This window comes from Ammospiza caudacuta, chromosome Z, assembly GCF_027887145.1.
Source record: "Ammospiza caudacuta isolate bAmmCau1 chromosome Z, bAmmCau1.pri, whole genome shotgun sequence".
Classification (NCBI taxonomy): domain Eukaryota; kingdom Metazoa; phylum Chordata; class Aves; order Passeriformes; family Passerellidae; genus Ammospiza; species Ammospiza caudacuta.
In genome coordinates, this window is record NC_080632.1 from 87,083,637 (window position 1) to 87,222,642 (window position 139,006).

Genomic DNA, 139,006 nt, shown 5'->3' on the forward strand with positions numbered 1-139,006 from the left:
AACCAGCACGGCAAAAGCGTGCAGGGCTCTGTGTGTCAGTGTGAGCTGGGACTGATGCTGCCCTCAGCCCTCACCAAAGCAGCTCTGGCTGATCCAGACCCTTTCCCAGGCACAAACCGCATCCTTTCCATGATGAAACCGGACCATGCTTGCCTGGTTTTGGGGGCACGGAGAGGAAAAGGGGGAGCCACAGGCTGAGGGACCCAACATCAGCTGTGCCCCCTGGAACTGGGAGCCCCAGGCTGAGGGGCACAGCCCCACATCCCCGAGATGTGCAGGACGTCTCTGCTTTGGCCTGCACAACTGAAGAACGAGCCTGGACTCTTCACTTTTCAGTCTTGAGGTTGTTTATTAGTTCTCATCTATAAAGTTTTCTTTCTGCCCAGCGGAGTTCTGCTCAGCAGGGCAGCCACAGGCACTCTGACCGCCCCCGAGGCGGTGCTGTCCCTTTATACTACAAACTATGTATAATATATTTACACTTAATTCCCAGTACCTATCGCCTGTGTTAGACAGTGCACTTCTACTCTAAAGCATTCCCAAAGGGCCAACATCACTGCAGAAAATGGAGAACAAGAAGAAGAAGGAGAAAGGCTGGACACACCCAGGTTCCTCCATCTTGTCCCCACAACCCCCATACCAAAAATCCTAAAATCTACATTTTCACCCTGTGATCATTTTGTTATTACACTATTGAAACCTATGTGACTTTCACGTCCTCATACAAAGTTGGCAACTTGCTCCAGGGGTCAAAATCAAATCCCCAGGTGCTCTGGGCTGTGTGCCAGGGTCTCTGAGTCCCCCAGCAGGGTCCTCAGCAGCTCTGGACACCCAGAGGGATGCACTGAGCTCTGACACCACATCAGCTGAGCCCCAGGACAGTGACATTTTGCTGCAGACACCCAGGAAAAGAGAGCCTGGGAGGAGCAGCCCACGTGTCCCACACAGCAGAGCACTCCTGCAAGGCCCAGTGGGGACACACGAGGCTTGCTGGCTTGTTTAGGCACAAAAGCAGCGCCTGGAGCCACCAGGAGAACACAGCCAGGAGGTGTGAGCAGGTACCTCCACCAGGAGAAGACAGCCAGGAGGAGTGAGCAGTTGCCTCCTGTGCCTTTTGGACATCTCCTCCAGCACAATCCAGCTCCAGAGACCTGTGAAGAGGTGACTGGGGAGCTGGGGATGCTCAGCCCAGCCCTACCCTGTGTTCCCTGCCTGATTTTGGGGCTCAAGCCCCCCAGGGATGGCCTTGCCAGCCTTGCCCAGGCCCATGTGGCTGGTGGGAAGGGCAGGCTCCCAGCTCTGCCATCATTACCATCTCAGCAGCAGCCAAATTTTCCTGTGCTGCTGGGGGTGCTGCCACATGTGCCAGCAATCCACAGCATCACTGCCTGCATCCCATCCTGGGGCTGCTGGACCTCCTGGAAGGGCGAGCTGCTGGAAGGGAACACCCAAGGCTGGTAAATGCTCGTGGTTGGAAGCAGTTGCAACATCAGAAAACCCACAAGAACTCCCGAAGTTTTATTTGTAAATTACACACTTGGCACGGGAATTGTTAGTCTCCCACAGTAAGCACACAGCAGTGTGGCTTGGATAAAGAGATAGGACTGGATGTAGGGTGTTTCCATGTGCTCAGCTTGGGGTGGAGGAGAGCAGCTCTGCCTCGCTGCCTGCCTTGCCCTTGTGAACTCCCAGTTAAGAACCTCTAGAAAAGGCACAGCAGTGTTAATTAAAAGGTGCCTTGGGCATCATCTCAAATCTGCACCCCACAATCCCTGTGGGGCCTTCCTGCTGTGCCTGGGCTCTCCCAGAGCTGTAAATCTGCACCCCACAGTCAGTGTGGAGCCTTCCTGCTGTGCCTGGGCTCTCCCAGAGCTGCAAATCTGCACCCCACATTCAGTGTGGAGCCTTCCTGCTGTGCCTGGGCTCTCCCAGAGCTGTAAATCTGCACCCCACAATCCATGTGGAGCCTTCCTGCTGTGCCTGGGCTCTCCCAGAACTGCAAATCTGCACCCCACAATCCCTGTGGGGCCTTCTGCTGTGCCTGGGCTCTCCCAGAGCTGTAAATCTGCACCCCACATTCAGTGTGGGGCCTTCCTGCTGTGCCTGGGCTCTCCCAGAGCTGCAAATCTGCACCCCACAATCCATGTGGGGCCTTCCTGCTGTGCCTGGGCTCTCCCAGAGCTGCAAATCTGCACCCCACAGTCAGTGTGGAGCCTTCCTGCTGTGCCTGGGCTCTCCTAGAGCTGTAAATCTGCACCCCACATTCAGTGTGGGGCCTTCTGCTGTGCCTGGGCTCTCCCAGAACTGCAAATCTGCACCCCACATTCAGTGTGGGGCCTTCTGCTGTGCCTGGGCTCTCCCAGAGCTGTAAATCTGCACCCCACAATCCCTGTGGGGCCTTCCTGCTGTGCCTGGGCTCTCCCAGAGCTGTAAATCTGCACCCCACAGTCAGTGTGGGGCCTTCTGGTGTGCCTGGGCTCTCCCAGAGCTGTAAATCTGCACCCCACAATCCCTGTGGGGCCTTCCTGCTGTGCCTGGGCTCTCCCTGTCCATGATGTCTGTGTCCAGAAGCTGCGGGGGCTATGAGCTGGCAGAGGCTGTGCTTTCAATTAGAGCCTTTATTAATGAGCAAAGTGACAGCATAAATGGGCTGTGTGGCCAGCAGGAAGGATGCTGGGCAAGGCAGGAGGTGCTGTGGTGTGAGGGAGCTCCTGCTGCCCAGTACAAAATGCACCAGCACTGTCTGGGCTGGGATAGGGGCTGTGGCAAAGTCTTCTTCATCCCTGGATGGAGCACCTGGAGCTGTCACCTCAGGGGTGTCCTGTGTCCTGCCTCCTCTCCAGCGTGCTCTGGGTGCTCACAGAGCACCTAAAAAACAGCAGCAGGAGGTGAGAAGTGGTGGGGATGTGGGTGGGCAGCGAGAAGCTCCCCCGGTGCCCGGAAGTTGTGACAATCCAAAGGATTTACAAAGGTAAATCCTGCCTACAACGTGAGAGAGGCTTCATCTTTTTTCTTTGCATTGGCAGTTTTAGGTCAGTTTAATGGAACAGAAGGAAAAGGAAACATCCCAGGAAGCTGGTGCTAAACTGGTGACAGTCTGGGAAATCAGAAGCTTGGCTCTTGGCTAGTTCTGCTGCCAGTGAGGCGGAAGGAGCAGGCTGGGATCCCTCACAGCTGGTCAGTGCCAATGCTCACCACCCTGGCTTGGGGATAGGTGGGTGCCCCAATACCAGCATTAAATCAAGCGTGATGTGATGGGGAGAGAAGGTACTATTGTTCTATTTGTCCTTACTTTTCTACTTCTTACATAATTTTTCTGCTAACCTATCTCATGGCTACACCTTAGCTCTAATTGCAGTTCTGCTGTCTCTAAAGCCTGCCTTTTGCAGCTTTCCCAAAACACTCTAATTTTATAAATTCCCACACTAAACTGGTGACAGTTTGGGAAACCAGGAGTTTGGCTCTTGGCTAGTTCTGCTGCCAGCGAGGTGGAAGGAGCAGGCTGGGATCCCTCACAGCTGGTCAGTGCCAATGCTCACCACTCTTGTCCTGGCCTGGTGCTGGGTGAGTGCCCCAATACCAGCATTAAATCAAATGTGATGTGATGTGATGGGGAGAGAAGATGCTATTGTTCTATTTGTCCTTACTTTTCTATTTCTTACATGATTTTTCTGCTAATCTATCTCATGGCTACACCTTAGCTATAATTACAGTTATGCTGTCTCTCAAGCCTGTCTTTCACAGCTTTCCCCAAACCCTGTAATTTTATAAATTCCTACACTAAACTGGTGACAGTCTGGGAAATCAGAAGCTTGGCTCTTGGCTAGTTCTGCTGCCAGTGAGGTGGAAGGAGCAGGCTGGGATCCCTCACAGCTGGTCAGTGCCAATGCTCACCACTCTTGTCCTGGCCTGGTGCTGGGTGGGTGCCCCAATACCAGCATTAAATCAAATGTGATGTGAGAAAATGGAGGGAGGGGTGAATAAACTGTCATTTCAGGATGCCAGGGGGCCTGGGTGCAGCTGTGGGGCAGGAAGGAGGGCACAGGGACAGACAGTGCGGGCACAGAGCGTGAACAAGAACTGGCAATAAATAAGAAGTAGATGGGTTGTGCTGTGATTTCGCTTTCTCCACACAGACCCAGCCCCAGGGACTCCATGTCTGGACATCATCTCTGCTCACCACTCCATCATTGTCACACCAGCTGCTCTGTGCTGTGCTCTGCCCCACCACCCAGCCCTGCCTCCAGGGCTGCTCCAAGGCAGCTCTGACATCGCCTCCTTCAAAGCATTCCCGTTTCCATGAGGCAGACTCTGGTGGGAGCTGTTTCCCCAGAGGACACCCCTGGGAGTGCCTTGGCTCGTGTCCTGGTGTCCCACAGTGGTCTGAGCCCAGAGCTGCGGGCAGGGCAGGAGGCCCTGACACACTGCCAGCTTTGCTCCACCAGCCCCAGGTGAGCCAGACTCACTTCTGAGAGGCACAGACACAGGCACAGCTCCCTGAGCTGCCCTGAAAGTGAGGAGGCAGAGGGAGGGGATGCCTGCCCCAAAGGCTGGTGTTCGTGGTGATGTCCTCAGCCCCAGTGGGACCCCAGAGCCCTCCCCAGCCTGCTCCTTCCACCTTACTGGCAGCAGAACTAGCCAAGAGCCAAGCCTCTGATTTCCCAAACTGTCACCAGTTAGTGTGGGAATTTATATAATTAGAGGGTTTGGGGAAAGCTGTAAAAGGCAGGCTTTAGAGACAGCAGAACTGCAATTAGAGCTAAGGTGTAGCCATGAGATAGGTTAGCAGAAAAATCATGTAAGAAGTAGAAAAGTAAGGACAAATAGAACAATAGTACCTTCTCTCCCCATCACATCACACTTGATTTAATGCTGGTATTGGGGCACCCACCCAGCATCGGGCCAGGGTGGTGAGCATTGGCACTGACCAGCTGTGAGGGATCCCAGCCTGTTCCTTCCACCTCACTGGCAGCAGAACTAGCCAAGAGCCAACCTTTGACTTCCCAGACTGTCACCAGTTTAGCACCAGCTTCCTTGAAAGTTTCCTTTTCCTTCTGTTCCATTAACTGACCTAGAGCTGCACCAGCACTGGTGCTGCAGCACCGTGACCCCGCGGGTGCAGGGTGGGGCTGCTGCACTCCATGCACAGCTGCCCACCTGCTCAGCTGCTTCCTAGACACTGATATTTGAGTATCAATCTGATTTATAACACCCAGGGGAGAGATGAGAGTGCGTGAGAAGGATTGAGCAGAGCACACAGCGAGCCGCAACAGTTTTATTTCCTCAGATTGACACTCACAGCACTTTTCTGTCCTGCTGTTTTTAATTTCCACTTTATTCTTCTACATTAATACTACTCTGGGGCAGTTGATCACACATTTCCCTGGGGAATTAATCTTTTCCTGGTGGCAGCAGTGGGAAGGCAGAGCAGTTTCAGAGGTGTGAGTAACCCAGGGCTAGGGCACCTGGACTACTCCAATGAAGCTTTACAACAATGTGCAAACCACACCAAAGCTGTGTCAGAGCCCTGCCAAGCAAGGCACCTCTGAGCAACAGGCAGGGCAAAAAAGGTGCATGCATTATTAAATGGCATTTTTGTTCTGTGTGCTGGAAATACAAACTGACCTTTATGAGGGCCTGAATATGAAACATGGGCATGGGAGGCTCGCTCTGGCCTGGCCATCAATCAGCCTCTCCTTTGGCGCTCCTGCACGAAAGGTTAGGAAGTCAAAAGAGCTTTTTAAATGTTTCATGCTGTCCTTTCCTCCCTGTTTGGAGAGCTGCTTGCTCAGAGCAGTGTGAGGCTGAGGCAGTGATTCAGGCAAGTGCTGTACCCAGCTCTCTGTGAGGCAGCTGGGCTGAAATCAAAGCATCACAGAATCCTTTAGGTTGGAAAAGCCCTCCAAGGCCATGGAGTCCAACCATCCCCAGCACTGCCAAGGCCACCATTACCACTATCCCATGTCCCCAGCTGCCACATCCACGCAGCTTTTAAAGCCCTCCAGGGATGCAGACTCCACCACTGCCCTGGGCAGCTGTGCCAGGGCTGGATAAGCCTTTCCATAGAGGAATTTTTCCCAATATTTGATCTAAACCTCCCATGCCCAGCCTGAGGCCATTCCCTCTGCTCCTGTCCCTGTTCCCTGGAGCACAGCCCGACCCCCCCCGGCTGTCCCCTCCTGTCAGGAGCTGTGCAGAGCCACAAGGGCCCCCCTGAGCCTCCTTTGCTCCAGGCTCAGACCCTGCCCAGCTCCCTCAGCCTCTCCTGGGGCTCCAGCCCCTTCCCAGCTCCGTTCCCTGGAGCTCCAGCCCCTCCATGCCTTTCCAGCCTCGATGGGGTGGCTCTCCATGGGCTCCCATCTGTGCTGGCCCCAGATCCCCCACAGCTCCCCGGCTCAGCCGCCTGCTGCTCCCAGGGAGCTGGGATTTGTTTACTATGCACCAATTTATTTCATTTTCAATTTAAAATATAAAAAGTACGTGGGTTACAGCAACATAATTTGCAGCTTGCTGATTAATAATACAGCTGACAGAACAAAATTGGGCTGCGAGCTCGAAGTGCTGAGGAAAGCTAAAATTTAGTGAGCAGTGTGTGGATGTGGGGTAGGCAGCCTGCAGCTGGCAGAGGAGGCTGCCGAGGCCAGAAACACTGTTTGCTTTTTTAGCTGCCTTACACACAATCCCTGGCTCACAAATCCCCTTCCCCGTACCCTGCCTGGCTTGGAGATGGTCAGCACTCCACTGGAGAAGCCTGTAAGGAAACTGATCCGAGGAGAGCAATTCCTAAGGGTTCTCCATCCGCACAGAGAGAAGGCAACCCACTCAGTGTTGATTTATAATGTGGTTTTTCCCCCAAGGGCATTGAGATGTTGCCCAGCAGACAGGCTTTAGCACCTCTGGAAATGCAGCTGGTTTCACACCAGTTCTTCATTTATGGTATTTGTTATGAAGAAAAGAGCTCTGCCTTTGTTCTGAAAAAAAAGAACTCTGCCTTTGTTCTGGAAAAAAGAACTCTGCCTTTGCTCTCTGCCTGTTGTGTCTGGGCCTGTGAAGGTGTTAAAGATTCACCCCAGGGTGTGCTGCTGCAGGTAGGATTCATCCAAGGCATTAAAGATTCATCCCAAAGTGTGCTGCTGCAGGTGGGGTTCATTCAAGGCATTAAAGATTCACCCCAAAGTGTGCTGCTGCAGGTGGGGTTCATCCAAGGCGTTAAAGATTCATCCCAAAGTGTGCTGCTGCAGGTGGGGTTCATCCAAGGCGTTAAAGATTCACCCCAGGGTGTGCTGCTGCAGGTAGGGCTCATCCAAGGCATTAAAGATTCATCCCAAAGTGTGCTGCTGCAGGTAGGGCTCATCCAAGGCGTTAAAGATTCATCCCAAAGTGTGCTGCTGCAGGTAGGGCTCATCCAAGATGTTAAAGATTCACCCCAGGGTGTGCTGCTGCAGGTAGGGCTCATCCAAGATGTTAAAGATTCATCCCAAAGTGTGCTGCTGCAGGTAGGATTCATCCAAGGTATTAAAGATTGACCCCAGGGTGTGCTGCTGCAGGTAGGGTCCATCCAAGGCGTTAAAGATTGACCCCAGGGTGTGCTGCACCAGCTCTGCACGGCGCTCCAAGGGCTGGTGGAGCTCCAGGGATGTGTCTGGAAAAGGCGGTGCCGCGGCTGCCGAGGAGGATGTGCTGAGTGTGCTGTACCCAGCGGGCAGCGACAGTGCCAGCCTGACTGGTGTCACTTCACCGGTGTCAGCACGCCCGGATCTGGCAGGGGATGTCTGAAACTTGCTCCTGACGAGACACTCCAGTCCCTTTTATTTCAGCAGCCAGCGATTTAACCCCTGAAAGAGGCTGAATGCATCCTGTGATGGGAGACAGAGGGATATTGTGCAAGACAAGCGCTTTGCAGCGAGTGTGACAGCCCTTTTATACAAGCACGGTGAAATCCAGCCCCGAACAGGGCACAGGCTCCCAGAGCAGCCTGAGCATCCCTCCTGTGCCTCTTGGCTCCTCCGCCTGTGACGGGGGTGGATCTCGGGCTGTGGGGCTGTGGCTGGGTCACGAAAATGCTCCCTCAGCCCACGACAGTAAGTGTTGGAGACGGAGATAAGCATCCTCTCCCTGAAGGCAGCATCCGACAGCCCACGCCTGGCAAGGCAGGACTAAAGCCACGCCTTGCTGCCTTTGCCTTACCTGGGCTCGTGGCTGTCTCTCACCGCGGAGAGAGAGAGCCTGGATTAAAAACCACAGCGCCAGGGTGAGAAAAAGAGATGGTCACGGCTCCCGCTACCCACACCCACGCCAGAGCCCTCCTCAGCAATCACCGGGAAATTGATGCAAACACTCCGGCAGCTTTCTGAGAGCTTTCCTTCCCCTGCTCGAAAAGAGATGCACACCATTCCCCGCGCTTGAGGATGCCGCGCAGATTATCCAGTCAGGGGCCGCGACTATCTCGTCAGGCTCCGCGGTGTTTAATTAAGTTGTTTGTGGTGCTGTCGGTCTCCATCCCGCCTGGAAACGCGCCCTGGCACCCAGCGCGGGCCGGGAGCGGCGGCTCCTGCTGCCTGAGGGGCCCCGGGGTGCCGGAGCCTGCGGGAGATGCTCCCGGGGATGAGGGGTTAATCCCCGCTCCGGAGGGGCCCCGGGGTGCCGGAGCCTGCGGGAGATGCTCCCGGGGATGAGGGGTTAATCCCCGCTCCGGAGGGGCCCCGGGGTGCCGGAGCCTGCGGAGGATGCTCCCGGGGATGAGGGGTTAATCCCCGCTCCGGAGGGGCCCCGGGGTGCCGGAGCCTGCGGAGGATGCTCCCGGGGATGAGGGGTTAATCCCCGCTCCGGAGGGGCCCCGGGGTGCCGGAGCCTGCGGAGGATGCTCCCGGGGATGAGGGGTTAATCCCCGCTCCGGAGGGGCCCCGGGGTGCCGGAGCCTGCGGAGGATGCTCCCGGGGATGAGGGGTTAATCCCCGCTCCGCACAGGATGCTCCGCGGGATGAAGGGTTAATCACGGCTCCGCGGAGATGAGGGGTTAATCCCCGCTCCGCACAGAGCCCCTTTGTGCTGGGCGCTGGGCGCTGACCCTGCCAAGCCTCGCTGCTGTTGCGGGGGCTGTGTGGGAGCCCGGGGCACTGCCAGCGTTTGTTGTTCCCCACGCCGGGGACGCTGCCAAGGTCCCGCGAGGTGCTGCCCTGGTTTCCTGCAGCGCTGCTGACAAACACCCAAATACCCCGGCTCTTCGCCCAAACCAAGCTCCTACCAACCAAACCAATGCCTACCCCCTGAGAAGAAAATATGAATGGGTTTCAGTGCTATTACTAATTTTGAGAGGGAATCATGGAGTCACAGAATGCACCTTGAAGAGCATCTTCTTCATCCCCTGCCATGGGCAGGGACACCTTCCACTGTCCCATCCATCCAACCTGGCCTTGGACAATTCCAGGGATCCAGGGGCAGCCACAGCTGTTCTGGGCACTCTGGGCCAGGGCCTGCCCACCCTCACAAAGAGGAATTCCTTCCCAATATCCCATCTAACCCAGCCCTCTTTCAGTTTGAACCCATTCCTCTTGTTCTGTCACTCCCTCCCTTGTAAATGATCTCTTTCTCCATCCTTCTTGTCAGCCCCTTCAGGTCCTGGAGGGCCACAATCAGGTCATCCCAAATCTTCTCCTCTCCAGACTGAGCAACACCAATTGTTTCAGCCTTTCCTCATAGGAGGAGTGCTCCAGCCCTCTGATCCTCTTGGTGACCTCCTCTATGTCACGGAAGGTAGAGGTTGGATATTAGGAAAAAAAATTTTCACCAAAAGAGTAATAAAGCACTGGAATGCTCTTCCCAGGGAGGTGATGGAAGCACCATCTCTGGATGTGTTTTAAAAAAGACTGGACATAGCACTTAGTGCTGTAGTCTAGTTGAGGTATTAGGGCATAAGTTGGACTCTGTGATCTTAGAGGTCTCTTCCAACCTCATTATTCTGTGATTCTCTGATTCTGTGATTCTCTGATTCCAGATCTCACTGGCCCAGGTGTTCAGACACTGGCTGTGCCTGTGCCTCAAGCTGAAGGGCTGGAGCTGTAGGGGGAGAGCCCTCAGATGCTGCCTCACCCCAGCAGGGCAGGTGCCAGGAGCACTCCCATGGCACAGGGTTTGTGTGCTTCAGTTTCATCCTGAGGCTGGCGTGGCCAGTTATCATCTCCTGCTCCCACTCTGCCCTTTGCTGGCCACTCCAGGGCTGGAACCCCTGTGCTGAGGGCCAGACCAGGTCACGGTGCTGGAGCCAGGCATGTCACCGTGTGTTTGCTGCAGTGACATTTTGGAGCACGCTGCCACACAACAGCCCTGCCTGAGAACACCCTCACCCAAACACCCCCATATTTCAGCACTGGGCTTTGCCAGGAGGGCCCCAGGATGCCCTTAAGTGTCCCTGGCTGTGTGTTTGTCACCTGGGGCCAAATAACCTGCACATTTTGCACAGAGAGCACACAGGGGCAGGTTCCCTGGGAGGCTTTAACTATAACTGCTCATGCTCCTATTCCTCTTTCTGCTCTCTGTTTCCACCCTTCCATCCACAGGCTCAAGCTTCTATTGAATACCTTCCTGCTCACGGGGAAACTGGATGGGAACATTCATTTTAGTCCTAGACAGCAAAACAGTAGAGTTACAGATTACTATGCCACCAGAAATTGCTTATACACCTTCGTTTCCTCCCATGTAATTCCCTGGGAGTTTTAATTTACGGGACCATTTTTTATTTTTTCTCGCCACTTCCCTTGCATCAGGCAGGGTTCCTTCAGCTCCAACAAAGCAGCACGCCTGTCTGGAGGGGATCAATAACTATTGAGCTATCACGCTTCCTCCACTTAGACTGTTGAAGCAGCTCCCTTTAATTGCTCTTTCACGCTGTAAATACAGCGCACGGTGATTTTTTTTTTTTTTTCCCTTTGAGGCTGCTCAGTGGGTGAAGGCACCCGCGGGTAGGAAGAGCTCAGCTGCCTCACCTGTGATCCATCACACCTTCCCCGCAGGGAACCCCCCCGGGGGGCAGGGACTCGAGGGGACACTGCCAAGCCCCCGGGGACACAGCGGCCCCAGAACGGGTCCCACGGGGACGATGGCTCGGGGCAGACCCAGAAACCCACAGGTTAAAACAGATAAGCGAGTGCACGTTGGGCACGGGCGGGGGAAAGGGCAGAACGCCCAGCCTGGAGGGTCCGGCTGCTCCGCACCCTCCGCTGCGAGGGATGCCCCGAGGCGGGGGCCAGGCGGGATCCCCCTCCCTCGGCTCCTCGCAGCGGCTGGGGCACAAGCGGGAAACCAGATCCGCACCGGGGGCGCCTCCAGGGAACGGGGAGCGGATCCCCTGGGCGCCTTCTGTCTTAGGTGGCGAGGGATGCTGGGCTCACCGGGCTACTCCCGGGGATGGCGAGGGATGCTCGGGATTACCGGGCACCTCCCGGGGATGGGGAAGGATGCTCGGGATTACCGGGCTCTCTCGGGGATGGCGAGGGATGCCCGGGCTCACCGGGCTCCTCCCGGGGATGGGGAGGGATGCTCGGGATTACCGGGCTCCCTCCGGCCATAGTGAGGGGGATCGGACCTCTCCGTGCCGCTCCCCCCGGGGATGGCGAGGGGAGAGCTGACCCCTGGGGCAGCTTTACCGGGGGATGGCGAGGGGGGAGCGGGGTGAGCGGACCCCTGGGTGGTTCCTCCCGGGGATGGCGAGGGATGACCAGACGGACCCCTGGGTGGCTCCTCCCGGGGATAGCGAGAAGGGCTCGCTCCCCTCCGGCGGCTTTTCCTGTGCATGGCGAGCGATGGCCGGACCCCGGGCGGTCCCTCCCCGGAACGGGTGGGGGTTCCCGATGCGGGGGCAGCTTTTCGCAGGCACGGCGGGGGAGGAGGGGACCCCCGGGCGGCTCCTCCCGCGGATGGCGAGGGGAGCGCCGAGCTCCGCAGCGTCGTTTCGCGGGCACGGCGAGGGATGCCCGGAGCGCGGCGGTGCCTCCGGGGCCGGGGGCTGGCGGCGGCGGCCCCGCCCCCCGCAGGTGCCGGCGCGGCGGGGCCGGGGGTGACGTCAGGCGGGGCGGGCGCGGTGCCGGTGCCGGTCGGGCCATGGCGGAGCCGAGCGCGGCGGCCCCGGTGAGTGCGGCGGCCCCGGCGCTGCCCCCGAGCCCCGGCGGGCGCTGCCGCTGAGCGGGGCCGGGCGGGTCCGTGTCCGTGTCCGTGTGTCCGTGTCCGTGTGTCCGTGTCCGTGCGTCCGTGCCCCGTGCGGGACCGCCCGCGGGAGCGTCCCTGGGAGCCGTGCCGGTGTCGCCTCGTCCTTCCCGTGCCCCGGAGCCCCCCGCCCGGAACGGAGGGATTGGAACCGCCGGGAGCGCCGGCGGGCTGCCTGCGAGGGCGAGCGGAGACACCGGCATTGCTGCTCCGCCGTTCCACACGGGCTCGGTGCGTCTTTGTGTGCCCTGTGGGCTCGTTCGGGCGCCGTGCCCTGTCTGTGTGTCCGTGCCTCGCGGCTCTGTCCGTGCCCGGGTGTCTGTGTGTGCCCTGTCTGACTGTCTGTCTGTCTGTCTGTCCGGGCTCTGTGTGTGTCTGTGTGTGCCTTGTCGGTCTGTCTGTCCGTGCCCGCCGGTCTGTCCGTGTTCGTGTGTGCGCCCTGTCTGTCCTGGCCATGTGTGTCTCTATGTGCCCTGTCTGTCTGTCAGTCCGGGCGCTGTGTGTCCGTGTGTGCCCTGTCTGTCTGTCCAGGCTGTGTGTGTGTCTGTATGCGTCTGTCTGTCTGTCTGTCCGGGCAGTGTGTGTCCGTGCTTTCCCCATTTGCCCACACGGTCCCTCTGTGTCCGTACGTGATCCCCGAGCCCACGCGTGCTGTGTGTGCCCACGGTCCCCATGGGTCCGTACCTGCCCTGTGTGTCCCTGCGTGTGCCCTGAGCTGTATCCATCCATCCATGGCTCTGTACCTGCCCTGTGAGTCCGTGCGTGCCCCGGGGTGTTCCTGTGAGCTGTATCCGTCCATCCATGGGTGCTGTAATGGGCTGTACCCGCCTGTGTGCCCACTCGTGCCCTGTGAACGGGCTCTGGGTGTGCCACCCGTGCCCCATGGCTGTGCAGGTCCTGTGTGTCCCACTTGTGCCCCAAGGCTGTGCAGGTCCCATAGGTGTCCCACTCGTGCCATGTGTGCCCCTCTGTGCAAGTCCTGTGTGTCCCACCCGTGCCCCATGGCTGTGCAGGTCCTGTGTGTCCCACCCGTGCCCCATGGCTGTGCAGGTCCTGTGTGTTGCACTCATGCCATGTGTGCCCCTCTGTGCAAGTCCTGTGTGTCCCACCCGTGCCCCATGGCTGTGCAGGTCCCATGTGTGCCACTCGTGCAGGTCTCGTGTGTGCCCCTCTGTGCAGGTCCCATGAGTTTCCCACTCGTGCCATGTGTGTCCCTCTGTGCACACCCGTGTGTTCACCCAGACAAACCCGCTGTCACTGCCTGGTGGGTCCCTGGAGCCCTTCCCTGTGTCCAGAGAGAGAAGGTTGCTCCTCTCCCTCTGCCCTGCTCCAGGGCAGGCTGCGTTTGCTCTGGGTCAGGTTTATCTCCTCTCACCTGGGCCAGAGCCTCGGGGGCAGGTGGCAGGTGGTGACAGTCCAGGTTTGATGGCACTAGGACATGCCTGGCGTATGGGGAAGGTGAGTTTGGCTGGGGACATTCATCCCAGGCTGCTGTGCTGTAAGGAGCAGAAGGAGGGAGGCAGACCCGACCCTGGTGTGGCAGTGGCTCTGCTGGGCTGTCCCCACACAGAGGATCCCTCCCTTCTCCCCGAGGCTTGGGGCAGGCAGGGGAGAGGCTCCCCGGGCTGCAGAACTCAGAGCTCGGCCTTTGCTGGGTGTCAGAGGTGCTGGGGCACCTCTGCCAGCCTGGCTGCGTGCCTTGGGACATGGTGCCCACAGGAGGGGACGTGCAGGGTCCCCCTGTCCAAGCAGCTGGCTCGGTAGTGGGCACACAGAGCCTGGCTGCTGCTAAGGGATGGGGTCTCTGCAGTCAGCTCTGTGCTGCTCACAGTTAATGAGACACGACTAATCCTGTCTGGCGCTGGGAACGTCCCAGCAAACCAGAGTGCTTTTCCCTGTCCTGGTCTGAGCAGGACCCCAGCCTCGGGCAGAGCGGGGCCTGGGGACAGGGACATCGTTTTGAGCCCCGTGGATGTGTTCAGGGGTGGCAGCTCAGACCTGCAGTGCCCTCACCTTGCAGGGCTGGACAGGTGTCAGTCAGGGGGAAGGTGACAAGCCCCGTGAAGGTTTGCAGGGAGAGGGAGGTCAGGACTGTAATGAGGATATTGCAGGAATCAGGACCAGAGCTGAACTTTTGTGGATAAATGTCACACCCAGACGGGGAGCATCAGCATTGCCCATCCCTACAGAAGAGGAGGGGGCAAAGGGACGCGATAATAATCCCTGTTCCACTGATGCCCTTGTGCTTGGGAGAGCCGTCAGTGCGTACCCCTTGGAGGCACAGCCGAGCGGAGTCGGGCTCACTTGAGGATATGAGTCAGAGGTGGGTTCATCAGCGCGGGGTTAATGGTCGGTGATCTTGGAGGGCTTTTCCAACCTAAACGAGCCTCTGGCTGTGATTCACCGCAGTCCTTTCCCTCCTGCAGCTGAGCCCGGGCTGTTAGCGAGGACTGATAAAACCTGCAATCGCAATCCAATGACCCCTGTTTGCACAGAACGACATTGATCTGGGAACATCCCGCTCTGCAGGCCGAGTCCTCCAGGCAGAGGGTCGTGTTTGTCCCTTCCTTCTGCCCAGAACAGAGTCCTGAAGGAGCTGGATTAGCTCCTGCCCCCTGGGCTGCCAAAATCTCTAGAGCGGGCATTCAGGGCTGGAATTGCCCCTCAGATCTGCAGGCTGCGGGACCCACCTCGCTTGCACTTGGAGCTGCTCTAGTGGATGCTGTTTGTTTGCCCTTGCTGAGGGCCCTAAAAGGGTCTGTTCCGAGCTGTCCCCCACCAAAAAGGGGGGACAGGCGCCTCCAAATGAGGCTTGTTTCCCTCCTCGGAAAGCCTCGCGTGCAGACCAGGCAAATGCCTTTCAGGATGCTGGTTCTGATTTGGATAGCTGAGCTTGAAAGGTCTAAATTTAAGCGAGATGAATCTCACCCGGTGCTTGCAAACCTTGCTTTTCAGACTTTTCGCCTTGATCTTTCCTTTTTTTAGCACGACCCTGCTGTTCTCCTACCACTCAGGACTCTTCCCAGGCACAGAAAATGCTTCTGAAAGTTTCCACCCCCCCCAGGTGGGAGGTGTTGCAGAAATGCAACTGCAGGGAAGCATTTGCAGCTCATCCTCCTCGCAGAAGCCCGGGTTAAACATGCAGCCTGTTAATTTTGTGTTAATGGCTCTGAGCAACGCCGAGTCCCCCCGCCTCCCTCCGCCACCCCCTTCCTCCCTACCTTGTGCCAACATTTAATTGCTCTCACTCTGGAGAGATGCTATCTCATTTCAAGGTTGAACTTATCTAGTTTTGACTTGCAAGGTGGGGGATGTTGCCGTGTCCTTACGCAGAGGTCACTGCCTGCTCCTTGTCCCCTCCATCCCCGCTGCTCGGGAGCCCCAGGGTGCTGTCCCCTCTCATGTGGCACCCTGGGGACGTGGCTGTGTGGCCAGGTGCCCATCTGGGTGCAGCCGTGGGTGTGAGCTCGCTTTTCTAATCCTTAGGGACGCGTTCCCACTGTCCCCTCAGGGAACGCATGCTTTGTGCTATGCCTTAGGCGGGAGACGCTCCGTGCTCATCCCAAACTTTTCCTGGCCCTGACAGAGCTCTCTGTCCACCCCCTGCCACACAACCCCGTGCTCTGTCCCACTGTGACCTCTCTGAGGTGATTTGGGCCGCCAACCAACCAAGCAACCAAGCAACCAACCAACCAACCAACCAACCAACCATCCATCCATGAGTTACTGCGGCTTTCCGTGTTAGAGATGTACATTTAATATAATGTATGGGATGGGGATGGGATAGGCAGTGACACAAATCCCCGGGGAAGGTGCTGGGATGTTGTTTCTGCACAGGGAGCAGCCACACCTGATGCTGTGTGGAGTTGGTTGCACCTGCTGTGAGATCCATCCTCGGGGTATTCTGTGCTCTGGAGAAATGTGGGCAAACACTGCATCGAGGCAACAATAATGTCTTTAGGTAGATAATAAGGCTCCTAAATAGATCTAATTCCAGGAAACTCAGCTGGCTGATTTGAATTGTATTTTTAGTCTCCAGTTCGTGTATTTACCTGAGATTTCTGTCCTGCTGTTCTAGCTGGAGCTGACCCTGGGTTGCCTGCTGCTCCTGCCTTTTACCCAAATACTCTGACTGCACAAAGTTTCCGAGTTCCACCAGTTGGTCTGAAAATGCTTTATTTTGGCAGATGTCTGGCAATACTGAAATTTCTGTCATCAAGGGGCCTTAAGGGGTCATTGAGGGGTTTTAAAGAGGCTGCACAGGGGGTTGGTGGAAAAGCCCTGCCTTGGCACAGGGGGTGCACATGGTGCTTGGTCTGGGGGCTCCCCTGCTCCTCTTTGGCAGCTGTTCCATCAATTTTACTGACGGTACGTAACAGTGAATCTGGCAGATATCTAATTCTCTATTCCTGGCATGCTTAAAAAGTGCCTTATTTTTCAATTAATTCTGTTAGCTGTACGGATTTAATGGATTCCTTCAGAGGTCCCCATCAGTCACCGACACCGGACGTTTCTTTTCCAGTGCCGTTCCTCTCTCCTTCCCTGTGCCTAGAAAGATCACGTTCCCACGCATTTTCCACGTCTCATTCTTGCCAGAATGGCTTTTTCATTATTTAAATCCTGCTGCTTTTCCAGGTTTGTGACTTTTGGGATCTTTGGTAGAAGCTTTAAGCAGGTTCCTTGCTTTCACTGATGCCAGCGACTGCTCTGGGCTTTTTAAAATTTGCCCTTTTAAAGTCATACGCTGCCGCCGTTATTTTGGGCTCGCTGTTCCCGTGAGCAGCAGAGAAGCAGAGAGAAACTATAATAGAAGAAGACTTGCATTAGGCATGGCAGTTCATTTTGGCCTCGTCCCTGTCACGCAGACCTGCTGCCACTCCATGGGCAATTAACGCTGGAACGTGACCCGCTCCTTGTGCCAGCAGCCACTTCTCACCCCAAAGATTTGTGAGCTCTCTGGGCCTGGTAGCGGTTACTCACATGGTTGTTTGCATGGTGGCATTTTTATTTGCACCCCTTGGTTGTGTGGATGTGATGGATGGTGGCAAGGTCCCTGTGCACGGAGACAAGTGAAATTCGGTGCTTGTGGTGTTTGAGTGTCTGACACCGCTGAGGAGGGAAATCACATCCTCCACGCGGTAGAAATATTTTGGCATGCTGAACTCTTAATTTGTGCCTCCTGCTGCTCTCCCAGGTGACCATGGCACCCCTCAGACCTGGCTAGGTGCTGCCAGGCAGGCAGTGGTGCTGGCAGTGCAGCCCGGGCTGGGCCCACTGAGGGCTCCCCCTGCCCAGCGCCAGGCTGAGATTAAACACTGATCACCTTCCAGGGCTTTCCAGGCAGGGAGGATTTACAGGAGCCGATTTCAGCCCGGCTGAAAGGTGCCAGGGTGACCTTGCCATCACTCCCTGTCCCCGGGGCTGCATCAGGAGCGGGACCAGCTCCCCACTGAGAGCTTCCCCTGGCAGGGAGGCTGCGGGGGGAACTAACGCCGCTCCTTCCTGCAGCACTTTCCACCCGAGCCCAGCCTGTCTTTAAAAAGCAGCCGGCGTGGTTGTGCTTGGAACAGGCAGCTCGGTTTCTATATTTCCATACACAGCGCTCATCTCCGTGGGAGGCCGGGCAGCCCACGCCGCTGCCGCAGCCCGGAGCTCTTCCCGGCTCTTCCCGGCTCCTGGGGCGTTCCCGGAGGCAGGAAGGAGCAGGGAGCTCTGCAGAGTGCCTCGTGTGTGCCCCACGCTCCTCGGGGCACGGCTGTCCCCTCCTGGACCGGCCACCTTGTGTCACACACGCCGCCCTTGTGTCCTGAGGCCACCCTGCCTCACCTCGCCTGTCCTGACCCGCCAGGTGAACACACAGCTCCTGCTGCCCCCAGCCCCGAGCCTCACCTGCCCTGAACCACCAGGTGAACACCAATCTCCAGCTGCCCAAGCCTGCCTCTGCTCCACGGGCACTCCACGTCCCTGTGGTCTCCCGTGGGAGTGGCTCGGCCGTGTTTCGGCATCACCTTACATCCCCTCTGGATTCGGGGAGCAGCAAACCACCCCCCCCTCCCCGAGCTGAGCCCTGTGCTGGTGTCCATCTGTCCCAGCGGTCTGGGTTATTTGCACAATTTAATTCTTGGCTACACCTGGTTTTACAACGGGATTAATTTCATGGCAACTGATACACCTGCAACAATTAGCTATGTAAACCGAGATAAAAGGCCAATCAAATTTCATGGTTTGGCGTGCAGGCTGCTTCCAGCTGGAGGCTTCCTGAGCCCTTCGGAAATCCCTCCCCGGAGGAGGCTCTGCAGGTCATCTCCAGCCCCGAGCGAGGCTTGTTCCTCTGTGAAATGAGCGAAACGGGAATGCTGCAATGTTCACGGAGGCTGAGCCTTGGGGACAAGGCTGCACCCCTGCCCACCTTTGGCTCTGAGGCTGAGCCTTGGGGACAAGGCTGCTCCCCCTGCCCACCTCTGGCTCTGAGGCTGAGCCTTGGGGACAAGGCTGCTCCCCCTGCCCACCTCTGGCTCTGAGGCTGAGCCTTGGGGACAAGGCTGCTCCCCCTGCCCACCTCTGGCTCTGAGGCTGAGCCTTGGGGACAAGGCTGCACCCCTGCCCACCTCTGGCTCTGGGGTGATGCCCGGGGGTGTTCCCAGCCCCAACTGAAGCTTGTTCCACTGTGAAATGAGCGAAAATGGGCTGGGGAATGCAGCAATGTTCAGGGAGGCTGAGCCTTGGGGACAAGGCTGCACCCCCTGCCCACCTCTGTGATGCCCGGGGGTGTTCCCAGCCCCAATTGAAGCTTGTTCCTCTGTGAAATGAGCGAAATGGGCCTGGGGAATGAGGCAATGAACCAGGGAGGCTGAGCCTTGAAATGGAGCTGGGGAATGCAGCAATTAGCAAGGGAGGCTGAGCCTTTGGGACAAGGCTGCTCCCCTTGCCCACCACTGGCTTTGGGATGATGCCTGGGGGTGTTCCCAGCCCCAGTGAGGTTTGTTCCTCTGTGAAATGAGTGAAATTGGAATGCAGCAATGTCCAGGGAGGCTGAGCCTTTGGGGACAAGGCTGCTCCCCCCGCCCACCCTGGCTCTGGGGTGATGCCCAGAGGTGTTCCCAGCCCTGGTCAGGTGCTCTGGGGGCAGGACCAGGTTTGAGCCAGGCTGGAAATGCCTCTGTGCTGTGTCAGCGGGCTCTATGCTCCACTGAGTGGGCACGGGAAGTCCTGAGCCATCATCTCAAAGTGCCTTTGGGTAGAGGTAAATTAAAGGTAAATTAAACCCTTTCCGGTAAGGGTAAATTAAACCCTTTCCCTGCTGTGAGGGGGCAGGGCTGGGAATGCTGGCATGGAAATAGGTCCCGGCTCAAAATGACTGCAAGGACAGAGGGTAGGTGCTGGGCTCCTTGGGATGGGATCCATCTGGGACCGCTTCCAGCTAAAATGAGATCAAGGAGAATGGGACGAGGGAAAAACAGGCAGATATCTGTGCATTTCTGTGGGGATTGCAGCGTAAAGCCTTGGGCTGGGCTCAGTGCTGGACTCCTCTCCCACTCCCCACGGTGCCCAGAAAGGTTGGTTTGCTCCAGGTTGCTGTAATTCCCACCCTGCATCCCAGGAGCGGTGCTGGGATGGGCGGGTGAGGAAGGGGCTGCACCTCTGGGGGTCAGAGCTGTGGTCCTGGGACCTGAGCTGGGCCCCTGGGCCAGTGAAATTCACCAGGTCATGGGTGTGCTGGAGCTCCTCGGGCCTGAGCCAGGGGGAATGCTGGCCAGAGGATGGCTGGGAGAGCTGGGGCTGTTCAGCTGCACCAGAGAAGCTCCAGGGACACCTCAGAGCCCCTGCCAGGGCCTCCAGGGGCTCCCGGAGAGCTGCACAGCCCCTGGGGACAAGGCAGGCAGGGACAGCACCCAGGCAATGGCTCCCACTGCCAGAGGGCAGGCACAGATTTTGGCACATTGGGAATTAGGAATTGCTGGCTGGGAGGGTGGGCAGGCCCTGGCCCAGGGTGCCCAGAGCAGCTGTGGCTGCCCCTGGATCCCTGGCAGTGCCCCAGGCCAGGCTGGATGGGGCTGGGAGCAGCCTGGGACAGTGGGAGCTGTCCCTGCCATGGCAGGGGTGGCACTGGATGAGCTTTGAGGTCTGTTCCACCCTAAGCCATTCTGGAATTCTGTCACTGGTTTGCATTTCTCTTACAAGCATTGGATCTGACCTGAGTTCAGGCACCTGTACCCAGGAGACTATTTTTCAGATAATTTTAGAACTGCAGTTCTTTGCTCTCTGGGAATTCTCCTTTCTCCGTAGTTTTTTGTTTGGCTTTTTTTTTTTATTTTTATTTTTTTCAGTGTGAGGTTGTATCAGCTTGAGAAAGGCTTTATGCAGAGCTTGCAATGAGCAGGCCAGGCTTAGCTCCCTTCCACACAACCTCTCAGGCCGAGTACAGAAATACAATAAATTAGAAATAATGACATATTCTGAGTGAGGCAGTGAGCAGGCAAGGGCTGTCCTCATGCCCAGGAGAGCTGGGAGCCAGGAATGGTGGCCAGGGAGCTGTTCCTGGGGGAACCAGAGAGGGAACTTCTGGGAAGCAGGAATGCCTGTGGGATGGAGAGGGGTCCTGTGGCTCCTGGAGTCACTGCTGGGCTGAAAGGGGCTCTGGGGCCAGCTGTGCATCCAGCTGTGTGTCCAGTTGTGTATCCAGCTGTGCTGCAGCTTTGGGGCCAGCTTTGTGTCCAGCTATGCTGCAGCTCTGGGGCCAGCTGTGCATCTAGCTGTGCATCCAGCTGTGCTGGTGCTGTGCGTGCAACTGTGCGGAAGTGTGTCCAGCTGTGCTGCAGCTCTGGGCCCAGCGGTGCATCCAGCTGTGCTGCAGCTCTGGGGCCAGCTGTGCGTCCAGCTGTGCTAGCACAGGGCTGGGGTGTGCTCCTCTCTCCTTCACCCCTGTGCCACCAAATCCTGAACTCCAGTGAGCTACATTTCAGTGCAAAATTGTCGTTTCTCCTTTTTCTCCCCCGGGCTCACTCTACAGCTGATGCCAGCTTTGGGTGCTTTGGTGGGAGAGCCAAGGAAATGTGAAATTGGGTGAGATTCCTTTGGGAAAACAAAGTCGGGGTGATCGGTGGTGGCCATGAAGGGATCGGGATGAGCACGGTGCCATCTCTGGGTCATCTCCACTCTGATTGAGCAAGGGGCAGGGAAGTCACAAAGGGCATCTTGATGGGCTTTATACTTGCCAGAAAATGCCATTTTTGATTTTCCTGACTGAGGGATTCTGAACCTTGTCAGTCAGAGGCTTGTCCCACTTGTTTGAAAAGGACACAAAATCACCGAGGGTGAGAAGGCAGCCTCACCTGCCCCCAAAATCCCTGCCCTCAAAATCCCTGCCCCCAAAATCCCTGCTGGCCACACCTGCTCCCAACATCCCAGCTGGATCACAGCGCTCCAGCAGCTCTTTATCTCCTGTGTTATCCTGCTGTCTGGAAAGGCATTTGAGTCTTTGTCTCTCTGAGTCATTAGCAGCACCCTCCCCAATCTCTTCTGCTAAATATGGGTCTAAGGTTAAAAAATAATCACAAATCTCTGAGCTGGAAAGCAAATTGCTGTCTGCTTCAAGCACAGGCCGTGTTGTAGAAAAGAGAAGCAGGTGGGAGGAATTCCCGATTGTAATAACACTCACAGGATCATTTCAGGACCATGAGGGTGCTGTGTGTCCCAGCAGATCCCAGGATCTGCCAGGATCCATGCTGTGGCTGAGCAGAGTGGGAGGAGAACGCCACAGCAAAGTTTGGGAAGCTCATAGCTCCCTGTGGAGGAGCCTGGTTTGGTGTTTGGGCTCATCCCAAAGTTTGGGAAGCTCATTGCTCCCTGTGGAGGAGCCTGGGTTGGCGCTCGTGCTCATCCCAAAGTTTAGGAATCTTGTTGCTCCCTGTGGGGGAGCCTGGGCTGGTCCTTGTGCTCATCCCAAAGTTTGGGAAGCTCATTGCTCCCTGTGCCGGAGACTGGGCTGGTGTTCATCCCAACATTTGGGAAGCTCATTTTTCCCTGTGGAGGAGCCTAAGCTGGTGTGTTTGTACTTATCCAAGAGTTTGGGAAGGTAATTTTTCCCTGTGGAGGAGCCTGGGCTGGTGCTTGTGCCCATCCCAAAGTTTGGGAAGATTTTTCCCTGTGGAGGAGCCTGGGCTGGTATGTTTGTACTCATCCCAAAGTTCAGGAAGCTCGTTTTCCTCTTTGGACAAGTCTGGGTTGGTGCCTGTACTCATCCCAAAGTTTGGGAAGCTCATTTTTCCCTGTGGAGGAGCCTGGGCTGGTACTTGTGCCCATCCCACCTTTCTCCTGAGGCTGAGGGTGCCAGGCAGTCCCACTGACCCCACAGAGGCTGTGGGGTGATGCTGACACAGGACGCCACCTTGGGCTCTCCCTGGAGACCCCAAATCTCCCAAGGGTTTTGCCTCACAGCCTGGAATCCAAGCTCATTTCCGACTCTGACCTCCTTTATCCGAATAAATCTCACCTGCCTGCTACTACTCAGACAGCAAAAATAATCTTTGCTGCTGCCGTGATATGTGTGTCAGCTTTCCCTCATCCCAGCAAAGTGCTGTAAGAGCTGCAACATGCTTCGGAAACATGAGGACTTTTTTGAGCAACAGAGATTGAAAGGGGAGGGGGGAAAATGTGAGTCTCTGGGACTTAGAAACCAAACCCCTCAGCCAGATTTCCCTGGCTCGATTCCTTTTGCAAAATGGCCTTGCTGCTGCCCACTGGAGCCAAATGGGAAGGAAGGGATTAAAACTGTGAGACTGCTCTGTCCTGATGGCTCTGTCACAGTCCTGGGCAGAGCAGAAGGGACGTTTCAGGGCAATATTTAGCTAAATAAATGCTGGGCACTATGGAGTCTGGAGCCTGATTGCATTGCTCTCGGCGAGGCCATGCTCCAAGCCTGCAATTAAACCACCGGGTTTGGGAGCAGAGCAGATCACCCAAAAACCTCCAGCAGCTCCCTCCCAGCTGTGCTGTGAGTGCTGCCCCCTCCATCCTCCCTTCTGGGCTGCAGTCTGGGTGGGGAATGGGGTCACACCTGGCTCAGGTGATCCTGGTGAGGCTGGCAGCGGGCACGCAGTGCGGGGCTGTAGGAGCAATGGTGGCAGGATGGTCAGGACAGATGGACACAAGAGATCTCTGGAGCCTGGGGTGGGATTTGGGGTTTATTGCAAAGGGCCTGGGTGCAGGGCCCTGCTGGGATTTGGGGTTTATTAAAGCAAAGGGCCTGGGTGCAGGGCCCTGCTGGGATTTGGGGTTTATTAAAGCAAAGGGCCTGGGTGCAGGGCCCTGCTGGGATTTGGGGTTTATTAAAGCAAAGGGCCTGGGTGCAGGGCCCTGCTGGGATTTGGGGTTTATTAAAGCAAAGGGCCTGGGTGCAGGGCCCTGCTGGGATTTGGGGTTTATTAAAGCAAAGGGCCTGGGTGCAGGGCCCTGCTGGGATTTGGGGTTTATTGCAAAGGGCCTGGGTGCAGGGCCCTGCTGGGATTTGGGGTTTATTGCACAGGGCCTGGGTGCAGGGCCCTGCTGGGATTTGGGGTTCATTGCACAGGGCCTGGGTGCAGGGCCCTGCTGGGATTTGGAGTTTATTGCAAAGGGCCTGGGTGCAGGGCCCTGCTGGGATTTGGGGTTTATTAAAGCAAAGGGCCTGGGTGCAGGGCCCTGCTGGGATTTGGGGTTTATTAAAGCAAAGGGCCTGGGTGCAGGGCCCTGCTGGGATTTGGGGTTTATTAAAGCAAAGGGCCTGGGTGCAGGGCCCTGCTGGGAGCTGCCAGGCACAGCTCAGAGCAGGCCCCAGAGAAGAGAGGGGGAGAGAGGATGAGAGGGTGAGAGAGTAGGAGTAAAAGGGGTAAGAGAGTAAAAGGCAACAGGTAAGAGACAAGAGGTAAGAGCTAAGGGCATAGAAAAGTAAGAGAGTGAAGTTCCCGTTACAATACAATAAATCATCTTCTGTGTGGAATATTCTGATTCTCACCAAACAATCTAGTACTATATACAAATCCTATAGCATTTACATACAGCCTATAAGAGTCACTACATTACCATACTGTGTTACATTTTAAACCCTAAAAACTCCTCTTTGGGCCCCTTCTGCCAAGCTAGCAGGGTCTGCTCTGACCCTTGGGCCTGTCTGCAAGCAGAGGGTGTTGTTCCATCAAAAGGGGATCACCTTCAGCTGGCCACACCATTGTTTTGCAGTTGTTCAGTAACTGAGGTATCTCAAAGCTTGCCTTCATTTCAATCTCACTCATAGTTTCCATATTCTCAAAATCTTTTGCCAGACAATCATATTTATAAGAATTTCCTGTTCCATCTTCCCCAACAGTGGGCTATGATTCCCTGAGGGATCTTTGGGCTCTGAGACCTCTGCCCACCTCATGCTTGGCTCCTGCTCTTCACCAAAAGGGTTGTGGTGGAATGCTTCTCCACCTGATTCAGCCCGGACACGCAGTGCTGTGTGTGCAGGAGTGAGGGAGCACCTGGGACTGACAGGCTGAAAGTAGCGGCAGAAGCTGGCAGAGATTTTTGGTGGGTTGCACCCTCAGCGTGGGAATTGGTGTGCTAGGGCTTGATCTCCAGTGCAAGCACACAGCAGAGGGGCGTGGGTGAAGGGAAGAGAGAAACAAAGAGATGGATTAAAGAAGAAAAGAGAGAGATCACCAGTCCTGACTCCAGTGTGGATCCAGCTGATGGGATGTCCTGGGGCCCTGGGCTTTGTGGGGCACATTTTAATCTTCCACTTGCTGGGGAGAAGTTTCCCACCTTTTGAGCAAGTCAGTTCTCATTCACAGCGGTTCCTTCAGGCCTTTCTGGAAATGGTTTGGGGCTTTGGGCCCTTGGATGGGCTCAGAGTTCCCCCTGCAGTGCCCGGCCCTTCTGGCCCTGTCCCTGTGCCAGGCTGTGCTTTCCTGCAGGAGCCACAACCAGGAGGTTTGTCCCTAAAATGCTGCCCTGCTCCCACATGGCCCCTTCTCCAGCCACATCGTGGTCTTCCTCTGGTGTGTTTCTGCCAAGTCCTTGCTTGTAATTCCCAAAAACCCTTGGTTGGCTCCACACCATGCAGCGGTTGGTGTTTGGGACATGCACATTAGCCCCTCACCTGCTGGGATTCTGCCCTGGCAGTGGCTGAGGAGCACAAACCACAGTGGGACAGAACTCCAGGGCTCTGGGGGACTCTGGTGCGGGGGTCACCCTCTGAATTTTGTTGTCCTGGTTTTAAGGCTCTCTTGGCCTGAGGAATGTGAGCTTGAGGGCGGCCTGAGCTGTGCCTGGTAGCAGCCTGGGTGTCCCAAAGCAGCCTGGGTGTTTAGAATAGCCTGGGTGTCTATCCCAGAAAAGCCTGGGTGTTTAGGACAGCCTGTCGGTCTGTCCCAGGACAGGCTGGGTGCCTGCACAAGACCCTGTGGTGGACCAAACCCAGCAGAGCCCAGCCTGGTCCCTGTTGCAGGGGAGCTGGAGGACTGGCTGGGTGTGCTTCCTCCCTCACCACAACCCCATTAAAATTTAAGGGTTAAAGTGGGAGTAGTGAAAGAGAATTTTCTATTTAAAGCTTTTAATTCATTTTTACCTCCAGCTTTAGCTAGAGTTTGTGCAAACCGCTGGCAAGGCAATTAAAGTGGCTTTTTAATGGGTTATTTTTGTCGCTTCCCCATGGTGGGAGCTGAAGATCCCAGGCTGTGCGCTGCCTGGGGTAGGGACCATCCCTTTGCTGTGCTGCTCTGATGTTTGATCCCTAATTGGGTTTTATTCACCAGCCCTGGCTGAGGCACAACGAGAGGGAGAAGGTGCTGGATGGAACATGGGGAGCAAAATGTCCAGGCTGCAGCTCCCCAAGGCTTCCAGGCTGGATCCATCCTGGAGAGGAAGAGTACAGGACTTTGGAAAATATCCAGGCTGCAGTTCCCCAAGGCTTCCAGGCTGGATCCATCCTGGACTTTGGGAAATGAAGCGCACAGTTTGTTTTGGATGGTCCGAGGGCAAAAAGCAATCAAAAAAAAACCTGCTTGCCTGAGAGTTCCTCTCAAATCCTGAGGGCTGCTGGGAGCAGATGAGGGTGGGTGTGAGGGTGTGGGATGTCCTGGGTGAGGATGTGATGCCTGCAGAGCAGCCCTGTCCCTCCAGGTGCAGGCTGGCACCCTGCTCTGCGTGGGACAGAGCTGCAGGTCCCACCTGGCAATGGATGGGGCCAGGAAGTCTAATTCCAGACTTGTTTTTGGGGACATTTTCCTGGAGCTCTGTCCCTCCAGGTGAAGGCTGGCACTCCTGCCCTGTGTGAGACAGAGCCACAGATCCCACCTGGCGATGGGAGCCGGGAAGTCTAATTCCAGACTTGTTTCTGGGGACATTTTCCTGGGAGCCCTGCTGGCACCCCAGCCCTGCGTGGGGCAGAGCTGCAGGTCCCACCTGCCGATGGGTGCCACTAATTCCAGACTTGTTTTTGTGGACATTTTCCTGGCAGCCCTGTCCCTCCAGCTGCAGGCTGGCACCCCTGCCCTCCGTGGGACAGAGCTGCAGGTCCCACCCTGTGATGGGGGTCACAAGTCTGATTTCAGACTTGCTTTTGGGGACATTTTCCTGTATGCAGGCAGAGAGAGGGCTTGGGAGTGCAGGTGCCCCAATGGGGACCCAGCACAGGCTGTTTATCCCGGGTCAGCCTGGCTTTGGCATCCCTTCCACAGTGCATCCTGTGCTCCCGCTCCCCTCCAGCCCTGAGCCCATCCCGCAGCTCAGCACGGGGGGAATGCAGGCCTCAATGAATTCCTGGTGCAGCTCAGCCAAGGGAGGCCAGGGGTTGGTCTGTTTCCCTCTGCAGAGTCCATTCATTCAGCTCCTGCCCGCATTAGCACACCTCTGCTGCCTTGTGATTCCCCCCTCCCAGGTTATTTGGAGAAATGCTTTCTAAAAACAGCCAGCTCCTGGTTTTTCCGGTATTATCCCATGCAGCCCCAAGATCCTGCCTAGAAAGGCAGCCTGGCTCATTGATGTTTCCTTAAAATGCAGCTAATCCCTGTAATCCCATTATAGTAGTAGGTGATTATACTGACAGCAAGCTTTAGCAGTGCTCCAGCAAAGCCCTTTATTCCCTGTCTGTTCTGTGGGTGGCTAAAAGTCGCTGGGAGCATGTTTTGGGTTTGGTCGGTGTATTTTAGGGGCAGGACCTGCAATATTTTTGTTTTGATTCCCTAGGAGATGTCCTGTGTTGTTTGTGATGGTGCCAGGGTGTTTTTGCCCCTGTTCCTCAGCCTTGATGGCTGCTGGCACCCCAGGGGTGTGTAGCCGGGTCTCCCAAAATCACTGGGCAGCATTAAAGCAGCAGGGATGGTTTCTGGCAGCAGAGTAGATGAGGGGGAGCTTTGCCACGTGTGCTGTGGGATTCCAGCTGTGTGTGCAGCCCCTCTCCCTAGGGAGTCAGCCCGAGGAAAAGGTGGATTTTGGGATGCTGAGTGATGGCTCCCCACAATGGGAGGACCTGCCCAGCCTCACCAGGCAGGCTGGATGTGTAGAAAGCTGGCTGAGTGAGGAGCAGCAGGAGTCTGGGCTGGGAAGGCGGCTCCAGGGAGAGGGCACATCCCAGGAGAGGCTCAGGTCAAGGGCTGGCTGAAGTTGCCAAGCCCTGCTGTTCTTCCTGTGCCTGCTGCATCTGGGCAGTGCTGGGGTCCTGCTGGGGTCCTGGGCAGCCTTGGCTGGGCAGCGTGGGGTGCAGGGCTCTGTGTTCTCTGTGCTGGCTCTGCTTGGCTCTGATTCTGCTCAGTCCTGGCTCTCCTTGGTTCTGGCTCTGCTTGGTCCTGATTCTGCTCAGTCCTGGCTCTCCTTGGTTCTGGCTCTGCTTGGTCCTGGGCTGTGCTTTGTTCTGGCTCTGCTTGGTCCTGGCTCTGCTTGGTCCTGGCTCTGCTTGGTCCTGGCTCTGCTTGGTCCTGACTCTGCTTGGTCCTGATTCTGCTCAGTCCTGGCTCTCCTTGGTTCTGGCTCTGCTTGGTCCTGGCTCTGCTCAGTCCTGGCTCTCCTTGGTTCTGGCTCTGCTTGGGTCTGGCTCTGCTTGGTCCTGGCTCTGCTCAGTCCTGGCTCTCCTTGGTTCTGGCTCTGCTTGGTCCTGACTCTGCTTGGTCCTGGCTCTGCTCAGTCCTGGCTCTGCTCAGTCCTGGCTCTGCTTGGGTCTGGCTCTGCTTGGGTCTGATTCTGCTCAGTCCTGGCTCTGCTTGGGTCTGGCTCTGCTTGGTCCTGGCTCTGCTTGGTCCTGGCTCTGCTTGGTGCTGGCTCTGCTCGGTTCTGCCTCTGCTTGGTTCTGGCTGTTCTTGGTTCTGGCTGTGCTTGGGTCTGGCTGTGCTCGGTTCTGGCTGTGCTCGGTTCTGACTCTGCTTGGTTCTGGCTGTTCTTGGTTCTGGCTGTTCTTGGTTCTGGCTGTGCTTGGGTCTGGCTGTGCTCGGTTCTGGCTCTGCTTGGTTCTGGCTGTTCTTGGGTCTGCCTCTGCTGGGTTCTGGCTCTGCTGAGTTCTGGTTCTGCTCGGTTCTGGCTCTGCTTGTGTCTGGCTCTGCTTGGTTCATGTTCTGCTTGGTTCTGGCTGTGCTTGGGTCTGGCTGTGCTCGGTTCTGGCTCTGCTTGGTTCTGATTCTGCTTGGTGGCCTTGCCCCATCATCATCAAATCACAGAATACCCTGAACTAGAAGGGACCCAACAGGATCACCCTTGAGTGTGGATCAGAGCCGTGGCCGAGCAGACAGGGAGGAGAACGCCACAGCAATGAGCTTTGGGAAGCTCATTGTTCCCTGTGGAGGAGCCTGGGTTGGTGCCTGTGCCCATCCCAAAGTTTGGGAAGCTCATTTTTCCCTGTGGAGGAACAATGAGCTGGATCACCAACTGGACAGGAGGTCCAGCCCCTGCCCTGCACAGACCCCCAGCAATCCCACCCTGTGCATCCCTGGCAGCGCTGTCCAAAGGCTCCTGGAGCTCTGGCAGCCTCGGGGCTGTGCCCATCCCTGGGGAGCCTGGGCAGTGCCAGCACCCTCTGGGGAAGAGCCTTTCCCTGAGATCCAACCCAAACCTCCTGGAACAGCTCCAGCTGTCCCTGGGTGCTGTCCCTGTCACCCCTGAAGGCAGATCAGTGTCTGATCAGGATGTGTGGTGTTTCACCCCACAGACACTTTGGGCTGGCTGGGTGTGTGGTGTTTCACCCCACAGAGACTTTGGGCTGGCTGGGTGTGTGGTGTTTCACCCCACAGAGACTTTGGGCTGCCTGGGTGTGTGGTGTTTCACCCCACAGACACTTTGGGCTGGCTGGGTGTGTGGTGTTTCACCCCACAGACACTTTGGGCTGGCTGGGTGTGTGGTGTTTCACCCCACAGACACTTTTGGCTGTGGGTGTGTGGTGTTTCACCCCACAGACACTTTGGGCTGGCTGGGTGTGTGGTGTTTCACCCCACAGACACTTTGGGCTGGCTGGGTGCTGCAGCTGGGCCCATGGGGACAAGTCCAGGCCTGCAGGAGCTCTGGTGGTGCTGGGATGGAGCTTCCCCCCATAACAGGGGCTGCTCCTCAGATTTCCCTCTGTGGAGAAGCTTTAAGGCTCTGGTGAAGGAAAGGAGTCGGTTCTGATGGATGGTTGGGAGCAGAGCTTTATTCTGGCCCACAGGCCTCTGAATGCAGCACCAGCTCCAACAGAACTCCCTGAGCCCGTGGTTGCTGCTCCTTTAACCACGGGGAGAGGGCAGGGAAGGGGCAGGGAGCCACCAAGCAGGGACAGGAGGGGAGGGACAAAGGGACAAAGGACACCTGGATGGCCCAACGCCCCCAGGGGTAGAGGTCATCCTTTGAATCTGCCAATCACTCTGTGCCCTTCTGGAATTCCAGGACTGACAGACAGTGCTGGGAGGGGAAAGGAGAGGTGACTGACACACCTGGGAGGGAATGTTTAAGGTAGGGACCCAGGTTCAGGGGTAAACCTTGCAATCACACCACAACAAGCAGCAGGGTGGAACCCCTTTTCCAGACAGTTTGAGCAGACAAATGTGTGTTGTCCCCCTCTCCCTGAAGCCCCTCTTTCCTGTTTGCCCACACTGAGCATGCAGATCTGTGAGCAAAGAGCCCTGGAGGAAGCTGGGTGAAATTTGTCAGCCAGCAGGATTAGAGGGGAGGCACAGCCCGGCGGTGCAGGGCTCCTGAGCAATCCCAGAGCCGTGTTTGGAGAGGACAGAGCTCTCTCTGCACAGATACCTATCTCTGGGGCCCGTGGAGGGTTGGAGGAGCCGCTCTGCCATGGCTCTGCCTTGCTGGCACATGCTGCACATACCTCCTCTGGGGCAAATTCCTCGCGCAGGCTTCTCAGAGACAGTAAGAAAACCCTCTAGGGCTGTTTCTGTGTGCTTTTCAAAAAACTATTTTTTTAATATCCATCCTGCTTTTGCTTATCTTGGTCCAGCCCCTCCAGTGATAACAGAGGCTCAGCCCTGACCGTGGCATCCCGGGGAGGAAAGGCTCAGCTCTCTGACACAGCGCCGGCTCAGAGTGGATTTTAATCTCTTTTTTTTCTAGAAGAAAAGGCTGTAGGTGCCAAACCAAAAGGGCAAAGTGATTTGCCCCCCGTGAGGTATCATGTTTCTGCTGTGAATTATGGCGAGGGGAGAGGCTTCTGAGTCATCCGTTCCAGGAACTGCTTTATTTTGGTAACGGAGATAATTCTGCTGGTTTTTAATCAATGTGGTGTCAGTCAGCAAAAGTGTGGGATGGGAACCACAGCTGGCAGGGCTGCGGCTGACCAGGGACTGGGACTGGGAATGATCAGGGATTGGGGATGACCAGGGACAGGGACTGATGCTGGGAATTATCAGGGACTGGGACTGGGAATGATCAGGGATTGGGGATGACCAGGGACAGGGACTGAGGCTGGGAATGATCAGGGATTGGGACTGGGAATGATCAGGGATTGGGGATGACCAGGGACAGGGACTGAGGCTGGGAATGATCAGGGATTGGGACTGGGAATGATCAGGGATTGGGGATGACCAGGGACAGGGACTGAGGCTGGGAATGATCAGGGATTGGGACTGGGAATGATCAGGGATTGGGGATGACCAGGGACAGGGACTGAGGCTGGGAATGATCAGGGATTGGGACTGGGAATGATCAGGGATTGGGGATGACCAGGGACAGGGACTGAGGCTGGGAATGATCAGGGACTGGGACTGGGAATGATCAGGGATTGGGGATGACCAGGGACAGCGACTGCCCAGGGACTGGGGCTGGGAATGATCAGGCATTGGGACTGATGAGGTATTGGGGCTGGGACTGACCAGGGACAGGGACTAGGTCTGACAGGGGACAGACACTGACCAGGCACTGGGGCTGGGGTCAGGGACTCTGACTGACCAGAGACAGGGGCTGGGACTGACCAGCGACTGGGGCTAGGGGATTACCAGGGACAAGGACTGACCAGGGACAGGGATTGGGGCTGACCAGGGACAGGGACTGACCCGGGACTGGGGCTGGGGTTGACCTGGGACTGAGGCTGGGGCTGGGACTGACCAGGGAGAGAGAACGGGGCTGCCAAGGGACTGGGGCTGACCAAGGACAGGAACGGGGATTGACCAGGGACAGGGAGTGGGGCTGACCAGGGACAAGGGACAGGGACTGATGAGGGACTGGGACTGACCCTGGGCTGGGACTGACCAGGGACAGGGACAGGGGCTGACCGGGGATTGGGACTGAACAGAGACAGGGACTAGGACTGACCAGGGACAGGGAATGATCAGGGACAGGGGCTGAACAGGGCCTGGGGCTGACCAGGGCCTGGGGCTGGGGTTGACCAGGGATTTGGGCTGTCGCTGACCAGGAACTGGGGCTGACCAGGGATTTGGGCTGTCGCTGACCAGGAACTGGGGCTGACCAGGGGCAGGGACTAGAGCTGACCAGGGACAGGGACTAGAGCTGACCATGGATTGGGGCTGGGGCTGCCCAGGAACTGGGGCTGCCCAGGGATTGGGGCTGGGGCTGGAGCTGACCAGGGACAGGGACTGGGGCTTACTAGGGACAGGGATGATCAAGGACTGGGGCCGGGCATGACCAGGGACAGGAACTGACCAGAGACAAGGACTGGGGCTGACCAGAGACTGGGGCAGGGGATGACCAGGGACAGGGACTGGGGCCAGGGCTGACCAGAGACTGGAGCTGGGGCTGGGACTGACCAGGGGCTGGGGCTGACCAGGGACAAGGGTGTGGGTCTGACAAGGGACTGAGACTGGGACTGACTCAGAGCTGAGACTGACCAGGGACTGGGGCTGGGGATGATGAGAAATTGGGGCTGGGGCTGACCAGGGAGAGGGACAGGACCTGCCAAGGGACTAAGGCTGACCAGGGGCAGGGTCTGTGTGTGCCAGGGTCTGTGTGTGACATGGGGCAGGGTCTGTGTGTGCCCAGGGGCAGGGTCTGTGTGTGCCCAGGGTCTGTGTGTGCCCAGGGGCAGGGTCTGTGTGTGCCCAGGGTCTGTGTGTGCCCAGGGGCAGGGTCTGTGTGTGCCCAGGGTCTGTGTGTGAGCCACAGGGCCGTGCAGCTGTGTCTGTGGCACCGTGGGTGCCCCATGGCCAGGGGCTGTGCCAGGGGCAGTGGGGCAGCCCCGCTGTCCCCAGGCAGGCCTGGCTGTGTTTGTTCAGGCTCTGTCTGTCCGCAGCCTCAGTGCTGTGCCCCACAGGCAGCAGGGCCTGTCCCTGTCCTGGCCCTGCTCGGCCCTGCACGGCTCAGTGGCCAGGCTGCTCGGGACACAGCCATGGCTTTCCCACACTGCCCCAGGCCCCTGCGAGTGTCAGCAAGTTCTCCTTTGTTTTCTGTTCTTTCTCTGAGCTAACGAGAGCGTTCTCTGATTTTCCCTTCCCCTTTTATTTTTTTCCTCTCAGTGTATTTTGGCCTCCCCACAATTGCCCTGGCTGTTCAGGAGGGGGAGAATTCCTGTTTCCCTGAGTCAGGTTTGGGCAGCAGAGCTGGCTTTGCAGGGCTGGGTGATGCTTGTTCAGTGCATGGTTTCCCACGTGTGTTTCACTGCTGGTCACGCCAGGATTTGGGGTCATTTTGTGCTGTTTCCCTTGGGTTTGGGACTATCCCTTTTCCCCCAAAATGAGGATTTTGCCCTCCTGTGACAGTGCTGCTTGATCCTTCTGGCTTTTGGCTGGCAGCTCGTTCTGCTGATGATTTCCTGTGTGGCTTCTGGCAGCAAAGGCATTTTGATAAGTGGTGTTTTCAGGGGAGCAGGAGCACCATCCCCCCGGGCAGCCTGGGGGCTGTTTGCAGGGCACAGCTGGCTCTGACACAGCCCCAGAGCCCCCCAAAGGCACCCAGAGCCCATCCAGAGCCCCCCAAAGGCATCCAGAGCCCCCCCCCAAGGGTACCCAGAGCCCCCCAAGGGTACCCAGAGCCCCCCCCAAGGGCACCCAGAGCACCCCCAAAGGGCACCCAGAGCCCTGTGAAGGCACCCAGAGGCCCCCAAGGGCACCCAGAGCCCCCAAAGGGCACCCAGAGGCCCCCAAGGGTACCCAGAGCACCCCCAAGGGTACCCAGAGCCCTGTGAAGGCACCCAGAGCCCCCCAAGGGCACCCAGGCCCCCCCCAAAGGGCACCCAGAGCCCCCCAAGAGCACCCAGAGACCCCCAAAGGCACTCAGAGCCCTGTGAGGGCACCCAGAGCCCACCCAAAGGCATTCAGAGCCCCCCTATGGGCATCCAGAGCCCCCCAAGCCCTGTGGGGGCTCCCCAAGCCCTCGGAGGATGGAGGCAGCACAAATCCCAGCACAAATCCCAGCAGCACCATCAGGGATAACGCTGCCCTGGCGCACAGGAGAGAAACAGGAAGCATGGAAGAACGAAGGAAAAGTTCTAAATTCTTCCCCCATCTCTGTATTTTATGGAAATAATCATAAAATCTCTGCCTCTGAGGCAGCTGCTGGAGCTGCCCCAGTGAAAAAGTGAGTGAGGGGTGAATTGAACGTGTGAAATGCACTCTGTGCTCATTGGGGGGAACAGCTCCACATCTCTGCATTATTCTCAAATGCAGAGTGGTTTGGTGTTTAAATTGGGTGGTTTAACTCTCGCCCATCCCCTCCTGGTCCCTGCCGTGTCCCCTCGTGCCTCGTGGCTGCAGGGCAGGTGCTGGCACCACGGGGCTCAGTTCCCTCAGCTGTGGTTCGGTGATGGCCATCACAGATATTTATATAATAATTTATTTATTTATTTATTAATCAGGGGATCCACGGCCTGCACCGTTGGTGTGAGCCTCCTGGGGGCACCCAGAACCTCCCTCTCTTCCAGCTGGGACTGACAGCAGCTGGGACAGGGGCTGCGAGTGAAGCTAGCACTCCCTCAGAGCCCTGGAGCTGGGGTGCCTGCGTTCTGCTGTCCCTGCGTGGCACACAGAGCAGGCTGGGTTTGTCTGAGCAGGGTGGGTTGGTGTCAGCAGGGTGGGTTTGTTCCCTGGTGTCCCTGTGTTTGGTCTCTGCTGTCCCTCTGTGCCACACAGCGCAGACTGTTGGTGAGCAGGCTGGGTGTGAGCAGGTCGAATTTGATCCCTGGTGTCCCTTTGCTCTGCTGTCCCTGTGGAGTGCACAGAGCAGGCTGGGTTTGAGTGAACAGGGTTTGATCCCTGGTGTCCCCTTGTTCTGCTGTCCCTCTGAGGAGCACACAGAGCAGGCTGGGTGCCTCCCTGTGTCAGGGTGGGTTTGTTCCCTGGAGCTGGTGTCCCTGTGGGGCACGGAGCAGCCTGGGTGTGAGTGAACAGGGTGGGTTTGATCCCTGGTGTCCCTGTGTTGGGTCTCTCTTTGCTGTCCCTGTGGGGCACACAGAGTAGGCTGGGTGTTAGCAGGCTGGGTTTTATCCCTGGTGTCCCGGTGTTCTGCTGTCCCTCTGGGGCACACAGAGCAGGCTGGGTTGGTGTGAGCAGGGTGGGTTTGTTCCCTGGAGCTGGTATTCCTGTGTTCTGCTGTCCCTGTGGGGCACGGAGCAGCCTGGGTGTGAGTGAACAGGGTGGGTTTGATTCCTGGAGCTGGTGTCCCTGTGTTGGGTCTCTCTTTGCTGTCCCTGTGGGGCACACAGGGCAGGCTGGGTTGGTGTGAGCAGGGTGAGTTTGTTCCCTGGTGTCCCTGTGTTCTGCTCTCTCTGTGGCACACAGAGCAGCCTGGGTTTGTGTCAGCAGGATGGGTGTGCGAGGAGGATGGGTTTGATCCCTGGTGTCCCTTTGTTCTGCTGTCCCTCTGTGGGACACACAGAGCAGGCTGGGTTGGTGTCAGCAGGTCAGGTTTGATGCCTGGAGCTGGTGTCCCTGTGTTCTGCTGTCCCTCTGGAGCACAGAGGGCAGGTTGGGTTGGGGTTTGATCCCTGGAGCTGGTGTCCCTGTGTTGGGTCTCTCTTCACTGTCCCTGTGGAGCACAGAGAGCAGGCTCAGTGTGTGAGCAGGCTGGGTGTGAGCAGGTCGAATTTGATCCCTGCTGTCCCTGTATTCTCCTGTCCCTCTGTGGGGCACACAGAGCAGCCTGGGTTTGTGTCACCAGGCTGGGTTTGCTCCCTGCACACCCCTCTGGTGCTCCCATACCCTGTCAGTGCTGTCTCCCTGCCCGCTGTGCTGCAGGAGCTGCTGGCCCTGCTCTGCTGCAGCCCCCCGGAGGCTCCCGCTGGATTTGGCTCCCTGGGTGGATACCAGAGCCTGGGCTGAGCAGCCTGACAGCTCCTGGGCTCTGCTCTACAGCCCCACTGGAGCTGAGCCCCTTCCCTGGGCTCTGCAGCCCCACAGCAGCTCAACACCTTCCCTGTGCCACACCGGGCACGGCTGGGAGCGGCAGCAGTGCTCATTAGGAAATTAACGCTTGTTCATTAGAGCAGCCAGGGCCAGCAGAGCAGAGATGGGGCTGCCGGTGGCGTTTCCCTGGGGCTGCTGAGGACAGGCAGGAGCCAGGTATGCTCGGGAGAATGGGGAAGGCAGGGAAGCCACCTCTGGCCTTCCCCGGGCGGCTGCTCAGCCTGGTCTGAGGGGTTTGCTGCTGTCTCGGGGGGGGGAGGAGGCAGAGGTAAGAACTGATGCAGGCAGAGGTCACTGAGTCCCAGGATTGGGTAGGAAGGGACTTTAGGGTCATCTTATCCCACCCCCTGCCATGGGCAGGGACACCTCCCACTGTCCCAGGCTGCTCCCAGCCCCATCCAGCCTGGCCTGGGGCACTGCCAGGGATCCAGGGGCAGCCACAGCTGCTCTGGGCACCCTGGGCCAGGGCCTGCCCACCCTCCCAGCCAGCAATTCCTAATTCCCAATGTGCCAAAATCTGTGCCTGCCCTCTGGCAGTGGGAGCCATTGCCTGGGTGCTGTCCCTGCCTGCCTTGTCCCCAGGGGCTGTGCAGCTCTCCTGGAGCCCCTGCAGGCCCTGGCAGGGGCTCTGAGGTGTTCCTGGAGCTTCTCTGGTGCAGCTGAACAGCCCCAGCTGGGCCAGGCTGGCTCCAGAGCAGAGGGGCTCCAGCCCTGGCAGCAGCTCCGTGGCCTCCTCTGCACTGGCTGCAGCAGCTCCAGCTCCTTGTGCTGCTGGAGCCAGGGCTGGGGCAGCTCTGCAGGTGGGCTCTCACCTGAGCCCAGGGGCACAGGGGCAGGATCCCCTCCCTTTTCCTGCCTCTCTCCCATCCCATGGGATCTTGTGTGGGATCCTGGCTCAGCTCGGGGATGAGGCACAGCCCGGAGCACCACAAAGGCCCTCGCTCTTCTTGTGAGGAAAAACAGGGCTCTTTCCTCTCTTTTCTCCCCCTCATATGTTGCGTTTTCCCTTCCAACGCTTCGAGAGCTGTACTAATTATTAATAATTAGGCTGACGAGGCAGAACTTGGTTTCTTTCCGCTGCGTCTGCAGCGAGCCAAGGAGCTCGGCGTGGGAGCTCGCCCTGGGTCCTGCCCAGCCCCACCTGGGCTCAGCAGCCTGGGGGTTTTCTGCTGGCAGAACCACAGCGGGGTTGGCTGGGAAGGGTCCCCAGGACCACCCAGCCCCACTTCCCATGAGACTGAGGGGCAGAGAGCTGAGCAGAGGGTTTGGTGGGAAGGGTCCCTGGGATCATCCAGTCCCACCACCATGAGCCTGGAGTAGCAGAAAGCTGAGCAGGCAGCTGGGTTTTGGGGCTGGGGCTGGGTTTTGGGGTTGGGACTGAGTTTTGGGGCTTGGGCTGGGTTATGGGGCTGGGTGCTGGGGCTGAGTTTTGGGGCTCAGGCTGAGTTTTGGGACTGGGGCTGAGTTTTGATGCTGGGGCTGGGGTGTGGGCTGGATGTTGGTACCACCGTGAGGTGCCGAGATGGCTCTCACCATGGCACCATATTAAAGCACACCAATCCCAGCCCTATTTCACATAGTTCCCCTTGCCATCAGCAGATTTTGGTTACTTTCATTGGTTTTGGTTACTTTTATTTGTTTTTTTTTCTCATAGAGCTCTCTCCCAGAGAGCTCTGCAGAGACCCAGGTCTGCAGTGCAGGAGAAAAGCCCCAGTGCTGCTGCAGCCCCCGATTGCTCAGCAGCTCCTAGGCTGCCCTTGAGCCTTGCTGTGGTCCTCAGAGCCCCCAGCATCTCCAGTGGCTTCAGCAGCACCTGCTCCTTTTCCATGGCCTCACAGCTGGGGACCCACACTGGGGCACCTTCCTGCTCCTTCCTTGCAGAGCCCCAGGATTTATCTGCGTCCCTGTTCCCTTCCTCCCCTTGCTCCTCACCTGGTTCTGCCCCCTGGTTTGCCCCTCTGGTGCCTGCCCCGCTCCCTGACAGCGCCAGCAGCTCTCCCTGCTCGGTCCTTGCGTGCCAAAGCCAGCATTGGATAATTGCTGGGTTGCACAGAGGCTGTAATTATTTCTGTTTCCCGACTGGAGGAGCAGGCAGCGCTTGCCAAGCGGCTCGGTAGCTGCTGGCAGATGCTCTCGGAGGGTATCCCTGCCCTGCCCACATCCTCCCTCTGCTGTGCCTTCGCTTCAGCTGCGAGCTGGCTCCCTCCCCTCATCCCCTCAGCGCTGCTGCCCTGCAGCGCCGCCGTTCTCATCCACCCTCAGCAAAGGGTGACTGCTCAGCCTTCAGTCTTTTCCCTGCTATTTCTTTATTCAGTCTTTTCCTGGTGACTTCTGCCAGGGAGCAGGAGGGTCCCAGCAGTGCTGCCTGGGGAGCACAGGGCACAGGACCAGGCTGTGAACCCTCTGCCAGGTCAATGGAGCAGCTCTGGTGATCAGGGGCTCTATCAGAGACATCGTTCTGGCACGAAGATCACAACGCGAGCAGATCCACAGTTGTTTTATTTTATTTAATTTTAATTATTATTTTGTACTATTATTTAATTTTAATTATTATTTTATTTTTATTTATTTTGTTTTAATTTTTTATTTTACTATTTCATTTTCATTCTTATCTTATTTTAATTTATTTTGTTTTAATTTACATTATTTCCTTTATTTTAATTTAATTTAACTATTATTTTATAATATTATTTCTTTTTAATGATTGTTTTTTTATTTTTATTTCTATTTTGGTTTTGATTTTGTTTTAATTTTTACTTTATTGTATTTTACTTTATTTTATTTTGATTTATTATTTCATTTTAATTATCTTATTTTAATTTGTTTTGTTTTAATTATTACTTTATTTATTTTATTTTATTTTTATTTTATTTTATTTTATTTTGTTTTATTTTATTTTATAATTTAATTGTAATTATGTTATTTTAAGTTTTGTTTATTTTTTATTTTTTATTTTAATTTACTTTATAAATTTTTTAATTTATTTCATTTAAATTATTATTTTATGCTATATTTTCATTTTAATTGTTCTTTTATTATTTTATTTTATTTTATTTTATTTTATTTTATTTTATTTTATTTTATTTTATTTTATTTTATTTTATTTTATTTTATTTTATTTTATTTTATTTTATTTTATTTTATTTTATTTTATTTTATTTTATATTTTAGTGTTCCTCCTCTGTGCAGTGCTGGGCCCAGCGGGTAACCTGGGGCCTCCCTGTGCAAGGTCATGGCCCCTGTGCAGCCAGGTGGTCCCACAGGTCCCCCTGGCCTGGAAGGACCCTCAGAGGGTGGCACAAGGGTGAAAATGGGGTGCATCAAGGGGTCAGGGGTGTTGGGGGCAGGATGGGGGCCAGGCTTGGGCAGGAGAGGTGTCCTTGCTCCTCTAGACTCACCAACAGCCTCAGCGAGACTGAGTGCACTGAGAACCCTGTGCTGATATCTGGGAGGATCAGCCCAGCTGTTCCCTCTTGCTTCAGACCTTTTGTTCCATTCTGCTCCCAAATGAGGTGAAAACCACAGTGGGAAACTGAAGTGCTTTGAGGTCCCTGAGCTGTCATTCCCCAGCTGGAGCAGCTGTGAGAAATGGTCCCTTGGCCATGGTCTCCTCTGCACGGCCACCTGCTGCCAGACAAGGACGCTGTCAGGGAGATGCCCAGCACTGGGCTCCTCTGGCTGGGGCACACCCTGGGCCCAGCAGTGTTTTGCCCACAGAGACGAGGCTCTGCGCCTCCGAGCTGCCAGCAGCTCCTTCCTGAGCCCCTGAAGCTCCTGAGAGACTCCTCTGGGGCTGCTCAGGGAGCTGTGGGCACAGCCCAAGGGCAGAGAGCTCTGGGATGTGGGAGCTGGGAGCTGAGCTCCAGAGAGCTCCAGGATCTGGGCCTGGGCTCCAGGGAGCTCTGGGATCTGGGCCTGGGCTCCAGAGAGCTCTGGGATCTGAGCTCCAGAGATCTGGGATCTGGGATCTGGTATCTGAGCTCCAGAGAGCTCTGGGAGCTGGGCCTGGGCTCCAGAGAGCTCTGGGATCTGGGATCTGGGCTCCAGAGAGCTCTGGGAGCTGGGCCTGGGCTCCAGAGAGCTCTGGGATCTGGGATCTGGGCTCCAGAGAGCTCTGGGAGCTGGGCCTGGGCTCCAGGGAGCTCTGGGAGCTGGGCCTGGGCTCCAGAGAGATCTGGGATCTGGGATCTGGGCTCCAGGGAGCTCTGGGAGCTGGGCCTGGGCTCCAGGGAGCTCTGGGAGCTGGGCCTGGGCTCCAGGGAGCTCTGGGAGCTGGGCCTGGGCTCCAGAGAGATCTGGGATCTGGGCCTGGGCTCCAGAGAGCTCTGGGAGCTGGGCCTGGGCTCCAGAGAGATCTGGGATCTGGGCCTGGGCTCCAGAGAGCTCTGGGATCTGGGCTCCAGGGAGCTCTGGGAGCTGGGCTCCAGGGAGCTCTGCGATCTGGGATCTGGGCTCCAGAGATGGCTCAGCCTGCTGCCACCACTCACCCAGCTGCTCTTGGGTCCACATGCACCAGTTACAGGTTCTTAATGCCTTAGTGGGGGAGAATACAAACTTTATATCCTTCATATGTAAATATGTATATTTACCTGCTCAGCTGTAATTTCAGGGAGCCCAGGATGGCATCCTGGGGCTGCTGCCAGCATTTGCTGTGCGACTCGAATTCAGGGGGTGCCACATCCTCACGGACACTTCTGAAGGCTTTTTGCAAAAATCTTTTTTGCCTGAGCAGCTCTGGTTGTTATGCCCTGGAAAGGGTATAACTCTGGTTGCTATACCCTGGAAAGCTCCGTGGCTCTCTCAGCTGCCTGTCAGGGAGGGTTTGCACCCTCGTTTCTCTAGTGGTTTTGCTGTGTGCTTTACCTGGGCAGTCACTGATGCAACATGCTATACAGCCACTGCAAATTGCTCCGTAATGTTTTCAAGAAAATCTTTTAAAAGAAAATAATGGGGCAAAGGGGGAAAGGTACAGCTCTCTATGTCCTACAAATGGAAAAGGGAAAATTAAGCAGCTGAAAAATGCTGGTGGTGCTGCGTGCCTTGTGAGGGGATAACTGATGATCCTCTGAAAGGTCACGGTTTCGCTCATGATCAGCCTTCAGTAAGCTGTTACGTGGGCAAGGCACGGGCAGCACCGGCATCAAATAGATCCTTTTCTCTCCTCTCCTCTCCTCTCCTCTCCTCTCCTCTCCTCTCCTCTCCTCTCCTCTCCTCTCCTCTCCTCTCCTCTCCTCTCCTCTCCTCTCCTCTCCTCTCCTCTGGCAGGTGTGGGGCAGGGCAGGGCCATGGGGTGGTCAGGCTCTGCCCCACAGCCTGTCCTGGTGCTGGGACAGCAGGGGACACAGGGCAGTGCCACCAGCCCTGCCCTTCAGCATTGTCTCAGGATGCCGTGGAAAGGAAGTGAGGCAGGGGCTGAAAAATGTAGCAGTGATAATTTTTTAATCTCAAGAGAAAAAGCCCTTCTGCTTTGATAGACATCTCTGGGCTGTGCTTTTCTATGCTGCTTGGAAAGGCATTGATTTCTCAGCCCGTTTAAAACGTTTTATTTCTCCGTCTGTACATCCTCAGGTTTATTTCCACCCTGTGTTGTGCTGAAGTGCCAGACTCAGAGCGAGCCCTCTTAGAAAGTCTGTTGATTTCTCACCCAGTTTAAAACATTTTATGTCACCCGTGCACCAGGGTCAAGGCAGGAACAGGCGAGAGGCAGGATGTTGGCTAACTAACAGAAATATCTTTCTCGAAGACTGTCCTTGAGAGGAACAGAAAAATAAAGTAGAAAAACACCACCTGCAAATTGTTTATAGTCAACAGGTTATCACATCTTTCTCACAAGCTGCTGTGAGAAACACTTGCCGTTTCTCTCTCTCTGTCCCATGGAATCCACAATTTTATTTCTCCATCTGTGTGTGTCCTCAGGTTTATTTCCACTCTGTGTTGTGTTGAAGCACCAGGCCAGGTTTATTTCCACCCTGTGTTGTGCTGAAGCGCTGGGCTCAGAGGGAGCCCCCTTGGAAAGTCTGTTGATTTCTGACCCCCTTGGAAAGTCCATTGACTTCTCACCCCATTTAAAACATTTCATTCCTCCGTCTGTTTGTGCCCTGAGGTTTATTTCCTCCTTGTGTCATTTTGAAGCTCAGAGAAAGCCCTCTTGGGAAGTCCATTGATTTCTCACCCCCTTGGAAAGTCCATTGTTTTCTCAGCCCGTTTAAAACATTTCATTCTCTCTCTCTCTCTCTCTCTCTCTCTCTCTCTCTGTGTCCTCAGGTTTATTTCCACCCTGTGTCGTGCTGAAGCACCGGGCTCAGAGCGAGCCCCTCCCCAGTCTCCAGCGGGTAACCATGAGGCGCCTGGTCTCCCATAGCCGCGTTTCCAACCCGGAGCCCCTGGGGCATTCCCGGCTTTTCCAGTGACAGGGGCAGAGGAGCGGGAGGAGCGCGATGGCCGAGAAGTGCGACTGCCTGGCCAGCATGTACGGCTACGACCTGGGCTGCCGCTTCGTCAACTTCCGCCCGCTGGGCTTCGGGGCCAACGGGCTCGTGCTGTCGGCGCTGGACAGCCGCAGCTGCCGCAAGGTGGCCGTCAAGAAGCTGACGCTGGGCGACGCGCGCAGCGTGAAGCACGCCTTCCGTGAGATCAAGATCATCCGCCGCCTCGAGCACGACAACATCGTCAAGGTCTACGAGGTGCTGGGCCCCAAGGGCGCCCGCCTGCGCGGCGACTTCTTCAAGTTCAACGTGGTGTACATCGTGCAGGAGTACATGGAGACGGACCTGGCGCGGCTGCTGGAGCAGGGCAAGCTGGCCGAGGAGCACGCCAAGCTCTTCATGTACCAGCTGCTGCGCGGGCTCAAGTACATCCACTCGGCCAACGTGCTGCACCGCGACCTCAAGCCGGCCAACATCTTCATCAGCACCGAGGACCTGGTGCTGAAGATCGGCGACTTCGGCCTGGCCAGGATCGTGGATCAGCACTACTCGCACAAGGTGGGCAGCGCAGGGCTGGCCAGTGCAGGGGGCAGCACCTGTGCCGTGACATGGCTGGGCTGTGCTGGATCCTCCACGGGAACTGGTCCTGGAGCCTCCTTGGGCAGCTGTGAGGCCTGCTGGGTGATCACTGCTGCTGGCCACTCTGCCCTGAGCCATGACACATGTCCAGGGAGTCACAGTTTGGGTGGGAAGGGACTTTTAAAACTCATTCAGTCCAACCCCCAGCAATGAGCAGGGACACCTTCCACTGGAAGGGGTTGCTCAGAGACCTGTCCAGCCTGGCATTCTGTGTTTTCTGAACACAGACCATGTGCTGAGCTCTGCCAGAGTGCCCAGGGCTCTGCGAAGAGGGCACAGGAAGGGTTTGGGTGCCCTCAGCTGCCTTGCATTGCATTATACTGTGTGTATCAAACACAAGCTCAGGTACTTTGCTCTGTCTCAGCAGTGGACTGTGGGGAGGCGTGTGTTTGCTTGCTTTACCCAAGTGACTAAGCTCTGTGTTTCTTGCTCTGCTGCTGCTGAAAAGCACAAGCTGGTGGGAGCACATGGAGAGGGGACCTGGCACGTCCACCCCCACTCTGCTGGGCTCTGTCCTCGCTTCAGTGCCAACCAGCTTCTCAAAAACCCAATTTCCTTTGAATTACATTCGTTTAACATAGAAGGAGAGCAGTGGGTCTTTGAGGCTCAGCCAAACCCTTTATCTGAGGTCTGGATCCAAATGACACGCGGAGTTCTCTGCTGTTTGGCACTCAGTGTATCAGGGAGGAACAATAACATGAGCGGCCGGGGCAGTGCTGACAGTGTGCAAGGGAGGGAGGGAGGGATAAGGGGTGAGAAGGCTCTGTGACACACAGCCCTGGTGCCAGTGGATCCTGAACAGAGCTGCAGATGTGAAGGGCAGGTTGCCCTCCAGGCTGGAGCTCCTGAGCAGTGCAGGAACGTGGAGGAGCCTCCATCAGCCTGGGAGAACACAAAACCACGGTGTGGTCTGCAGCTGGATTCTGGTTAAAGCCACTGTGTGGTGTGGTGAGATGAGACAGAATCTGTTTTCTAGGGCTGGATGTGTCTGTGGGCCCCATGGATCTGTTGTTGTACAGCAGATTTAACAGGTTTAAATGCACTTTGCAGTTCCCAGTGGGCTCCTGCCCGTCGCTCTGGGATGGGAGGTGTGGAAGGGGAGGCAGCAGAGAATGGCAAAAAGACAATCCCGTGATCCTGAGCTGATTTATTCTGGATATCAGTCTGGGCTGTGGGGAGAAACAGCCTGGGGAGAAGGAATGAGGCTGCAGGAAGCAAGCACAGAGTCCCTCTCATTCTGCCTGCCCTTTCTGTGCTCCCTTCCTCACTCATTATTTATGGCCCAGCTCAGGAAGAGGCTCCTGGCTCTTCAAACGTGTGATTTGTTTGTTTAAAGTCAGGTAACTCCCAGAGAAAACTCCTGCAAAGGAGGCAGGCTACATGAACACAGGAAGTCTCTGATTTAAGGAACATCGTGCTGTCAAGGACTGTGGGATCAGGGTAGGAGTCATCTGTTTGTGTCTGCTGCAGAATTATTGTTATTTCTAAGCAATTCCCTGTTGCCTCAATAGCAGACAGTGCAGTGGAAGGAGCTGTCAGGGACTGCAGCTCCGTGTTGGTGTTTAACTCTGCCAGATGCCACTGCATCTCCAGTTCCTCACGGGTGGGAGGCTGGAGCCTCAGTGCAAAGAAGCCCATCTGAGTGTGCAGAGCAAGCTGGATGCTGCTCAGGGAGCAGCAATAATGTCAGCTCTTGGGGATCCCTGCAGTGGCAGGGCTGGGTGTGCCAGGGCCCACAGAGGCCGGGCTGCAGCAGGATGGGGTGTGGGTCAGCCCTGCCTTTGATGTCCAGCACTTCAGAAATGGCTCAGAGAAATCAATTCCTTCACTGCTTCTCTTTCAAGCTCCTCTCTCCTACGAGGTTTCCTCAGATTGATGAGCTCCGTGCTCTGGCAGGAGGCAGCAGCAGGAGGCAGAGCAGTGGAGCATCCCGAGTCTGAGGCTCTGGGGCCTCCACCCCGGGGCCCCCCGATGCCCCAGGATTTTATCTTTTATATTTTTCAAATCCTATACTGCTTTAGTGCATTGCTCTAAACTCCATACAGTGTTAGGTGCTGGCTTCACATTTTGGGCAGGCAGAACAATCCCTCTGCCCTGAGATCCAAGGATGCCCTACAGGCTCAGGGCCTGAAAAGTACAAACAAAAGTAAACTGGGGGAGGGGAGCAAACTGGGGGTGTGTGACTTCATTACCTGAAGCTGTAATTGTGGGATTAACCCCTGATATGTAAATAGACAACACTTATAATTGTGTGAAAAACCATGATGTCACCCTCATCCACCTTGGGTGAGGCCTCTGGGAGGCTTTGGCTGCCCAAGGTGTAGCCATGAGGGCCTTTAATAAACCCCCACTTTATTCTCTCAGTCTTGCCTAGCCTCTGTTCCAGGCAGGCACCCCAAGGCATCGGCCTGAGCAAAGCAGGGACCCTCACAGCCCTGCCTGAGGGCAATCTGCACCCTCTGGGCAGTTAACCACCCCAAAGACCCAGCAGATCCAAACCTCTCTCTAAACCAGCTCTGTCCTCATGGTTTCCTGAGAGCCTTTCCTGAGAGCTCCTTGTTGTCTTGAGCACATGGATTTTTTTCCTCTTAGCATGTTTTGTGTGTCTGGAATACGCTTACACTAATGGCAGGGCTCTGCTAACACAAACAATTGCAGGTTGTGGTCTTATTTGTCGCAAAGGTCACATCTCTTCTGACCTGACGTTTCTCAAACCCCAAACTGCCCTGCTGAGTGTTAAAATGGCAAATATGAACCACGCTGGATTGTGAGCAGAATTTTAAACACAGCCTGGAATACACATACCACCTGACAAAGAGCCCTTGCCTGGCAGGATGTCTTGTTTATGTGACTTTGCTCAGCCAAACATTGAGTTGGGATAACGTGGTGGGAAAGGGAGAGCTCCCCAGCCCTGGGGATGCTGGATTGGGATAATGTGGTGGGGAGAGCTCCCCAACCCCAGGGATGCTGAGTTGGGATAATGTGGTGGAAGGGAAGAGCTCCCCAGTCCTGGAGGATGCTGAGCTGGGATAACATGGTGGGAAGGGGAGAGCTCCCCAGCGCTGGGGGATGCTGAATTGGGAATACATGGTTGGGAGAGCTCCCCAGCCCTGGGAAATGCTGAATTGGGATAACGTGGTGGAAGGGGAGAGCTCCCCAGCGCTGGGGGATGCTGAGCTGGGATAACATGGTTGGGAGAGCTCCCCAGCCCTGGGGATGCTGAGCTGGGAATAGATGATTGGGAGAGCTCCCCAGCGCTGGGGATGCTGAGCTGGGAATAGATGATTGGGAGAGCTCCCCAGCGCTGGGGATGCTGAGCTGGGAATAGATGATTGGGAGAGCTCCCCAGCCCTGGGGATGATGAGCTGGGAATAGATGATTGGGAGAGCTCCCCAGCCCTGGGGATGCTGAGCTGGGAATAGATGATTGGGAGAGCTCCCCAGCCCTGGGGATGATGAGCTGGGAATAGATGATTGGGAGAGCTCCCCAGCCCTGGGGATGCTGAGCTGGAATAACGTGGTGGAAGGGGAGAGCTCCCCAGCCCTGGGGGATGCCCTGAGGCACACTGAGGGGCTGCCCTCCCCAGATGTGAAGCAGAGCAGCTTTGGCTCTGTCTCTCCCACCATTTGTCTGTTTTTGCTGCTTGTACCTTTCTTCGTGTAAAGAGCAGTATGGGGACAGTAGCATCTCTGTGTCTGAAACTCCGTCTGTCCCAGCCTGTGCATCTGCAGAGGCTCCTGGGACTGCTGCCCATCTCCCATCCATCCATCCATCCATCCATCCATCCATCCATCCATCCATCCACCCATCATTCATCCATCCATCCATCCATCCATCCATCATCCATCCATCCATCCATCCATCCATCCCTCTATCTATCCATCCATCATCCATCCATCAATCCATCCATCCATCATCCATCCATCCATCCATCCATCCATCCATCCATCCATCCATCATCCATCCATCCATCCATCCATCCATCCATCATCCATCCATCCATCCATCCATCCATCCATCCATCCCCACCATTCCTGCCTGGATAATCTCCCTGGGCTCTCCAGGATAGCTCAGATCCCTCTGTTCCTGGTCTGGCAGGGCAGAGCTGTACAGGGAGATGCTCTTGCTCTGCTCTCCTCTCCTGAGCTCCCTCGGTTCGTGGCATAGCAGGGACACAGCAGAGTCACACATTAAATATTGGCACGAACACCTAGTGGAGGTCAGGAGTGTAAAATAATCAATGTTTTGTAGGGCAGGCTCATCCCCAGCAGTGCATCCCGCATGGGGAGTTGGATCCCCAGCACTGGGTTGGTCCTGTTTGGGACGGACAGAACATTCCTGCTGACAGGGACACAGAGACTTGTCATCCCTGGGTGACACGGCCATGGACCAAAACAATCCTCACCCTCCCTGTGTTGTGCAAGAGAGATTGTCCCTTCTGAGTGCCCAAAAGCACCTGGGGACGTCAGCACGGTGCTCCCAAAGGACCTGCTCTCCCTCTGCCTGTCGGCAGCATTCATTACACCATTAACTAGCAGAAACTCCACCCCATGGAGGCGTGTCAGCCCTTTTGGGGGAGTTACTGTGGGAAATACTTCACAGACCATCCTCAAAGCTTTGAAGTCCTCCTTTAGTTCCGTACTTGCCATTCAGCACAAGCATAATAGCTTCCAGTCCCTCCAGTGGAAAGACAGAATTCCCAATTCGGGTGGTGGGGAGGAGTTCAGAGGAGCTGAGGCTGTGGGGCTGTGTGCACCTGTGGCCAGGAGCACCCTCCGTGTCCAGCCTGTGCAGCCACCCTCCTGACCTCCCTGCTGTGACCCCAGCTCGTTTGTCCTGCCCTTGCCTGTGATGAGCCCCATGATCCTGGATGAACGCCTTCTGCCCTCCCAAAACCAGAGCTGTCACCTTGCTGTGGCACGAACCACAGCCCATGTGCTGTTCTCCTGTGGAGCACCATTCCCACAAACCCAGCATCTCCCACAGCCCCTCCTAGAGCTGCCCGACCTGCATTTTATAAAATGAGGTTAAAAACCCTGCTGTGAGCAGGCAGACGCTTGCTGCTGCTCCTGGATTATTCCAAAAGCTTGGGCTTGTTGCTATCTTGAGCCCCCCATCTGCGCCAGGAGCTGATCCGGCTCCCACGGGTGCAGCAGCAGAAATCCCCACTGTGTTTGTGGCTGGAGGCACAGGCTGTGCTTGGATCTTGATGGATCTCCAGCTTGAGAGCACCTGGTCTGCACCTCTGCAGATTTCTGGCTGCAGGAAGGCGGATTCTGGTGTGGAACGCACCTGTAGAATCCCTGGGCTGTGGCGTGGGGGCTGCTCGGTTTGCAGCAGGTGAATCCTGAACTCCCACGGTTCCTGGATTCCTTCAGCTCTGGGTGGAGTCCCGGGGCTGGATGGAGGTGGTTGTGGAGCCCTGGGGTTGGATGGAGGTGGTTGTGGAGCACCAGGGGTGGATGGAGGTGGTTGTGGAGCCCCAGGGCTGGATGGAGGTGGTTGTGGAGCCCCAGGGGTGGATGGAGGTGGCTGTGGAGCCCCGGCGGTGGATGGAGGTGGTTGTGGAGCCCCAGGGGTGGATGGAGGTGGTTGTGGAGCCCCAGGGGTGGATGGAGGTGGCTGTGGAGGAGCAGGGGTGGATGGAGGTGGCTGTGGAGCCCCGGGGCTGGATGGAGGTGGTTGTGGAGCCCCGGCGGTGGATGGAGGTGGTTGTGGAGCCCCGGGGCTGGATGGAGGTGGTTGTGGAGCCCCGGGGTTGGATGGAGGTGGTTGTGGAGCCCTGGGGTTGGATGGAGGCGGTTGTGGAGCACCAGGGGTGGATGGAGGTGGTTGTGGAGCCCCAGGGCTGGATGGAGGTGGTTGTGGAGCCCCAGGGGTGGATGGAGGTGGCTGTGGAGCCCCAGCGGTGGATGGAGGTGGTTGTGGAGCCCCAGGGGTGGATGGAGGTGGTTGTGGAGCCCCGGGGTTGGATGGAGGTGGCTGTGGATCACCGGGGTTGGATGAAGGTGGCTGTGGAGCCCCAGGTTGGATGGAGGTTGTTGTGCATCACCAGCAGTTCTGTGCCTCCTATGTGCTGCCCTGCTGTGCCCTGGAGGGCAGGTTCAGTGTGCTGTCCCCAGGGCCACACTGGGTGCAGCCGCACCTGCCCAGAATTGTTTCTCCTTCTGGTGTTTAAAATATGTGTTGTGTAAAGAATTTGAGAAAACATCCATTTCCCTTTGCTTTCCAGTTCCCTTGCTGCGCTGTTAGAGACCACTTGATGCTTATCCTACCTGTAGTGAATTCATCACCTTTATCGATTGCCTGAGCTGTTGCCACACACGCAGGGGGACGAGGAGAAGCGGGAAAAAGATACTTGAAAATCGCAAGGAAAAAACCAAAATATAGCATGGAAGGGCTTAGGCTTGAAACTCCTTCCATTTATCAATTAACTCCATTATCTTTTTTCTTAAAGAGATTCTTCAGTGCTGAATCCACAGAATATTGTCACAAAGATGTATGTTCCATCTTAATTAGAACTAATTAATATGCTTCGGCTCTCGGTCTTTCTGTCAGGTTGAATCTGCATAAACACTGAAATCCTTGTGCTGGAGCCTCAGCACAGCCTGGGCTCCCCAGCCTGGCCCCTCAGGCCGCGGCTGAGTCCCTGCTCAGGTCCCATGGCAGTGACTTCATGGTCCTGGATCCCAGAGCTGCCGTGCCATTTCTCCATCCATCCATCCATCCATCCATCCATCCATCCATCCGTCCATCATCCATCCATCCATCCATCCCTTCATCCATCCATCCATCCATCCATCCATCATCCATCCATCCATCCATCCATCCATCCATCCATCATCCATCCATCCATCCATCCATCCATCATCCATCCATCCATCCATCCATCCATCATCCATCCATCCATCCATCCCTTCATCCATCCATCCCTCCATCCATCCATCATCCATCCATCCATCCATCCATCCATCCATCATCCATCCATCCATCCATCCGTCCATCATCCATCCATCCATCCATCCCTTCATCCATCCATCCCTCCATCCATCCATCATCCATCCATCCATCCATCATCCATCCATCCATCCATCCATCATCCATCCATCCATCCATCATCCATCCATCCATCCATCCATCCATCCCTCCATCTATACATCCATCCATCCATCATCCATCCATCCATCCATCCGTCCATCATCCATCCATCCATCCATCCATCCCTTCATCCATCCATCCCTCCATCCATCCATCATCCATCCATCCCTCCATCTATACATACATACATCCATCCATCATCCATCCATCATCCATCCATCCATCCATCCATCCATCCATCCATCCATCCATCATTCAGAGATGATAGCGCCTCTTAGTCCACGGCATGGCAGTGCCTTCCTCCAGGCAGCCGGACAGGAGCTTGGTATTCTCTGAAATACCGAGGGATCTAGCCCAGGTTTAGCCAGGGGAACGTGCTGGGGCTGTATCAGCTGCTCGAGGCTGTGCTGCCCACGTCAGGACCTCAAGCCAGGTCAGAAAAGTCTCGATTCCCAAACCTCCAATTGCTCCTCCCTGTGTTCCCCACCCCGAGGAAGGGGAGGGATAACGCAGAGCCTGGTGTGGAATGCCCCAGGGGGCAGTGCTGGGGTCCATCAGGTGGAGACCTCCATGGTGGGGTCCGTGAGGTGCATACCTCCATGGTGGGGTCCATCAGGTGGGGAACTCAGTGGTGGGGGCATCAGTGGTGGGGTGCACATGGTGAGGACCTCCATTGTGGGGTCCACAAGGTGAGGACCTCAGTGGTGGAGTCTGTGAGGTGGGGACCTCAATGCTGGGGGTCGACAAGGAGGGGACCTCATTGGTGGGGTCCATGAGGTGGGGGCTTCATTGATGGGGTGCATGAGATGGGGACCTCCATGGTGGGATCCATGAGGTGGAAACCTCAGTGCTGGGGCTTTTAGCTCCAAGGACCATGAGTGGGGGACGCAGAGCAGCTGCAGGTTCCTCCTCTCTGTGGGTCCTTCCTGGGCGTGCTGGGGCCATCCAAGGTTTCCCAGCAGATGGATCAGGGATATGGCAGTCACACCTGGGGTGAGGGCAGCAGGAGCGGGGAGCACGGTGAGGATGAACCACCACCACCAGGAGCCTCACATGGCAGCAGGAAGGTCACAGATGTGTCCATCTGGCGAGCTTTGCAGGGAATTTTCTCCAAGATGTGAGGGGAGGAAAATGTTTGGGTTGTTGTGACTTTGAGATATTTGCAGGGTATTGCTCATGCGTCCTGCATGGTGCAGACACCCCCGAGAACTCGGATCCTCCTTGCTGTCAGGGAGGAGAAACTCATGAGCAGTGTCACATCCACCAGGAGGGTGGCACTCCTTCCCCAGGAGAGGGAGGAGATGGCTCCAGATAAGAACTGCCCTGGATCGCTACCCTCAGAGCTCATTTTCCTGGGATTCTCCAGTAAACACCATGGTCTCCATTGCTGGGAATAATTGCAGTAGCTGAGAAGTGTTGGTTTGATGGGATAATGCCTGCGGGCTTTTGTGCTGGTTCTGATTGAGCAGCATTAGCAGAAATGCAACAGCATTAAAGGAAACTTCTCAGCTAATCAGTCTCCGTTACAACTTACCGTGAGGAGGCCAAAATTAAAACGTTCTTTTAAGAGCAAGCCCTTCATGATTAAAAGCTTGGTGACTCGCACATTTGGGAGCTGGCACAAACCCTGCGCTGGGGGAAGAGGAGGAGTGTGATCAGTGATCAGCCTCGTGGTGTTTGTGGTGTGCACTGCTCTCATGTTTGGGGGAGAGATGCATCCTACAGCATCCCAGGAGATGCTGCACAGCACAACTCCAGCTACAGTGCAGCTGAAAATGATCTCTGGAACTGAATCAGCAGGGATGGAGCTCTCAAATACGCTTTTATGTGAACTGTGTTCACACTGTCATTGCATTTTTACGTTCTCCAAATGCTTTGTGGCATTTAAATGCAATTCGGCTTTATAATTTAATTTTATTTTGCTGCTCCTGCTGCATTTCCATCTAACTCCTTCTGTTAATGCGTTATATTTAATATAGAAAGGTCTGCTTATGAATATTCCAACGTTATTCCGGTGCAATAACCATCCATGCCCAGCCTGTGTGGCAGTGAGGGGTCCCTGGAGGGTGCCAGGGTCATTCCCAGGCTGCTGGGACACAGCAGGGCCGTGAGCACCTGGCTCTGGTGACAAATCTGCTGGTGGGCCCTGCTTCAGGGAGGTGATGGCCTTTGTCCCACAGATGATGCTGAGAACTTCTGTGGAACCAGGTAAAGCATCCCAAATGACATCCTCAGTGTGACAGAGTGGGGCTGGGGTGAGGAGCTGCCCTTCATCATCCTCAGTGCGAGCACAGTGGGATGGGGTGAGGAGCTGCCACTCTTCATCCTCAGTGTGAGCACAGTGGGATGGGGTGAGGAGCTGCCACTCTTCATCCTCAGTGTGAGCACAGTGGGATGGGGTGAGGAGCTGCCCCTCATCATCCTCGGTGGCACTGGAGTGAGGAGCTGTCCCTCATCATCCTCAGTGTGAGCACAGTGGGATGGGCTGAGGAGCTGCCACTCTTCATCCTCACTGCCAGCACAGTGGGATGGGGTGAGGAGCTGCCCTTCATCATCCTCAGTGCAAGCACAGTGGGATGGGGTGAGGAGCTGCCACTCTTCATCCTCAGTGTGAGCACAGTGGGATGGGGTGAGGAGCTGTCCCTCATCATCCTCAGTGTGAGCACAGTGGGATGGGGTGAGGAGCTGTCCCTCATCATCCTCAGTGTGAGCACAGTGGGATGGGGTGAGGAGCTGCCCCTCATCATCCTCACTGCCAGCACAGTGGGAAGGGCTGAGGAGCTGCCCCTCATCATCCTCACTGCCAGCACAGTGGGAAGGGCTGAGGAGCTGCCACTCTTCATCCTCACTGCCAGCACAGTGGGATGGGGTGAGGAGCTGCCCTTCATCATCCTCAGTGCAAGCACAGTGGGATGGGGTGAGGAGCTGCCACTCTTCATCCTCAGTGTGAGCACAGTGGGATGGGGTGAGGAGCTGTCCCTCATCATCCTCAGTGTGAGCACAGTGGGATGGGGTGAGGAGCTGCCCCTCTTCATCCTCACTGCCAGCACAGTGGGAAGGGGTGAGGAGCTGCCCCTCTTCATCCTCAGTGTGAGCGCAGTGGGAAGGGCTGAGGAGCTGCCCCTCATCATCCTCACTGGGATGGGGCGAGGAGCTGCCCTGGCCATGCCAGCCCCCAGCAGCCTGTGACAAGGGACACAGGTGATTTGTTGGCCAAGGCTCAGGCAGGCTCAGGCAGGAAGAGCAGGGTTTCCCATCCCTGCCTCAGCTAGGTGTTCCCAGAAGGGCATTCCCACGTTTCCCATGGGATCCTGTTTTAGGAGCCTTGGCTGAGAGCCCTTGGCAGCTCTGCTCCGCAAGCACACAGCCGCTGGTGCGGGACGCTTTCCTTCCACGCCGTGCCAGCAATCCTCCCTGGCCCTTGTGTTCTCCTGGGCAAGGTCTCTCGTGAAGGGGGACTGGGATTTGCGGGATACATCCAAGCCCTCCAGCGGTGACCCGGAGTGACTCGGGCAGGTGTGATCCGCAGGTCTGTGCTGCCAGGGCCATCTGTCCTTGGCAGGCGGTGCTGCAGTACCATGGTGACAAACAGTGACAAACAGCGAGTGCCCTCCCTGGCAGAGCCCTGGGGTGCCTCTGTCCCCCCTGGTGTGACCCAGATCCCTGTTTGCCGAGGGGCAGGCAGCTCCAGCCAGCCACAGCAGCAGGAGGGCATGGGGACAGGATTGCCTGAGGTGGGGCTGCAGCGGGAAGGGACCAGGACAGGCAGAGGAGCTCTGCTGCCTGTTCCTGTCCTGAGCCCTGTTCTTGCTCACACTGGAGGAGCTCTGCTGCCCATTCCCTGTCCTGAGCCCTTTTTGCTCAGGCTGGAGGAGCTCTGCTGCCTGTTCCTGTCCTGAGCCCTCTCTCTGCTGCCTGTTCCTGTCCTGAGCCCTCTCTCTGCTGCCTGTTCCCGTCCTGAGCCCTGTCCCTGTTCACACTGGAGGAGCTCTGTTCCTGTCCTGATCCCTGTCCTGCTCCCTGTCCCTGCCCAGGCTGGAGGAGCTCTGTTCCTGTCCTGATCCCTGTCCTGCTCCCTGTCCCTGCCCAGGCTGGAGGAGCTCTGTTCCCTGTCCTGATCCCTGTCCTGATCCCTGTCCCTGCTCACACTGGAGGAGCTCTGTTCCTGTCCTGATCCCTGTCCTGATCCCTGTCCCTGCCCAGGCTGAAGGAGCTCTGTTCCTGTCCTGATCCCTGTCCTGATCCCTGTCCCTGCTCACACTGGAGGAGCTCTGTTCCTGTCCTGATCCCTGTCCTGCTCCCTGTCCCTGCCCAGGCTGGAGGAGCTCTGTTCCTGTCCTGATCCCTGTCCTGATCCCCGTCCCTGCCGTTCCAGGGGTACCTCTCCGAAGGCCTGGTGACCAAGTGGTACCGCTCCCCGCGCCTCCTGCTGTCTCCCAACAACTACACCAAAGCCATCGACATGTGGGCAGCCGGCTGCATCCTGGCCGAGATGCTGACCGGGAGGATGCTCTTCGCTGGTAGGTTTCTGTCTCACATTGATTCCCTGTTCTCCTTCCCCTTTCCTTGCTACCCATTCCCAGGCATTCTAGCCCGGCCGAGGGAATTCCCCTGTGCGAGGAGGGGAGATGCTGGTGCCCTGTCCCAGGAGGTTTGTGCTCCATGCCGTGGATTTGGATCGTGATTGCTGTCTCCAAGCTGTTTCTTTCCTTTGAGGGAGGACATGAATGCCACCACCCATTTTTAGGATTTACCTGTAAGCACGAATTGCCACTGTAAAAGTGATGTGCAAGAAGAGAAGACAACACAGGCACAGCAAGGAGTTACCAGTACAGCATTCGAAGCTGAGCTCTGATGCTATTGAGAAGAAAATATGTATTTAATAGAGTCCCAAAATGCTGTGTTGGGAGGTAAGCTGTGCTGATTCCCAAGCTGGGGCACAGCTGCCCTGTGCCTGCTGCAGGAGCTACTGCCCTGGCAGCACAGCCCAGCACAGCACAGCCCAGCACAGCACAGCACAGCCCAGCACAGCCCAGCACAGCCCAGCACAGCACAGCCCAGCCCAGCACAGCACAGCCCAGCACAGCCCAGCACAGCACAGCCCAGCCCAGCACAGCACAGCACAGCACAGCACAGCACAGCCCAGCACAGCCCAGCCCAGCACAGCCCAGCACAGCACAGCACAGCACAGCACAGCCCAGCACAGCACAGCACAGCACAGCACAGCCCAGCACAGCACAGCACAGCACAGCACAGCACAGCACAGCCCAGCACAGCACAGCACAGCACAGCCCAGCACAGCACAGCCCAGCACAGCACAGCACAGCCCAGCACAGCACAGCACAGCACAGCACAGCACAGCACAGCCCAGCACAGCACAGCACAGCACAGCCCAGCACAGCACAGCACAGCACAGCACAGCCCAGCACAGCCCAGCACAGCCCAGCACAGCACAGCCCAGCACAGCACAGCACAGCACAGCCCAGCCCAGCCCAGCCCAGCACAGCCCAGCACAGCACAGCACAGCACAGCACAGCACAGCCCAGCCCAGCCCAGCACAGCACAGCACAGCACAGCACAGCACAGCACAGCACAGCCCAGCACAGCCCAGCCCAGCACAGCACAGCACAGCCCAGCCCAGCCCAGCCCAGCACAGCCCAGCACAGCCCAGCACAGCACAGCACAGCCCAGCCCAGCCCAGCACAGCACAGCACAGCCCAGCACAGCACAGCACAGCACAGCCCAGCACAGCCCAGCCCAGCACAGCACAGCACAGCCCAGCCCAGCACAGCACAGCACAGCACAGCCCAGCACAGCACAGCACAGCACAGCACAGCCCAGCACAGCCCAGCACAGCACAGCACAGCACAGCCCAGCACAGCACAGCACAGCCCAGCACAGCACAGCACAGCACGGCACAGCCCAGCACAGCCCAGCACAGCACAGCCCAGCCCAGCACAGCACAGCCCAGCACAGCCCAGCCCAGCACAGCACAGCACAGCCCAGCACAGCACAGCACAGCACGGCACAGCCCAGCACAGCACAGCACAGCACAGCCCAGCACAGCCCAGCACAGCACAGCCCAGCACAGCCCAGCACAGCCCAGCCCAGCACAGCCCAGCACAGCCCAGCCCAGCACAGCACAGCACAGCACAGCCCAGCACAGCACAGCACAGCCCATCATGGCACGGCACAGCCCAGCACAGCACGGCACAGCCCAGCACAGCCCAGCACAGCACAGCCCAGCACAGCCCAGCACAGCCCAGTCCAGCACAGCACAGCACAGCACAGCACAGCCCATCATGGCACGGCACAGCCTGGCACGGCACGGCACGGCACGGCACAGCACAGCCCAGCCCAGCACAGCACAGCACAGCACAGCACAGCACAGCACAGCCCATCATGGCACGGCACAGCCTGGCACGGCACGGCACAGCCCAGCACAGCACAGCACAGCTCCCCTGGGCTGTCTCTCGTGCCTATCTGTGCTCTGGGTGATGAGGTTTAACGCGTTTGGTGAGCAGCTGCTCACAGAGTTGTGTAAATAAATAACCAGCCCCGTTAATAATGGAACAGGAGGAGGTTTCCCTCTCGGGTATCTCAGCACCACTGAGCTCCACAGCCTCAGCTGCAGCTGCTCTGCTGCTGCCTCCCCACTCCTGCTCACAGCTTCCATAATTCTTTTGTGGAAGCTTAAAAATAAGCAGTCAGTACCCTTAGGAGGAGATCATTTAAATTGCCTCCCTTTCCTTCCTTATTTTCTTCCTCAATTTCTCCAAAGCTTTCCAGTCCAGAGGTTTCAGCTGTGAAAATTGTGCCTTTAACCTGTCTGCTCCTGGTGCTTCCTTGGGATACGTTCTAGGGGCAGGGCATTGTGTGATCTTGCTGGGAGGTGCTGCAGTCTCTCACTCCTCAGGTCAAACAGCAAAACAAGAGCTGCCTGTTGAGCTGCCCTGGCCGCCCAGCACAGCTCCCAAGCATTTCTGGCTCTTCACGCTGTGCTTGACCCCTCTCTCAGCCCCAGCCTGGGTTCCTTTTTGCTCTTTGTGGATCCCAGGGTATAAGTGACGTTGCCTGGCACCACTGAGGTCTCCAAGGGGGTGCTTTAAGCTCGTTTTGTGGTAAGGCGGGGGCAGAAGTAGCCCTGGGATGGGGTGGATGTGTCCTCTGCCTGGGTGAGCCGAGCAGAGCAGCCACACAGGAACCTCCCTGGGCTGGATCCTGAGAGCCCCCAGCAGGTGCAGACCAGAGGTGGTTCATTTGAGGTGATTTGAGGTGATTTGGTGACCAGAGGAGGGGTTTGTCACACCACAGGCTGGGCACACGCTGTGTGCATCCCTTGTTCTCTGCCTCCCAGCCCAATGAAATCTCTCAATAATCCCCAGGGTGCTTGGTTAGTGGGTGGGGATCAAAACCAAGCTCAAAATGCCAGCTCCTTTTGGGTGGCTTTGAGGATATGTCATTGTCCTGGGAGGCTCTGGCCCCCTGCCCCTTTTTCCTGCCTCCTCCTGTGCCAGCAGAGCAGTGCCAGGGCAGGGCTGGCACAGGGTGCCCTGGGGTCCTTCATCTGCTGCTGGAGGAGAGCAAAGCCCAGCCCCAGAGCAGATAAAACTCACAAACACCAAAAGGATTTGCCTTTGCTGCAGCTCTGCTGCTCTTGGCTGGGGAGAAGGAGCTCAGAACAGCCAGCTGCAGCCTCTGTTCCCGCAGGGTGAGACCGTCCCAGAGCAGCAGCCTTTCTCCCTGTGAAAAACTCCAGTCACTTCTTTTTAGAATTTTAAAAGTTTAATATTAATCAAATGGTTATAAAATAGTAATATAATTAGAGTAATAATAATTTGGACAATTTGAATTAGGACAATATGAGACAATAGAGACAAAGAGTTATGGATGTCCGGGTACCTTTTTCTGGGCAGCATGAGCCCAAAAAAAACCACCCGTTAACAAAGGATTAACCCTTAAAACAACAGCCTGTTGCATATTCATACACCTCATCCATGATGCATAAATTCCATTCAAACACAGGATTCTGTCTGGGCAGTGTTAACTTCTTCCTCTTAATCTTAACAGCACCTTCGAGGCAGGAAGAAGTTCATTTCTGCTGAAAAGAGAGCAGTAGATTCTTTTTCTCTGAAAGACTGAGGTGTCCTGGGGCTGCTATCTGCTGCGAGTACCTCATTCCTTTCTTAAAAAAAATATATCCCACTTATTTTAACTACAAAAAGTTACCTTTTAACTACGAGATTGCATTTATCATATTATTAAAATGTTAATACAGCACTACTAATCAATACATCAAAATACACATAGTAAATATCTGCATAGAGCCATACAATATGCACTTTTCACACTGCCTGCAGGGCGAGCCCTGCGCAGAGCCCTGGGTGGGCAGAAATGAGAAATGAGAGAAATGAGAGCAGTGTGGTCCAGAGGAAGCTCCATCCTGCAGCAGCGCCTTGCCCTGGGTAAATGGTTTCTAGAGAGTGCAGTTTAAATTGAGTGCTTAGCATAAATCAATATAATTAACTCGGCAGTCTATCCGGGGTGCTTGAGCAAGGCAGGTAAGCGAAGGTGATTGGTGATTCGGGCTAGATGTCGTTCACTGCTTCCATTCTCCCGCAGGGATTTTCTGGCTGTGTCACAGCTCATGGAGAGCAGGACATTCCCAGCAGCTGGAGCCTGGATTGCAGGCCTGGCAGAGCTCCCCTGCAGCAGCAGCAGCAGCACAGAAAACAGGGAAAAGTGTCCCTGGCTGAGCAGCTGCAGCTCCCTCCAGTGTCCCTTCCACCCAAAGCAGCAGCAGTGGAAGCAGCAGTAAATGGGGAAAGAGGAGAAAAAAAGAGAAAAAAGGAGGAAAAAGGAGAAAAGAGGAGAAAAAAGGAGAAAAAAAAAAAAAGGAAAAAAAGGAGGAAAAAAAGGAGGAAAAAGGAAAAGAGATCTGTCCTTGCAGATCTCCGTGGGGTTCACCAGTGGGGCTGTGCTGTGGCCAAGAGCCAGAGATGGCACAGGGGCTTTTCCCGTGGGATCAGGGCTCACTGCCAGGGCTTGGGTGCTCCCTGGAGAAGGCTCTCTCCTCAAGATGTGGTGCAGAGCTCCTCGTGGTGCAGAGCTCCTCCTTCTCTCCCTGGGTAACCACAGCCTGCTGCGTTTATTCTGCCCCTGATTCGTGTTCTCCTTTTCAGGAGTTAATACCTTCAGAAAAAGGTGCCTGGGAATTCCATAAATAGAGGATAATGTAAGAGAATGGGGTTTCTTGGGAGCCATAATTCAAGGCTTCCAGCGCTGCATTAGCAGCTCCTTTGTGTGACTGAACACGGTGTCTCTTGGCTGCCAGGTATCTTCGGCTGGGGCTGCGCTGAGGGAAAAGCCACAGAAGCTTTGTGACTTTTATCACCCTGTAATTTGGATCACAGCTGGGGAATTAGCCTGGCTAACAAGGTGCTCATTTCCTGCTAGATATCTTCAGTTTCCCCTGGAGTCACGCTGCGAATCTCTGAGTGACCTAAAATTAGTCCTTGTGTAGGAAAGTGGATTAATCTGCCAGGACTGACAGGGCAAGGGCGTCCCTCCCTTTGTCTCCTTTGCTTTTCCCCTTGCTCTGCCTCTGATTGAGCAGCTGTGTGTGGTGGTGGTGACCAGCTGGGCTCTGTCAGCAACATTTGGGGCTGCTGAGGTCACTGCTGTGCCACTGAGCTGTGCCATGTGGCCTGGCTGTGGCCATGGCCACCGCTCTGGGCTGGATGGGAGAGAGTCTGCCAACATCACTGACTGTCCCCAAGGGGCTGTGCTGGGGTCAGCGCTGTGTGTGCTGCTCTTGTGGGGCCCCCTGATGGGGGAAAACCTCCTTTCAATAGCTCTGTGCCAGGATTGAGAGATTTTTTTTGGTCTTCAGGTTGCTGTTAATTGTTATCTTATCAGAAGTCCAACACACCGTCTGCACCAGACTTAGCGCGCAAGAAAGTTCAGCAAAACTGGTCATAAGATGTGCAGTTTCAAGGTCTTCTAAAGCTGTTTTATCTAATAAACTCTTAAAACGTACTTTATTTCCACCTTTCTACCATCATTAATCCTTCGTCTGTCCACGTAACCTCTGCACTGAGGCTTCCCTCACCCAATCACCCTGTGCCACCAGCACTGCAGAAGAATAAGGAGGAGGAGGAGAAGGAGAAGGAGAAGGAGCTCAGACAACAGCCAATATCCTCCATCTTGCCTCCTATCTACCTCTATACTAAAACCCCAAAACTCTAAATTTCTCACCCTGTGATAAACTACACTATTGTCTGTTTCACACACTTTTGGACACCAATCCATCCAAAGCCTTGGAAGCCTTCTCCATGGGCGAAGGTTAAGGCAGTGCTTCCCAGGGGGTCAGGACCCCACAGAGCAGGCAGAGAAATATTCCCTGTGTCCTGCGTTCCAGCAAGCTCCACGGGTGTGAGTCTGGAAAACTCATGCTGATCTACAGGAGCTCTGGGCTGTGGAGGGGGGACCCTGCAAATGCCAGGGACCTCCACAGGAACAGGGCTGCCTCGGGGCATTCAGTCCCCAAGTCATGAGAGGGGCCTCCCTTCCCTCCCTGCTGGCTGATCAGCAGTGCTGCCCATCCCTGGGGCTGACTCTCCTTGTGGATGGGATGGGCACTGCTCACCACTGAAATCCACAGCTGGGCCAGCAGGGGCTTGGTAGCCTGATGTAGTATATTACCGCACCTGAGTGGGCGCAGCTGGTGAGAGAGAGACAGTGAATCTCTTTTCTTGAATCAGAAGGCTTGATTTATTAATATATGATATAATACATTATAGTTATACTAATAGAATATAGAGAGAGGTTTGCAGAGCAGCTAGGCTAGCTAGGAAGAGATAGAAAAGAATCCACAACAAAGCTGTGGCCAAGGACTCAGTCCCCTGCCTTGCACTGGTGATTGGCCCTTAATTATAAACATAAAACATGAACCAATCACCAATCAAAATAGGTGCCCCTGTTGCATTCCCCAGCAGCTGATAATAATTGTTTACCTTGTCTTCGGAGGCCTCTGGCCTCCCGAAGACACAGAAATCCGAAAGAAAGGATTTCTGTGGAGAAATGTCTGCGACAGTAGTCAACCTAGGACACCTGAAAATGCTTATTGTTTTGGCTGCCCCAGGCTGCTCCGTGCTGGTCCTGCCTCTGTGGACGGGGCATTTCTGACCATTCCTAACTATATGAATTTTCTAACCATTCCTGGCAGGCAGAAATCCAGTGGCGCAGCTCCACATTCCCGCCAGGCTCCTCTGCCTGCACGGGAGGCTGGAAATCCCCACGGATGTCACCTCTTGGTGGCATCCAGGAGAGCGTGGAGAGTGGCAATGGCGCTCACTGATGGGGTGCTCTGCTTGGCTCTGCTGCTGCTCTCCTCTCAGTGACGGGCAGCCAGCCCTGAGCGGGGCTTGGGGTTTTATGGATAAATATGTCCTGAAGGAAAAGGACTGAGAACATGAAATGGCACAGGGCAGCCATGGGCATTGCCACCACCAGAGCCATGACTTGGTGCCTTGAATATGGTCAGAAAACACCTTTCCTCTTGGGGTTGGACACCTGCAATCCTTTAGAGGTGGAGCCTGGGGACCCCTGGTCTCACTGCTCTCTCCTTCTTCTCCCTGCTCAGGGGGCCACGAGCTGGAGCAGATGCAGCTGATCCTGGAGACCATCCCCGTGATCCACCAGGAGGACAAGGAGGAGCTGCTGAAGGTGATGCCCATGTTCATCAACAGCACGTGGGAGGTGCGGAAGCCGCTGCGCAAGCTGCTGCCCGAGGTGGACAGTGAAGGTACCGCGGTGCCCCCGGGGCTCCCCCGGCTGCTGTGTGGCCCAAAACTGTTGTGGTGTGTGTTAGTCCTGGCTAGGTGATACAGGGACGTGACAGACCCCCCTTCTGAGCTCTGCAGAATCCCAGCTACCAGGGAGGTTCACAGAAACCGGCACAGAAACAAAGGCAGCAGCACAGGCCAGGGGTGGAACTGGGGTAACTTTATTTGATGGTAAAACTCCCCGACCCCAGGGTCCCAGGCCCTGAACTGAGGGAAAACAACAGCTTGTAAACTGGGGGAATTCTTACAGTCTCAAGGTAATCAGGAGAGCTGGGGGTGGAACAGAAGGCAGGGAATACAACGTGCAAGCCAGTGGAGGATTTCAAGGGAGGGGAATGGCTTGGGACAGTAGAGGTTAACGCCTGGATATGGGAGGGGTTTGAAACTTGGCAGGAAGCAACTAGGTTACAGAGAAACCACACTTAACTAAACTGAATTACCAAAAAGCAAGCCTGTGCCACACCAAAGACAGGGGGAGAAAAATACAGAGGGATTATGAACCAGAAATTAAACAGTAAACATGACAAATAAAACCACACACTACACCAGCCGTGTCCCCAGAGCTGCTTCTGGGGTGCCAGGGTTGCTGCCCTGCAAGGCCCAGGGCCTGAGCTCTGGGGAAGGGGATGCACATCCCTGGGGGTCCTGGCTGTAGCTCAGATGCTGTCCCCAGTGCTGTCCCCTCTCAGGTGGCCTGTCCCCGGGCTGTGATGCTGTGGCTTGCTCACAGGTGTCTCCTAAGGGTGAAACACACTTCCAGGGCCCTTTGGGGGTACATCCCATGTGTCTCCCCGAGCTGTGAGCGAGGGCTCAGCCCAGAGGCTCTTTCCCAGTCTGCAGCTGTGCAGCACAGCGAGGGACAGGCTCTTTCTCACAAACATCCCACTCCTGAGATAGGTGTTGCAGACAGGAATATGAATCAGTGCTTCCCTGAGCTCCTTCTGAGGGTTAAACCAGGCCTGCTTTTGGGAAGAGCTCAGGAGCAGGCCCAGCTCACATCCTGGAGTGACTCTCCATGTGAGAGGTGCCAGGCCTGGCTCAGCCCAGAGGCTCTTTCCCAGCCCCATCTGTTCCCTCACTGTGCCTCTGGCCTGAGCACAGCTGTGCAGCACTGCAGGACAGGCTTTCCTCACAAACACCCCACTCCTGAGATAGATATTACAGACAGGAGCTGACCAGTGCTCCCCTGAGCTCTTTCCAAGGGTTAAACCAGGGTTAAACCAGGCCTGCTTTTGGGAAGAGCTCAGGAGCAGGCCCATCTCACCTTCTGGAGTGACTCTCCGTGTGAGAGGTGCCGAGCCTGGCCTTGGTGACACCATGGGCTCAGGGCTGTGTCAGCCTCCAGCGAGCAGCAGCAGATTTATTCCCTGCTGTGGCTGCAGCAGGAAAGGTCAGCCCTGCCCCTCACATTATTCACTGTCATTTCCCTGCCTCTCTGACCCGTGGTGCATCACAATATATAACCCATAATGGGTTTTTGTGACCTTACAGAGCAATTGACTCCTTCCTGCTTAATTAGTCTGAGCCATGAGGTAATCTCATGGGAGACAGCCAGAAATTGGTTAATGTTTGAGCTCTGGGGCAATACGTGTGGCTGTCCTTCCTGCTCAGGGGTTCTGCCTCTACAGAAACCGTCCCATTCACACAATTGCACCTTCAGTGGGATGTTCCTGGAAGTTTCAGTACGAAGCTGTATCTGAAGAAAGGCATTATTCCTATTTTTGTTGCCTGAACACAAAGGGACTTTCCCATGAAAGGATCAACTGGATAAGCAACAACTTCAGTGGCAGGATTTTACCTTTTCACATAACCTCAGTAAGTGGAATCACCAAATCAATCATAGCCAGCCCTCTACGTTCAGGTTTAATTGCACTTAAAATTCATCACAGAAAGAGTTCATGCAGCACAGTCTTCCTAAACTTATTTTAGCCACTCAGAATTCTTCAAACATTAATGGGTAAAATAATTTCATGGCATCGGTCACACCAAAGGCTTTTAAAAGTTGCAGTAAATCTAATCCACTCCAGTGGGGCCTAAGAGGTGAAATCAGCTGTCTGAAACACAGTGTGCTTGTCGAGTGTATCTGAGGGTGTGGAGTCAGATCCCAGCACCTTCCAATGGCCTTTCTGGGGTGGTATCTCAGCTCTGTGCTGGGATCTCAGCTCTGGGCTGTGCTGGGATCTCAGCTCTGGGCTGGGATCTCAGCTCTGTGCTGGGATATCAGCTCTGTGCTGGGCTGGGATGTTAGCTCAGCTCTGTGCTGAGATCTGGGGCTGTAGCTCTGTGTGTGTGACCCCTGCACAGCTCTGAGGGTGCTCTCGCAGTCATTCCCTGGCCATGCTGCAGGAGGTGACAGGAGGCGACACCTGGGGGCTGCAGGGTGGCTCCCCTGCAAGCTCACAGCTCTGTGAGGGGCAGGGCACCCCAGCAAGGACAGAAGTGCCTGGTTTGGGTCCACGGGGATTTGCCAGGGGGCTCTGCGAGGCTCGTCCTGGCAAGAGAACTGTTTTTGCTTTTGAGGAATGGTGAGCTTGTGTGTCTCTGCCTCACAGCCATTGATTTTCTGGAGAAAATTCTGACATTTAACCCCATGGACCGGCTGACGGCCGAGATGGGCCTGCAGCACCCCTACATGAGCCCCTACTCCTGCCCCGAGGATGAGCCGGTGTCGCAGCACCCGTTCCGCATCGAGGACGAGATCGATGACATCCTGCTCATGGAGGCCAACCAGAGCCAGATGTCCAACTGGGACAGGTACCACGGCTGGGCTGGGCTGCCGAGGCCTTTTGGAACTTGTGGTTTATTGCAAAGGGCCTGGGTGCAGGGGCCTTTTGGGATTTGGGGTTTATTGCAAAGGGTTTGGTTGCAGGGGCCGTTTGGAATTTGGGGTTTATTGCACAGGGCCTGGGTGCAGGGCCCTGCTGGGAGCTGCCAGGCACAGCTCAGAGCAGGCCTGAGAGAAGTAAAGAGAGTGATAAAGAGGATGAGAGAGAGAGAGAGGATAAGAGGATAAGAGAGTAAGAGAGCGAGGTTCCCGTTACAATACAATAAATTTTCTTCTGGTTGTGGAACTTGGGGTTTATTGCACAGGGCCTGGGTGCAGGGCCCTGCTGGGATTTGGGGTTTATTAAAGCAAAGGGCCTGGGTGCAGGGCCCTGCTGGGATTTGGGGTTTATTAAAGCAAAGGGCCTGGGTGCAGGGCCCTGCTGGGAGCTGCCACGCACAGCTCAGAGCAGGCCTGAGAGAAGTAAAGAGAGTGGTAAAGAGGATGAGAGAGAGAGAGAGGATAAGAGGATAAGAGAGTAACAGAGCGAGGTTCCCGTTACAATACAATAAATCATCTTCTGTGTGGAATATTCTGATTCTCACTAACCAATCTAGTACTATATACAAATCCTATAGCATTTTCATACAGCCTATAAGAGTCACTACATTACCATGCTGTGTTACATTTTAAACCCTAAAAACTCCTCTTTGGGCCCCTTCTGCCAAGCTGTAGGGTCTGCTCTGACCCTTGGGCCTGTCTGCAAGCAGAGGGTGTTGTTCCATCAAAAGGGGATCACCTTCAGCTGGCCACACCATTGTTTTGCAGTTGTTCAGTAACTGAGGGATCTCAAAGCTTGATTTCATTTCAATCTCACTTACAGTTTCCATATTCTCAAAATCTTTTGCCAAGCAATCATATTGATAAGGCTTTCCTGTTTCACCTTCCCCAACACCTCTGGCGTGGCTGTGTTCCACCATGCCTGTTCAGACCCCTGAAAGATGCCTGCTTTTCCCTCTTTGTGCCATGCTATAATTCCAGCCCAAGCTGGTGCCTCGCTGAAGCTGTCCAGAGGCTCCTCCTGGATTCCACAGGGACCAGAAGCTGAGCCTGCACATCCCTGTACATCACTGAGTGCCTTTCTGGTCTTGGTTTTCAGCCTAGGTTGTCTTCATGTGGGTCTAAGTGGCTCTGCAGCCCCTTCCTCTGCCCTCTGTCCCTGCAGTACAGGTACAAAATAATGTAATTCTTGTACCTTTTGGGCACAGGGCCTGATTTGGAGTGCTATATTCACCACTTTTCAAGGTGCATCACCCCGGAGAACACATATCTGGGGGCCTTGTAAAAAACCCTGAGTTGAGCTGATGTTTAAATGGCTTGCTGGAAGCTGCACTGGAAGTTTAGAACAGCTCCAAGCCTTGAGCTGAGGTCTCTCACATTCCAGGTGATTACCCCAGTCACTGGGCCAGTCCCAGCACTGGGACAGGCAGGACAAAATAAGCAGATACGAATTAATTTAAAAGGTTCCGTTTTCTGTACAGCCCCTTCAGGCTGTGGGGAATGAACTGGCTGAGGATGCTCTAACATTTTTCCCCTCTGCAGAGCAGTTAAATCTCCTCACCCTACTGATTCACTGGGTTCCACCAGCACTGAAAAATTACCTGAAGGCACCCCTCCCTCCCCTTGCCTGCAGCGTCTGTGCCTGAGCGAGCAGATGTGGGAGACAGCCAGGGCAAGGTCATCAGAGTGGGGTCTGGGGGCTCACTCAGGCGGGGAGGAGGGCTGGAAGCAGGATACCCACCCTCAGTGCATCCCCACACGTTGGGAAGGATGAAAGTTTGACAAGAAAGTCTCACAGATATGGATGCTCAACCGAAAGATTTTTAAATGTGGAGTCTGGTGAAGAAACAGAGATGAAAGCAAGTTTTGATATAGAAGAAAAGAATTGCTGAGCCAGTCTTACTGGATAACCAAGGAGGCAAAGGGTGTGTTAGTTAGAAGGGGTTTTATGGCTTAGAGCAATGGATAAACCCACCCCAAACGAGAAGATGTTTTTACCAAGCAGAAAGAGAGTACAGGCAAACAAGTCAGCAAATGTGGCAAGGAGAAAAAAGGTCTCAGAATTTTCCATTGAAAGAAAACTGAAAAACAACTTCTAGCTTAAACTAGAAGTAATGTACTAACTTTGAGTGATTGGAGAATAGTAACATGAAAATGGTTATTACAGTAGTTATGATGGGCTATAGATAAAAGTTAAGGTATAGATTGGTTCTACTGCATTAAGATGCTCAGCACAGAAAAGTATCTAATGCATTGTAACCAAAACCAAAGGGTCTCCAGGCCTGCCTGCAGCTGGAGCTGACGGCTGTGGGCACAACTCTGTCACCCACCACCCGGGGCTGCTGTGACCTCTTGGATACAATAAACTGCATTTTGGAGAGCCCCTGGAGCCCCACATCCCTCATTTCAGCTCTTACACCCACAGCCCCAGCATCCCTGCCCCAGAGCAGCAGCTCAGGGCTGGAGGCTCCCTGTCACCTTCTCCTTGCTGTGACACGAGGGGCTGAGGCTGTCCTGCCCCCAGGTGGGGACATCCGTGCCGGGCTGGGGGCTCTGCAGCACGAGCCAGCTGTTCTGGGGACAGCAGGTGACTTTGGCTGTGTGCTGTGGGACCCCTGAGGAGCGGCTGAGTGCTGTGGCAGGGCCCCAGTAGCTGGGATAACACATCCCACAGGCAGCTCAGCCAGGAGCCAGTGCATCAGGGGGCACTGGGAGAGCCCTGGGTGCTGTCGGCACTTCAGGAGAAGCTGTCACTGAGCAAGGTGACCCTCCAGGGATGCTCTGGGTCCTTGACATCAGAGCAAACTGGTGATGCCCAGCCTCAGTGGGGTTGTTCACAGAATTCACAGAATAACTAGTTGGAAGAGACCTTCGAGACCATCAAGTCCAACCCAGCCCCAACACCTCAACTGAACCCTGGCACCCAGTGCCACATCCAGGCTTTGTTAAACACACCCAGGGATGGTGACTCCACTACCTCCCTGGGCAGTTCATTCCAGAACTTTATAATTCTCTCTGTGAAAACCTTTTTCCTTATATCCAACTGACATTTCCCTTGGTGCAGCTTGAGACCATGACCTCTGGTTGTGTCAGTTTTAAGTTCATGTCTTTTACTGTTCTGTCACCAAACAGGAAGGGCACAGCTGAGGTCCCTGACTTTGGGCTGAGGGGCAAATTTGTGGTTATTGCTGTTAATCATGTTTTAGTCCTGAGTGGAGGGGCAGATTGGTAATTATTGCTGTTAATCAAGTTTTAGTCCCAAATGGAGGGGAGGTGATCAACACCTAAAGGAAGGGGCCACTCGGTTTGGTTGTTGGGCTCTCATTCCTGCATCTCAGGCTGTTGATAAATAAAAATTACTGGTCCCCTGGCATTTTGAGGCAGAGGAAGGCTCTCTGTGCTGCCAGTAAGAGGTTAACCCAGCAAGCAGAAGGCCAAGGAGCCGCAGGAGCGCTCGGGCAGTGCTGCTGCTGGCAGCGGGGCCGTGCTGCTGCCCGTGTCTGACAGCAGCGTGTCTTTGGCAGGTACCACATCAGCCTCTCCTCTGACCTGGACTGGCGGCACGACAAGCACCACGACATGGACGAGGTGCAGCGGGACCCGCGGGCGGGCTCGGAGCCCGCGGCGGAGGAGGCGCAGGTGGACCCACGGAAATACTCGCAGAGCAGCTCGGAGCGCTTCCTGGAGCTCTCCCACTCCTCCATGGACCGCGTGTTTGATGCCGACTGCGGGAAGTCGTGTGATTACAAGGTGGGATCGCCCTCCTACCTGGACAAGCTGCTGTGGAGGGACAGCAAGCCCCACCACTACTCAGAGCCCAAGCTCATCCTGGATTTATCCCACTGGAAAAGGGCCACCATAGCGCCCGCGGCTGAGCTGTCGCTGGAAGAGGAGCCCTCCAACCTGTTCCTGGAGATTGCGCAGTGGGTGAAGAGCACGCAGGTGGGGCTGGAGTGCCCCGGCTCCCTGCCCGAGATGCAGGAGCGGAGCCTGCCCTCCTCTCCTCACCGCCTGCACAAGGAGCCCACCGCCGTCAGCGGCGACACCAACCCCGACTTCGACCTGGACGTCTTCATCTCCAGGGCGCTGAAGCTTTGCACAAAGCCCGAGGACCTGCCCGACAACAAGCTCAACGAGATCAACGGGGCGTGCATCTCGGAGCACCCCGGGGACATGGTGCAGGCAGAGGTGTTCCAGAAGGAGCGGTGGTGAGGGCCCCAGCCCCGCCGCGTCCCCTGCCCACGCTGTACCAAACGCCTTTGCCAGGAAAGGCAAGCACAAACCACACGCCCCCCTGGATGCCTTAGAAGTGCTTCTAAGGGGATCGAGAGGTGCGAGTGAAATACCGAGTTCCTTACACTGCCTTAACAATCTTGCCTTGCGATCTCTGGGACCTGTTTGAAACTTAAATGTACGAGGGGGAGAACGACGGTACATGGTAGGTTTGCAAACAGTAGTGAAATAGACTTCTTTTCTTCTCTTTTTCTATGGTAACTTGAAAGGACAAGGACAAAAATTAACATTTTCAGTGTGGTCACATACCCTCCTGTTTGGACAGGTTCCCAAAATGCCGAACTTTGAGTCTCTCTGAGGGCGCCTGTGTGAGCACAGGTATGGAATAAAGTGATGCCAGCCATCAGTCAGCACTGAATGGAACTACAGGTAGAGTTTGGCCATCAGACGAAAAACAAAAAACTCTCTGAGAGTGTTAATGGACAAGAAATTTGACCTACAAAGTATGGGCCATTGGGGATTTGTTTTATTTTTTTCTGAGGAGAAGACAAAATTTTTGCTAAGTGCATTTTGCTGGTTTGTGGTTTCTCACGCCAAAATCTCCCCTGTGGCTGCACGGGGTGCAGCAGGGGATGCACGGGGATCTGAGCTTTCCGAGCACTCGGGAGGGCCCACGGGATGCACCCTGGTGAGTCCTGCCTCGGAGAGCTGCCACGAGACCAGCAGAAGCCCAGCAGGGAGGGCTGGGAGCGGCGTGTCCCACGGGGTGACACCGCCCGGCACCGCCAGCCACGCGGACCAGCAAGGGCTCCCAGCCACTCTGCTGTGGGAAAGGAACCACAGCACCACTGGCTGTCCTCCTGACAAAGATCTCGTGAAGAAAACAACAGTTCCTGTGGCTTGCGATTCGTGACCGGCCACTGGGCTCCCAGCTTCTGTGGGAGAGGCTGGTGCCAGCAGGCAACTGTGTGTACATAGATGAAGACACAGCTGATCTACTGTACCTTCTGTTTTCATCCACACTTCTGAGCACCTTAATGATTAATCAGCTAACAAGAGTTTGTATATGGAAGAAATGTTCTATACTTATATTTAACCCAACTCGGCAGCTTTTTAAATGGAGATGTGTAAATAGTGCCACACAAGACAGCCTCTGCTTTCCTCAGCATCCTGCTGCTCTGCTGCCCAGCACAGCGGCGCTGCTCGCATCTGTACAACAGAAACTGCTGTATCTAGTACTGCCAGGCCCATATTTAACTACTCCCATATTCATTATTTCCACCCTTTGAACAAGCAACCTGCTAAATGCTCTGAGATGTGAAGAAGCTGGTGTGAGGCTCAGATAACTAACAACAGTGTTTACTGTATTAGCCCTGGGGTCTGTCCTTGCTGGGACCAGGAGCAGGTGTAGCTGCAGCAGGCCTGACAAGCCCAAAATCGTGTTCCTACTGTGAAGATCTCACACTGGGGTGATGGAAACGCCACTGCTGCAGCCAGTCAGCAGCACTGGTGTGAAGGCAGCCAGCTGCCAGGATGGGATGGGCTGCCAGCCCGGGTGCAGGGGTGGGGAAGGCATTTGGAAGGCGAAGCTGATGGAGAAGGGCTCAGAAAGGCAAAGCCATTTGTTTCTGGTCTTTGCTTTGGGTGTTTGGACATCCCCCAGAGTGGTTTAGAAAGGGGAAGGAGGACAGAGACAGAGGTTTGGTTTCTGGTGTGTTGCAGATGATTGATATACCTCAACTAAAGCTCAGCACTTTCACTGCTGGTGGGGGGACATTCCAACGCCAGGAGCAGCTGCCCCCAAGCTGGAGCAGATCCAACCAGCCTGGCAGTGCACGGCTGGCTGACCACAGCTGGCTGACCGTGGCTGGGTGACCACAGTCCCACTGCCCACAGTCCTGCTCCCTACAGTTCCACTGTTCACTGTCCCACTGCCCACGGTCCTGTTCTCCATGGTCCCACTGCCCATGTCCCACTCCCCATGTCCCACTCTCCATGTCCCACTGCCACAGCCCTGCTCCCCATGTCCTACTGCCCATGGTCCCGTTGCCTACAGTCCCATTCCCCATGTCCCACTGCCCATGTCCCACTGCCCACAGTCCCACTGCCCCCAGTCCCACTCCCCATGTCCCACTGCCCCCAGTCCCACTGCCACAGCCCTGCTCCCCACAGTCCCATTCCCCATGTCCCACTCCCCATGTCCCACTGCCCCCAGTCCCACTGCCCCCAGTCCCACTGCCACAGCCCTGCTCCCCACAGTCCCACTCCCCATGTCCCACTCCCCATGTCCCACTGCCCCCATGTCCCACTGCCCACAGTCCCACTGCCCCCAGTCCCACTCCCCATGTCCCACTCCCCATGTCCCACTGCCCCCAGTCCCACTGCCACAGCCCTGCTCCCCATGTCCTACTGCCCATGGTCCCGTTGCCTACAGTCCCATTCCCCGTGTCCCACTGCCCATGTCCCACCGCCCTCGGTCCAGCCGGGCCCTGTGGCACCGCACTGGCAGCAGCCAGCAGAGTTTGGAGCTGGCCTGCCGGGCTCAGAGCAGTGCCGGGCTCGGAGCAGGCAGAGGGGCTCGGCTGTGTCCCGAGGCTCTGGCTGGAGCCCATCCCAGCGGGAGAGGCACGGAGCTGCAGCCAGCTGGGGTCAGCACCCGAGGATAGCTCTGTCCCGGGGCTCTGGACGGAGAGGCACGGAGCTGCAGCCAGCTGGGGTCAGCACCCGAGGATAGCTCTGTCCCGGGGCTCTGGACGGAGAGGCACGGAGCTGCAGCCAGCTGGGGTCAGCACCCAGGGCCAGCAGAGCCAGGACCGCAGGAGGAGAGCAGCTCAGTGACCCTGGAAACTCCTCTGGAGGTGGAGCAGCCCGTGCTGCCGTGGGGCCTCTGAGCACGAGAACTCGGCCCGCACAAACCGCGCTCTCCCGGCCGGGCAGCGGTGGCCACGTCCCCTGGAACCAGAAGCCATTTCCCATGGGCTGTCTCTTCTTCTCCAGAGGCCTGCAGGACTGTTTATTGTGGACATGAAAGAAACAGTTTTGTTTTCGAGTATTGTCTTGTGGGCCCACAATTAAGGTGTAAAACGGACTCGGTAGCAAGCAAACAGAGCGTGTTGCTGCCACTCTGGATTTTCCATCTCGCTTTGTGAGTTCTTATTTAATGTTGTTCTAAAACCTCAGCATCACATGCTGGGAAAAGGGGATAAGAGGGATGGCTTTAATTTGTTACCTGAGTGTGCTTAGCTGATCACAAGCCAGATCTGTCTCTCATTTGCAGAAATAAAATGTAAGGCCTGAGCCTTCCTTGCGTGGCTGTGTGTAATTATTTTATAAATTATTATTATGTTTATTCTGAAATGTTTACTCCAGTACTGAAGTAAAAATCCACAGAATTCTGCAAATCATAGGATTCACTCAGGTTGGAAAAGTGAGTGACCACAAAGACCTGCACCACAGGAATATTTGCATTCTTGGTGTTGGGATGCTTCTAACCCAGCTTTGCTTTGGCAGATTCAGGCTGTCTGAGCACTCAGGGTCGCAGGGAGGGAATTTAGGATTGGTCACCATCTGTGTCTCATGCAATTCAAAGAATCATTTCTTGATGGGTACAAGATCACCCACTGGGTATTTCAGTAAATTTGCAGAGGGCATTCATTGAAAGAAACACAGAGCACTGCTGTTACTGGTGACACTGTGGTGGCCCCCGAGCCCACGTGGCCCTGGGATGGGTGACACCCTGGGCTCAGAGATGTGGGCCCCAGCTGTTCTGGGTTTAAATTAAAGAGCAACAGGGGGAGCAGAAAATCCCTCCCTGAAACTGCAGGAGCTGCTCCTGGTGGCCTCTCAGCAGGATCTGCTCCTCCGCCCCCTGGCCATGGGCTGCAGCCTGGGAACCCATCAGGAATGTGATTTTAAAACCCCAGAGGGATGCCTCCAATGGTTCAGTGCTGCCCCAGTGATTGTTCTTCCTCAGTCACAAATCTGTGACTATTTTTGCTGCAGTTTATTTTTAATCGTGCTGGGACTCAGCAGCTGTTACACCGTCACAGAGCTGCACTAACCAGGCCTCCAGAGCTTCACCATGGCAGTGACAAAAACACCCACTTCAGCTGCCTTTTAAAGGGGCTTTGGGGACATCCTGGGAGCTCTGTCCTGTGCAAATCCCTCCCAGATCCCAGAGCAAAACCACAACATGGTGTCAGTGCACTTTACAAGTGGGCTTTTTGGAGACTGGACTGCAAATGATCAATTCTGTCCCTTGGAGCAATTTCATGCCATCATCTACAGTTTTTGAGAGCTTGCAGTGAGAACCCTGTACAGTGTGGCATGCAGACATTTCAGCTCTGAAATGTTCTTTCTTTTTCAGCTGGTTCTAAGAGGAATTGAAGAGAACAAATACGCCATATGGTGTTTGCTTGCGAACTGCTGCCTTTGACATTTTGAAAGGCAGAGTCTGATCCTGTACAATATTCGGGTGAATGGAGTCCTCTCAAAGAGCATCTTCACTTTCTGAAGCTGTGCTCACCCTGGTATTTTAAACTGCCATCTAGGCACTGGGGAAGCTGGTTTATACAATCATATTGCTAAATTCAGAGGAGGTTTTTATTTGTTAAAATAAAAATATTCTGCCCTAAAAAACACAACCTTTACACACAGTCTTGGCTGCCTGGTCTTGGGTTGTGGCAGAATAAGGTGTAACAAAAGGGTCTCTGAATGGTTGCTTTCATTAATGTTGCAGTGAAAATTAGGTGTTTTAGGACGTTTATATGAATTTTTATGAAGCTTTGGAGAGGATATACCCAAGGCCATCTTTGATAGCCATCTTTGAGAATATACCCAAGGCCATCTGCGCTATCAAAGATGGCCTTGGGTATATCCTCCCCAAAGCTTCATAAAAATTCCTGTTGACATACGCAGGAATTAACTCTGAAAAACAAAGTTAATTCCTGCGTATGTCAATGCTACATGAAGCGTTTGTGTCCACCAGAGATTTCCAACCCCTGGGACATTCCTGCTCGTCCATCAGGCATTTCAGGAGGGAAGAGGGGGCCAGAGGAACAGCCTGAACCTGGCCAGGCTGTGGCAAGGGCAGCTTCAGCACATAAACACACGTGCTTACTGTGCATATAAACACATGTTCTTCCTGTGCACATAAACACACGTGTTCCGTGTGCACATAAACACACGTGTTCCATGTGCATATAAACACATGTGCTTCCAGTGCCTATAAACACACCTGCTTTGTGTGCACATAAACACATGTGTTTCCAGTGCACATAAACACACGTGTTTCCTGTGCACATAAACACATGTGCTTCGTGTGCATATAAACACACGTGTTCCGTGTGCACATAAACACACGTGTTCCGTGTGCTCATAAACACACGTGCTTCGTGTGCTCATAAACACGTGTTCCGTGTGCACATACACATATGTGCTTCGTGTGCACGTAAACACACATGCTTCGTGTGCATATAAACAGATGTGTTTCCAGTGCCTATAAACACACGTGTTCTGTGTGCACATAAACACACGTGTTTGTTTCCAACCTCACAGCTCCACCTTGCCTTCTCATGGCAAAGGTCAGCCTCACCTCCTCACCCTCCTTCCCCCAAGGAGGTGGGAATTCCTCCCTTAGGAGAGCTTAACTTCTCTGTGCTGGTGCAGGGGTAAAACTGACAGAGGTCAGCAGACTGCAGGTGAAATGCACAGAGCACCCCAGCTCTCCTCACACACGACATCAGCTTTTCCAGCCTGCTGGAGGTGGTTGATACTGGAGTTACCCCAGCCCTGAGCAAGCAGCCCCCGTTTTACAGGGGCTGGATGCGCGGGACGTGTGTGGATGTGCAGCACAGTGTCCTACCAAGGAGCACTCCCCAGTGCCCAGGGCAGTCCCTGCAGGGGCACAGCACAGCCTCACCTGAGGGCACCCCCTCAGGCTCCAGAGTCAACCCCTGGGCACAGCTGGGCTGGGGAAGGCTGGGCAAGGCAGGAGGGATGCTTGTACTGCTGCTGCCTGTCCGCTGCAGGCACCTCAGGGAGGTCCATAAACCAGAGAGAACCCTCCTGGGAACAGTTAAACACGAATTGGAGGGGCCTCCATATTTTCCTTGTGTGTGCCATGGAAGTGTCCTCTGTGAAAGGAAGGAAGAAGAAAATCCTCTCTCCAGAGAAGATGGTATGATGTTTATTCATTACAGGCTCAGAAGTCTGTCACTGCAGCAAAACAAGGCCCCACATTGGGGTGCTCCTGCCACATACTCAGCCTGCTCTGTGTCCCACAGCCCAGACAGCTCACTGCCTTCCTTCAAAAGGATGCAGAGGAATCAGCTTTTCTGCCCAAAATTATTAGCAGATCAGGGGCTCTCGCTGCCTCTGCATGACCCGTGCCATTTCTGAGCCATGTCCCTCTCATCCCAGAGCGGTGCCCCAGCACCCCCTGAGTGCCCCAGAGCCTGGGGGAGCTGCCCCATGGCCCTGGCAGCAGGAGGGGCCTGCTGGGGACAGGGATGTGGCAGTGGTGTCTGAGTGGCAGTCCCTGTGTCACCTCTTCCTCCTCAGACAGGCTGTGCCGTCCCTCAGCCTCTGATGGATAAACTAACGGGGAACCAAAGGCCACGGTGGCAGAAATGCCAGCCTGTGAGCTGCTGAGCAGCACGCTGAAATATTTAACCAGGGAGGCATTGGCAGAGGAGCTGAACAGCAGGAGCCCTGGTGTCCTCCTTGGGCTGTGACTCCTGTGTCTCCAGAGGCACCGAGTGACATTTCACACTGGCTGTGACCCTGTGTCTCCAGAGCCACTGGGTGACATTTCACACTGGCTGTGACCCTGTGTCTCCAGAGCCACTGGGTGACATTTCACACTGGCTGTGACCCTGTGTCTCCAGAGCCACTGGGTGACATTTCACACTGGCTGAGCCAGACGTGGGCAGACCTGTTTGTCACCTCTGCACCGGGCAAGGGGCTGCTCCCACAGCAGGTCACTCCAAACTGCATCCCTGGAGCACAGGAGCTGTCAGTAAAGGCTAAGCTGCTCCCTCCTCTCGTCTGCCCCTTTGAGCCGCTCCCCCAGGAGCGACAGGGTCTCTCTGTGCTGCTGGATTTCCACAGGAGCATCGCTGTGCTCGCACCCAGCTTCTGTCAGCCAGCCCCGGGGCTCCCAGCCTGTGATTTGCAGCCAGGCAGAGCTGCCCTGGGACTTGCTCTGCAGCCTGCTCCCCCCTGAGGTCTGATGAGCTCTGTGTGCGTGTCCTCGATCTCACTTGCAAAATAGCAGGGAGGGGGTGAAAAAAAATGCTTTGAGGCTGACTGATTAAGAGTGAGGTGTGATCTGGTTTTCTTTTCCAACGGTGAAGCTTTTATAGAACATGGAATGGTTTGGGTGGGAAGGTACCTTTAAAGGCCACCTGGCTCAGGGGACTGAAGTTAGAACAAGTGGCAGCCTGCAGGGCACCCACCACCTACAGCAGCTGGTCCGGGGAAGGGCAGGCACTGAGCCCACACCTTCCAGCTGCTCCGGCTCACCAGCTCTGGGCACACCGAGCTCCCTGCTCACCACCCCCATAGAACAGCCAGGGTCTGCTCTCTGAGGACAGAGAAAAGAGCGAGGGAAGGGAGAAATCCTCAGGGGGACGCCATGGCAGAGCAGAGTGGTGAACCCAAGGAGTGCCAGCTGGAGCCTATCTCCAGCTCGAGTGTCAGAGTGCAGAACTGCAGCCAGACAAAAGTCTCCTTTTGGGCGATGCCCTCGGGCCAGGACTGGCACTCTGAAAGGCAGCTCTTCCCCAGCTGCTGGAAGGTGGGAATAGCTGTGTTTCTTGCCTAAAACAGTTTGAATTTTGTTTGATTTTTTTTTATTTTGTTTGATTTTAATTTCAGAGTTGCACAGCTCTTGAGGCTACGAGCCATCTTAGGCAAGGACAGGCTGCCCTCTGCAGGGAAATTCATCAAACTTGTGTTCTGGCTTTCCCCATCCACTGCCTGGGTTATCCCCACAGATCGACCTTGTGCCACCCCAGGGCCAGAGCCCTGCTCTCACCTCACATCCTCCAGCAGATCTCCATTTCCAGTGCCCGTGACGCACAGAAAATTTCCAGGGAGGTGCAGGGCTGGCCCATGGTTTCACACCAAGCTTTTCCCCTGCTGGGAAAAATAACGGGATCCCAGCTGCTGGGATAGGTGTGAGCTGCGAGGAGCAGGCGTAGCTCTGGGTTTGCAGGGCTCCCCGCTCCCGTAGGAAAGCCAGGAGGTGTTAGGTCCTGCTGAATTGTGTCTGGCAGGTTTCATCCAGCCAAGCATTTCAGCACGCCATGCCCAGAAAGGTCGGCAAGGTCCTTTGAGCCAGCTTTGTGGCCTGCATGCGAGAGGCTGTGCACTGCGCTTGCTTGGGCTGGCATTTTGGCAGCAGATGCTAGAACAGAAAAGGAAATTTTGCTGTTTCTGGAGACCCAGCCCACACTGGCCAGGCCTCCTGGGTTGTGTCAGTGTGGCTGAAACACACAAGTTCCCATCCTCAGCTTAGACAGCTGGTTCAGTGTCCCCTCTGACAAGGGTGGCAGAAGGGATGTGTCACTGTCGTATTTTCTGAAAAATCCCTTTGCCAGGATTTCTTCTCCTGGGAAGCTGAGAAGCCTCAGAAAATAGTGAAAACAATAGTTATCTGATTGCTTTGGGATGTGGTTTGGAGATCCTTTACCAACAGGTGCCTCTTTTATTTGTTCCATGTGAATTGTTTTAGCTTAATGGCCATTCACCATCAGCTGTGATAGATGGACTCTGAGGAGTCCATTTGTATTTTTTCTATATCTTACTTACAGCACTGCATCCTGAACTCCTTGTTCACCTCTGTAACCACTTCTATTTTTTCTATATCTTAAACTCTAAAACTCTTAACTTTCCTCCACTTAGATCTACGTGTCTCTGCCTTAAACCATAAATCCACATTCTCGCTTCCTGCACCTCAGTTTGGGAGCTTCTCCGAGTCTCAGATCAAATCCTGTGTTTGATTCCAGGCTTTGGAGAGCTCCTGCGTTTTGGATTCCAGCAGGGCCTGGGCACACCGGGGGCTCTGGGGTGGCCGTGGCGGGGCTGGGCGTTGTGGCAGCCCCAGCAGGCTCTGCTGGCAGCGTCCCACCGGGAGCCCAGCACTGCCCAGTCACAGCAGAGATGCCAGGAGTGCCCAAAACCCACCCAGGGACAGCAGGGGTGACCGACCCTGCCAGGCACACAGCCTCAGCTGAGGGGTGCAGAGGAGAGGGAACAGCAAATCTTCCTGGGACGCACTCTGGGGACTGTGAGATGCAAAGCTGTGTTTGGTGTCAGGTACAAACAGGCGACGCGTGTACTTGTGAATGCGAAATGTGTGGACCCTGACAATGGGAGAGCTGTGAATTCTAATAATAACCGAGGAGAATAAAGCATGGAAAAAGGCCTTTGAACCTATCTTTTGTTTGCAATTAACCCTGGTTGATTTTGGAGCATTGGAATTAAGGTGTTAAAGATGTTGCTTTTTGCTTGCATTTAATCCATGAAAAGCTCTGCAATAATAACCTTTTGAAGTATAATTTTAGACTATTACCTGTATCCTTGAAACTATAGCTTTGGAATATATATAAAGGAAATATGCTTATCTCACGCCTTATTGAAGCAGAGAAAAACAGCTTCAGAAAGGAAGATGAAAATCACCTCAAGGGCTTATGGTTTCAACCAAAGGGAAGCTGGACATCACTGTTATGAGATTTAGAGTCTCTGCAATTAGAAGGTGGACACACATCTGGGGAGCTGGACCCCACCAGATGGGATTCGTCTTTCTTCTTTCGGAAACTGGGCTGTCACCATCTGGGGATACTCCTTTGAGATACATCCTGAGAAACTAAGATCACAACAGTGTATAGAATTGTGATGTAATAATTTGGAATAAAAATTGCTGATGAGTAAAAGATTGGAAATAGAAACTGCTGAAAAAACTGATGGGTACCCCTATAAATACCTGTAACCCTCAATTATTGGTGTGCAGTTGGAGGGAAAACTTCCCCCACTGTACCCAGCGCTGTATTGCTCATACTTTACCATATTAAATAATAAATTGATTGCTGCTTGAATATTGGCCTTGTCAAGCTTCTTATTCACAACAGGAACATGAAGGGGTCAGGAGCAGGCACGGGAGGGTAAGTTGTTCCTAATATTCACTGTCTGGTGGCTTGCTTCCTGCCTTAGACCTCAGAGCAGGGCCATGGGTCCTCCTGCAGCTCTGTCCTGCCCCTTCAATCTCACACACCTTCAGGTGTTGGTTCCCTTCAGCCTCAGCCCACCTGATCCTTGCAGCGAGGAAAACAAGCTTCAACCAGGAGGGAAAAAAGAAACAAAACAAGTTAGCTAAGTAGGGCTGGATTTCTAAGAGGCTCAAGTTCCCTTGCTCTCAGGAAAGAGAAAAATCCTGTTTGTGAAGTTGTCGGGAATTGGAGACTTCCTTTCACAACATCGTTGATGAACTCTTGATTGAGTTAGGTTCTCTGTAATTTAAACTACAGAAGGGCTTCTGAATAAGTGCCAAAGCTCACCTTATAACAGAGCTTTTGTAACTCTCATATCTCCCTACCCAGATGCCTCATAACTGAGACATCTGACACTGTCCCAAACCCAGATCTGTCCCAAATCTGTGCTTTCTGTGACGTGACAAAATGTACAATTGATGTAAGGGATTTCTGTCCTTTACTCTTTGTGTGAGATAGAAAAACTCACCATGATATACCCTCGATCAGGTATTTTCCTAAAGCCTAAATGTTTCAGTGTTCTAACATCAGCCCTTTCCCACGGGGGAAGCTGGATTTTAAGGTTCAGCTAGCAGCACGTGTCCCGTGAGAGCGTGTGTAGGATGAAATCCAGAGGGGTTCAAGCAGGACACAGAGGGAACGCTGTGGGCCAGCAGCTGTGACACTGCTTTAGCAGCCCAGCGGGGGAATGATGACTCAAAGAGAAAAGCCATTTCTCATTACTGCCAGGATGGCACTCTGCCTATCAGCTCTCTCCTCACTTTGTAGGAAATTAGGTCGTTTTGCAGTGGTTGGGATGCCATCCTTCACTACACACAGAAAATTCAGGGCTGACTCTATGACACCGTGCTAACAAGTACAGAAAACGCGTTTTATAGCATCTGCAGCCAGTGCAATTTGACACCTGTGAAGGTTAATGGATCTTTTCTGGCAGGTTTCTCTGTTATTTTCGTCAATTGCTGCGGCATGGAGACAAAAGCAGAGTGTCCTCAGCAGAGACTGAGTGCCTGGGAGCCCAGGCTCAGAGTGAGGTGTCCGTCAGACAAAGGCAGAAACAGCTCCTCGAGTCTGCATAGGCTGACGGGACTGATTCTTTCACACCCCAGCTCATTCTGGCTCTGAGCAGTCTCTGCAAGTCCACCCTCATCCTGCAGCAAGATCCACAGCCTGTGAGGTAAGAGAGACCCAAAAGCGCTGATTTCAAGATTGTAAACCCGAGCGCAGTGTCACCAGACCCTGCGATGGGGTTAGACTCCCTCCTGAGGTGTCTGAGGTCAGCGAGACTTGAGGACTCGCAAACCCGCGGTGAAATTCGCTGTTTCGGTGCTTTTCAAGCCCGCTGCGGTCGGGCAAAGGCCGCCAGCCGCGGCTCGGCGTCCCCGGAGCGATCAGAAGAGGGCAGTGCCGGCCCGCTGTTCCGCTCGGCTCCGCGCTCCGCTGCATCTCCGGGACGCGAGTCGCGCCGCGGAGCCGCGCACGCTGCTCGGGACGGGAGGGACAGCCGAGACGGGGCACACGGAGCCCGGGGAGACGGCTCCGAGGCGCTGCTGCCGTGGGCTGACTTAAGGAAGGAGGCTCCCGGTGATGAGGGCGGTGCAGGGAGAGGTCCCCGTGTGTCTGCGGCGGCGCTGGGAGCGGCGGCACAGCGCCGATAAATAAACACGCCTGCCCTCAGTGCAGAGGGTACAGCCAGCTCCCAGGGGAAGGGGCTCACCGCCATTCCCAGCAGAAAAGCAGGATTGTTAGGGGATGAAAGCACTAAAATGGCCCAGCCTCCCGCTGCCAGAGCCACTCGCTGCGGTGCCTCCAGAGCCCCGTCACAGCTGGCCCTGAATGCTTCCAGCGACGGGACATCTGTCACCCCTCTGGGCAACCCAGGCCAAACTCATCACCCTCATTATCATTTACCTCATTAAATTCACCGTCCTCACCATAAAGAGCTTTGTCCTTCTATCTAGCCTGAATTTCTCCTGATCAGCCCATCTCAGGATTTCTCACCGTGCCCCTGGCTGTCCAGCACTTCAGCAGGTTAGACCTGTCCTGAGGTCAGACTGGCCTAAAAAGAGGCTGCGGGTCACCAGAAGAGAAAGTGAAACGTAAATTGAAAAGCAGCAAAAGACAAACCTGTTAACCTACAGTGAGAGTCACTGACAAAGGAATTTTGTCAATGGGCCGCTCCCATGTGAGCTGGTCTCAAGGCCTGACACTCTTCTGCACACCCAAAAAGGCTAAATGAGAAATTTTACACAGAAATGCTTTAAAACAGAATGAAATTACCAGTCAGAAACTGAATGCAAAGAACGGAAACAGTGTAAACACACTTAGCCCTGTTGTTGCTCTAAAGAAGTAAAAGGGGCAAGGCTGGTGGAGAGCAGTAATATCTTTCAGTGGAATTGGTGTAATAAAAGACATTATTTTTCTTCACAAACCTTGCCTCGGGGCAGCCATCATGTCTACTTCCTCATGTAAATGTGAAGAGTCAGCAGGGTCATCTCTCTGTATCAGGCGTGTCAGAGTGAACAATCAACACTGCTTTTTAACAGAAATAAAGAGCAGAAGGCCAAGAGGCCAGTTTTCATCAAACCACAGGAGCCTTCTGAGGGATGGCTTGTTCTGCTAGTCCACGCTGCAAAACCTTGTGAGACTGGAGTGAGATAAAAGCCAGTATCACTGCTTAAATAATTATTTGTTCTGTATCAGCTGTACACACACAGCTACATTATCAGTGAGTTTATGGGAGTGACAGCGAGGCACCATGGAAGGAATGGAAGGACAGATCTAGGCAACTAGAACAGATTATTTTAGCTTAATTATTTGCATCAAGGATCAGTGACAGGAAAAACAAGAACACAGGGTCCAGTGCTGGTGATGATACTTTAAATAAGATACTTGAAAAACTGAAAATGTTATGGAAAGGAGAGTCAAAACTATCTCAAGGATGGGGAACAGAAGTCTTCTGTGTACTTTATTAGGCATTAAGTGGTTAAAACCACTGTGGTTTATCACGAGAAAAGTGGAGAAAAAAAGGAAATTCTCTTCAACAAAGAGAAAAAAAACCAAACAGAAGATGACCAGAAGTCTAGGAAGACCACAAAGAGAAATAGAATACAGTTTTAGGACGGTGGAAGTGACTTGAGAAACCACCTTGGTGTGATTTAAGAGAACTACCTTCAAACAGAGCCAATTTTGGGGAGTTTTAATTTAGCACAAACCACTGGCTCCCTCTGGAAGGGAACCCCAGTAAAATGCAATTCTTGTGTGCACACAAGAAATGTGGAGTGATCATGAAATAGCCATCGGCTGCATTTGAAATTTCTGAATGAATTCCCACCCCCTCAGTGGGCGAGCTGTGCCCCTCGTGGAGGCTGCTCCAGGCGGGGGGGCAGCTCGGAGCTGGCTGGATTTACAGAGCCCAGAAGTTCCAGGGCTCACGGCTCCTCTCCGGGCAGCGCCAGAGCAGCAGAGCTCCGTGTGCCAGGGGAAGCTTCCGAGAGAGCGCCAAATACGGCGATAAAAGCCCTGCGGAGGAGGGAGGAGCAGCTGCTCCTCTGGTTCTGAGACTCGCTGAGAGAGACACTGAGGGGCTGGAGCTGGGCAGGGGCTGAGCCTGGAGCAAAGGAGGCTCAGGGGGCCCTTGTGGCTCTGCACAGCTCCTGACGGGAGGGGACAGCCGGGGGGAACAGGGACAGGAGCAGAGGGAACGGCCTCAGGCCGGGCCAGGGCAGGCTCAGGGTGGGCACAGCAGGAATTTCCCCTTGGAAAGGGCTGTCCAGCCCTGGCACAGTGCCCGGGGCAGTGCTGAGTCCCCATCCCCTGAGCCATGGGCATGTGGCACTTGGGGACATGGGTCGGTGGTGGCCCTGGCAGTGCTGGGGGAGTGGCTGGACTGAGGGTGTGAGGGCTTTTCCAACGCAAATGGCTCTGTGGCTCCATGTCCTGCTGTCCCCCGAGGCAGCTGGTGCCGTGCCGGGGCACAGGGCACAGGCCAGGCCCCCTCAGCACAGTGACCTGTGCCCTGGGAAAGGCTGGGAGCCTGCATTTGGGAGTGACCCAAAGCAGTGCCGCGGGGCTGGAGGGCAGCGGGTGCTCCCTGGCAGCGGCAGCTCTCCTGCCTCCAGCCCCGCTGCTGCTGGAGCTCTGGGCCGCAGAGCGCAGCCCCCGGCGTGCAGGCTCTTTCTCCTCGGTGTGACTAATCACAGCCCGGCTCTGCAGGCTGCCTTTCTTCCACGACAAAGTGCTGCACAGCGTGTTTCGGCAGGGCCCAGCTGCTCATTAGGTGATCCTGGGGAATATCCTCCACAGGCCTGGAGTGACACGGGTTTACAGCAGAAGGGATTTGTGCAATTTGGGTAGGAAGCCAGGCGTTTTTAAATGCCTCCAATTTGGGCTATTTTTAGCCTGGCACAAAGGCATGACCTCGCAGGTTATTTTCGCAATCTCTTTTGTTTATAGGAGCAGGGCAGCATTATTCAGAAACGTCTCAAACCTGCCACAGTCATGCTGTCGGGGAGGGGAGGGGGAAAGCAGCCGAATGTGCTCCTCATGACAGGCCTCAAAATCATAATTAGGAGAAGGGGCTTTGATTAAGTAGGTTTACATATCTGATACTGTTACTATAGTGACTCTGCTTCTTTTAACTGCACCGTGCTCCTTGTACATCAAACTATGCAAATCGTGTTCGGTGCCGGTGGCAGAGAATCAAAATTCTTACTTAATAAAAGTTCTTGTTAAAAGAAAAATTTCTCTTTTTAACTGAAAGAGGGAGCATGAGATGGGCTATTGGGAATTAGGAATGGCTGGCTGGGAGGGTGGGCAGGCCCTGGCCCAGGGTGCCCAGAGCAGCTGTGGCTGCCCCTGGATCCCTGGCAGTGCCCCAGGCCAGGCTGGATGGGGCTGGGAGCAGCCTGGGACAGTGGGAGGTGTCCCTGCCATGGGTGAGATTTAAGGTCCTTTCCAACCCAAACCATTCCCAGATTCTGTGATAAAGTCTCAAAACCTGCAGCACTGGAAAACATCTGAGTTTGGGCTGGAGAGGAGGCAGACAAAGGCTGGGATGAGCTGAGCTGCTGTGTTTCACACCCCTGTACTTTCTCTCTAAACTCTGTGGAGGCTGAGCTGGGGATGGGTGTCACTTCCACCAACCATTGTGAGGACAAACAGCCAAGTGTCATTGTGAAAAGTGATGGGTTTGCTCTTTTCTCCTGCAATTTCAGTGCTGACCTGCAGTATTAGCTGCCTCGAGGACTTCTGCCAAGCCCTCTGTTTGAGTCCAAGGCTCCTCAGCCCTCCAGGCCCTGTGAAGCAGCAGACCAGGCAGGGCTTACCTCAGTGCTGTGGCCCTGCATGTTTTGAGGAGCCCTGTTCCATGCAGGGCATCCAGCACGGTGGCCCTGGCCACGGGGAGCAGCTTCCATGTAGCCACAAGGAACTCTGTGTGGAGTGAACACATTCCCTGCCACCGCTCTCTGCTCCTTCCTCCTGCTTTGCCTTTCCCCCTCAGCCTCCTCCACAGCAGGATGCCCCTGTGGAGCCACGGTCCCCAGCGTGCTGGGGGCCACACGGCGCTCACAGCCCTGCCCCCTCATGGACCCCAGCTCCTCACAGCCCCATCCCCTCACAGATCTCCATCTTCTTATGTCTTCCAATCCCTCATGGATCCTACCCCCTCACGTTCCCCATTACCATTTCCCATGCCCTCAAGTTCCCCATTCCCCATCCCCTCACATTCCTCATCCCCTCACATTCCCCATTCCCACTGACATTGCCATTGTCATGCCCATCCCCTCCCATTCCCTATTCCCATTCCCATTCCCTCACATCCCTCATTACCATTCTCATCCCTTCCCATTTCCCATTCCCCATTCCCATCCCCTCACATTCCCCATTCCCCATTACCATTCCCATTCCCTCGCATTCCCCATTCCCCATTGCCATTGCCCTATTTCCATCCCTTCAGGTTCCCCGTTCACCTTTGGCATTACCGTCCCTATTCCCATTCCCTCAGGTTCCCGGTTCCCCATTGCCATCCCCTCACATTCCCCTTTCCCCATTGCCATTCCCGTCCCCTCACGTTACCTGTTTCCCATTGCCATTCCCATTGCCTCACATTCCCTGTCCCCCACTGCCATTGCTGTTCCCATTCCCATCCCCTCACGTTCCCCGTTCCCCACTGCCATTGCCATCCCCTCATATTCCCCGTTCCCCATTGCCATCACCGTGCCCTTGCATTCCCCATTCCCTGCTGCCATTCCTGTCCCTTCGCGCTCCCCTCACATTCCCCATTCCCCATTGCCATTCCCATCCCCTCATATTCTTCATACCCCATTGCCATTGCCATTCCCGTCCCCTCACATTCCCCATTTGCCATTGCCATCCCCTCACATTCCCCATTCCCCACTGCCATTCCCATCCCCTCATGCTCCCCTCATGTTTCCTGTTCCCTTGCATTCCCTGTTCCCTATTGCCATTCCTGCTCCCTCACGTTCCCTTCATGTTCCCTGTTCCCCATTGCCATTCCCGTCCCCTCACATTCCCTGATTGCCATTGCCATTGCCATCCCCTCACGTTCCCTGTTCTCCATTGCCATTCCTGTCCCCTCACGTTCCACGTTCCCCGTTCCCCATTGCCATTGCCGTCCCCTCACGTTCCACGTTCCCTGATCCCCATTCCCATTCCCTCACGTTCCCTGTTGCCCATTCCCATTCCCATCCCCTCACGTTCCCCGTTCCCCATTGCCGTCCCCTCACGTTCCCCGTTCCCCATCGCCGTTTCCGTCCCCTCACGTTCCCCTCATGTTCCCCGTCCCTCACACTCCCATCCCCAGCCCCGCCCCTCTCCCCGCCCCCAGCTCTGATTGGCTGTCTCGCCAGTCCAATTAACCTGTGACAGATCCCACCTCGCCGTGCCTGTCCCCTTTTCCCCTCTGCCGGGGCGGGATAAAACGTTCATTGGTCAAACGGCACGGCCGCCGGCGAGCTCCCTTCCCTTCTATTGGCTTCTTGAGTTGCCAGTCACGGCCAACACCCGCCTCCCGGGGTGTCCCTCCCCGGCGCCTCGGTGTAGGCTCCAGTCAGTGGCGGGTTCTGTGGTGGACGCGGCTCCGGCGGGCGGGCGCTGTTCTCGCTCAGTAGGAACAGGTCCTCGGCCAGCATCGCTCAGCGGGCAGCAGCCGCAGGAGGAGGTAGATCCCGTTCTGGTAACAATTATACAACTGCGGCGGCGCACCACAGGCCTCTCTCTCTCTCTCTTTATAAACCCGTGTCTACGGTGCGTTCTGAGGGGCTGGAGGCCGCCCAGGCGCGGGGAGGGGATGGAGCCCGCCTGGGATGCTCCGTGTCCCCGGCCCGGCCCCGCGGGGGGTAGTGCCGAAGCAGCAGCACGGCGGTGCGAGGCCCCGCGGCTTGGCCTGCGGCGGAGGCAGCGCCGGGCCCTGCGGCAGGTGCGGAGGTGCCCGCGAGGAGCCGGGGGAAGCAGCCCCGGCTGCTCCCGTGCGTGTTTACCCCTGTCAGGACGGTGACAAATGGAGCTGCCAACCCGCCCGCCGGGAGCTGCCCGAGGCCCGGGGAGCGCCCACCCAGCGGGCCCAGCCGCTGCTGCCGCCCCCCCGCGCCGGGCCCGACCTGCCCTCAACTTCCCCGTGGCCCTGGCGAGTGAAAGTTGGGAAGGAGCGGAGCAGCTGGCGCGGCCTTGGAGCAGGAAGCGCCGCCCGGCGCTCCGGAGTCGTTGTTTGGGTTCGGCCTCCTGGCTGCTCCTTCGGCGGAGCGGCCGTGGCTGACACGCCGCCGTCGCTGGCTCCACGCTCCGCTAAAAAATACTGACTAAGGGGAGTTGTCTGAGCAGCCCGGGGTGTTGTGTCATGGCAAGAATCGCATAATTAACAGGAGAAAAAGCAAACCAAACGTACAGCACATTGATAAAGGGTTGGTGAAACAGGACAGTCTTGCAGCCAAGCAAGATCAAAACCACCAAATGCTGATTATTTGGTGTGTTTGTGTTGGTAATTCCAAAAAGTAGTGAACATCAAAGGGAGGTTTTCTATGTACCTGTAATTTACATATGGGCAAATGAAAGAGCTGGGCAGAAATGTGCAGCTCTGCAGGTGGCCCATGTGTGTGCGCAGCCAGCAGTGTCTAATGCCCTATTAGACGCTATAACATCTGTAGAAATTTAACCCGAGCCTGTATTTTAGAAGAAACTGCGTGTTACAGTCACAGGAGGGAAGTTCTGATAATCCTGTGCGGTGCCTTGTGAGTCAGCAGCTTGAGCGCAGGCAAGATGTGGAGCTTTTTGCTCTGCAAACTGAGGCAGAGGCTGTCAAAGTGCGTGGTGGCACGCCGTGGTTGAGTGAGCACTAATTGAATGCTCATCTTCACGGGTGGTGCCAGCGCCTTCCCTGCAGCTGAAGCAGCTCTGGTAGCCCGTGGTGCATGGTTCTCAGGTTCTTTTGAAGTTTAGGTGGGGTGTTTATTTTTTGAGGTTTGTAAGAGGGTGGCGGGCGTACACTTCACCTGCACTGAGCTCCCAGCAGCTCGGCTTCTCTGTGCTCAGGGCTGAGCTGCTTTCCCATGAAGAACTCCCATTTGTAAGTGCGGCAGATGTTGGGAACATCCTTGTCCACCTCTCAACCTGTATCCAAAAAAAAATCACTATCAGTGTTTCTGAGTTGAGCAGCTCCAGCAGAGGGATGTGCCAGCTCTCCAGAGCAGAGCATGGGTACCTTTCTGCTATTCCTGGAGTATTTATTAGGGGGTTCAGGATGAGGTCTTTGTCCTTACCTTTACCACCGGCAGCCCTCCTAGTTGCACAAATTAAAATAAATCAAGGATGCCAATACATCTTGTCAGACCTGGCCAAAAATACTGCTGCTGCAGTTTCCACAGTAAAAGATAATGGACTTTCTGGTGGTTAAGAATCAGAATATTTAGGTCAGTAAGTGTATAAGAATGCAGCTCTCTGATGGTGTCTGGTAAGAGCTGCTACCAACCTAGACCCCAGTACCAAACAATTGAGCCCTGCTTTCTGCTCATGCTGCAAGAAGGCTGATAGTACTGTAAATTACAGTAATTGACAAGTACTCTTTTTAGGAAAGTTCTGAAATCGTTCCCATCCGAGTTCACTGAAGTGTGCTTTGTTCAGTGGATGTTTCCAGCCTCAAGTGGTGAGCTTGCTGGCTCTGCCTGAGTGCTCCACGCCTGACTTCTCTTCCTGTTGAACTGGCTGCCTCAGAATGAACGGGAAGAAAGGCAATTCCAATATGCTAAAGACCTGCTTCCAAAATAACCTGCCTGCCTCTGCCAAACACTTCATTAGTGATTTCTGCCCACGACTGCTCCTGTTAGTCTGCAGATCTCAAGGTGCCTTAGAAATGCCCTTTAGAGTGGTGGCCCAGGACTTTGCTGGAGGGAGCCTGAGGTAGTTTTGCCGCTGTTTGCTGCTGGCTTTCCTCAGCAGCAGCATCTGGCCAGCTCAGGGAGGCAGGGGTGCCGAGCTGCTGTGCAGAGCCGCGTGCTCCTTCCTCCTGGGATGCCCCTGTTCTGGAGCAAAAGCGTCTCCTTGTCCTGCTGAGGGCTGGTGGGTGCAGGGAGAGCTGCTTTCTTTAGGTGGAACTCTCCTGGGGAGACACACTTAGAGCCAGTGCTCGCCTGATGTAATAATTTTAGACTGCTTTATCATTACTGAGGTGATGAAGCCAGCTAGTGCGTGCCTGGTTTGTGTCATGCTTGGGTGGGCCAGGCTGGGCTGTTTATTAATGAAAAAAAAAAAAAAAAATAAAAGAGAATAGAGTGTATGGTGCATCCACTCCAGCCCTGTGGTGGTGCAGGCTCAGAAGGATGGCTGTGGGGGCACAGGAGACAGTGTCTGTTGGCTTAGAAATGGTTGAGGCCCTAAAGATTGGAAATTCTGTGGGGCCTCCATGGCCTTGAACTAATGATTTCAGCTTGTCAGTGCAAAAAAGCTCCTCAACACAGGTCAGTTTCTGTACACGAAAGACGGGCTGGAAAATCACTGACACAGGATTTTGGGAGCACTGGAGATGCATTTGTGTTTCCCCGTGCCTCAAACCTGACACAGGATTTTGGGAGCACTGGAGATGCATTTGTGTTTCCCCAACCCTCAAACGTGACACAGGATTTTGGGAGCACTGGAGATGCATTTGTGTTTCCCCAACCCTCAAACGTGACACAGGATTTTGGGAGTACTGGAGATGCATTTGTGTTTCCCCGTGCCTCAAACCTGACACAGGATTTTGGGAGCACTGGAGATGCATTTGTGTTTCCCCAACCCTCAAACGTGACACAGGATTTTGGGAGCACTGGAGATGCATTTGTGTTTCCCCAACCCTCAAACGTGACACAGGATTTTGGGAGTACTGGAGATGCATTTGTGTTTCCCCGTGCCTCAAACCTGACACAGGATTTTGGGAGCACTGGAGATGCATTTGTGTTTCCCCAACCCTCAAACCTGACACAGGATTTGAGGGGCACTGGAGATGCATTTGTGTTTCCCCAGGCCTCAAGCTGAAGGCAGGCTGCAGAGTCATGCAGCAGGAGCTGCCGTGCAGGGACAGGCACTCCTGGCACTGAGGGCAGACCCACAGGTCAGGCAGCCCGGGCACTAATTGAAGCTGGCCTTGCTTTAATTGACTCTCAGCTTCCCGACTCTCTGGCCGGCCTAATTCTGCCTTTTGAGAACGTGATGAACCTTTCCCTTAAAAGTAGGTTTTGCCATTTAACAAATCCATAATTGGAGCAGCAGAACATTTGCTCCCAGATAAGGGCGCTTGTGCATATTGGTAATTAGTTTGACCTGGGCAGATGCCTCCTGATAAGGCACAGCAGGGAGCTGTCCTCTGCTGTGCTGAAGGATTTAATCCCCTTAATTTGTGACACAGCAACTCAAAAATTCCCAGCTGTGCTGGACTCAGTCTGGAGGTGCTCCACAGCCTTGTGTAGTTCTCACCACTGTCAGGCACTGAAGGGAGAGCTGAGATCCTGGTTATGCTGACACAGGTTTGGGCAGGAATTTATTCCTCATTCAATTCTGATGTTTTCCTCCTAATTCCTCCTGACAGGACGTTGCGCATCCTCAGTCCTTTTTGTGTGTTTTCACATTGTGTCAGGTGCGGCTCTTTCCCCCAGTTCTCATCCCTTCCCCACGGAGCCGCTGCCAGGGCTGGAGCCCCTCTGCTCTGGAGCCAGCCTGGCGCAGCTGGGGCTGTTCAGCTGCACCAGAGAAGCTCCAGGGACACCTCAGAGCCCCTGCCAGGGCCTCCAGGGGCTCCAGGAGAGCTGCACAGCCCCTGGGGACAAGGCAGGCAGGGACAGCCCCCAGGCAATGGCTCCCACGGCCAGAGGGCAGGCACAGATTTTGGCACATTGGGAATTAGGAATTGCTGGCTGGGAGGGTGGGCAGGCCCTGGCCCAGGGTGCCCAGAGCAGCTGTGGCTGCCCCTGGATCCCTGGCAGTGCCCCAGGCCAGGCTGGATGGGGCTGGGAGCAGCCTGGGACAGTGGGAGGTGTCCCTGCCATGGCAGGGGTGGCACTGGATGGGCTTTGAGGTCTCTTCCCACCCAAACCACTGTGGGATTCTCTGTCAGCCTCTACTGCCAAAATGATCTCTCCTGTTTTTATGGTTTAACTGCCACCCTCTGAGGCCTGGCCTCTCTCCTACAAACCCATCACAAGCCATGTTAAAGCCTCCCCAGACAGCAGCACAGTCCAGCCCTTCCATCTCCTTGAAACCAGGTGGTGGCTTGGGGACCTTTTGGGGACCTTTCCCCAGCCGTGTTCCTGTGGCTCCCCAGCAGACGTGAGCCACAGAGCGTGAGGCTCCGTGTCCCTGTGTGCTTCCCCAGGGAGCAGGGGACCAGGCTGGTGGCCAGCAGGGCTGGGTGGGTCACAGAGGGCCACGGCCATGCGGGCAGAGCTGCTGGCAGCCCTGCACAGCAATAGGGACGGGCACGGGAGAGGGTTTCCTGCTTTGTGGGGCCAGGGCAGGCCATGTTAGGGTGGGTTTGGGAGGCAAGCCCTGGCTGAACCACATTCAAAAGTCTGTGACAAAAGGAGTTGGATGAGATATACAGCATGGGAGAGGAAATAAACAAGGAACAATGAAAAGAGCAGGGCAGGGAGAGCTCAGAGCTGAGTGGCCAGTCAGGTTTTGTGATGGATATAAATTAACTGGGATCATATCTCTTGGATCTAAACAGAGGGCTCGGTGGAAAATGAAACTTGATTCTCCCCTTTTATGAATCCAGATACTTCCATCAAGAGAATAATTTTAGGTGCTGGTGTGACACCTCGGAGAGGAGCAAGTCTCCTCTCTCACACGTCAGGGAAGACAACAAGATTTGTATCGCCTCTGAAAAGCTTTTCCCACTCTGCCTCGTTGATTAGAGTTAATTGAACAAGTTCGGGTGAATCTGGGCCACAATCTTGTTTGGTTCTTAAATGCTCATTAATTGCAACAAAGTAATTTAAATTTATATAGAGTTTGGTAGGGTGTGGTGCCTGTCCTAGCTTTTAATTCCCTGTTTAAGGTGTTTGCCGGTGGCAGGTTGACGCGGCGGTGGCACCAGGCCGATGGGACTCTGGGATGGGCGTTGCTGCGGCACTGGAGTCACAGAGCCGTTTGGGGCTCCCTGCCACAAAGGGGAGATGGACCTGCAGCCGTGGGGCGACGGCAAGTGAGCATCCAGAACTGAAACCAGCTAGAACTGAATCTGGTGATCCTAAGGGCAGCACAATTAATGTGCTTTGCAGCTCAGAGTTAATTTCCCGAGTCTGATCCTGATTTCCCGAGCGAGGGCTCGCTCCACCACCAGCAGGTTTGGGGAGGAATGCGCTCGTCGGAGGCTACATTTGTTTGTGCTGCTGGCAGGGCTTCCTCCCCTGCCTCCTGTCCCACTCCACACAGCAAATTTACGGTCTTTACCCCAAAACAAACCAACACAGGGGGTTTGAGTGCAGTTTTGTCGTTCACAGGCCTCAACAAACAAGTGAAGGTTGAGGGGAAGGGATGGTTCTGCATGCAGAGCAGCTTCCCTCTACGCTTGGTAGTGGGTAGAAGAGAAACTTTGATAAAAAAAATTAAATGTTTGTGTATTTTTCAATGCTTGGAGAGATTTTCAAGAAAATCCTCAGATTGTGACTTGTAAGACCAGTCTGCCATCTTAAAAGCTGATTATGTGCGAATTTGATTAGAGCAGGTCTTCTAAAGTATTCAGGCGATATTTAAGATAATGAAGTTTTGTTCTTTAATTCAATTTTGTCTCCCATCTGGAAGAAATCAAAAATGCAAGCCATGCATAATTTCATTCCTTAAAAATATCTCATGTGCAGTTTCACTGTCCCTGCCTGCCTGGGCTGTGTGTAGCTGGGCTGGGGGTGACAGGTCCCCTCTCCTGGTCCCCTCGCTGTGTCACCACACAGACCCTGGTCCTGGGGAGGTCCTGCCCTGCTTCCATTGTCTCTCTGGCTCAGCGAAATAATCTTTGGGATTCCAGAGATCTGCACTGCACATTCCCTGCTGGTCCCACCATATATGAGCACGTGATAAACGGTAATTTCTTCTTCAAAGAGCGTGTGATCAATAACGGAGTAAAATGAGTTCAAGAGTTGCTAACGCCTGTCAGGATTAGAACTTGAGTTATACTAACACTTAATTCTTTTAGGGGAACATCCTTTACTTTAAAGGATATAGTCTCTCTGAAAATAAACTTCTTTAAAACTATTTTTAAAGTTTGGAATTGTAAAAATCTAAGCCTGGAATCCACAGATCAGTGGAGTTCTTGGCCATGTTAATTCCACATGTAGTTGTAGCAGGGTTTCAATATGCTGACAGACACGGTTTCTCTCCAGGCCAGGAGATCTTGTTGTTGGAGAGCTCCGGAGGCTCTCCGTGGGGATTTTGTGGCTGACCTGCCCAGGCTGTGCTGTCCTGGCTGGCATTTGGGCCAGTGCCGGTTCCACAGGTCACCAGGGACAGCTGAACTCCCTGCTGGCATTTCTGCGCTGCCGGGGGGATCCCTGCGTCCCTGCACTCTGTGCTCTCAGCACTCCAAGCCCTTCCTTCCCTTCCCTCCTCCTGGCACTTTTGGGCTGTTCCTTCATGGTGTTAAAAGGGGTCTCACGCTGCAGGTGCTTCCCCGTGGCAGCAGGAGCCCGCTGTGGGTGTGTGTGGGCTCTGTGTGTGCCCGAGTGCTGCCTTTGGGTGTGTGTGGGCTCTGTGTGTGCCTCAGTGCTGCCTTTGGGTGTGTGTGGGCTCTGTGTGTGCCTCAGTGCTGCCTTTGGGTGTGTGTGGGCTCTGTGTATGCCTCAGTGCTGCTGTGGGTGTGTGTGGGCTCTGTGTGTGCCCGAGTGCTGCCTTTGGGTGTGTGTGAGCTCTGTGTGTGCCTCAGTGCTGCTGTGGGTGTGTGTGGGCTCTGTGTGTGCCCGAGTGCTGCCTTTGGGTGTGTGTGAGCTCTGTGTGTGCCTCAGTGCTGCCTTTGGGTGTGTGTGGGCTCTGTGTGTGCCCGAGTGCTGCTGTGGGTGTGTGTGGGCTCTGTGTGTGCCCGAGTGCTGCCTTTGGGTGTGTGTGGGCTCTGTGTGTGCCCGAGTGCTGCCTTTGGGTGTGTGTGAGCTCTGTGTGTGCCTCAGTGCTGCCTTTGGGTGTGTGTGGGCTCTGTGTGTGCCCGAGTGCTGCTGTGGGTGTGTGTGGGCTCTGTGTGTGCCCGAGTGCTGCCTTTGGGTGTGTGTGGGCTCTGTGTGTGCCCGAGTGCTGCCTTTGGGTGTGTGTGAGCTCTGTGTGTGCCTCAGTGCTGCCTTTGGGTGTGTGTGGGCTCTGTGTGTGCCCGAGTGCTGCCTTTGGGTGTGTGTGAGCTCTGTGTGTGCCTCAGTGCTGCCTTTGGGTGTGTGTGAGCTCTGTGTGTGCCTCAGTGCTGCCTTTGGGTGTGTGTGGGCTCTGTGTGTGCCTCAGTGCTGCCTTTGGGTGTGTGTGGGCTCTGTGTGTGCCCGAGTGCTGCCTTTGGGTGTGTGTGGGCTCTGTGTGTGCCCGAGTGCTGCCTTTGGGTGTGTGTGAGCTCTGTGTGTGCCTCAGTGCTGCCTTTGGGTGTGTGTGAGCTCTGTGTGTGCCTCAGTGCTGCCTTTGGGTGTGTGTGGGCTCTGTGGGTGCCCGAGTGCTGCCTTTGGGTGTGTGTGGGCTCTGTGTGTGCCCGAGTGCTGCCTTTGGGTGTGTGTGGGCTCTGTGTGTGCCCGAGTGCTGCCTTTGGGTGTGTGTGGGCTCTGTGTGTGCCTCAGTGCTGCCTTTGGGTGTGTGTGGGCTCTGTGTGTGCCTCAGTGCTGCCTTTGGGTGTGTGTGAGCTCTGTGTGTGCCTCAGTGCTGCCTTTGGGTGTGTGTGGGCTCTGTGGGTGCCCGAGTGCTGCCTTTGGGTGTGTGTGAGCTCTGTGTGTGCCTCAGTGCTGCCTTTGGGTGTGTGTGGGCTCTGTGGGTGCCCGAGTGCTGTCTTTGGGTGTGTGTGAGCTCTGTGGGTGCCCGAGTGCTGCCTTTGGGTGTGTGTGGGCTCTGTGTGTGCCCGAGTGCTGCCTTTGGGTGTGTGTGGGCTCTGTGGGTGCCTCAGCGCTGCCTTTGCCCACTGTGGGTGTGTGGGGGGCTCTGTTGGCTCTGTGTGTGCCTCAGTGCTGCCCTTGCCTCTCCAGGTGCTCCAGAGGAGGAGGAGGAGGAGGAGGATGCTGTCCCGACTGCGCGTGGCCGCGGCGCCCTGCGCGATGGCGTGGCGCAGCCTGCACACCAAGGAGAAGGGCAAGCCGCTCATGCTCAACCCGCGCACCAACAAGGTGGGTCCGTGTCCTGTCTGTCTGTCTGTCTCACCTGTGTCTGCTGATGGTCCTGTGTCCCCTGTGCTCTGACACAGCCAGAGCGGAGCGGCAAGGCTGGCAGCAGCTCCTGCCCCTGCCAGCCTGGCTCTGTCCTCACTGCCACTGCTGCCCTGGGCACATGAGGGGCTGCTGAGCCCAGGGAGAGCTTTAGCAGGGAGAGGAGGGACTGACCTGAGAGTGTGCAAGAGTTAGCTCTGAATTCACTAACCGCAGGAGGTGAATTCTAGCCCGTGCTCTGACACAGCCTCTCTGTCCTAGCCCGTGCTCTGACACAGCCAGAGCGGGGCGGCGAGGCAGGCAGCAGCTCCTGCCCTGGCTGCTCCGGCCAGCCCGGCCCTGTCCTCACTGCCACTGCTGCACACAAGGGGCTGCTGAGCCCACAGGAGGATCTTACCTGAGAGTTTGCAAGAGTTAACTCTGAATTCATTAACCATTGGAAGTGTTAGCCTCTCTGTCCTAGCCCTGGCCCATTCCTGGGACACCGAGAGCTAGGGCTGAGCCACATCACCTAGGAAATATCCCTCTGCAGAGTCCGAAAGAGCATCTAAAAATAAACCTTGATGGGAGCTGACTGGGAGGTACAGGTATCACATTAATTCTGTGCTTTTAGGCAGACTTCTAAGAAAGTAGCATTTTATTCCCTTCACAAAACTGTTCCTGTTTGCACAAGTCTATCCTCAAGCTCTTTCTTTTTTTCCCCACTGGAGTTGTAGTGGCCTTCAGGAATCTTGCAGCCATTAATGTGTAAATTAAAACTGGTAAGAAATCAGGTGAGGTGGCTGGTCCAAGGTGTCTGAAGTGGTCAAGAAAGGTGGCAGGTCTGCCTGAATCTGACATTTGTCCTATCTCTACTCAGGGCATTTCCTGAGCAGAGCTGGTTATTTTACCCTTCCCTTTCTGCCCTGGACAGCAGAGTGCAAGATGCCTCAATCCTGCATGAATCCAGGCTGCCTAGAGAGGGACAGAGAGCTGTGGAAGGTGGAGACTGGCTGACTGCAAAACTGAAGTTGAGATTGCTGTGTCAGGGAAAGAGAAAAGAGTAGATTGGTGTGATTTGTCAAGATCAGATTGTCTTGAGACTTTCTGAGCTCTGGAGACTTTGACATGGCCATGGAAATTACTTCAACCCCTGTAAGCTTTTCCAAATGCTGATTATGCAATAGTATTCTGAAACAAGAACAATAAGTCATTTCTTACTGTTTTTCTAGTGGTAATATCCTTCCACTTTTTTAACCCTGGAATTCTCAGCTGGACTGAGCACAATGCAATTTTTTTTGAGGAGTAGAAGGGAGTAGGGAGCTTCTGGTTAATGGCAATTGATTTTGTGAATATTTTAATGCCTCCAAGAAATTACACTGGTGAGAGGGAACCCCATTCTGCATTAGTTTGTCTCTGCTGTGTCAGCCTGTCCTTCCTGCTGACGCCTGTTGGAATGGATCAGAAAGCTCACTGAGTGATACTGCTGGATGCAGTATCTGTATGGAAATGCATTTTGGATATTCAGCAAAGATATAAATGATTTATTAAACACACCGAGTACTTTACCCCTTGTGCCTCACTTGTGTATAGATAGATATATTATCTATGTACAGAAACAGATAAAGGGTGTTATTTCTTGCTGTGAGCTTGTTGAGGTTATCATGCTTTACTTGATTAGATTTAATTTTTACATCCTCTATCAACCCTGCAGAACGTTTGGCCTCCCCTAAGGCACGTGTCCCTAAAACAAGAGCTGCAGAAGGACAGCATCAGGGGCAGGAGCCAGCCCTCACCCTTGTGCAAACTTATCTGTTGCTCTTTGCCACTGGAGCAGGTTTTTCTCTTACAATTGCTTTTCTTTTCTTGCCAGTCCTTAGCTGTGTGTGTTTCCTTTCTTGCCCACCCTGAGCTGTGTGTTGAGCTGTGTGTGTTTCCTTTCTTGCCCACCTTCAGCTGTATGTTGAGCTGTGTGTTGGGCTCTGTGTGTTTCCTTTCTTGCCCACCCTGAGCTGTGTGTGGAGCTGTGTGTGTTTCCTTTCTTGCCCACCCTGAGCTGTGTGTGGAGCTGTGTGTGTTTCCTTTCTTGCCCACCCTGAGCTGTGTGTTGGGCTGTGTGTGTTTCCTTTCTTGCCCACCCTGAGCTGTGTGTTGGGCTGTGTGTGTTTCCTTTCTTGCCCACCCTGAGCTGTGTGTGGAGCTGTGTGTGTTTCCTTTCTTGCCCACCCTGAGCTGTGTGTTGGGCTGTGTGTGTTTCCTTTCTTGCCCACCCTGAGCTGTGTGTTGGGCTCTGTGTGTGTTTCCTTTCTTGCCCACCCTGAGCTGTGTGTTGGGCTCTGTGTGTGTTTCCTTTCTTGCCCACCCTGAGCTGTGTGTTGGGCTGTGTGTGTTTCCTTTCTTGCCCACCCTGAGCTGTGTGTTGGGCTCTGTGTGTGTTTCCTTTCTTGCCCACCCTGAGCTGTGTGTTGGGCTGTGTGTGTTTCCTTTCTTGCCCACCCTGAGCTGTGTGTTGCAGGTGGATGCGCAGCCACCCCAGCTGGTTTGGTTTTGGTGTTTGAAGGGCAGATTGGAGGTGTTCGTTGCCAGGGTGGCTCAAAGAGGCAGTGAGCAGCATCTCTGGGCCAGCAGCGGCTGTGGCACGCTCCTGCATCAGAGCCCTGTGCTGTGTGGCTGCTGCTCCCCGACAGGGTTTCCAGTGCAGTTAATTGGCTCCAGCATATTCAGTTCTGCTGGGGGTCCCTGCTGTGCCCAGGCAGCATTTCCAGCTTGCTGTGAGGACAATCTCCGTGCTTTAGTGCTGGCAATTAAATCATTACTGATATGGTGCAGGGCTTCAGATGGGGCAGGGCTTGTTCTTCCATGCTCTGCCACGTGGAGTGCCGTCAGAGTGTTCCTGTCTCCACTGGAAATACATGACCTGTAATGTTATCTGCGTGTTTGTTTTCTGTGCCTCGCAGAAAATTTGTCACCGCATAGTTGGCGACACTTTCTGTACTTCAGTTGGTTATTTCGGTTGGTTATTTTGGTGAAGAAGGGTGATGGTATTTTGTACTGTGGGTCCCATTACCCAGTTTTCCGTGACTCTTCCTCGGGATTGTTAGGTTATCACAGAATCCCTGGGGTAGGAAAAGCCCTCCCAGCCATCGAGTCCAGCCTGTCACCTGATCCCCACCTTGTCACCCAGCCCAGAGCACTCAGTGCCACGTCCAGGCCCTCCTTGCACACCTCCAGGGATGGGCACTCCAACCCTTCCTGGCCAGTTCCAGTTCCTGACCTCCCTTTCCATGGGGAAATTCCTGATGGTGTCCAAAAACTCCTCCTGCACCGACAGTGCCTCTCACAATTCTGACTTCAGCAGGTACCTTTAGGATTTATATATGCATATAATTGTGGGCATGTGTCTGCCTGGAATGGCAATAGATATGTACATGAAAATGCATGATAAATATTAAAGAAACATTCACTGGTGGCAGGTTAATAATCCCAGACTGATCCTGAGGAATTTTACCAGTTTCTTATCTTTCATGCAGGTGGTCATCTTCTCTTATGTTGTATTTTGCTCACAGTTTCATCTGTGTTCATTCACAGCTTTTTCAGCCCAATTTGTTTTCGTGCATGGCTTCCAGAATACTTCCAGAAACTGTAATAAATTTCCCTTTGCATAAGGAGACGATTTTTTTAGCAAACTTGTAAACATCACATCACTGACTTGTAGGAAATACCCTAACATTTCCAATTCAGAATAAAAAATAAATAGAAAAAAACTCAGCCAAAGTCAAAGCTATTTTGACAAAATAAAAGGGATAGCACAAGAGAGTGTAAACAAAGGATTGTATGAGCTTGAAGATGTAAAAGCAGATGCTCCCTTGCACTGCCCTTTCTCACCGTGCTGGTTTGACACATTTAATTTATTTTAATACATTTTAGATTTAATACATTTTACATTTTATCCAGCTGTGTTGAGCAGCCAGGGTATGGAATACGCAGTGCCCCTGTGCCTTCCTGGAGAAGCCAGGACGAACAGGATGTGGGGAGGGAATGCAGATGGTGATGGTTGCTAAGAAGTGCAGTGCTATCAGTACATCGCTGTCAGTTTGTGATCGGTGAGGGGGAAAGACCCCAGAAGGCAGGAAAATGACAGAAACTGAGCACACGCCCCCAGCCCAAAAGTCCCACTGCAGGTCTGTGTCCTGCCCAGGTGGTTTGGATACAGAGGGGCTGCACGCACCTGCAGGTTTTATCAGCTCCCCTGAGATGTGTGTGCTTTCAGGAGGAGCTCCACCCGGGCACACGGAGCTGTTTAATCTGTAACCAGGTGCCAAAGGTGGTGGGATGATATCCAGCCTCATTTACCTCGGCCCAGGTGTTGTGCTGGGCTGGGGGATGGAGGAAGGGCACTGCCTGGGGGTGTTACACCATTGTGGGATCAATGGCCCTGAGGAGAGCAGGAGCAGCTCTCCACATCTGCTCAGCTGGAAAAGCAGCAGTTAAAAAGATGTCCCCAGGGATGCCATTGCAATCGCAGTGCTCAGGACTTGCAGTGGGCAGCTCTGCCGCCATGTCCATGAAAACGTACCCTGGAGGGGCTGGGCCACTTCCTTGGCAGGGCGTGGAGCCTGTCTGCTCCTGGCTTTCCCCTCTCCCGCACGGGAGTGCTCCCAGCTGCCCCAGCAGCTGTGGGCTGGCTCAGCGTGGGTCATCAGCCAGCCCACAGTGGGGGCTGTTCTGCCGTGCAGAGGGGTCCAGGAGCTGGGGCCACCTTTGCCTAGGGAGAGAGGCGGTGGGAAAAGGCTTGGAGATGCCATGGGATCCGGGCTGTGTCACTGTGCATTGCCTGGTGGCACCTGTGCCTGGAGATGCCATGGGATCCGGGCTGTGTCACTGTGCATTGCCTGGTGGCACCTGTGCCTGGAGATGCCATGGGATCTGCACTGTGTCACTGTGCATTGCCTGGTGGCAGCTGTGCCTGGAGATGCCATGGGATCTGCACTGTGTCACAGGGCATTGCCTGGTGGCACCTGTGCCTGGAGATGCCATGGGATCCGGGCTGTGTCACTGTGCATTGCCTGGTGGCACCTGTGCCTGGAGATGCCATGGGATCTGCACTGTGTCACTGTGCATTGCCTGGTGGCACCTGTGCCTGGAGATGCCATGGGATCTGGGCTGTGTCACAGGGCATTGCCTGGTGGCACCTGTGCCTGGAGATGCCATGGGATCCGGGCTGTGTCACTGTGCATTGCCTGGTGGCACCTGTGCCTGGAGATGCCATGGGATCTGCACTGTGTCACTGTGCATTGCCTGGTGGCACCTGTGCCTGGAGATGCCATGGGATCCGGGCTGTGTCACTGTGCATTGCCTGGTGGCACCTGTGCCTGGAGATGCCATGGGATCCGGGCTGTGTCACTGTGCATTGCCTGGTGGCACCTGTGCCTGGAGATGCCATGGGATCCGGGCTGTGTCACTGTGCATTGCCTGGTGGCACCTGTGCCTGGAGATGCCATGGGATCCGGGCTGTGTCCCTGTGTGTTGCCCTGCTGTGCCAGACACACCCACCGGCGTACAGACTGCTGCTCTGGGAGAACAGAGGGAGAGAATCCAGTTTAAAAATGAAGGAGGAAAGAAATCAGGAGAGGTTTTCTGTTCTCATAAACTTTTATTCTCTGCTAGAGATAGTAAAGACACCTTTGATTCTTATACAATGAACTTTATGAATGAACTTTATTAATTTCCACTGAAGGCATCTTGTGCAATAGTGAACTTTGTGTTTAGCCCAAGGGAGCAAAGTCAAGGGAAGCAGCCACAATCCACAATAAAATCTACTTTGTTTTCAAGATGTTTATGATGCTGCTTCAAAGGCTGGGCTCCCTGCTGAATCTGTTCAAACAATTAGTAGGAGTTACAAGGAAAGCATTTTTTAAATCTCGTGAATAACTAATTTTCCAAGCAGTGGCGTGTTTGGATATAAACTGTATGTACATCTTTGTCAGGATCCCTGGATGGGGTTTTTGCTGTATATGAGGGCATTTATGGTTGGTTAAAAGTACACTCTCATAGATGTGGCTGCAAGACTGCAGGCGGGGAAGACTTACCACCACTACTACTTATCTGCTTGGAAACCCCTCAGAATTACTTACTCAGTGGTGCTATAAAAATCCTGCTTGCAGCATCCAGGCTGCTCCAGGCAAGGCACGCAGCTGGCATTTGTGTGTGCTGGTATTTATAGCAGCAGGGGCTTTGTGTGATGGAGCCCGGTTGCTGCGAAGTCCCAGTGCCAGAGTTTGTGGATTGAAGTTCATGGTGGCTCAGCGTGAGCTTGTCTTAACTAAAATAGCATCAACGTTTCACTCCAGTAGCATTTTTCACTCCCCCTCCCAGCAGAAGGTTGTTTTCGTGGCAGTGAATTTGTCCGTGGAGTGTTAATTAATTAATCTGTGGGCTTTGAGGAGTGCTGGCCTCCCTCCTGGATGCGCTCCCTGCTTCGTCTGTGCTGGCCTGGGGACGACCCCTGCTTGTCCTGAGCTGAGAAGGGGATTAAGGAGGCTGATGGCAGTGAAAGTCAGCACGCAGCACCTGGGGAGAGGACACCAGCCTGCAAACAGCGATCCTGCTGCTTACACCCAGACTGTGGGAGTGCTTAAGCTCTTAATCCCGGGGAAAGCTGGGTGAGCTTGGGCCTTAGGTGTGGGTTCCTGTGTGCCTTTGAGCAGTCGGTGCCGGCTGCGTGGGCTGAGACATCTCCCTCGTATCCTTGGCTCTGGATGTGCTTCCTGATCCCCTGTGCCCCTGATCTTTTGGGGCTGGCTGTGCCCCTGATCCCCTGTGCCCCTGATCCCGTGGCTCTGGCTGTGCCCCTGATCCCCTGTGCCCCCTGTGCCCCTGGCTCTGGCTGTGCCCCTGATCCCCTGTACCCCCTGTGCCCCTGATCCCCTGTGCCCCTGATCCCGTGGCTCTGGCTGTGCCCCTGATCCCCTGTACCCCCTGTGCCCCTGATCCCCTGTGCCCCTGATCCCGTGGCTCTGGCTGTGCCCCTGATCCCCTGTACCCCCTGTGCCCTTGATCTTTTAGGGCTGGCTGTGCCCCTGATCTCCTGTACCCCCTGATCTTTTGGGGCTGGCTGTGCCCCTGATCCCCTGGCTCTGGCTGTGCCCCTGATCCTCTGGGCTGTGCCCCCTGATCCCCTGGGCTGTGCCCCTGATCCCTGGCTCTGGGTGTGCCCCCTGATCCCCTGGGCTGTGCCCCTGATCCCTGGCTCTGGCTGTGCCCCCTGATCCCCTGGGCTGTGCCCCTGATCCCTGGCTCTGGCTGTGCCCCCTGATCCCCTGGCTCTGGGCTGTGCCCCTGATCCTCTGGGCTGTGCCCCTGATCCCCTGGCTCTGGGCTGTGCCCCTGATCCCTGGCTCTGGGTGTGCCCCCTGATCCCCTGGGCTGTGCCCCTGATCCCTGGCTCTGGCTGTGCCCCTGATCCCCTGGCTCTGGCTGTGCCCCCTGATCCCTGGCTCTGGCTGTGCCCCCTGATCCCCTGGGCTGTGCCCCTGATCCCTGGCTCTGGCTGTGCCCCCTGATCCCCTGGGCTGTGCCCCCTGATCCCCTGGGCTGTGCCCCTGATCCCTGGCTCTGGCTGTGCCCCTGATCCCTGGCTCTGGCTGTGCCCCCTGATCCCCTGGCTCTGGCTGTGCCCCCTGATCCCCTGGGCTGTGCCCCTGATCCCTGGCTCTGGCTGTGCCCCTGATCCCTGGCTCTGGCTGTGCCCCCTGATCCCCTGGGCTGTGCCCCCTGATCCCTGGCTCTGGCTGTGCCCCTGATCCCCTGGGCTGTGCCCCTGATCCCCTGGGCTGTGCCCCCTGATCCCCTGGGCTGTGCCCCTGATCCCTGGCTCTGGCTGTGCCCCCTGATCCCCTGGGCTGTGCCCCTGATCCCTGGCTCTGGCTGTGCCCCTGATCCCTGGCTCTGGCTGTGCCCCCTGATCCCCTGGGCTGTGCCCCTGATCCCCTGGGCTGTGCCCCCTGATCCCCTGGGCTGTGCCCCTGATCCCCTGGCTCTGGCTGTGCCCCCTGATCCCCTGGGCTGTGCCCCTGATCTTCTGGCTCTGGCTGTGCCCCCTGATCTTTTGGGGCTGGCTGGAAGTTTGCTGGGTGTTTGATACTGCAGCTCCATCCTGGGAGATGCTGCAGGGCAATCCCAAATCCACATCCAAATCCAAGTCCAAAACAAGCTCATGGTCATGGACAAAGATACTGCAAGTGTTAGAAGGACTCAGGGGTTTTATCTCACTGCTCTGGACTAAACTTGTTCTTATGCATTTGGAGCAAGGGCTGATTTTCTGTGTGAAGGCTGATGTCATTCTGATTCCTGATTTAGGCCTAGGCAGAAATTAAAGCCTCTTTCAGCATGGTAAGATGTAATTGTCATGTAAATCAACAGCTGAAAGTACTTGGTGTCACTTAAAAATTCATCCTGTTTGATGTTATTGTAACTCCAGAGACACTGCACAGCTAGATCCCTGTAGACAGGAAAGAGTGAGAATAAACTGAATAAAGATGGGTCTCTGTTCTGCTTGGAGCTAAGCTCAGGGCTCCCGGGCGTTATTGGGGGCCCAGGTGTTGTAAGGACAAAAAGCCACGTTGTGGTGTCATGGTAATAGCAGAGATTGTAACTTTGGTAGGTGTGGTTTTTGAGGACTTGAGGCTTTCTGCAGGGGAGGATGTCGGTTTGGTAGTGAGGTGTTTCTCTGGGGTCGCAGTGAGATGTCAGTGCAGCCAGGGTGGCTCCACTGAGGGACCCTGGCCTTCCCCAGGCTGCAAACCCCAGTGGCCTTGCTGGCCAGAGACTGAACTTCTTCTTCCCTTCCTCTTCTTCTTCCTCTAAGCACTGTAAATATTTTGGCACCGTTTGTGTTTCTGTGCTGTCTAGAGTAAAAGTCAACATGCTACAAATGTTTGCCAGCCCTGCTGGGCCTTGGGGCCCGAGCCACCGGCACTGCCAGCAGTTTGTGTGGGAAAGGGCTGCTTTTGGGGGCATTTAACTGCTCTTAAAGGCATTAAACTGCTGATGGCAGCAAGCCAGGGCTGTCGAGGAAAAGGGAAGATAGCTGAGAGGAGTTTGTGTGGAGCTTGCATTTCTGCTCGCAGAGAATAAATATTTCTTGCGAAGGATGCAGAAGGGGAACTAATCCTTTGCAACACAGGAAAAACCTCTGTGGCACCCAGAGTGTGATTCTGTGGGTTCTTCTCTCGTGTCAGCTTCTCTCTGTTTACATGCTTGTGTTCTTTGTGGAAATGTTGGGTTGTTCAGATCAGTGTTTGGAAAAAAATACCACTGAAGTGGCTAAAGCTGCACCCCACCAAAAATAAACAACCAAACAAAAATTAGAAATCAAAATTAGAAATCAAAAAACCAGCAGCAATGTTAAAAACTTAAAGAATGAACTGTCAACTGAAATGTATTTGTATTTAGTATTGGAAGAATACTGAAGAATAACAGTTAGACTGGGAAAGAAAACAGTGGTTTGTAAGTGACTCCTGACTACTTGTGGAAAAGCTCTACTGTTCTAGTAGTGAAGGGTTAAATTGAAATCAGTATTTAGTGTCAAATCTATTGCATGAAAGGTTGGCAGACATGAAAATAAATACAGAGAAAAACAGATTCATTTTACGGGTAAATTCTTGATATTTTCTGCAAGAGGGCAAAACACTGAAGGTTTTGCGTTTGTGTTGTTGTTTTTTCTTGCTTTCTAGCTCTTCAAGTATTTTATTACTGTAGAGCATAGTGTAGAATCAGTACAGAAGAGCAGGTGGATTGCTTTGGTCAATGTAGTCAAAACAACCAATATTAAATATGACCTAAACAGGAAAGAGAAAAATAATGTAAAAATAGTAATTATTTAACGATAGGGGTTTTTTTTCTCTAAGGAGTTTTGTTTAGAAACTATTTGGCTATGATGAATTACACTATAACTGGACTATTTTTAGAAATTTTTGTTAATGGGTATGGGTTCTACAGACACCTGTGAAGAGTCTGTTCTCATATAAGCAGAGGTGAAAATATTTGTATTCTAATCTGAATTAATGCCTTTACTGTCAAGGGAAAAGTACTGATTTTTATTTCTTGTCAGTTGAGGAGCTGAACACGGATGATCTTTGTGGGTCCCCTCCACAAGGATCGTCTGATTCTCTGACCTTTCTGAGGGCAGGAGGAATTTGGAGTGTGATTACAAGGCATAAACCTTAGAAAGCTTTTTTTTTTTTTTTTTTTTTTTTTTAGCTTGGCAGTTAGAATCTGAAGGTTGAGAAACGGTTCAAATTAGTATTTAAATAGCAATAAATTTAAACTCTGACCACTCTCCCGAATGGAGAAGAGGGGGAGGTTTTTGCAGGTGACATTTGTCTTCTAATTTGCTACCAATGAGGGTTTTGGTAGCAGACAAATGGATTAGATCCATCCCTAAGTGAAAATGAAGTATTTGGGTTGGACTGTGATCTTAACAGGAGCATTAGGGCAATTCAGTGACTTTGGCATCAGGCTGCGTTACTGAGAAAAGCAGCAAATGGAGCAATTGAGATAAAAATCTGAGCTGCGGGTACTGTGTGTGGCTGTAGGGACCAGCCTGGGTGACAGTGGAACAATTGCAAAAGCAGCTGTTATTTCACTTTTAAGCCCTTTGCAGCGGCACCTGTGTGCTGCTCTGCAGCTCCAGCGAGGACAGTCAGGTGTGGCAAGGTGTGGGCAGGGTGGGTGGAGAGGAGTGGCCCAAGGGTGAGGAGAGCCCCAGGAGGGGCAAACAGCGCAGGGTGCAGTGCCAGGGCTCCTGGGCAGCGAGTGATGGTTGTGCTCGCCTCTCCTTTCAGGGCATGGCCTTCACCCTGCACGAGCGGCAGATGCTGGGCCTGCAGGGACTCCTGCCTCCCAAGATAGAGACACAGGACATCCAGGCCCTGCGCTTCCACAAGAACTTGGCTAAAATGACTGACCCCCTGGAGAAGTAAGCGCTGTGTCCCGCGGTGCGAGCGAGCGGGAGCATCGGGGCTGGAAATGAGATGGAAATGGGAAAGTACTGTCTGGGGGTAACCAAACTTTCCAGTGCCTCCGCTGGGGTTTCAGTTCTTGGGTGTTGCTTTCGCTTGGGCACAGGTGTTGCTTTCATTTGCTTTCGTCCCGCAGCCAAATGAGGTTGGGAAGCTTTTTTTATTTTATCTTTTTTTTTTTTAATATTCCATGTTCATAAAGCAGCAAAAGAGAGCGTGTGAAAATCAGTAACAAAGCTGCAAACCTGCCTGCAGCCTGTCACACGTATTTCTGTGATGTGTAAGATGGAGTGGCAGGTGGTTAGAGCACAGCAGGTGGCATTCTGCCCAGTAAAAATGTGTGATAATGAAGGTAAACTGAGCGTTTGAGATACCAAAAACAGTGTTTAACATACGCAGTAGTTACTGCTAAAAGGGAACTACGAGAGTAGAATTTTAAGTCTCATAATGTGTATTTTTTAATGTATTTTATTACTTAACACATTGGTTTGGTGAACTGCAAAGGATTTAGCTGTGTTTTATTTTTCGGATGCCACGTTTTTAGCATCCCGTTACTGTTTTCACATAATCTTTATGTATCTCTGCCTGTGAAAATACAGTCTCCCACAGGCAGGAGGAGAGCTGGGATGGCTTGGGGCTCGCTGGACCACATCAAAGCTCTTTTGTTCTCATCAGAACTGAGAGATGGCTCTTAAATCCACAGCGGTCACTTGCTGGTCCAGAGCAGTCCTGTCATGTGTATTGGCCGAGTGCCCAGCTGCTGTGGCCTGAGGCAGATTGCAAATTCATTATCTTCATGTTGTTGGGTCAGCAGGACAGGGTATGGGTTGATACACAGCAGATTGGTGGGTAAACTTGCAGAAATTCAGATTTAATTTACACTTCAGAATGAGCCTTGTGGTAGGGCTCAGTTTGCTGCACGTGTGTGTTGGTGCTGGGATTCACATCTTCTGGATGGAAAATTATTTCACTGTAATTTTGTGTACAAGGGTGCTGAGCCTCCCTGCAGTAAATCCAGTAAATCCCTGGTCTGTCTTTAGTCACATTTGCCATTGCTCCCTTGCCAGCACACACACGGGGTGTCCCTCCAGCATCTCCATCTCACTGCTGCTCTCCTCCCAGCTTCCCCTTAGTGCTCCCAGCCTGGCTCAGGGACAGGGCCTTTCCCGAGGGAACACGGAGCGGGACACAGCCAGGGGTGTTTTTCCTGGTGCTGGTTAATTGCAGGTACATCTACATCATGGGCATCCAGGAGAGGAACGAGAAGCTCTTCTACAGGGTGCTGCAGGATGACATTGAGCGGCTGATGCCCATTGTGTACACGCCCACCGTGGGGCTGGCCTGCTCCCAGTACGGACACATCTTCAGGAGACCAAAGTAAGGCCACACACACTGCTTTTGTCCTTTCCTCTGCGTTCTCACCCGAGATTTAGAAGTGGTTTGTGTCATTTTCATCCTGGTGCGGCTAGTGCCACGTCAGGGCAGTAAACGTTTGTTAAAATCTATCTCAGGACACAGTGTATGTTGAGAAACAGAATGTTTGGAAGCAGACGTGGAGATGGGTCACATAAATATTCCCAAGTGCAGGGCTTCAGCACCGTTTCCAGCTCTTCCAAGTGCCGCACAGCTCTGTAATTCCAGGGGGGTTATCTCCTCAGCTGTCAGGGTCCCTTCTGTGGCTCTGAGGATCTGTGTCAGGACAGGGAGTGTAGATTGAAAGGGCTTTATGGACATCACCCTCAGCTCTGCTGCGGAGGGCTGGTTCAGGTGGGTTCCTCAGGTCCCTGCCCTGGGACAGGAACAGATATTGTCCTTAGAGCAATTTATTTCAGCAGCTGTAAGGCTTTGAATTTTAAATTGTCCTGTTTGGTATTTAGTTTTACAAAAGCAAGGTCATATTTCTAATTGTCACCCACAAAATATTTCTGATTTGTGGTTTTTTTTTTTTCTTTCAGGGGATTATTTATTTCCATATCAGACAGAGGCCACATAAGGTCAATTGTGAACAACTGGCCAGAGAACGATGTGAAGGTACGGTCGTGGTGTGATTTAGTTTCTAATTGTTATTCCATCTCAGCTGAGTCTTTTGAGATTTACTAGTATCTGATGGAAACATAAATATTAAGTAATGCATTCTGGCTCTTCAGTGATGCTGGCAGAATGCAGCTCATTAAGGTAATGCACATCTTAAAGATAAATGTTTCACCCTAAATGTGAGATTTATGGGTTGAGGAAAATATTCCTCATGATCTGTTCTTTGTTTGACTGTGCAAACTTACCTCAGTTTTCACCTGGGGAAAAAACACAGCTGCTATTGATCTAATCTTCATAAATTTCAGTGTTCGTGTATGATTTGACCTGCTTTTTTTTTTTTTTCGCTTTTTTTTTCTCCCATCAGGCTGTTGTGGTCACTGATGGAGAAAGAATATTGGGTCTTGGAGACCTGGGGGTGTACGGGATGGGGATTCCAGTGGGAAAGCTGTGTTTGTACACAGCCTGTGCAGGGATACACCCAGATAAATGCCTGCCTGTGTGCATCGACGTTGGGACTGATAACACAGTGAGTTATCTCTGTAAAAATGGGGTATTTTTAAAAAAACGTTCCATACTATAACTGAGGAATGTGCTCAAAAGGAATGCCCCCAAAAAGGGAGGAGAACCCCAGGATTGGGCAAACACAGCCCAACCCTGCCTGGAGAAAAGGGTGCAGTGGAAGAGTTCCTAGAAAAGGGAGTTACAGGATTCTAGGGTTTTTCTCTTTTTTTTTGTTATTTAAGATAAACCCACATATTTTATGCAAAGGGTAAAAGGTTTGGAGTTCACTGTACAGTGATTTAAAAGTGCCCATTGATTTGTCCGTGAAAGGGTGCATCTGGAAGTAATTGGAGTGCTGCAACACTGCTGCAAAACAGGCAGTCAGTTTTGACCTGACTTTTAAGAAGCTGGGGATGGGAATTAGATTTGTTGGAGCAGTTTATTGTTCACAGTATTGATGCAGCCATGACCAGCGCCGAGTGCCGGCTGAAATCACAGGGCCCTGCCGCGGTGCTGTGTGCCTGCAGCGTCTCGGGGAGAGCTGTGCTGGCTGTGCCCTGCGCAGGGGACTCACCTGCTCTCTCCCTGGCTTGCTCCTGCAGACCCTGCTGAAGGATCCCTTCTACATGGGGCTCTACCAGAAGCGGGACCGCTCGCAGGTCTACGATGACCTGATCGACGAGTTCATGGAGGCCATCACGGACAGGTAGGGCACAGAGCAGCCCTCACAGCCGTCCTTCGTCAGCCACCCAGAGGCTGGGGCAGGCTGCGTGTCTGTCCCTGCTGTCGGTCTGTCCCTCCCCGGTGACCCGGAGCACGCTGCCTGGGTTATCTGTGCGAGGCACAGAGCAGGGTCAGCGCTGCTGGGCTCTCCTGAGGACAGCCTGCTGCGCAGATGAGGGATGGCGTGCAGGCCCTGCTGCTCTCCCCTGCCTCTGTGCAGTGTTGGCATGTTTGCCATCCCCTGTAGGTATGGCCAGAACACGCTCATCCAGTTTGAGGACTTTGGAAACCACAATGCTTTCCGGTTCCTGAGGAAGTACAGGGAGAAGTACTGCACCTTCAACGACGACATCCAAGGTACACCCTTTGTTTGTGTTCCTGAATATCCCTGCAGGAACTCTTCCCAGAGCCACAGCCTGCCATGGAGGCGTGTTCAGCTGCCCTCAGATTTGCTCTGCTCTCACAGGGACAGCCTCAGTGGCCTTGGCAGGACTGCTGGCAGCCCAGAGAGCCACTGGGAAACCACTCACAGACCAGAAAGTGCTGTTCCTTGGAGCAGGAGAGGTGAGTCCTCTTAAGGGCCCAGAGCAGCAAGAGACATTTAAAATGTGTATTTTCTCATCGTGGAGTTTTACCTTCTCTGAACTCCATTGCAGAGCTTTTCATGCAAGGCCGGCTGAAATGCATTAGCAGAAAGCCCTAAACAGGGCTGTATGAAAGGTGTTTAACATTTGCAGGGACTCACATTCTTCATTTCCCTGCACGGCCTCGAAGGAAGCACCGGGATTCTGTGTATTTGAAGGGAAACTCACCATAAAATCATGGTGTGGTGAGACCATGTTGTTGATTTTTATAGCACCGGAGGGAAGTACAGGGAGTTCTTCTCAGCAAGGTGATTGATTCAGTTTGCAGCAGGCACCCGTTATTACTGGTGCTGCAGTGCCAGGAGCAGCCCCGTGCTTCTCGGTGCATCAGCGCAATTGCTCCTGTGGTGCTGACAAAATGACTTAATTATCTGAGAAGCTCTCCATCTGGGAACGGCGCTGGTGGCAGTAATTGGCCTGGTGTGCCTCATTTCTCCTGCCAGGGAGGGGACAGGGGCCAGCCCAGCCCCCTGCTGCCCTCTGCCAGCCCTGCCAGGGGCAGGAGCCAGGCTGGGAGCACGGGGCACGCAGCACGGGCTGGTTGGGTGGCAGGAGGGCTGAGCACCCTGTCCCTGCCAGGCTGGGCAGGCACAGCTCACACCCTGGGAGAGCTGTGCCTGCTGTCCTGCCTGCAGGGCTGCCAGGGGGCTGCCCCACGCTGGGAGACACTTGCTGTGTCTCAGAGCAGGCTCCCCGAGGGGCTCTGTGGGCTCTGATGGCTGACCTCTCGTGTGCCCTATCACCAACCCGAGTCCTTTCGCCGCCAGGCCGCCCTGGGAATCGCCAACCTCATTGTGATGGCCATGATGGAAAGGGGTGTTTCCCACGAGGAGGCCTCCAGGAGAGTGTGGATGTTTGACAAGCATGGCCTGCTGGTCCAGGTAGGGCTGCAGCACACCTGGGGTGCCCAGCACGGGTGAGCCCTGCCTTGCCCTCCCCTCACAGAGGAACCTCTGCTCTCCTGCAGGGCCGGGAGCAGAAGGCGGATCCCCACCAGGAGCCGTTTGCCCACAAGGCTCCAAAGGACATAGACATACCAAAGACATTTGTAGAGGCAGTGAATGTACTTCGGCCTTCAGCTATCATCGGTGAGTGAGCTTAGTTTTCTGTAATCTGGCTTTTTACTGCCTTTAATTTGTTATCAGGGTTCTGGGCAGCTTGGTGACAGCCAGCTGCATTTCTGCTGATGTAAAAAACATGGAAATGTGAGGTCAATTTTCTACTTGAACATACACTGGGCTGTGGTGCTCCTTCTGAGCCTTGTGTCCTTAGTGACAGAGAGCAGCCACAACCATCCTACAGGAGTTCCCTAACTGGAGTTGCGTGGGTGTTTTCTGACCCTCTGCAGTCCCCCCTGTGGTCAGGCTCTGCCAGCAGCTCAGCTGGAAGCAGCAGTTCCATGCTGCAGACCACCAGCACCTCTGGGGTCACTGGCATCTGTGGGTATTTACAGCTGTGGCTATCTGCAGAGAGCAGAGAGGATTACAGGTATTTCCTGCTGTGACTGCAGTTTCCCTGGCACGTGATTTATTTGGAAAAGGAGAGGGGTTTTAGGCAGTGCACAAATACATCATAGCTGTGTGTTTGTACCTCTGGGTTTGGGTGTGGTCAGGAGCACCGGTTCCAGGTGTGCATTGCAGGGATGAATCATCCACAGAGCACCTGGAATTCCCTCTTGCTTATCCAGGACCGTGTTCCTTGTAGTCATCAATACCAAAAAATAGGGTGAAGTAGGCTTCTGGAGCACACTGAGGAGCCGTTGCTGTGGAAATGGTGGGTGCCAGCCAGGCAGGAGCCGTGCCTGGCTCCATCTCCACTGCCAGAGGAGCTGTGCCTGGGGGAGGCTGAGGGCTGCCCTGAGCTCGGGGTGGGCTGGCTGTCCCTGCCTGGGGCAGCCAGCCCTGACTGTGGCTTTGTGTGTCCCCTCTCCCCAGGGGTGGCTGGGGCAGGGCGTCTCTTCACCCCGGACGTGATCAAAGCCATGGCTTCCATCAACGAGCGGCCCATCATATTTGCCCTGAGCAACCCCACGGCCAAGGCCGAGTGCACGGCAGAGGAGGCCTACACGCTGACAGAGGTGGGTGAGCCCGGGCTGGGGCTGCTCTGCTGGGGATTGCCCTGCTGGGGCTGCCCTGCTGGGGATTGCCCTGCTGGGGCTGCTCTGCTGGGGATTGCCCTGCTGGGGCTGCTCTGCTGGGGCTGCCCTGCTGGGGATTGCCCTGCTGGGGATTGCCCTGCTGGGGCTGCCCTGCTGGGGATTGCCCTGCTGGGGCTGCTCTGCTGGGGCTGCCCTGCTGGGGATTGCCCTGCTGGGGATTGCCCTGCTGGGGATTGCCCTGCTGGGGCTGCTCTGCTGGGGCTGCTCTGCTGGGGATTGCCCTGCTGGGGATTGCCCTGCTGGGGATTGCCCTGCTGGGGCTGCTCTGCTGGGGATTGCCCTGCTGGGGATTGCCCTGCTGGGACTGCCCTGCTGGGGATTGCCCTGCTGGGGCTGCCCTGCTGGGGACTGCCCTGCTGGGGATTGCCCTGCTGGGGCTGCTCTGCTGGGGCTGCTCTGCTGGGGATTGCCCTGCTGGGGATTGCCCTGCTGGGGCTGCCCTGCTGGGGACTGCCCTGCTGGGGCTGCTCTGCTGGGGATTGCCCTGCTGGGGCTGCTCTGCTGGGGATTGCCCTGCTGGGGATTGCCCTGCTGGGGACTGCCCTGCTGGGGCTGCCCTGCTGGGGACTGCCCTGCTGGGGATTGCCCTGCTGGGGATTGCCCTGCTGGGGCTGCTCCACTGGGGATTGCCCTGCTGGGGATTGCCCTGCTGGGGCTGCTCCACTGGGGATTGCCCTGCTGGGGCTGCTCCACTGGGGATTGCCCTGCTGGGGATTGCCCTGCTGGGGACTGCCCTGCTGGGGACTGCCCTGCTGGGGACTGCCTGAGCACCAGGGCTTGGATTGTTCTCTCACTGCTTGGGCTCAGGGCTGTGAGAACGCAGCTCTTCCTCCCCTTCTGGCAGCAGTCAATGGGGCTGGTGGGAAAAGAGGTCTGGACTTGTAGGTAACTTTTAGGTAGTTTTTAGCTTTTGCAAAGCTTAAAGTAGCCTGAGTCTTGTTACTGCTTTTTTTAGAGAAGGAGCATCAGTACTGTTACATGGCTATGATCAATTAACTCTTGTTTCTCACGGCTATTTTTAATTAGTTTGTGTTTTAATGAAGCTTGTTGGCCTCGCAGTAGGGACTCAGTGCAAGCCTTGCCATGTAATGGCTGAGAGAGTCCTTGGAGCAGGGCAGGAGTGGGGCTTGCACCAGTCCCGCAGGTGCCACCAGCAGTGACCCTGGGGCTCTCATGTCCCCAGGCAGGGTGGCCTCTGTCCCCTCGTGTCCCCGGGTAGGGGTGGCCCATGTCCCTGCCACAGCGGCTGTGTCTGGCACCCTGGCACCACCAGGTGCTGGAATGAGTCAGCCAGGAGCAAGCACTCCTGGTTCTGCGCCCTCCCCTGGGCCACTGCATCCTGCAGGGCTGGCACGCAGGGGTTTGGGGTGGCTTTTCCTTAATAGCTCTACCGTTATCCCAGCAGCACATCCCAGCCTTATGAAGCCAGTATTTTGTAGCTCTGTGTAGGTTTTTGTGCCAGGCTGGGAGCCTCTGCAGAGAGCCCACGGGGAGGGAGGTGGGGCAGACACAGCAGGACCCTGGGGCTCTGAGCAGCTGCTGGGATCCCTGTGCTGGTCCTGTCCTGCAGCTCTTGAGGGCTCTCATTCTTTTCTCTTTCTCTTATTTTGATACAGCCCCAAACCAAGTGAGTGGTGTGTGAAAATGGGTGGGTGGAGAGCTTTCCTTGTCTGCTGCTGCAGACTGAGCTCCTGCCTTGCGCTGCCCACGGGGCTCAGCATCACAGACAGCCCCGGCAGTGGCAGTGTCCCCCTGCCAGGGTGGCCCTCTGCTGTCCCCATCTGACACCCGGACTCTGTCCCGCACTCCTGGGGCTGTCAGCTCAGGGAATTGCTGCTCCAGGAGCCCTGCAGCAGCAGCCTCTGAGCAAAGTCTGGATCTTATCTCTTGTCAGTAGGATCATCTGGGCTGGAAAAGCCCTCCAAGGCCATCGAGTCCAACCATTGCCCAGCTCGGCCAAGGCCACCACTGTCCCATGTCCCCAAGTGCCACATGCACATGGCTTTTAAACCCCTGCAGGGATGGGGACTGCACCACTGCCCTGGGCAGCTGGGCCAGGAATTGACAGAGCTTTAGGTAAAGAAATTTTCCCTACTGTCCACCTTGAGCCTGCCCTGGCTGTTCCTCTGCTCCTGTCCCTGTTCCCTGGAGCACAGCCTGACCCCCCCGGCTGTCCCCTCCTGTCAGGAGCTGTGCAGAGCCACAAGGGCCCCCCTGAGCCTCCTTTGCTCCAGGCTCAGCCCCTGCCCAGCTCCCTCAGCCTCTCCTGGGGCTCCAGCCCCTTCCCAGCTCCGTTCCCTGCCCTGGACACGCTTGTAAATTAAGGTGGTTTAATATCTCTCAGATATCTTGCATTAACCAGAGCAGTGAGCTGGGCAGTGTTTCAGTTTCCAGTAAATAAATAAATTCCAGTATCTTGGATAGAAGGTAAACAGGAGATAGTTGTGCAGGCAAGACTTCAGTTGGCATAAATAAATGTAAAAGCTGCTGCCATCTCTAGCTGCAGGAGGCCAGGAGCACAGTTAGAGGGGGAGCCAGCCTGGTTTTTGCTTGCATTATGATGGAATACCAGCAGATGAAGAGATGTTTTAGGGCAGGAGGCAGAGTGTGCCATGCTGAGTGCTGTGCCCAAGGAGCTGGCCCTCACCCTGGCTGTCCCTGTCAGGGGCAGGGGCTCCCTGAGGCAGGAGCTGGAAGAGCACAGAGCTGTTTGCAAACTTTGAGCCCAGTGGAGAGGAGACATTTGGGTTTTTTCCTGTATTGGATCTGTATGCTCTTTTGCTAATGATTTTCCGTGTTCCCAGTTACTTGTGCATGTGGGTTATTTGGACAATTGAGCACTGCTGGTCAGTCAACGAGCTGGTGTAGCTTTGTTCCAGTCCTTACTCATAAATTCTGCAATGTTTATGTCTCTGAACTTTCCTGCAGCCACCCCAGCTGTCTGTTTCCACGGTGCTCTTTGGTTCTCTGGGATGTCCTCAGCTTGCCCCTCAGAATGTGTTTTCCCTTCAAGATGCAGTAATTACCTGGGAAATGGGCTCCAGAGCCCTGACTGCTGTGTGGCTCTGTGGAAATCTGCTGCTCCACCGGTTGTGTCACGCAGCTAATGCAATCTGTCACGCTGTCGGGGATCAGAGCCGTCACCCCGGGTGTCCCCAGGCCTCGGGGACAGCCTCATCCTGCCTGCTGCACCAGAGGCTGCACCAGAGGCAACAAAGAAACAAAGACGCCACCCTAACCTTTCCTTCCTCGTTTTTTCCCATAGATGACACCTGTAAAAGGCTGTCGATGCCCCTGTGTGTTCTGAGGGCTTCTGCTGCCTTTTAATTGCTTTTTCTTTAGGTCCTGTCCCCTCCTGCACCCATCTGCTTTGCTCCCTGCACAAAAAGGCTCTTGTCGTGGGTATGCCCTGACACCCAACACAGTTCCAGAGCCTCCAGCCTCTTTGGTAATTTGTTTTCAAACACAGTAGTCCTGAGAGCCTTAAAGGTTTTAAACTCATGTTCCTAAACCTGTTACTCAAAAGAAAGTCAAGATTTCTTTTTACTTTCACTGGCTTTACTGCTTGAGAAGGGGCTCATTTGTCTAGAGGGTGTGGTTCACACTCGGTAACGTTTTGCCATTTTGTGCACATTGAAATCGTTTCCAAAGGAAGGATAAGCAAACCACGTTATTCACTGCTCTGATTGCTCTCAGCAGCGGCAGCAGCAGCAGTCTGACACAGCAGTTCCTCTCTCTAACCCCACACCCTCCAGTAAGAAAGTGACCTTTTATTGTGCTCCAGCCTGCTCTGGCAGTGGCCATTGCTCATTGCAGAGTCCCTGTGGCTGTGGTGCTGGAAAGGGTTAACACAGCAGCACTGCAGTGGTGCTGGAAAGGCTTAACACAGCAGGGCTTCATGTGTCAGTCCCTCCAAGCATTGGGTTGTGCCCGAGTTCCCCTGCTCACAGCAGGGTGATCAGTGCCCCGTGTCTCCTGTGGCCCCTGGCTCCCGCTGGCTCCAGGCTCTGTCCGTGCCCAGCTCCCGCTGCCTCCAGGCTCTGTCAGTGCCCAGCTCCCGCTGGCTCCAGGCTCTGTCCGTGCCCAGCTCCCGCTGGCTCCAGGCTCTGTCCGTGCCCAGCTCCCGCTGGCTCCAGGCTCTGTCCGTGCCCAGCTCCCGCTGGCTCCAGGCTCTGTCAGTGCCCAGCTCCCGCTGCCTCCAGGCTCTGTCCGTGCCCAGCTCCCGCTGGCTCCAGGCTCTGTCTGTGCCCAGCTCCCGCTGCCTCCAGGCTCTGTCAGTGCCCAGCTGCCCCACTGACCCTTCCTCCCTCCCTTTCTCCTGCCAGGGCCGGTGCCTGTTTGCCAGCGGCAGCCCCTTCGAGCTGGTCACTCTGAGGGATGGGAGGACCTTCAAACCAGGCCAAGGAAACAACGCTTACATCTTCCCAGGTAATGAATGGAACTGTCACCCTTGGGCTCCCTTGCTGCAGAGGCACATCACTGAAGCAGCGTGCAGAGGTGGTGCCAGCGTTTGAGAGCTTGGACGAATGAGTGGCTGGATGGCAGACAATCAGTCCGGGCTGGATGTGGGGCACATGCATCCACAAGGAGCAAACCCAGCTGGATGTGGCTGAGAAAACAGAAGGGTGCTATTAAAGGCTTTGGGAGCTGCTGCTTGTTTGGGGAGGAATGAGAAAATAAATGTTAATACGCACTTGCAGTTATGTTAGTAACTCTCAATAGTTCTTGAAGTTGTATCTGCACAAGTGGTGTAGAAAAGTAGCACTGAGGATGTTCCTGTGCCTTGCCCTTCCCTCCCTGAGCTGCAAAGCTCCAGCCCTTCCAGAAGCCACCTGCTGTGGCCGTGGCTGCTCCCGTGGGTGGTAGCGGTGCTGTGAGTGTGTGGGTGTCCCTGCTGGGCCAGGGGGTGGGACACGGTCATCTTCAGCCCGAGCCACCAGTGTGTGCAGAAAGCTGCAGTAGGGTTTTCAGGGATAACACTGGGATAAGTGGCAGCTCCTGGCAGCAGGCTGCAATTTAAAGTGCACATTTACAGTGAAGTGTCCCTAACTGGCAGTGATTTCTTGCAGGCGTGGCTCTGGCTGTGATCCTCAGCAGCGTCAGGCACATCAGTGATAAGGTTTTCCTGGAGGCTGCCAAGGTGAGTCTGGCAGCAGAGCAGGCTGTGGCTTCTGACAGACAGGGATGGCTTGATGGGCACTCCTCTCAAACCCTGGTAAAACACAGTGGTTTCCTGTTTGGTTTCTGTTGGCTTGTCCCTCCACAATGAGAAAAAAAAATTGTTTTGACCAAACAAAGTTGTTTTTTGCCAAGGATCAGGTTCCATTGCGGCTGTGATGAGGTAGCAAGTCCTGTGTGAGTTACTGTGGCAGCAGGGCTGTCCCCTGCCCTGCCCTGGGTTCTGCAGCTGGCTCTGTGGCCAGGGCTTTCTGTGGCTCTGGGGGAGGGATTCATCCCCCAGAGTCCCAGAGCTCGTTTTGCCAAATGCTTGCAGTGAGTGTGCTGATTCTCAATTCCTCAGATCCTGAGTGCCTCACTGCAGTGCTTTGGGAGCACTCTGGTGCTAAGAGCACTGCAGCTTGGTTCTCTCAGGTGTTCTGGCACGTTATTAGTCACATTTGGTAAATAAAGTCACATTAGTAAATAAATAAAAACAGTGTTTGTTTCTCTGACTCAGGCATTGGCAGAGCAGTTGACAGATGAAGAGCTTGCACAAGGAAGACTTTATCCTCCACTGTCCAATATCAGGGAAGTTTCTATTTATATTGCTGTCAAGGTGAGTATGAAATATAAAATTGCACTGCAGTAAAAGTGGTTTATGTGTACATTAACCTGCTGAGTTGCACAGAGTGTGACCCTTGAATATGAGGTGCTTGGGCAACACCCGGTTCTTTGTGCCTGCAATAAGAGAAATGTATAAAAACGTTCCCTTTGTTGGATGCTTCAGCTTGGCAGCCACGATGGGCCAAAATTGATCTCCTCTGATTCCAGAAATTCAGTTTAGAGATCCCAGCTAAGGCGTGTGGGGATGTAAAGACACTGAGGTGCTCAGGAGAGACGACAAAGGACACTGCATGATTCACTGTGAATTAAGCGAAAGCAGTTTATTGTGCTTCTAAACATTGTTTATATTTACTTCTCATCTTGGCCTACACAAGATGAGAATTTTTTTCATTGGTAGCTCTGTTTGTCCATGCATGGTTTGGTTGGTAGCTCTGTTTGTCCATGCATGGTTTCATTGGTAGCTCTGTTTGTCCATGCATGGTTTCATTGGTAGCTCTGTTTGTCCATGCATGGTTTGGTTGGTAGCTCTGTTTGTCCATGCATGGTTTGGTTGGTAACTCTGTTTGTCCATGCATGGTTTCATTGGTAGCTCTGTTTGTCCATGCATGATTTGATGGGTATTTTTGCTTTGTCCATGCATGGTTTCATTGGTAGCTCTGTCCGTGCATGGTGGCTCTTCTTTGGTTGGTAGCTCTTTGGTTGGCAGCTCTTCTTTGTCTGTGCATGGTTTGGTTGGTAGCTCTGCTTTGCCAATGCAGGGTTTGGTTGGTAGCTCTGTTTGCCCATGCATTGTTTGATGGGTAGCTCTGTTTGTCCATGCATGGTTTGGTTGGTAGCTCTTTTTGTCCATGCATGGTTTCATGCTTTGTCCATGCATCTAAGACTGGTATCTCTGCTTTGCCCACGAGGCAAGCAGGCATCTTTTTATTAATCTAATTGACAGAAGCTGTGAGCGTCCTTTACTCGGGCTGACACCCCTTTGCCTGTCAGCAGCTTTCTGCCTCCTGTCTCTGCTTGCAATCGCCTTTCCATGCCCAGGCTGCCCCCTCTCTGCTCCAGAGCTGTTCTGTGCAGTGTGCATTTCCCGGCCGTGCCGCGCGGTGTGTGCGGTGCCGCGGGCTCCGAGCCGTGCTGTTCCCCTCCGCAGGTGATGGAGTTCCTGTACGCCAACAACATGGCCTTCCACTACCCCGAGCCGGCCGACAAGAACCGCTACATCCGCTCCAAGGTGTGGAGCTACGAGTACGAGTCCTTCATGCCGGACGTGTACGACTGGCCCGAGTCCAAGGTGCACTGACCAGCCCCGCGCCGCGCCTCAGGCAGCGCCGCCGCTCTGCAGGGATCCCCTCCCTCCCTCCTCAGACCAACTCTAATCATGAGCTTTCACTCCTCTAATTTATTTGCGCTCGTTTCGTTGCCTTTTTTTTGTTTTTCCCCCCTTACGCCCTGTTTTTCGCCTGATTTCTCCCAAGTACCTGGTAAACTGTACGGAAAACGGCATCTGCCACAGGGATGAGAGAGCCCTCCAAAATTAATTTAAACAATAACATTGTATTTCTAGCTTAGAGCCAGCACCACACCGAAAAATTCCATTAATGATATTTTAGCTACATGCATTTGACGATAAACTGTAGCTCTCTCATCACTGCTGATATCCAGAATTACTTATTTCTGCCTTTAATAATCAGTCTTCTAATTGTCCTAGTCTTGTCACACTGCATTAGCTGTGACATCAAGGGAGACCACTTATCCTAGAAAAAACAAAAGGGCAGTTAAAGACAACTTAGAGAGTCTGATGGGCCTTGTGTTTTGTTTAGTGTTTAAAGATGCCCATGTCCAGACATCCTTGTGGCATTGGCTGCTGTTTCCTTGAGGAGCAGTGAGATGTACATGTGTGGGATCTGCAGCAAAGTTTGCAGCTTTGTTTTCATCAGTCCATGAAATCTGTTCTCAGGAAAAATGTGAGCTAGTTCAAATTGTCCTTGGGAAGTCCTGAAAATAATACTGATCACTTAATAGCTTTTAAAAACAAAGCCATGCTGTCACAGATTAAATTTTATTGGGTAGACGTAGGACCTGAAGTAATTTATGGAAATCTTTTTAAAGATTTTACTAGGAGATTTTAAGCAATGCACTGCAAAATGGTTTACCAAAGGATCTTTACTTAATTTTTTCATTTTTTCAAGTTTCTGTTTTATGTAAGCCGGGTTGTTTTCTCCCTTGTTCTCACAACAAGACACGTGTGTGATGCTTTGTGGCACTGCTGACTCGAAAGCTCCAAAGTGGACTCAGCTGGAGGCAGCACTCGGTAGGCAGCGCTGGTTCCAGGTGCTGGCAGGGCTGGAGCAGGAGTGCTGTTCACACCAGTGAGTCTGCTGGATGCTCCCTGAGGCCTCGGTCCCGCCTGCTCTGTCACTGTGAGTCCTGGACCCAGAAGCTGCAGTGCTACAAGCCCTGCACTGATCACTCCAGCTTTCTGCCCTTACAGGTGCGGTTTGTCAGGGTCCTCGTGTGACAGCAGAAGGTCCCAGCTGAGTTTTTCCTTGCCAGGGTAGTGCTGCACGTTTGCTGCAGATGCCACAGTGTACACTCACCGATTCCCTTGGAGCGAGGCCGCGGGGCCCTGGTCGCTGCACAGGGACAGGCAGGGACAGCCTGTGGCTGCCCCATTGTGCTCCCTGCCCCGAGAACAGGCACCTGCCAGGAGCACAAACAGAGATACCAGGCTGCTCCAGTTTGCTGCAGCAAGGCAGGAGTAAATAAACACATGGATGTGCCAGCAGTGCTGCACTGGCAGACGCCATCCAAAGAGATAAAGCAGAGCTTGCTCAGGATTTACCCATGGCAAGCACTGCTCCTGTGTCCTCAGCTACACAGGAAAATGCAGTCTCCACAGAAGAGGCCAGAACAGAGCAGGGAAAATGGTCTCAGCACCCCCTTAGGCACCTACAGCCTGATCTCTGGCTCCAAAATTGTATTCACACAAAGTGCAGTAAACTTTGGGAAGGTGCTGCCTGCGTGGGCAAAGAGGACTGATTATATAAACACAGAAAAGAGTGATGTGGGGAAAAAACTGTGGTGTTCAAGCTGTGGTAAAGTGTTGTGTGGTGGGGCTGGAAGTGCTTCGCTGCTGAGTGCTGAGATGCACATGGGCAGGAGCTTGCACTTGCAAGTGAATGTACAAAAGACACCAACACACACACACACACATACATAGGATGTTTTTACAAATAGTGCTTTTTTCATCTATTTTTGCTATGCCTTGTTTGTATCGTATTTAAATTAGTGATCTTACTGAGAAAGAAATTATTTATTCAATGTATGAATTGTTTTTGCCTTCTGAAAATCCAGCTCTATCTGAAGCCTGTTGTACTGTGCCAGTGGAGTTCTGCACCACTGGATTCCAGAGTGCTGGGAACACACAGCTTCCTCCCTCCTGCCAGCAGCCAGTTAGGCACATGAGTGACAAAAACACACAAAATGCACCGATCCCATGTCCCTTCAGGCTGATTGTTTGTTCCCAAGGGTTGCAGCTGTGGCTCAGGAAGAGCTGTGGCTTGGGGAGGCTGCAGGGCCCTGCTTTGGGCAGGAGCGGTCCCGTTCTCAGAGGGATGGAGATGCCATTCCCAGAGGGAGGGAGATGCCATTCTCAGAGAGACATCCTGTTCCCAGAGGGGTGGAGATCCCATTCCCGGAGGGATGCAGATCCCGTTCCTGTGCGCCAGGCCCTGAGCATCCCCTGCAGCTTGCACTGTGGACATGGTGGGGTTTCCCTTCGATGCGCAGCCATTGTTTCCTGTTGGCAACAGGTAACCTGTCAGCTCACAGAGTTTTAAGTCCATTTCACTCTCTCTTTCGTCTTCTCCAGAATTAATTTTTTTTCATACATAGGATTTTAAGATACATAGATTCATGTTCAGTTTTCTTTCAGGTACAATTAATCCTTGAACTAATTGCAACTGCTAATCTTGCTGGCTAGTAAGGAACCAGTTTCCTTTTTTCATATTCTACTTAACACGATATTTTCTGTTTGCTGGTTTATTCAAAATATTTACTGGTCTTTATCTGTACAGAAAATTTTCTTAGACAGTATGCAAAGGGAAACAGGTGTCACCAGGATGCATTTTGTCATGTTACATAGTGTAAGTTAAAAAAATACGTCACCTAAAGGACCACCAGTGTTGTAGCTTGTCACACAGCCCCCGTGACTTGCCCTCCAAATGATTTTGTAAAGGACTGTCTTCCATGTCTCCTTGGGCTATGCAGAACCCTTCTGAGAGGATCAGGAGCTTGGCTGAGGTCAGTCTTCCAGGATTTGTCCAGTCCTTGCTTCCTTAAAATCAGCAGGACTGAGCCTCTTGGCAGCAACCTGTAGGAGTGTTTAGGGGAGAGTAAAGGTGTCTGATGGAGCACAGCCTTTCTTTATAAAATACCTGTGGGTTTGTTCAAAGCTGTTGCAAAGGTTTGTGTGTTCCTGAAGCCTCTGCCCAGCTGCCAACGTGACATGTAGAAGGAGACGATTAAAATGTTGTGTCTGATACATTTTAAACCCCCAGTGCGAGTTCTCAGTTACATTTGTGGACAGTGATGCATCCTGATCTGTTGTGTTTGTTTTCCAAGCTTCAAACCAAGTGACACTTTTTTACCTGCAGAGTGGTGTGTAACAGGTTTCCTGTGGTCGGTGCGTGTCTTCCTCTTGTACTGTTGTTTCCAGCACGCTGTTTTACGGGGATAAAGTAACTCTGTCACACTCCTCTGGTAGTACCCGCCAAGATGAACGATACACCTTTTAGTTTCTCGTTAGCAGCCCTCCCCTGCGTGGTGACTGTTCCTGTGGGAGAGTGGGGATCACTATTGTACAGCTCCCACCCAGGTTTCAGTTCAGCTGACTCCAGCCCCGGCAGTCCCGCTGGTTTTGTTTGGCTGCAGAGGGGCACAGCTGAGCCCCGCTGCCATGCCACAGAGCTGAGCCCCTCTGCAGCTCTGGGATCAGTGTGAGAGCAGCCAGGGCTGGCTGCAGAGGGGCACAGCTGAGCCCCGCTGCATTGCCACAGAGCTGAGCCCCTCTGCAGCTCTGGGATCAGTGTGAGAGCAGCCGGGGCTGGCTGCAGAGGGGCACAGCTGAGCCCCGCTGCCATGCCACAGAGCTGAGCCCCTCTGCAGCTCTGGGATCAGTGTGAGAGCAGCCGGGGCTGCAGTCTCACTGGATAAGCCACTGTCATTTCTGGATAAGCCACTGTGGTTTCTGCTCTCTGGGCGATCCGAGTGCTGCCCCGTTGTGTCACAGCCACGGGCGGCGGGCAGGGACCGGTGCTACACGGGAGGAGGAAATGCAGAGCAAAGCTCTGCTGCACTGGCCTGGCAGCTGGATTTGGGCCAAGCCGCTCAGCTGCCGCTGCTGAAGGCACATCTGACTCGCTGTGTGTGGGCCTGCCTGCCCTGCCTGCTCCCTGGGACGATCCAGCACGGCTCCGAGCGCTTCCCCGTGCCTCTGGCTCTCCCTGGGGATGGCAGGACTCACCCGGTGCCCCACAGCTGTGGCTGCAGCTGCAGCTGGAGGAGCAGCTTCTGTCACCATGTCCTGCTGGTGCTGCAGCAGCCCCGAGCTGGCTGCTGGTGCTCCCAGACTGAGCTCAGCTCTCCGCCTGCCATCGGCTTCGGCTCATCCATTCTTCAGCCAGATCCTTCCTAACGGGAATAGATATACTCTTAGGACTACTAAAGATGGCTGCCTCATCAACAAAACAGCGAAATAACCTGCATTTACTTCTATCTGAAACATATCTACCTTATGGAAATCAATGTGAGCCTGCTGGGGCGCCTGTGAGAACAGTTCCAGCCTGGTCTGTGCGGGGTTGGCTGTGCCTGGGAGGGTAATTGCTCAGCTGAAACTAAAAATGTATGTAAAATGTGAAGTGGTTGGGGTTTCTTCCTACTTTATAACGTTGTAACTCTATTGAAATGTGTGTTCTAGTCTTCTATTTTCTTAGTAAAATGCATTCCCTTTGCCTAAGTCGTACCTGATGTTTTTTATTCTGGGAAAAAACAAAACAAAACTCAAAAATGCTGGATCTATTCGGGACTGGGAAAAGTCCCTTTGCCAAAGGTCTCTGTAAATGGTTGCAAGTGATGATCTTTAAGGTCTTTTCCTAGAATCACACAATCAGAGGATGGTTTGAGTTGGGAGGGAACCTAAACGACCATCCTGTTCCACCCCTGCCATGGGCAGGGACACCTCCCACTGTCCCAGGCTGCTCCCAGCCCCATCCAGCCTGGCCTGGGGCACTGCCAGGGATCCAGGGGCAGCCACAGCTGCTCTGGGCACCCTGGGCCAGGGCCTGCCCACCCTCCCAGCCAGCAATTCCTAATTCCCAATGTGCCAAAATCTGTCCCTGCCCTCTGGCAGTGGGAGCCATTGCCTGGGTGCTGTCCCTGCCTGCCTTGTCCCCAGGGGCTGTGCAGCTCTCCTGGAGCCCCTGGAGGCCCTGGCAGGGGCTCTGAGGTGTCCCTGGAGCTTCTCTGGTGCAGCTGAACAGCCCCAGCTGTGCCAGGCTGGCTCCAGAGCAGAGGGGCTCCAGCCCTGGCAGCAGCTCCGTGGCCTCCTCTGCACTGGCTGCAGCAGCTCCAGCTCCTTGTGCTGCTGGAGCCAGGGCTGGGGCAGCTCTGCAGGTGGGCTCTCACCTGAGCCCAGGGGCACAGGGGCAGGATCCCCCTGCCCTGCTGCCCACGCTGGGGATCAGCCCAGGCCGGGCTGTGCTCCTGCAGCAGTGCCAGCCCCGCACCCCAGCAGTGCCAGCCCCAGCAGTGCCAGCAGTGCCAGCAGTGCCAGCCCCAGCAGTGCCAGCCCCAGCAGTGCCAGCCCCTCAGCCCCAGCAGTGCCAGCCCCAGCAGTGCCAGCCCCGCACCCCAGCAGTGCCAGCCCCAGCAGTGCCAGCCCCGCAGTGCCAGCCCCGCAGCCCCAGCAGTGCCAGCCCCAGCAGTGCCAGCCCCGCAGCCCCAGCAGTGCCAGCCCCAGCAGTGCCAGCAGTGCCAGCCCCAGCAGTGCCAGCCCCAGCAGTGCCAGCAGTGCCAGCCCCGCAGTGCCAGCCCCAGCAGTGCCAGCAGTGCCAGCAGTGCCAGCCCCGCAGTGCCAGCCCCGCAGTGCCAGCCCCAGCAGTGCCAGCCCCAGCAGTGCCAGCAGTGCCAGCCCCGCAGTGCCAGCCCCGCAGTGCCAGCCCCGCAGTGCCAGCCCCAGCAGTGCCAGCAGTGCCAGCCCCGCAGTGCCAGCCCCGCAGTGCCAGCCCTGCTGCCCTCAGCGCTGCTGCCCCTCCAGCTCCTCACCAGCACAAGCAAACTGCTCAGAGCAGCTCAGCTGAGAAGGAAGAAATGTTTTAGAACTCGAATGTTGCACCTCCCTGCCTTCGTGGCGTTGAGCCACCGTTTGAATGCAGAACAGAATGGAAAAAGGTGTGCAAAGTACCTCATCTCCTGGAAAATGTAATGCATTTTTTCTGAATACAAGGGGATTTTGGCAAGGTGGTGTCACAGCCACTCTAATAAGAACAAAGAATAACGGAATTTAAAAAAATTGTTATATTGCCTGGGCTGATCCCTCAGCGAGGGCAACCGGGCAGGGGGTTCAGGCTGGGGCAGGTCCGGCTCTCACCCACAGCGCCCCCAGCTCCTTCTCCCAGGGCTGCTCCCTCTGCTCGTCCCCAGCCGTGCTTTATCCCGGGATTGCCCTGACCCGGTGCCGCTCCAGCACCCGTTCTTTCCGACACACTCGGTCCGAGGGCGCGGTCAGCCCCCGCTCCCTCAGGCGCAGGGCGGGCTCTCCTCACGGCCCGCCCGCCCCGCCTGGCGCCGCCCGCGAGGTAAGGCCGGGACCGGGCCTGGGCTGGAACCGGGACAGGGCCAGGGCTGGAACCGGGGCTGGGGCGAATCGGGAGCGGGGCTGGGCCCCCCCAGCCCATCCCGGTGTCCCCGTGTCCGCCCCGGCCCCACCGCGTGCCCCGAGCCCCGAGCCCGGGCCGGGAGCGCGGGCGGAGCGGCGGCGGCTGAGGGAGCCCGGCCCGGGGTGCCGAAAGGAGAGCTCGGAGCCCTGCCAGGGCCTCCCGGAGAGCTGCACAGCCCCTGGGGACAAGGCAGGCAGGGACAGCACCCAGGCAATGGCTCCCACTGCCAGAGGGCAGGCACAGATTTTGGCACATTGGGAATTAGGAATTGCTGGCTGGGAGGGTGGGCAGGCCCTGGCCCAGGGTGCCCAGAGCAGCTGTGGCTGCCCCTGGATCCCTGGCAGTGCCCCAGGCCAGGCTGGATGGGGCTGGGAGCAGCCTGGGACAGTGGGAGGTGTCCCTGCACACGGCAGGGAGTACAAGTATTTTCAATACAAATATTTTCAAGTATTTCCTTCCAACTCAAACCATTCAATTCTTGTATGATCCCATGATTTTACACAGAGGAAAAGGAAAATACAAATATTTGCATTTGCAAAGTGTTTATTTCTGCATTTGGTCTGAGATGGACATGAATCATGGCTCACCCCGAGCCCCCCAAGGCCAGGTTGTACCTTGGTCTGTGTGGGAGGACCCTGCAAGCCTACCTGGGAAGAGAGAGCTTTCTTCTGGAATTCCAGAATCCTGGAATGGTTTGGGTTAGAGGGTCCTCAAAGCCCACCCAGTGCCACCCCTGCCATGGCAGGGACACCTCCCACTGTCCCAGGCTGCTCCCAGCCCCATCCAGCCTGGCCTGGGGCACTGCCAGGGATCCAGGGGCAGCCACAGCTGCTCTGGGCACCCTGGGCCAGGGCCTGCCCACCCTGCCAGGGAACAAAAACTGGGAGGCTGTGGAGACTCATCTAAAAACAACTGAACTTCAGAAATTATTTTGAAAACCATCTGAAGACATTAAGGCGCCTGAAATTTTAAATCCTTCTGAAAAGAATGCGGGAGCAAATTCTGGAGGACTAGGGCTGGAGGAATCGCACTCTGTGAGGTGGGAGAGCAGTGTGCTGTCCACGTGGGCCCTGCCGAGCAGCCAGGCTCCTCCTGCAGACACCATCACAGACACATCCATGGCTGGGCACAGTATCTGGGGTGAAGCAGGTATTCCCCTGCCTGTGCCCTCGGGTCGCCCCTGCCTCTCTGAAGCTGCTCTGGGGGAAGGGACCCTTCCCCTCTGCATCTCTGTGCTGCCCGCTCCTGAAATCCAGGAATGGTGCTTAAATGTCAGCAGAGACTGCTCAGAGAAACTCATCCTGAAACACTCCTAGAGGGAACGCTCACACAGGGAAACTCAACATTTAAACAGAGCTCAGAGGAAATAAATAATTTATTCATTCATTTATTGGGTGGGGTTAGAGCTTAGAGCTGTTCCAACTGGATGGGGCTGTTTTCTCTGGGAATCCACACAGGATTTGTGTTTGGGCTGTGTGTTTGCAATCTTCCAGGACATAAGAAGGAAATCTCTGCTTTTAAACAATGCGTTATCTGAAAGTCATATCCTGCTCTAGGCAGGTTTTACTTATATGTTTTAAGGGAAAGGGAATTTTATCCTCACACCGAACTGTGGAGGGAGGATGCCTTAACATAAAACTAAAATGTTTGTTGTTTTCCCTGCACAAATACATCAAATCACAGAATACCCTGAGCTGGAAGGGACCCCAAGGACCACCCAGCCCAGCCCCTGCCCTGCACAGACCCCCAGCAATCCCACCCTGTGCATCCCTGGCAGCGCTGTCCAAAGGCTCCTGGAGCTCTGGCAGCCTCGGGGCTGTGCCCATCCCTGGGGAGCCTGGGCAGTGCCAGCACCCTCTGGGGAAGAGCCTTTCCCTGAGATCCAACCCAAACCTCCTGGAACAGCTCCAGCCGTGCCCTGGGAGCTGTTCCTGTCCCAGAGCCTGGCACACGTGTTCTGTGTTTGAACAGGTAACTGCTCTGTGTTCTGTGTTTGAACAGGTAACTGCTCTGTGCTCTGTGTTCTGTGCTCTGTGCTTGAACAGGTAACTGCTCTGTGCTCTGTGCTCTGTGTTTGAACAGGTAACTGCTCTGTGCTCTGTGTTTGAACAGGTAACTGCTGTGTGTTCTGTGTTCTGTGTTTGAACAGGTAACTGCTCTGTGTTCTGTGCTCTGTGTTTGAACAGGTAACTGCTCTGTGTTCTGTGCTCTGTGTTTGAACAGGTAACTGCTCTGTGTTCTGTGCTCTGTGTTTGAACAGGTAACTGCTCTGTGCTCTGTGCTCTGTGTTTGAACAGGTAACTGCTCTGTGCTCTGTGCTCTGTGTTTGAACAGGTAACTGCTCTGTGTTCTGTGCTCTGTGTTTGAACAGGTAACTGCTCTGTGCTCTGTGCTCTGTGTTTGAACAGGTAACTGCTCTGTGCTCTGTGCTCTGTGCTTGAACAGGTAACTGCTCTGTGCTCTGTGCTCTGTGTTTGAACAGGTAACTGCTCTGTGCTCTGTGCTCTGTGTTTGAACAGGTAACTGTTCTGTGTTCTGTGTTTGAACAGGTAACTGCTCTGTGTTCTGTGCTCTGTGTTTGAACAGGTAACTGCTCTGTGCTCTGTGCTCTGTGTTTGAACAGGTAACTGTTCTGTGTTCTGTGTTTGAACAGGTAACTGCTCTGTGTTCTGTGCTCTGTGTTTGAACAGGTAACTGCTCTGTGCTCTGTGCTCTGTGTTTGAACAGGTAACTGTTCTGTGTTCTGTGTTTGAACAGGTAACTGCTCTGTGTTCTGTGCTCTGTGTTTGAACAGGTAACTGCTCTGTGCTCTGTGCTCTGTGTTTGAACAGGTAACTGTTCTGTGTTCTGTGTTTGAACAGGTAACTGCTCTGTGTTCTGTGCTCTGTGTTTGAACAGGTAACTGCTCTGTGCTCTGTGCTCTGTGTTTGAACAGGTAACTGCTCTGTGCTCTGTGCTCTGTGTTTGAACAGGTAACTGCTCTGTGCTCTGTGCTCTGTGTTTGAACAGGTAACTGCTCTGTGCTCTGTGCTTGAACAGGTAACTGCTCTGTGCTCTGTGCTCTGTGTTTGAACAGGTAACTGCTCTGTGTTCTGTGCTCTGTGTTTGAACAGGTAACTGCTCTGTGCTCTGTGCTCTGTGTTTGAACAGGTAACTGCTCTGTGCTCTGTGTTTGAACAGGTAACTGCTCTGTGTTCTGTGCTCTGTGTTTGAACAGGTAACTGCTCTGTGTTCTGTGCTCTGTGTTTGAACAGGTAACTGCTCTGTGTTCCAGCAGGCACCTGCTCTGTGTTCTGTGTTCCAGCCGGCAGCCGCTCGGTGTTGCCGGTGCCGCCCTCCCGGGATGTCCCTGGATGTCACCTTCCTGGGCACGGGCGCGGGCTTCCCGAGCCCGGCCCGCGGGGCCTCGGCGCTGGTGCTGCGCAGGGCAGGGCAGTGCTGGCTCTTCGACTGCGGCGAGGGGACACAGACACAGCTCATGAGGAGCCACCTGCGGGCAGGTGCGTGCCCTCGGCTGGGGGACAGCTCCGGGAGGCACGGGAAGGGAAGGGAAGGGAAGGGAAGGGAAGGGAAGGGAAGGGAAGGGAAGGGAAGGGAAGGGAAGGGAAGGGAAGGGAAGGGAAGGGAAGGGAAGGGAAGGGAAGGGAAGGGAAGGGAAGGGAAGGGAAGGGAAGGGAAGGGAAGGGAAGGGAAGGGAAGGGAAGGGAAGGGAAGGGCTGCCTTGGGCGGGGCTGCCCGACCTGCTCCACAGCCATCTCTGGCCGCCCCTGGGCACAGAGACAATGGGAATTAATTCATCGCGTTTAGCAATGTCAAACGCGGCCTGAAGCAGCTTGAAACAGGAACGGCTTGGTTGTTGTTTGTCTGGAGGCAGCTCCCTGGAGGGCAAACCTGCGGTTAGCCTTCCTGCGGGTAAATGTCTCTTTAAAGCAACGCTCTGTGTGGTGGGGGTAACTTTCACCTTTTGGCAAACAGGAATCAGGAATAAAGCTCACCTCACTGTCACAGCCGCTGTGCTTACACAGTCCTCAGTGGCCAAGCTGACTTCTCTGCCCCAAAGAATGAAGATGAATTGTCAGTTACAAACAGAAATACAAGCTCCCGCTCCTCCAAAACCTATCAGGGAATTTATTGTCAGGTAGATGGAGTGACTTCTATGAAATTGTTTACTGAAATCATCTTCAAACAAAAGCAGGAGATTCTGTCATTCCTGTGGCTCAGTCCCAGCAGGTGCTGGAGGAAATGCCTGGCTGTGTGGAATTGGGAGTTCAGCAGAGACAGAGGCAGCCTGGTTAAAGGACTTGTGTGTGCAATGAGAGAGTTCTGGGCTCTTCTGGGCAGGGCCCAGCTGGGGCCAGGCAGCCCAGGCACCAAAGAAAGCCCAGACATTTACAGAGCCATTTTTTATCTTGTTTTAAACAAACCAGTCAGCAACGGTGGGGTTCTTGCCTCTTAAAAAACTCTGAAATCAAAACTGCATGCTGGTTTTCTTTTGGTTATTTTTTATTTTGTTCGTTCCATGGGCTGGAAGGAGCAACACAAATTCCTCATTGTGTTCCTGGTTAGTCTGCAGATTTTCTGTAAGATGGAAGCTCAAATGCTTCCTGGCACGTCCTTGCATTTCACATGGCAGATGTCACCAGCCAGGCCCATTCCATGCTTGTGGAATGCTTGGCTTAGAAGGAGCTAAACCTTGCATCGCTGCAGCCTCTTCTTGGCTATCAGGCCAAAATCTGCCTTGTGTGGAAGGGATGGGGAAAGAAACACCTTTTGGGCTGGGATTTGTCCATTAAGCACTGGTTTTAATTTCCCTCCTTGCTTCTTTCAGACATCTTGTTTCAAGCATCCCGCCAAACAGCGATCATTTCTGAGTGGTTACATTGTCTGTTTTCCTGTCTTTGTCTATTCCTGTTCTGTTCAACAGCCAAAATCACCAAGATTTTCATCACTCACCTTCACGGCGACCACATGTTTGGTCTCCCTGGGCTGCTGTGCACGCTGACCCTGCAGAGGAGCGCCGATGCCAGCGTGGCGCCCATCGATATTTACGGGCCGCTGGGGCTGCGCAGCTTCCTGTGGCGGAGCCTGGAGCTGTCCCACTCGCAGCCCGTGCTGCCCTGCCGCGTGCACGAGCTGGTCCCCACGCAGGACCAGTGCCCCGCGGGGGAATTCCGCGACTTGTCGGGCCTGGACCAGGGCGCGGCGCTCGCCCAGGCGCCTCCAGGGACGGTGCTGCACCTGGATGCAGAAACAGACTCGTACCTGCTGCTGGAGGACGAGGAGCTGTCCGTGAGGGCCTTCCGCCTCTTCCACCGCGTGCCCTCCTTCGGCTTCGTGATGGAGGAGAAGCCGCGGCCTGGGAAGCTCAAAGTGCACTTGCTGCAAGAACTTGGTACCTACTTCGACTTATTTTTCTTCTTTTTACTTCTTTTATGGCCACCTTCCTATGTGTTCTAGCAAACCCGAGCTGCTGTCTCTCTCCGTAGCCTGTTTTGACCCCATTTTCCATTTTCTGTCTGGCACCTGACCTCCAGGCTGCGCTGTGATCCGGTGTGTGACACCGGTGCCAGGGAATGCCGCAGACCACTTCCATGCTGGCAGCAGCTGACAAGCTCAGGTTTAGCCAAAGGTTAAACAGCTCAGCGTGGCTTTCAGGAAAACACACGGCCAGTGTATTTGCATGATTTTCTTGACTTTAATATGAGCAATATAATTGGGGTTTTTTAATGTAGTTTCCCTGAGCAGTTTCCTTGTGGCTGCCCCATCCCTGGAGGTGTCCAACCCTGAGACAGTGGAGGCTGTCCCTGCCCATAGCAGGATGAACTTGGAGGTGCCTTCCAACCCAAGCTATTCTAGGATTCCATGATTTTCTTCAAACACACTTCCTTGTGCTCGGGCTGTGTGTTTGCAATCTTCCAGGACATAAGAAGGAAATCTCTGCTTTTAAATAATGTGTTGTCTGAAAGTCATATCCTGCTAAGGTTACAAGCTCCTAATTTGTACGAAAAATCTGAAATATTGGCTGATTTTAATAGTGAGGTCGTGTTTTTTCCCAGCGAGCCAGCTTTCTGCCTAGCACACCTCAGGGGGTGTATTTTGAAGCTAACGCGGCAATAGCAGCACGGTGGGTGCAGCGCTTAGGGCTGTTTCCCTTTCCCTGGCAGGAGTGCCGCCCGGCGCCCTGTACGGGGAGCTGAAGCGCGGCCGTGCCGTGCAGCTGAGCGGCGGCGTGACGGTGCGGCCGGGGGACGTGCTGTGCCCGCCCGTGCCCGGCAGGAAGGTCTGCGTGCTGGGCGACTGCGCGGGGCCCGTGGGGCCGGGCGCGCGGCGCCTCTGCGGCCACGCCGACCTGCTGGTGCACGAGGCCACGCTGGGCGACGGCCAACGGGACACGGCGCGCCGGCGCGGGCACAGCACGCCCGGCCTGGCCGCGCGCTTCGCCCTGGAGTGCCGCGCCAGGAGGCTGGTGCTGACCCACTTCAGCCAGCGGTACCAGCGCCGCGGCGACATCGGCACCCTCAGGAGGCAGGCCGAGGCCGCGATGGGCGGCCAGGAGGTGACGCTGGCCGAGGACTTCATGACCATCAAGATACCCGTGAAAAACAAAACCAAGGACTTTGTGACCACGGAGAACCCAATGAAGCAGTGAGAACGAGGACTTCATCATGAGATCCCAGTGAAACAGTGAGAACGAGGACTTCATCATGAGATCCCAGTGAAACAGTGAGAACAGGGACTTCATCATGAGATCCCAATGAAGCAGTGAGAACGGGGACTTCATCATGAGATCCCAATGAAACAGTGAGAACGAGGACTTCATCATGAGATCCCAATGAAGCAGTGAGAACGGGGACTTCATCATGAGATCCCAGTGAAACAGTGAGAACGAGGACTTCATCATGAGATCCCAATGAAGCAGTGAGAACGGGGACTTCATCATGAGATCCCAGTGAAACAGTGAGAACGGGGACTTCATCATGAGATCCCAATGAAGCAGTGAGAACGGGGACTTCATCATGAGATCCCAATGAAACAGTGAGAACGGGGACTTCATCATGAGATCCCAATGAAGCAGTGAGAACGAGGACTTCATCATGAGATCCCAGTGAAACAGTGAGAACGGGGACTTCATCATGAGATCCCAGTGAAACAGTTTAAAACAAAGACTTCATCATGAGATCCCAATGAAAAACAAAAACAAGGACTTTGTGACCACAGGGAACCCAATGAAACAGTGAGAACGAGGACTTCGTCATGAGATCCCAATGAAAAACTGAAAAATGAGGACTTCATCATGAGATCCCAGTTAAACAGTTTAAAACAAGGACTTCATTATGAGATCCCAGTGAAGCAGTGAGAACTGAGGACTTCATCATGAGGTCCCAATGAAACCGTTAAAAATGAGAACTTTGTGACCAGAGGGAACCCAATGAAACGATGAAAAACAAGGACTTTGTTATTACAGAGATCCCAATGAAACAGTGAGAACTGAGGACTTCGTCATGAGATCCCAATGAAAAACTGAAAAACAAGGACTTTATAATGAGATCCCAATTAAACAGTTTAAAACAAGAACTTCATTATGAGATCTCAGTGAAATACTGAAAAACAAGGACTTTGTGACAACAGAGATCCCAATGAAACATTGGAAAACAAGGACTTCATCATGAGATCCCAGTGAAAAACTGAAAAACGAGGGCTTCATCACGAGATCCCTGTGAAACAGTAAAAAACAAGGACTTTGTGACCCCAGAGGTCCCTGTGAAACAGTAAAAAACAAGGACTTCATAATGAGATCCCAAAGAAACAGTGAAAAACGAGGACTTTGTGACCACAGAGATCCCAATGAAACAGTGAGAACCAAGTACTTCATCATGAGATCCCAATGAAACAGTGAGAACTGAGGACTTCATGACAAGATCCCAATGAAATAGTGAAAACCAAGGACTTTCTGACACAGAGATCCCAATGAAACAGCCAAAACCAAGGACTTCATCATGAGATCCCAATGAAACAGTGAAAAACAAGGACATCATAATGAGATCCCAGTGAAAAATGGAAAAACAAGGACTTTCTGACACAGAGATCCCAATGAAAACCAAGGACTTCATCATGAGATCCCAGTGAAACAGTGAAAAACAAGGACTTCATGACCACCGAGATCTCAATGAAAAAGTGAAAACTCAGGACTTCATAACAAGATCCCAATTAAAAAATGAAAACAAAGGACTTTGTGACAATAGAGATCCCAATTAAAAAGTGAAAACTCAGGATTTGTGACCACAGAGATCCCAGTGAAACAGTAAAAACCAAAGACTTCATAACAAGATCCCAGCTGAACAGTGAAAATCTTTGTGACCACAGAGTGGGTGTGACTGGGGGCATTGCTGGGCTCATGTGCAGGAGCTCTTCTCGTTCCACACCTGCAGATGAAGTTTTCTCATAAATAAAGAGAGTTCAGGCTTCCTGTCGGAAGGGAATTCACAGTTTGATCCACTAAAGCTCTGGAGCACCAGCACTGCATTTTCACGCCCAGTAACGTTTGGGAAGCACGCTCTGGAAGTCTCCAGGAAGGTGGCAATGCTCCTCATTGAACTGTCCCTGCCGTGCATTTAAAGGATGGATTGTCCTGGCAGAGGCACATCTGTGTCTGCAGGAATGTGGGGAACGTCACCTGCACGAGCCCAGCCTGTTTCTGCAGGACCTGGAGGGACGCGCAGAGCCTGCTTCCATCTCCTGTCCTCCCCACCTCAAACCAGAAGCTGGCCTTCCCCAAGTTTTACCTGAATTTGCTGATCTGACGCTGAGAGGAATTTTGAATTGAGACGAGACTTTTGAATTATTTTTGATGATGCAGTTTATTTTTTTATCTTTACATAAGTAAGAAAGGTGAGTTGAGCTCACATCTTCATAGCACAGCTCAGAATGTCACAAGACTTCTGGTTACAAAACCTTGTAAAGATTTATTAGCCAATAAAACATTGTCAACAAGAACTTCATCTTTAAATATTTTATCTTATAGATTCATGCGACAGTGTAAGTTTTTTTTAGTTAATTATAACACACAAACTTACAGCACTGTATTTTAAATTTCTAATTACTTTTATAACTACTTTTTTTTCTATATCTTAAGTTTTAAAAGCCTGAGGTTTCTTTTACTTAGCTTAATGTGTGTCTGCTTTAAACTATACATCCACATTCTCACTTCTAAGTTAAGTGAGTTTCTAAAGTTTGATTCTAAACACTTAAGTTTAGAAACCCTTTCCAAAATCTCAAATCGAATACTTTAACTTACCGAAAATTTCTAAAAATTTCTAAACTTCGTTCTAAAAATTCCAAACTTTAAGTTACCCAAAAATTCTGAAAATTTCTAAACTTTATTTTAAAAATTCTAAACTTTAACAGTGCAGTGCCTGTGCTGGGCTGAAATGCAGCACAGGCAGAGGGAGGAGCAGGGTGACACTCCCAGTCTCTGGCCACGTGGAGCAAGGTGAGTTCCACGGCTACTCCCACCCTGCCCAGCCTCTGTCTCAGCTGTGCTGGCAGTAAATCAGAACTGACTCACACCAACATCCACATTTTGCCTTCACTCACACTGCAGATGTGGAGGCATTTATTGCTGGCTGGGGGCTGTGTACAAATTGGGAACGAGACTGAATGACTGGAAACGCCTCTTGAGCTGTTTTGTTTTCTAGCATGGGTTTCATTGCACAGTTGTGACAATGAAAAGATGGTATTAGCTCACATTTTAGGTAGGAAACTAAAAATGCTACAACTCACCTTAAAAGTTTTTTGAGCAATCACACAAAGCAAGAGCCCATTGACAGTAGTTCTGTCCAACCACTATGAGCACAGGTACCTTTGGTTAAACAATGCTTGCTTATTTCAAATGCAATACCTGCTTGTGAGCCTTTAAACACAACGCACAGAGCTCCATTATTAGTATCCTAATACCTCACTAAATGTACTTTTCTGCAACCTAAAGAGTTATTCTAGACAAGCGTTAACACAGACCATTGTTCCATTTGTCCTTACTTTTTTACTTCTTACATAATTTTTTTGCTAATCAGTCTCATGGCTACTGCTTTGGTCCAATCACAGTTCTGCTCTCTCTGAAGTCTCCCTGTTGCAGCATTCCCAAAACCCTCTTAATTTTATAGATTCCCACAGGATTCTTTGATTTCTTAAAACAATAATGCTGGGAGGAGTGGCAGGTGTGGAGAACCTGGAACTTGCTGATCTCTGTGTTTGTCCCTCAGAAATGCCGCGCGACACAGGCAGACCCTGTGGACCATGCAGACGTGTTCTGTCTCCCCACACGCTGCACTTCATTCTCTCTGGCAGAAGCAGTGTCCCGTGCAGGGGCCGGGGTACCACACCCCATTTTGGGCGCTCAGGAGCCGAGCTGTGCCGGGTTCCACACAGGGACAGAACAGCTTTGCTGTCCTGACCCACCCTGCTGCGCCTGCTTGTGACGGGAGCAACCCCAAAGCCCCGTTTTTACATCTGTTTATGCACAGCTGAGACTGGCAGCCCAGGGCACGGCTTCAGGCCTTTGATTTGGGATGTGAATCCGGGCTCAGAACGGGTGATTTTGGGTAGAGGGCAGCGAGGGCAGCGAGCATCCCACTGCAGCAGCAGCAGGGCCTCCCCAGGTAGCGGGCCTGGGGGTTGGCTGCACAGCTGAGTTATCCGTGCAATTCTAATGCCGCTGATCCCACGGGGAGAGCCGAGGGAGGGAATGCTGCTTTCCCTGGCCTGGGAAGGAGAGCTGGGGGCTGCTGGGTCTGCGCTCGAGGCCAGGTCACTGCTGTGCATTCAAACACGGATTGCTCTTGGGCACATCACACACCCCGTGCTGGGTTACGCAGAACTGCTGCACTTTCCATTTAGCGCATTTTAGCATTTCAGAACAAACTGTAGCTGCCTCTTTTCTATCAGACCCTGTGTCCTTGCTTAGCCTGCTCCCCTCTCCTCAAAGTCTGGGTACAAATTGCCTGGTGATCCTGACTGCTACTGGAACCTGGATTAAATTAGCAGGGACATGCGTGCCGGTCAGGATAGGTTTGACCATCAGTTGTCTGTGTTCCCAGTGAGTTTATCCTCCCATTAATCATCTGTGGGTTGCCAGGGAGCAGAATTCCTCTGCATTCCAGCAGATGTGCCTGAGGGTTCCCCTGACAGCGGGCAAGGACTCTGCTCTGCACCGTGAGGGAGCTGTGACAGCTGCTGGGGCTGTAAAGGGAGAGTTTCTAAAATCACTCTTAGGGTCCGAATAGCTAATTTTAAACATCCTTCTGCCTTCCTGGAAGAGCTCCTCTAGTTTGGTTCCCCTTTTCTCAGCTGTCACCAGCAGAAGGACCGGTCAGAAGTGCAGAAGGAGCATTTCATGCTGCGGGGAAGAGGAAGGGAGGGGAGGGAGCGAGATGTGGGGAGCTGTGTGAGAGCAGGGATGTTCCTGGGGCAGGGCGCGCCTGGGCAGGGCAGGGAGCTGCACACCCCCTGCTCCTGGGGGCAGCACGAGTGGGGAGAGTGGGCAGGGGCCCTGCAGCACCGAAAGGCAGCAGCTGTGCTCCGGGAAATCCAGCTGGGCTGGAAAATCCAGCTGTGGGTGCTGAATCCAGCTGGGAAGGGAAATCCAGCTGTGGGTGCTGAATCCAGCTGGAAAATGCAGCTGTGGGTGCTGAATCCAGCTGGGCAGGAAAATCCAGCTGTGGGTGCTAAATCCAGCTGTGGGTGCTGAATCCAGCTGGGAAGGGAAATCCAGCTGTGGGTGCTAAATCCAGCTGGAAAATCTAGCTGTGGGTGCTGAATCCAGCTGGGAAGGGAAATCCAGCTGGGAAATGCAGCTGTGGGTGCTAAATCCAGCTGGGAAGGGAAATCCAGCTGTGGGTGCTGAATCCAGCTGGGAAGGGAAATCCAGCTGTGGGTGCTGAATCCAGCTGGGCAGGAAAATCCAGCTGTGGGTGCTGAATAATAATAATAATAATAATAATAATAATAATAATAATAATAATAATAATAATAATAATAATAATAATTATTATTATTATTATCATCATCATCATAATCATCATCATCATTATCATCATTATCATCATAATTATTATTTTGTATAATTATATAATATAAATATAACATATAATATATAATAATATATAATATATTATTATATATTATATATTATACAAGATATATAATATATATCATATATCATATATCATATATCATATATTATATTATAATATTATATACATTTTATACAATATTATATACATTATATACAATATTATAATATTATTACAGAAATGGGCGTTTTGCCCCCAGAGTTACAGAAATGCGTAATTTGCACCACACTCGGCAAATCCAGGCATGGAGAGACTTCAGTTGCATCTGCCCGGGAGGAGATGACAAATACAGGAGCATCATGTGTTACTTTTCAACACGAGGTCTTCAGCCTCAGCACGTGGAAACGACTATAAATGACTGAACACTGTGAGCAGCAAATGTTGAAGAAATTTTTTAAATTCCCGTTATTCTTGGTTCTTATTAGAGTGGCTGTGACACCACCTTGCCAAAATCCCCTTGTATTCAGAAAAAATGCATTACATTTTCCAAGAGATGAGGTACTTTGCACACCTTTTTCCATTCTGTTCTGCATTCAAACGGTGGCTCAACGCCACGAAGGCAGGGAGGTGCAACATTCGAGTTCTAAAACATTTCTTCCTTCTCAGCTGAGCTGCTCTGGGCAGTTTGCTTGTGCTGGTGAGGAGCTGGAGGGGCAGCAGCGCTGAGGGCAGCAGGGCTGGCACTGCGGGGCTGGCACTGCGGGGCTGGCACTGCTGGCACTGCTGGGGCTGGCACTGCTGGGGCTGGCACTGCTGGGGCTGCGGGGCTGGCACTGCTGGGGCTGGCACTGCGGGGCTGGCACTGCGGGGCTGGCACTGCTGGGGCTGCGGGGCTGGCACTGCTGGCACTGCTGGGGCTGGCACTGCTGGCAGTGCTGGGGCTGGCACTGCTGGGGCTGCGGGGCTGGCACTGCTGGCACTGCTGGGGCTGGCAC

At 54.2% G+C, this 139,006-nt stretch overlaps 3 protein-coding genes across 3 annotated transcripts; all 3 read left to right on the top strand.

The window, feature by feature from the left end:
• The first annotated feature begins 12,058 nt into the window (after window positions 1-12,058).
• Window positions 12,059-69,438, top strand: MAPK4 (mitogen-activated protein kinase 4). The gene is made up of 6 exons (XM_058824093.1): window positions 12,059-12,123; window positions 42,243-42,961; window positions 54,516-54,660; window positions 61,785-61,946; window positions 64,539-64,740; window positions 68,335-69,438. Exons 2-6 carry the CDS (start codon window positions 42,416-42,418, stop codon window positions 69,020-69,022), a joined length of 1,743 nt encoding a protein of 580 aa, XP_058680076.1. The 5' UTR covers window positions 12,059-12,123; window positions 42,243-42,415; the 3' UTR covers window positions 69,023-69,438.
• Window positions 69,439-86,371: 16,933 nt separating this feature from the next.
• On the top strand, window positions 86,372-123,977 carry ME2 (malic enzyme 2). The gene is made up of 16 exons (XM_058823303.1): window positions 86,372-86,494; window positions 94,989-95,126; window positions 105,989-106,122; window positions 107,393-107,542; window positions 108,121-108,196; window positions 108,564-108,725; window positions 109,303-109,406; window positions 109,671-109,780; window positions 109,890-109,987; window positions 110,835-110,948; window positions 111,035-111,155; window positions 112,002-112,144; window positions 116,551-116,653; window positions 117,295-117,365; window positions 117,903-118,001; window positions 119,157-123,977. The coding sequence occupies exons 2-16, from the start codon at window positions 95,019-95,021 to the stop codon at window positions 119,304-119,306; spliced, it is 1,743 nt and encodes a 580-aa protein (XP_058679286.1). The 5' UTR covers window positions 86,372-86,494; window positions 94,989-95,018; the 3' UTR covers window positions 119,307-123,977.
• Window positions 123,978-129,209: 5,232 nt separating this feature from the next.
• ELAC1 (elaC ribonuclease Z 1) lies at window positions 129,210-132,592 on the top strand. The gene is made up of 3 exons (XM_058824490.1): window positions 129,210-129,443; window positions 130,868-131,335; window positions 132,108-132,592. Exons 1-3 carry the CDS (start codon window positions 129,287-129,289, stop codon window positions 132,590-132,592), a joined length of 1,110 nt encoding a protein of 369 aa, XP_058680473.1. The 5' UTR covers window positions 129,210-129,286.
• The last annotated feature ends 6,414 nt before the right edge of the window (window positions 132,593-139,006 follow it).

Excerpts from the sequence above, each read along its gene's own strand:
- MAPK4 (XM_058824093.1), top strand. The coding sequence starts at position 42,416 with ATGGCCGAGAAGTGCGACTGCCTGGCCAGCATGTACGGCTACGACCTG. Across the intron at positions 54,661-61,784 it reads CGGGAGGATGCTCTTCGCTG|GGGGCCACGAGCTGGAGCAG; the intron begins GTAGGTTTCTGT and ends CTCCCTGCTCAG. Across the intron at positions 61,947-64,538 it reads GCCCGAGGTGGACAGTGAAG|CCATTGATTTTCTGGAGAAA; the intron begins GTACCGCGGTGC and ends TCTGCCTCACAG.
- ELAC1 (XM_058824490.1), top strand. The coding sequence starts at position 129,287 with ATGTCCCTGGATGTCACCTTCCTGGGCACGGGCGCGGGCTTCCCGAGC. Across the intron at positions 129,444-130,867 it reads GAGGAGCCACCTGCGGGCAG|CCAAAATCACCAAGATTTTC; the intron begins GTGCGTGCCCTC and ends TCTGTTCAACAG. Across the intron at positions 131,336-132,107 it reads GCACTTGCTGCAAGAACTTG|GAGTGCCGCCCGGCGCCCTG; the intron begins GTACCTACTTCG and ends TTTCCCTGGCAG.
- ME2 (XM_058823303.1), top strand. The coding sequence starts at position 95,019 with ATGCTGTCCCGACTGCGCGTGGCCGCGGCGCCCTGCGCGATGGCGTGG. Across the intron at positions 107,543-108,120 it reads CACATCTTCAGGAGACCAAA|GGGATTATTTATTTCCATAT; the intron begins GTAAGGCCACAC and ends TTTTTCTTTCAG. Across the intron at positions 117,366-117,902 it reads TTTTCCTGGAGGCTGCCAAG|GCATTGGCAGAGCAGTTGAC; the intron begins GTGAGTCTGGCA and ends TCTCTGACTCAG.